This window comes from Micropterus salmoides, unplaced genomic scaffold (assembly GCF_014851395.1).
Source record: "Micropterus salmoides isolate LMB-PRFRI ecotype aquatic unplaced genomic scaffold, ASM1485139v1 Ms_hic_scaffold_9, whole genome shotgun sequence".
In the NCBI taxonomy this organism is placed as follows: Eukaryota; Metazoa; Chordata; class Actinopteri; order Centrarchiformes; family Centrarchidae; genus Micropterus; species Micropterus salmoides.
In genome coordinates this window covers 17,346,399-17,490,577 of record NW_024044681.1, presented here as the reverse complement: position 1 = coordinate 17,490,577, position 144,179 = coordinate 17,346,399, and the positions used below count along the sequence as shown (strand labels likewise).

Here is a 144,179-nt window from a genome sequence, read left to right as displayed (position 1 = left end):
TAAAATTACAATTTTTATCACTGGAGTCTGGTGGCTTTGACGAGAGTGGTATTGTGACTGTTGTGGTTAAACAAAATTAATGTCTATCTCTGTAGGGATCTTTTCCACAATGTTGTCAGACACTTTAGTGGACGTACTTTGAAGGGGGCAAATACCTGCAAGGATTACACTGCAGCCTTCTCTCGCTGCTGCTGACTGCAATGCACACGCTCGTTACTAGACCAATTTAAAAAATGTTCAATTGTCACATAGACACTGTGGTGTCCAAACAATAATGCTGCGATGATGTGTTGAGAAGAAATCCGCTTGACACTGTTCTTGATCATAAAAGTTTATTACATCAAGGAGTTCAGCATCAATTACAAGCTCTGCAGCAGCTTGGAGAGTGACCCAGCCCGATGACCACTCTGTCTCTCTGTACATTAAACAAAGCTTATATAGGATATGTGTAGGTATCTGTTAGGTACCATAGAAGGGTTTGAGTCTGCAAAATAAAGCTCCAACCCATAGAAGGGTGCAGTGCTATTCTGAGGTAACAAAACAAGGGGTCAGAGGTCAAATTCTATAGAAGGGTTCAGTCCCTACATAACCACCAATCACTGCTCTCCCCTTAGGAGGTCACTGAACCTCTGTCCTGCTGCTATAGTGCTAATTTGAGTCAATTTATGAGTCAAATACACATATATTGTACACTACAACACATAAACATGGGACATTAGGTCCAGGTTGAAAACTACTGAAGTTCTTTAAGAGTTTTTTATTGTATTTTAATGGACTGCATTTACAACGCAGACTACATCGAAAGTTTATTGAGTATAATATTCTTTTCCTCGTGCAAACTGAGCTGCAGAGAGATAGCACACAAAAATATTTGAGAAGCAATACTATAACAGGAGACAGTCACACTTTTCACAGTCTTGCTTTGATGTAATTTTTGTCAGGTGTCTGAAGGAGCACCGGAAAATCCCAAAGAAATATGTAAACAATACTTGAACATCAAAATACTTATAAAAAAATAAAACTAACATGGAACTGATAACAAGTGCCTTATTTTCCCAGTAATAATTACCTAGAAAGAAAATATTTACTCTTTCTGTGCAAACTGTGAAAATTGATCTACTAATACATACATAATACATCTACTGGTCACTTTGCACATCATTTAGCCATTTTTATAGACACTGCAATATTTTGTATTGTGTGTCTCACATTTCAGAATGAGAAAGAAATAGAAAAAGCTTTTCTCTAAGTTGTTTTTTTTACTGGCGTCATTACATGGGGTTGAGATAAGAGATTTGGGGAGAAGTATTTAATAGTTACTAAGTTGATAGGTGAGGTTTACCTTTATGATTAATAAAATTTTAACTGTAAATAGGGATCACTAAAGGATCTTGTTTCTTTGTGAAACTAAAATAACAGGTTAAAAATAAAGTAATAATGGTATTAAAAGAATCAACCTATTCCACTGTCCATGCTTTAGGAGCTTCATTGATGATGAGCACTAATCTTCACAACAGGCTTCATTCATTATTCATCCATGCTGCACTCATAACTTGCAGAGGAGATCAGAGGTTTGGAAAAATATGCATAGATAGCATCAAGAGAAGTGCAACAAATGTATTTACTGCTGTTTAATATTAAGGTGAGCTCATGTTTGGCCTCAGATGCTCCAACAGTAATGGTAATTGCCTGTGCACCTCGGGTTAGAGTTAGAGCATTTTGTAAAGATTGACAACAAAACTAAAAACAGCATCCATAACATAAGCATGCGCATTTGATTTCTTTTATACCTACACAAATATATATATATATATATATATATAGGAATCATACACCAGACAATAAATAGATCATCTCATATCATCTCAGATAATCTTATATCTTTATACAGGCGCAAAGCCACATCCTTTAACTTGAGATCTCATAATCCATCCATTTTCTTGCTCATTAAGTGCTTGCATTCTCAGTCACTTCACAACTATAAACAAACGCTTCCCCAGAGCAATTCTTAATGCTCAGAGGGGAAAAAAGAGCTCTTACTTTTTTTTTGCTGACTCTGTTACACTTTATTTTGGAATTAACTTTTGAAACCTACAATGGAACAACAAACATCACTGAATTCAAAAGAAGGGCTCTTGTGCATATTTCAGGTGACAGACATCATCCTGAAGCAAGTTGGTGAAACCATCTGAAGAAATGTGAGGATAATCTCTTTTGACTTTGGCTTGTCAAGAGCTTCCTGTCATGGCCCACATTTCAATGAAAATCTTTTACAAGTATGAAGGATAGATGTGTCAAGAACAGTATTTTGCCATCCATTAAAACTTTGTGGTGACTTGCTGATCTGGAGCTGTTTGAGGATTTAGTGTCTTGCTTTATTAACAGCTGTTGAATTCACGTCCTGTTCATTTGTGCTTCATTTGACTTACCACATTCAGTGGTCAGATAGCACATGTCACAATTCTCTTTGAATAGTTATAGAAATGGGATATTTATGAGGAACTGGGTTATGAGAACTGAGTTATTCAAACATATGGTATACAATTGCAGCGTATACAGAATGTCGCAGCATGCCTCGTTTTCAATCTACCAAAGTTCTCCCATGTTACACCCCCTCCTCCATGACCTCCACTGTCTCCCTGTAGCAGCTTTCATCAGATTTAAGACAGTTGTACTGGCCTACAAGGCTTTCAATGGAAATTCCCCCACCTAACTCCAGGTGTTACTCAGACTTTATGTTCCGGCTCAAGCACTCCATTCAACTACCTCTGCTGGCCGGCTGATACAGCCATGGCTCAGAGCAGGCAAAAGTCGCTCAGTTAACTCACAACTCTTCTCTGTTCTGGCGTTGCAGTGGTTGAAGGAGCTCCCAGCCAATGTCAGGACGGTTCACCCTCATTTTTATTCCTATATCATTTTGCTTGGAGATGCTGATCTTAACACCTTTTTCCTATCAAGATGGCGCTGCAGACGGCAGCCTCTGGATTAAGCTCTGTAGTGCCTTTTGTGTTTTTGTTTATTAACGCTGTTTTCTGCCGTCCCTCTCTGGTAACATTTACCAGAGAAGAGCTCTTAATTATTGGACTTTCAACTGCTCATACTAGGTATTCCACTGCTCCTTAACGAACCCGGAACTTTCCCGGAGTTATTAGTTGGAGGAGCAGCAGCTCTGTATGGGATCCTTCGAAAACAGCGCAGGGGAAAACAAGCTGGTTAAACTGAGACAACAGGGTTTTCACACTACGCTCCCTTCAAATCACCTGGAGAATGTCCGCTCTCTAGCTAACAAAATGGACGAACTGCTTCTCCTCAACACAACTAACTCGGTCTTCTGCAGATCTGCCGCCCTCTGTTTCATCAAATCCTGGCTCTCCGAGCACATCCCGGACAGCGCACTTCACCTACCGGGATTTAATCTCATCCGTGTGGATCGTGAAAGGGAGCTCACGGGAAAAACAAGGGGAGGCGGACTCTGTTTCTATATGCGGCCAGGCCAGGAATGATGAAGCCAACCACGCAATAAATTTTATTCCCCGACTGGACTCAAATGAGAACAGCGTTAATCATGTAAAGTCCCAGCTGGTGGTCATACAAAACACAGGAATAACTTTCTTACTCATCCTTTGCTTATTGCATCTGATCTCAACTATGTGACTTAACAGTACTCTAGTACCCCATTTACTATACCACAATATGTAAACAGCTGCCATGAACTAGTTTAAACTCACTCTGGTAGACTTCAGTTACTTCTAAACTGGAACTCTAGACCTAAATTGTCAACAACCAAAGCTGTAAAACAGCCAAAATCTGGACAACATCAAAACCTAGACGTCTAGATTAGATAACACCACTCTAGACTAGAAAACAGTAGTGGCCTTTCTAAATAGAGAAAAAAAAATAAAAAAAATTTAAATACATACATTCACTTAGCCACATAATGCATTGAGTGCATAAACTAAATATCAAAAAAAACAAACAAACTCAGAATTAAAATTTTACAAATTAAATCAGTAACTCACTGTTCTGTGCAGTGTGCGTCCTCAGGACACGTCCACACGCACACACCAAGAACTCCGCATGTGTATCTCCCCTCTAAGTCAGGGGAAAAATATGAAACAAACATCGTTTACACCTTCAGTATACACTAATATAATGTGATTTTGTTTGTTAATACACTTTATTGTCACTCACACTGTCACCGCTGGTCAGAGTCTCTTCCCCTCGTGGTGAAGATACACACACACACACACGCACACACACACACACTCACTCGGCTTTCAATCATCAGGAATCAGCTGGGACACCCAGGTCTTCATGCATCTACCTTGGTCTGCTAGTTAGTTAACTCTTTCGTCTGCCGATCTAAGGATTATTACTGTACTTTACCATGGGTTATGGAGATATCCTCCGTATTGATAAACCAAAGTACATGCCTTGCAATTTCTCTACATCGCGGGATCCAACACTTCCGTTTTTCCCCCGTGTCCCGTCGGAAACTCTATCCTCTTGCACAAGCCGTCCCATGTAGTACTCTTAAAGTGACAGTGCCATTAAATACAGAGGACAGTTATTGCTGCAGTAATCCCACCAGCAACTACATAACATTATAACCCACATAACACTATTTAACTCTGTATCCCTGGTTTGCCTGGCTAAATATATAAACGAAGGTTGGTGCACAGATGTCATAGTGTTGGAAAAATCATGCAGCCCTCACTTAGAGACATTATTCATAAACTGTAAACCGTTATATTCACCGCGGGACTTTTCCTCGTTTGTCCTGGTCGTTGTTTACATTCCACCTCAGGCCTGTGTTAGTGAAGCGTTACTACACCTGGCTGACCAGATAACTAACGTGGAGAAAAATCATCCAGACTCCCTGCTCATTGTTCTTGGGGACTTGAACAGAGCAAACCTCAGCCACGAACTCCCAAAGTACAGACAGCATATTAAGTGTCCCACCAGGGACACTAACACACTGGACCACTGCTACACTACATTAAAGACCTGGACGAACTAACTGACACTGTGACATATTACATCAGTTTTTGTGAGGACATGTGTGTGCAGACTAAAACCTTCCGCACATACAACAACCAAAAACCCTGGTTCACAGCAAAACTCAGGCAGCTTCGTCAGACCAAGGAGGAGGCCTTCAGAATTGGGAATAGAGTCCTGTACAACCAGGCTCTGACTAAAGAGGTCAACCCTGCGTCAGTCTGGAGAGACCTGTGGACACTCACCAACTACAGGAGACCATCCCCCGACACTGCTGGTACTCAACAACTGGCAGACGAGCTGAAATGGCTTTTATTGTAGCCCACAGTCACACCTCTCCCCCGCTCCAACACCATCTTCAAACAATCACCTTCCCCCTCTGACACACTGCTGCTATGTGAAGTTCCCTTCTGCTTCAAATGCTCCACAATCATCCCGGTCCCCAAAAAACCCTCCATCTCTAGACTAAATGACCACAGGCCTGTCTCGCCGACATCTGTGGTCATGAAGTCCTTTGAAAGAGTGGTGTTGGCCCACCTGAATGACATTACAGACCCCCTTGCTGGACCCCTGAAGTTTGCCCAAAGGGCTAACAGGTCTGTGGATGATGCAGTCAACTTGGGTCTGCATCACATCCTGCAACACCTCGACTCTCCAGGGACATATGCAAGGATCCTGTTCGTGGACTTCAGCTCAGCATTCAACACCATCATTCCGGACATCCTCAGCACCAAAGTCACCCAGCTCACTGTGCCAGCCTCCACCTGTCAGTGGATCTCAAACTTCCCGACTGACATGAGTCAGCAGATCAGACTGGGGAACATCACATCCAGCACCCGGACTACTAGCACCGGCGCCCCGCAGGGGTGTGTTCTCTCCCCCCTGCCTGCTCATCTCCCTCTACACCAATGACTGCACCTCAGGAGACCCATCTGTCAAACTCCTGAAGTTCGCTGATGACACAACGGTCATTGGCCTCATCCGGGACGGTGATGAGTCAGCCTACAGACGGGAGGTTGATCAGTTGGCTCTCTGGTGCGGCCAGAACAACCTGGAGCTTAACACGCTAAAAAAACTGTGGAGATGATCGTGGACTTCAGCCCCCATCACCATACTCAACAGCCCTGTGTCTGCTGTGGAATCCTTCAGGTTTCTGGGATCCACTATTTCCCAGGACCTGAAGTGGGAGCCCAATACGGACACCATCATCAAGAAGGCCCAGCAGAGGATGTACTTCCTGCGCCAGCTCAGGAAGCTCAACCTGCCTAAGGACCACACAGCTATCATCCAGTCTTGCCTCTGCACGTCCATCACTGTACAGACTACAACGGACAGTCAAGACTGCAGAAAAGATCATCGGTGCCAACCTGCCCTCCATTCAGGACTTACTGTATACATTTCCAGAGTCAGGAAGCGGGCAGGAAACATCACTGCAGATCCATCTCACAGCGGACACAATCTGTTCCAGCTTCTCCCCTCTGGTAGGCGGGACAGAGCACTGTACGCAAAAACAAACAGACTTGGGAACAGTTTCTTCCCACAAGCCATCACTCTGATGAACAGCTGATTTGTGACTCACGATGTCAGGAACAATTCCTGTGCAATAACCCAGTAACTCTGCCTCTAATCAGCCACCTGTTTACTGGCTAACACTTATTATTTATTCACCATTCTCTATTTCAGTGCTGTTCATACTGTTATATTGTCATATTGTAGATACTGTATACCAAATCCACCTACCTCAAGTCATTACTCCTGCACAAAATACTTATTTATTCCAGCATCCTTTGCACTCTGCTCACTGCACTATTTGTCAATATGGCTATATTGTTTTTGTTCATAGTGTGTATATGTGTGTTGTCTACACTGAAGTCTGTCTGATTTTATTTTATTTTTATCGTGAGCAATGTATAATCCAGAGTCAGATTCCTTGTATGTGTACACATACCTGGCAATAAAGCTGATTCTGATTCTGATTCATTTTCATATACTGATGTGCTTAAGATGAAGGATTTCACACTTGGTGGTGCCAGAAGAAAAGTTAAGGGACCAGTAGATGTTGAGATATTTTATAACATAGGAGAAAGCACTGACCTGCTGGTTCACTGCAGGAAAAGTTGGGAATCGCCATCCTCAATAAAATTAAATTGCTGGGGACCATGAATGTCTATGCAAAATTGCCACTGAAAACCAGAAATGTTGACCTCATGGTGGCGCGACAGGGACAGTCAGGGAATCAAGATGTCATGGCAGTCCGTTCAGTAGCTGTCAAAATATTTCAGTCTGGACCAAAGTGGTGGACCATCTGGACAGCCAACAGACCTTCATTGCACATACAAGAAAAAAATACACACACTTGAGCTGGTTGACATGATAAAAGATAGACAATAGATAATAGAGCCAGTCGTTGCCTCTAAAGAAAATACTTTCAAATGTAAACGATCTTACTGCTGTTCCTCTTGATTTATTCAATAATGTGCCAAAGCATCATCACACAATTCATCACCATATTTATTTTGCCTTTACCTGACAGATAATCACTTAATAGGCTTATGAGTTTATAATGCAGCTAAAAGTTCAGTGCTGGATTATGCTGAGTTGACTTTGGGAATCCTTGAGAAGATAAGTATCTTTGTATCAAACAACTGACAAATGTTACCTCTCAGCTCTTATCCATACAGCTACTCAGTAGGACAGGCCACTTTCTGACAAAGACAGAAAACACATTGGTGGAAAGGTTAATTGTCTTCTCTTTTTTTAACAACTTTGATGTTTGGCAAAATATCAACAAAAAAAAATTGGCCTGTGTATCTTCACTATTTGTAAAACAGGGAGTAGTTTAATACAAATTCACCATCAAACACATGGTTGAAACCATGTATCGTGCGTAGGTACACACTTTGACTTTGAGGTCTGTTCACTTAATGAGACTTCACACCAGTGGGGGTGCTTGCAAAATGTGAGGTTACCTATGAGATTAGAGAGGAGACGCTTCTTCGTTGTAGTCCCTGCTTTCATGGCCATGCAAAGACAGAAATCCTTTCATAAAGCCTCTACCCTCAAACTGATTCATTTTAGGAACAATACTGGGTGATATGCAGCAGATGCTGTGCAAGCCAAGCCCAAGCACACTTTGGCACTAACAGCCAATACAGCATTTCACTGTGGTCACAAATGAGAAACTGATTTTATATTTCCTGAATTCATTTGTCTGTAATATATATAATTGCTTCTTTAGGGTTCACTTAGAACACATATCCACTGTATACAACATACACAACTGTCAATCAAGTTGTTTACAGGTACCTTGTGATGGTTTTAGACAACTAGTAGCTCTATGGAACAATGTTTCTACAGGTAGGTCCCCATTTTGTTGCAGAAAAAATGGATTGTATTGCAGAATTCGTGTTCATTGTAATTTAGCATTTTAGCACACTGTAACTGTTATGTAAGGAAGATAAATGGCTGACTTTCAAATGTGAATTAGATTACCTTCACAACAAGCCTTTCCAACACATGAAAACACCCATCCATCAGTCCTAACGTCCAGCTCGTCACATATGGATATGGTGTTGCTTACCGCACTGGGTACCCCGTTAGCACCCCATTTTTTGCACGTGTTTGGACTCCACGGTCAATTTATAATATAAAAATAATTAGTTAAATTTCAAAATAAAACACATGGTTAACGTTGTGAAATGGTTGCAGTTTGGTTAGGTTCAGGAAAAGATCATGGCTTGGATTAATAGTTATGTAAGTTACTTTTGGAATGTAGCATAAGTAAAAAAAGAAAAAAAAAAAGTCAGCATTGACTATTTTTTGGCATTCTTGTAGCATTCAACAATGACACTAAAGAGCTACCCAGTTCATTGAACAATGATGCTCAAGGGCGTCCCAGTGAGTTGAAGCCAGGTGAAACCATCAGCAAACAATTTATGTTTTCCATCAGATAACCCATCTAGTCATGTAGTTTCAAATTATAAAAAGTGCTTCCTTGTCCTTCTGTCAAATTCCTGCATGCATACTTTCAAACTTTGAGAACTACTAACAGGAGGAGAACATTATCCCTTCTATATTTATTGTTTAAATAAACACTAATGGAGGTAAGCAGTATAGATCTGGAAAAGAACATTCCTGACAGGAAATCTATTTGTCTACACAGCAAGCACGCCGCTTAAGGCTCTATTTTTGAGACAATTCTCTTCCATGAATCCCCCTGTCATCAGAAATCCCTTATCCTTCCTCTTTCATCTTCATCTTTTCTAATCACCCAATTAGCTAAAACCATATTCTTTATCATTGATATAGAAAATATGTTGTAAGACAGGCAAAAAGAATTACACACCTTACATATTCAAACTGTGTAATGTAACTGTGTAACACACACACACACACACACACACACACACAGCCCAATTCCTCTTCCTCTGACGATTTTCATGAAAATGATTGCCCTAATGAAGATGAGTAGTTGTAATTATTTACAAATCAAATTTTTTTTTTACAAAATTAGATTATATCCTGTGCTCCAGATATGCTTGTTTAAGCGGATGTTTTTAAGCAGATTATCATCTGTAAATGCTTTCTGTCACATACAGATATCAGCATTATTGGGGAAGAGAGTGGGTTTGGGTACAGAGAAATGCCATGACCTAATAAAAACAGAAGCTTTCTGTTAAATTTGGCTCTTCAATGTCTTTAGTGCAGTCTACTCAGTGGGTTGGATTGGGGTTGGTCCTCCCCTATGTAACTAATCCTCAGTAAGCGTTTATTTGAAACACAAAGGATTTAATCTTATCTACAAATCTGTGCACGCCAGCAAAATCCTTTGGCTTTACAACACAGAATTCCTCTTGTATGTCTTTATAAATGTTTATCATTTGGCTTGTAATTATTTGATGTTCACATTGGAGTAACCTTGAACCAACCATCCAACCAACCATCATTCCTTGCTTGCTAGATTATCTTTGCTAGGTTAGGACCTTTATTCGGTTCCCACAATTGTACGCTTTCTTAAGTATTTACTTGTTTAATACATCATCTTTCACCTCACCTTTCTTCTTTTTCTCCCCTTCTCCTCAAATGCAGGCCACCTTGGGCTAATGAAGACAGAATCAGAGGTGAGGAGAGACGGCCATTACTCTTTCTCTCCAGATGACAAATGAAGTTGTCATTCTCCTCAAGTGTGACTGGCCATTTTTGGCTGCACGGCATCCGTATTTCTTTTGCCACCTGTGCTCCAAGCTGTCTCCAACGGACTGTGATGGCTCCCACAACACCTGGCCAGAACAGTCACCAGCAGGGGGTGGTGTTTATCCTCACAATGTCAAATGAAGCAAGCTGGTAGGTCAAGATGGGCAGATGAGGAAAGTGTGGTCCTCATTAATCCAGTCATTCTGTCTGTCTGTTCATCTACAGTACTATCAGTCTGTCTGCCTTACTTCTTCTCTTTGATCTCATCCTTTATCTGATTTATAGGGAGCAAGTCCAAGAATTTAAGTGTGGTTAAGTTAGTTTTACTGACTTACCGTAGTATTGACTGATCTGGTGAAGTCTTTCTTATAATAACATCCATCTGTTGGACCATTGATAAGTCTGCCAGATTTCACAGACTGAGTCTTCCTTCTCGGGTCAGAATTTCATTATAAAGTATGTCTGTCTTAAAGGTTTCGCAAGGCCAGTCTGCTTGTTACCCAAAACTTGTGGATGATGGTTGGCCGTTCTTCTCCTTCACAAAGACTTATTTTCTCTCTCAGTGATGGTGAGAGGAATCAGATGAGGCTTTGAACACAAACACACAACCAAGCTGATAATGAACAGTTTCTGTGAGGAGCACAATGCTTTTGTTCCGTTGGGCGGGTGGGTGGGCGGGCGGGTTGGTGAAGAGTCTGCAGGGGTATGGAAGATGTGAGGGGTTTTGAAGTCGAGTCATTTATTCTAGGCTGTGCTCCCAAGGCACTCGGGCAGCAGCATTTATTTAGCTGTTGTTTAGCTGTTTTTGTTGTGTGGCAATCAGCCCTGTTGTGTGTGGTTTCGTGGCATGTATTGTGTGTGTTCAAGTGTATGCTTTTCCCATATGCAAACGTTTTTAAAGGCAGTTTGTGCGTCTATGTGTGTGTTACTCTACACTTCAACTTCAAAGGCAGGCTTTAAGAAAGCTTCTCTGTGCTGTCTCATGCAACTCTTGTCCTTTTAATGAGGTTTCATCCTCCCCAAGACTTTGTGGATAACAAGACACAGTTTGTGAAGACAGGATATATGAAGGCTATATACTCCTGTTTGTAGTGTTGGTATTACGGATCATACAGTTTCATAGTGTAGTACTGTATACTTACCTCAATCACCTCATATTTTAAATTATTGCAGCTTGGTGCTACAATAATTTCTGGAAATTGAGAGCTCCTTAACTTTATAAGCAGTGTTCTTTTTTCCTTAGTCAGTGGAATATTTTTTTAATACATTTAAAGTGAGAAATGGGCCATGCAGTTACACAGCCATGCTTCATTTAGAGTTCAATGCATCAATCTAAAATGCCTAGATAGAAACTATTTGTTTTGAGAGACGCTGTGTCATGTCATCATGAGACTCCCAGTAATTCACTGATTTGTTGAGTTCCACCTGCCAAGTTAAACTGATTCAGTAGTTGTTTTCCAGACTGAAATCTTGTAGCTTGTTGGTCACTGAAGCAGCCTTATATTGGATGTTGACATGTTTGGAATTTGCATACGATGGTCTAATCAAAGTTGAGTGGGTCACACTTAAAGGAAAACTATAAAATATTTCTTTGTTGTAAACAGCAAACGGTGAATACCTAATACAATTAAACATATTATAGAGGGCAGCAGATTTGATTTGTTTATAAAGGTTGTCCATTTCACCTCTCCTTTGACGGACATAAGGAGAGTTCTGTTGAGCTGTGGGGGGAATAGGTACAGGAATCCATAGTCAGGGATGTCTCCTGGTAAAGTGCCACTTTTACAGGCACAGCTTGTAAAAGCATGTTTAAGTATTAATTGCTTAATTGAGCCTCCATTAGATTCATATCAAGAGCCTATTTCCTTTAGCTATAGGCTGCATTGATCAGATTCTGGCAAGTGTGTCTGATCAGCATTTCCACTGAGTCAGCTAGAATTTTGTGTGTGTGTGTGTGTGTGTGTGTGTGTGTTGCATGCATGTGTGTGTGTGTGTGTCTGGGTCTGGGTCTGTGTGACTTTTGTCAGGTCACTGCAGCTTAGATAAACACTTCTGGTTAATTTATTGCAGTTTATTAATCACATGCTTTTGCTAAACCATAACCTTACTTTAACCACCCACCTCAAAAAATATGGCTTTCACTGATGTCAGTTAGGCCTGAAAACAATGGGAATTTAATTAATATATTCTGAGGAACTTTTGGAGTAATTTACTAATATACTAATTTACTTGTTGTCTTTTAAGCCATTTTCAGTTGAATGTGCAGTTATGTTGCTCTGTGCAAAAATGCATTGTGAAGTTCAGCCACAGTTGTGGCTAATTTGAGGCTTAATCAGAGTTAGACAAACAAAGTGTATATATTCCAAAGTTACAGTCTTTTTAGTACATGATTACCTCTTTGTGTTCTATATATCTCTCTGCCACAGCCTAGCAAGCAAACACAGTCTGTAGAAGCACAGAGAGGGAATTTCACACTTAAAAGACTGTAAGTTTGGAAGATACCAACTTGATTCGTCTTAAATCTGACTGCTCAAGCCACATGATTGCTTCAGCTGGACAACAATGCATTTTTATACAGAATGATGACTGTGGATTTAATTCCCAATCAGTTACATTGGAATTGATGTGCAACCAGGATTGACAGGGGGAACAATTGCAACCAATAATCATTTACATTTACATATGGCCTGTACAATACTCACAGGGTATGGGCATTGTATTAGGATAAACTTGTGTGAACCTGTCATTTCATGGTAGAACTAAAGGATATGTCACAGGGTCATAATAACATTAGGATTTATTGGGATCCTGTGAATATCTACAGCAAATTTCATTAAGCTAAGTTGGTGCTGGAGGAAACTCCTGAAAAATTGAAAGGTAGGGAGGATAAAGGTGTTCAGTACATTTTATGGTAAACTGCCATGTTCAGATAGACATCTTGTTAAGTGTTGTCAAAAGGAAGGAATGTACCTCACAGTGGCACTAGATGATAGCTCAAGTAAAGTAAAAAATAATTTGAAATGCTTCACACATTTCAGAGGAATCTAACCAGTGGCTGGATAAGTGGATAGACATACAGACTGACTGGTTGACCGATGGACTGAACGTCTCGGGTTACGTATGTAACTCTGGTTCCCCGAGAAGGGGACACTGCGTCAGTTACGACACTATGGGAACGCCTCTAGGCGTAGCAGGTCTGAACGTGAATGAAATCACTCCAATCCTATTGGTTTGTTGCTAGAACGGTAAGGTGTGATGGAATAACCGGAGGAGTATAAAGCACACCTGTACACACTCATCATTAGCTTAAACTATGAAGCAGGCGCTTCAGGCGGGGAGAGAGGTGCGGCGGGCCGACGCAGTGTCTCGTTCCCCTTCTCGGGGAACCAGGGTTACACACGTAACCCGAGACGTTCCCCTTCGAGGGAACTCGAACTGCATCGGATACGACACTATGGGAACGAGAAACCCACTAAACCGTGCCGAAAACCCAGCGCACGAGTGCCAGGTGCCGAAGGAAGGTCAAGAGTTTTGCACAGTAATGACTCCTGTGATTTTTGTTTGTTTTTGTTCTAATAATAAAACGCGCAGTCACTTTTTTCATCCGGTGTCTCCCATCCTTACTTTTGACACTTAACATCAAAGGTTACTCCCTTATCCCCTACTGGGACGTAAACCGAATGAATGTGTGCGGAGTGGCCCAGCCTGCCACTACACAAACATCCTGCAAAGAGGCCCCGGAAAGGAGGGCTTGAGAGGCCGCCATGCCTCTGGTAGAATGAGCCCTAACAGCCACAGGTGAAGGCAAACCGCGCACCTGATAGGCCAGGGAAATAGTCTGAACAATCCAGTTGCTAATAGTATGTTTGGGTGCAGGGAGCCCAGCCCTGGGGGACCCAAAATACACTAGCAGCTGGTCAGCCCTCCTCCAACGGGAGGACCTCAGAGTGTAAATACTCAGTGCTCTGACAGGGCAGAGCAGATGAAGTCTCCCGTCCTCCGCCGTCACATGAGGTGGAGGATGAAATGCCTGCAGCACTGAGGACCCTGCCGCACAAGAAGGCACTTTAGGGATGTATCCTGGACAAGGGTGCAGGATGGCCCTAATATTCCCCGGGGCAAACTCCAGGCTTTGCGGGGAAACCGAAAGCGCTTGGAGATCCCCCACCCTCCTCAGAGAGGTGATAGCAAGGAGAAAGGCCATCTTGAGGGTCAAGTGCTTAGCCTCAGCTGACTCCAGGGGTTTGAAGGGGGCCTCAGCCAACGCCCCAAGAACCACCGCCAGATCCCAAGTGGGAACCTTGGACCGAGTCGCAGGTCTCATCCTCCGGGCACCACGTCGGATGCGTGTGGACCGCACCCTGGAGCTGAGGAGGGTCTCGACTGCTCCGGCTGTTAGACCCGCCTCTAGGTACTGTGCCCCCTCAGGGGCCAGACCCACAGTTGCCATACGGCGGGGCAAGGGTGAAGAACCTGGCCCTGCGCCTGGGACAGCAGGTCTCTCCTCAGAGGGACCTGCCACGGCGGGCCGCCCAGGAGCGACATGATGTCCGAGAACCACACCCAGGTTGGCCAGAACGGGACTACGAGCAGTAGGCCGACATTTTCCTGGCGGACCCGCTCCAGAACCCCCGGGAGCAGAGCGACTGGGGGAATAGCGTACAGACATAGCCTCGGCCACGAATGTACCATGGCGTCCAGACCCAACGGGGCTGGAGGAACGAGAGAAAACCATAGCGGGCAGTGCGTAGTCTCTTGAGACGCAAACAGATCCACGTCTATGGGGCCGAACTCTCCGCACAAGAGCTCCACCACTTCGGGGTGAAGTCTCCATTACCCGGGCCTCAGCCCCTGCCTTGACAGCAGGTCTGCTCCCTGATTCTGCATCCCCGGGAGATACATCGCCCTGAGCGATAGTAACCTCTGCTGGGACCACAGGAGGATCTGACGCGCCAGTCTGTACAGAGGAGCGCAGACCGCCCTGGTGATTCAGATAGGCCACCACCGCTGTGTTGTCAGAACGAACCAGGACGTGGTGGCCTTGGAGATCGGGCAGGAAACTCCTTAGAGCCTGGAACACCGCCAACATCTCGAGACAGTTGATATGCCACCCGGACTGATGCACCTGCCAGGATCCCCTTGCAAAGCGGCCGCCCATGAGGGAGGCATCTGTCGAAATGACCAGCCGGCGACAAGACCCTCCCAGCACGGGCCCCTGGGGACAGGGACCAAGTTTCCTTCCAAACTGATAAGGAACGAAGACACTTGTGCGTAACCCAAATCAGACAGAAAGGATTTCCCCTCGGGGAAACACCCTTGGTCCTTAGCCACCACTACAGGGGTCTCATGTGCAGGAGTCCAGATAGTATTACGCTGGACGCAGCCGCCAGGAGACCCAACACTCATATAAGTGTTTTATAGTGATGGCTAGCCCTTTCACAGCAGCCAATATGGTGTCGACACGTGCCGGAGACAATTGTGCCCGCATCGTTGTCGAAATCCCATACTACCCCTAGGAACGTAGTCCGTTGGGTGGGCGCCAGCACACTCTTCTTTGCGTTGAGCCTCAGCCCTAAATGCAGCAGATGAGCCAGAACGACATCTTGATGCCGAACCGCCAACTCTTGAGACTGGGCTAGGATGAGCCAGTCGTCGATGTATTGAAAATTCGGATGCCCTGGAGCCTCAGCGGGGCCAGTGCTGCATCCATACACTTGGTGAATGTGCGAGGGGAAAGTGCCAGGCCGAATGGAAGAACCCGATACTGGTAAGCCACACCCCCGAAGGCGAACCTCAGGAACTTCCTGTGAGAAGGACGGATGGAGACGTGGAAATAGGCGTCCTTTAGATCTATCGTGACGAACCAATCCTCTGATTGGATGTGCGTCACGATGGCGGGGATGGTGAGCATCTTGAACCTGAATCTCCTCAGAGACCGGTTTAGAACCCGCAGATCCAAAATAGGGCGCAGCCCTACGTCCTTCTTGGGGACTATGAAGTACCAGCTGTAGAACCGGCGTCTCTGTCTGGGGAGGAGACACGTTCCACGGCCCCTTTCCTCAGCAGAGTAAGAACTTCCTATCCCAACACCGGGACTGGATGACGGTCCTCAGATCTCGTCTCTCAGAAGGCTGAGGTTGAGAGCGTCGCCTCGCTGCCCCAGCTCCTCGGGGGGCCCCCGAGAAGCGACACTCTGCTTCCTCTCCTATCAGTAGGAGCTCGTAGAGGGAAGGGACCTACGCCTGGCAGCCTCAGCTGCCTTGGGTCCAGACCAGCAAGGGAGGTACTGGCGGAACGCTTCGCCCTGCGTCTTAACGCTCCATGGTTCTGCAAAGCTCCGCCAGATCTTCCTCAGAGGGACCCCCCCTCTGAACCATCTCCTGTAGCAGGTCGGCTTGGTAGGCTTGAAGCACCGCCATGGTGTGCAAGCTCGCACCTGCTTGGCCCGTTGCCATGTACGCCTTCCCCACGAGCGTAGATGTGGTGCGACATGGCTTGGAGGGTAATGCCGGCTTCTCCAGGGAGGACGCAAGTCGAGGGGAGAGATAGCTCGCAAGCGCATCCTCCACCCGAGGCATCCTCCCATAACCACGGTCCCTAACCCCCATCACATTACTGTAGTTCAGTGATCGGGGTGTGGAAAGCCGTGTAGAGAAGGGTCTGCCCCATGATTTACTCAGTTCATCATGTAAATCAGGAAAGAATGGCAGAGACCGGCGTGGAGGTGGCGCGTGGTGCTTAAGAAACCTTTCATCAAGCTTACCACTAGTCTGTGGTGTCTGCTCCTCCTGTGGCCAGTTGATGTTGAGCTTAGCCACACAGCTCTAGCCACCACCTCCAGCAGCTCGTCATAGTCGGGCGCCGCCTGATGACGCCGCCCGACACCCCGGAAGTCATCGTCCACTACGCTGAGCACGTCTGCCTCCTCGGAGTCGGATTGCTGCAGCGTCTCCGGATCCAAACTGCGAGCGGGAGAAGCCGAGAAACGGGCTCCCGAACGAGGAAAGGAAGCGTCGGAGCCAGCGGATGAAGGTCAGGAAAAAGCCTCAGCCGTCCCGAAATCCTCCGACAGATCACGCTGTGAACCCCATGAGTGAAGCCGCCGGGCTGCCTCAGCGGCCGCAGCGCCCGCACCACGGGGAGAACACATCCGGCCATCCTCGGAAAAGAGAGCCATGCAGGACCTCAGTACCCGCATGGAAAGGGCTTCACAACGGGCGCAGGCAGCCGCCTCGAGAGCTGACCGGGCGTGCTCCATCCCCAAACATGAGACACACATCTCATGAGAATCTCCATCCGTGATGTACCGAGGGCAAGGAAAAACACACCTTCTGTACATCTGGTTGCCGGACATGCTGGTAGACTTCTTCTTCAGGTAAGACACACTGCATGTAGGACTAGAGCTTTCTTCAAACAACATACAGAGTGCCTGCTGAATAGAAAAAAGCTAATGATGAGTGTGTACAGGTGCTTTAAACTCCTCCGGTTATTCCATCACACCTTACCGTTCTAACAACAAACCAATAGGATTGGAGTGATTTCATTCACGTTCAGACCTGCTACGCCTAGAGGCGTTCCCATAGTGTTGTAACCGACGCAGTTTGAGTTCCCTCGAAGGGGAACAGCATCGCAAACCACCTGTGCTCACTCAGCTGCAGAATAAAGGAGGCGGTGCCTCCACGGATCGCTCTCTCATTCCTTTGTTGTGCCGGCTCAGAGGCATGCTCAGAGAGGAGCATGTGTACCCATTTGTTTTCTATTAGGTTTTGCCGTTTTGCACAGTAATGACTCCTGTGATTTTTGTTTGTTTTTGTTCTAATAATAAAACGCGCTTTTTTCATCCGGTGTCTCCCATCCTTACTTTTGACACTTAACATCAAAGGTTACTCCCTTATCCCCTACTGGGACGTAGCACACGATATAAGACAACTTCCTCTAGGGTAGGGATATTCGGGTAAATATCTGTTGCACAGGGATGGCAGTTTGTAAAAGAGCCCCTCCAACAGCTGATATTGAAGTTGACATTTGAGGTTAGATTATGCTGGGAAGCACTGTGTGTGTATGCATGTGGCACATGTTCAAATATATGTGTCTGTATTGTGATAGTGGATGTGAGAATATATTATGACAATAAAAAACATTTGTCATTTAAAACAATGTTGTGTGCCATTATTAAAAGACTGAATTATTAATCTTAGTGTTGCCTCTTACATATTTGGAAAAAGCATCTGTGCTTGGGCATAGATCCATGCGTTTGTGTTTCTCTAATCCATCATTCTTTGATGGATTACACACAATTGAGGAGCAGCAGTCAACTAGGCCAGGTCTTAGGAAAGATTCAGATGACACACTGTAGGTAAGGGCTAGGATTCTACTGTCACGCAATACTATTCCCAGCAGAAGAATTCAACCTAAATGATTATATTAAAAACAACGTAACCAGTTTATAATACAGTATAATGGCTGTATATCTGGTTTTGAAATGTTGGAGTGTTTTATTTTCTTGCAGTGACAGACTACAGCATTTCATTTTTACCCATGTGCATGTGTATGTATTTCAAATTTTCCTTGTCCAAGATAAACAGAAGCATTTATTTAGCAGTGACCTGTTTTTAATGTAAATCCTTTCACTCAAGCTACTTCCTTGACTGGCCACAGAGTACATTCACGTGAGCTGTGCATGAGTGCTTGCTCAAGGTCATGTCAACAGAGGGAGAGGACAACATAAAAACAACACAAAAAAAAGAACACAGTTTATTTCTGCAAGCGTTAGGACACCATTACTCTTACAGTGAGCAGTCTGTATACCAGCATTTAACACATCATCCAATATGAAAATAAACAATTTTCCTTACACGAAAAATGCTTTCGTTTTTCATAATGTAGTTGTCACCCCTTTAGACATATTGTTCAAAACATCAAAGTCGTATTTGTTGTTCTGCTTGAGGACAAAACATTCTGATGAGATTTAATGTGAGGGGTGCAAGTCTTTTGTTTTGAGCTGCTCATTTGCTGCCATGACAGTCAGATACCTGAGGAAAAGTTTGTCCTTCCCAACTACCTCTTGCTCCTCTTCAGCCCTGACTCATTCCAGGTGTGCATGTGTTTGTATGTGCACGTGGGAGACAGAGATAGAGGACAGAGAGTGTGTATGTGCATGCAGATGCAGAAGTCGGCAAGTGTTTGTATTGGCATTTGTGCATGGGTCCTTACGCGGCTGCTTACGTGTCAGTAGACAGACACCCTCTGGCCAGAGCCAAATAAAGTCTCCTCACCTGTTTGTGGCCTTTGAGGAAGACTGTGTGTGTCATCTCCCAGGGGCCAATGCCATGCTGACTTAAAGCCACTGGAACAATCAGCAGACTCTACATGGCTGGGTCAGATAGAATAGCCTCAGCCCCTCTGAGTCCAGGATCAGGAGCTGTTTTGTCTCTCTATATATGTCAAATGACTTTAAGAGGATAAGTGTAATGCATGGGCTGAAAATACTTTGCTTATGTAAATAGTCTGAAAGGTGTTCAGTGACAGAATTTAGGAATGGGGCAATGCCCCAGATTGACTGTTTGACTTCTGTTTTTACGTTTACTTGTTCCTATTCAGAACATCTCTGTCCAGAGGTTAGTGGGGTCGCATCCTTGGTGATTTTACAACAACACATAGGCCTTGGACTCCAGTCCAAACCCCATGTTTTTGTCACAGAACCAAATATACTGCATGTGTTTTAGGCAGTTAAGCATTACAATGATGTTTTGAAATGTCTGCTATTTCCTGTGCCGTGCTATCACTTGGATGAATCAACTGAATTTAAAGAATATGTTAATAGATTGGGCTGTGCAACCTCCTTTTGATTCCGCTGCATCTCACTGGAGTCCTCCCTTTGACCACCTGTCAAACACAAGGACAATCTTCATTTCATATTATAATATATCATGTAATTTACATGTTCATGTAACTTTATAATTTTAGTAGTCCATCAAAGCTCTACATAGTGCCAGTGTCCTGGTGACGGGTTCAAACAGCCGATTCTGTAACTTTAGCTTAAAATACATTAGGTAAGATTAGATTTAGAGGATGCAGAATCAACCAAATACTACAAAGTACAGGCAGATTGTTGATCTGACAAATGTTCTGATGGTCTGTTGGGATCTAATGTTTCTCAAGAAGAAAATCCCTTTTCCTTTTGACTTTAAACACTGGTATACTTCATTAATGTAGTAGTTCAGCAAATCACAAGCATACCCGTGTGTGAGCTATCTCACCTTCAGCTCTTACGCACACACAAACAGTATATATGGTAATTCCCATTGGGGTCTTGCTATAGATAGATTACGCCGAAGTCAATATCATTTCTATTCAAGCAGGTGGAAATAGCTTCCATAAATATTCTATTATGGTTTGGAATGCTAAGACTATAAATATTTCCACAACATTCAGCTCAGAGGGAAAGACTGAAAAACAACGGTCTTATGAAAAGCTTTCCTGACCTTCACAGCAACCTTTTAAAAGTGCAGTTTCCACCACAATGAATTTTCCCCCTTGTTTTAAAATCTGCAGTCAGATTTTGAATAAGGGTCAGACCGGGAGATCCGTCAGATGTACAGTATTTTAATGTCCTCTCTGTCTACAGTTGACTTTGCCCACCTCTTCTTAACATCTCCATTCTCTCAGGTATGTTACTGCTACTCCAACACAACACTCAGCAGCTCACACACTCCATCCTCAGTCCGCACGCAGTGTTGAAGCAGATTCTGCTCAGTCCTGCTCTGGAACCCCACAACCGGCATCTCCTCGTCCTCTTTTCTCCCCAACCACACTAATAATTGGTGACTCCATAACCAGAAACCTCTGTTTCTTTAACACTACCACTCACTGCTTCCCCGGTGCCACCACAGCTGACATTTTAAAAAAACTCCAGGACATAATGCCGTCGCTCCCGTCCTTCATCACAAGAGTGATAGTCCATTTCGGAACAAATGACACAACTCTTCAGCAGTCTGAGCTGACAAAATCAGATTTTAACAGTCTTTTTAACTTTTTAAAGCAGTGTGGAAAGTCCGTTTTTATCTCTGGTCCCATTGCCACAGTTGGTCGCGGTGCTGGCCGCTTCAGTAGACTCCTTGGCCTCCACGACTGGCTCCAGTCCACTTGCAGGGCTCACCATGTGTGCTATGTGGATAATTTTAATATTTTCTGGCAAAGAATGTCTCTTTTTAAGACAGACGGACTTCACCCAAACAAATGGGGCTCAGAAATGTTAGCTGCTCACATACAGCATGTGGTGCGGTCCACACATGACTTACGTGAATGACTAATCATTCATGCAGCACACCTGGACACACCACCGGTCACTGAACAGATCTCTGCCTCACTGCCACAAACAACTGTCTCCACCTGCTGGCATGTAAAACTGTCTGCTCCCAGCGCTGTTCCAAAGACTTCTATTCCTGTCATCATCATGCATAGACCAGTAAACCGAAATGTGCACATCCCACACAGAAATATTAGTAATCTCTTAAGGATTAGGACAACTGCACCAACTCCAGCACCTAGAACAAACACATTTAAAATGGCTCTCTTCAATGTGAGATCTCTCTCAAGTAAGACTTTTATCTTAAATGATTTTATCTTGTCTGCATATCTAGATTTTATGTTTTTAACTGAATCCTGGTTGCAAATGAATGACTCTAGCCAGCTAGCTGAACTGTGTTTCGCATCAATATGATTGTTTTAGTCAACCGAGGGTCAGTGGTCGTGGTGGTGGGCTAGTGAGCGTGTATAGGAAATATCTAAAATGTCATCAAGTACGCTGTGATGAATTTAACTCCTTTGAAGTTCCACTCTTAAACTTGGAGGGCTGCAACCTATCATATTTGTTATAATTTATCGCCCCCAAAACTGCCTGGAGGATCTTTATCAGAACTTCCTGAATTTTTATCTACTCTGGTTTTAAATTATGACAGAATTGTTCTTTGTGGCGATTTTAATATTCATGTTGATGACCCCAACAATGTTAATGCAACTGACATTTTAAATATGGCCACTTCTTTTAACTTCAAACAACATGTCAAAGGGCAAACACATAACCGTGGTCATACACTGGACTTGGTTTTTACCCTGGGTGTCAGCATTTCCTCTGTGGAATTAGTGGACATGACCATATCTGACCACAGATGTATTGTTTTTAGCTGCGATTCGCCTGTTACTCATGCCGCCTCACCAAGCTCCGTGTGTTCTCGCATCTTTAATGAACAAAGTGTTTCAAAGTTTTGCGCATTCTTTCAGAGCCAAAGCCAACACCTGTCTGATTCCAACACCAACAATCTGGTCGATCACTTCAATCATATCTGCTTGTCGTCACTAAATATTACTGCTCCTCTAAAGGTTAGGCCTACGTCTAAAGCTAGTAAGCAACCCTGGATAAATTACAGCATTCGCAGCCTCAAAAGAGAATGCAGGAAAGCAGAGTGCAGATGGAAAAAATCCAGTCTCCAAGTCCATTACCTCAGTCTGAAGGATTTATTAATTAACTACAATAACATGGTTAAGGATGCGAGAACACACTATTTTTCTGAACTCATTACTACACATAAACACAATCCCAGGTTTCTGTTTAAGACTGTGGATCAGCTGGTAAACCCAACCCTTCTTGTGCCTCAGCTGGAAGTAATGATGACTGTGAATTGTTTTTATCTTATTTTACCAATAAGGTGGTGTCAATCAGAGCCTCTATTACCCCCGTGGCCTCTTACTCAGAGGTTCCTCACCAGCAACAAGAGAGTTTTAACCTGTTTTATCCCATCGACTTGTGTGAGCTTTTAAAACAGTATCACAAATGAGAGTGTCCTCCAGCCCACTTGATGTAATACCTACAAAATTTTTACTGAAAGTAATAGATTCTGTTGGGCCCCATTTGATCTCTGTTTTCAACAGCTCCCTATCTACTGGTTGTGTCCGTGATTATTTTAAAACGGCTTGCGTGAACCCACTTTTAAAGAAATCTGGTTTAGATCCCTCGCTCCCACATAATTTTAGACCAATTTCAAAACTGCTTTTTTTGCAAAGATTCTAGAAAGAATTACAGCTGCTCACTGTACTGGAAAATAACAAAATATTTGAAAAGTTTCAGTCTGGTTTTAGGAAGTACCACACCACTGAGACTGCCCTGCTTAAAGTCACTAATGACCTTTTAATGTCTGCTGATGAAGGCATGTGCTCAGTCCTGGTACTCCTGGACCTTAGCGCTGCTTTTGACACCATTGATCATAACATCATGTTAGACAGACTGAGGCACTGGGTGGGGATCTCTGGTACTGCCCTAGAATGGTTTTCATCCTACCTGTCAAATAGGAAGTTTTGCGTGTCAGTAAACAACTATGTCTCTTCGTTCTGTCCAGTTAAATATGGTGTGCCTCAGGGGTCGGTCTTAGGACCCATTTTGTTTTCCTTGTATCTGCTTCCCCTTGGACATATTATCCATAAACATGGCATTTCTTTTCATATTTATGCTGATGACACAAATATACTTGCCCGTCAGATCCACAGACCCTGGAATGCTGAGTTCACTTAACAACTGCCTTTGTGAAGTTAAAAAATGGATGTCAAATAATTTCCTCCAACTGAACTCAGACAAAACAGAAATCCTGGTCATTGGGTCCCAGCAGATGCCATCTGCTGGTTCCCTAGTAAATCACATTAAGCCTGTGGCAAAGAACCTTGGTGTTTGGTTTGATAGTAATTTAAATTTCGAGCAGCACAACACAAAGCTTGTTCAGTCATGTTTTTATCAACTTAGAAATATAGCAAAAATTTGATCTATGTTAACCGAGACACCGAGACCATTTTACACGCCTTCATCTCATCACGCCTGGATTATTGGAACAGCCTTTTCACCTGTTTAACCCAAAAATCTATTGATCGACTCCAGACTGTCCAGAACTCAGCTGCCAGGCTTTTAACCAGAACAAAGAAATATGACCACATTACTCCTATTTTAGCTTCATTACACATGCTCCCAGTATGTTTTAGAATTGACTTTAAAATTCTATTGATCACTTTTAAAGCTCTTCATGGCCTCTCACCTTGTTATATTTCTGACCTTTTAGTCCCATACACACCAGCACGTACCTTGAGATCCTCGGGCAGAGGTCTGCTATCTGTTCCAGAGTCTCGACTGAAAACTAAAGGGGACAGAGCGTTTGCTGTCAGGGCCCCGAGGCTCTGGAACAGCCTGCCTGAGGAAATCAGGTCAGCTGAGTCAGTGAACTCTTTTAAGTCCCTTCTTAAAACATACTTTTATAGGAGAGCCTTTCAAGATCTTATTTGACTTTATTTTATCCCTTTTATTTTATTCTATTTTACTAATTTTATATTTATCTTAAACGTGTATTTTAGTCTTTTCAATGTTTTCATGCTTTTATCTTGTATTGTTTTTGTATTATTGTCTCTTGGGTATTATTGTCTTTACACTTTGTAACTTGTTTTTGAAAAGTGCTCTACAAATAAAGATTATTATATGTTGTTAGAGGTAGAGACAGGTATATAAGCATGTTGTAAACCCTCCAAAAATCCTACTTACTATCTGTCAATTTATACAGTCTAGATTGAAAACTATTTCACACATGGTTTCGGAGAAGATTTCTGGGAACCAAGCTTTTAGATCAGTTTGTTTCAGTGAAAAGAGCAGAGCATGTGGAGATTGGTTCTTGTTCTTGCCAGAGAGCTATCATTAGAATTAATCAACCCTTGGGATTACATGAGGCAGAATGGATAAAGCAGCAGTGGTGAAATCACTTAGCTGTAACAAGAAAGTCATTTCTTTAACCCACCTCATGAATTTAAACAGTTTAACCGTAGCAGATTGTGATACACTTGAGTGATGCAACACAGCCAGTTTAAATATTGTGCACACGCACTGTGCTTGCCTTGTTTTGGCCACGCGCTCAGTCATTGTATGACATGATTGTATTTTTGGAGAAAAGGTCAAAACTTGAGGAACACCTTTTTGTCAGACCAAGGCCAGGTCAGCTTGTGACCCCGATGGAGGCCATAAGCCGAAACACACTGGCCTGTGTGTGTACGTAAGGGATGCGCTGAATCCCTTCCAATGAATTGTTGATACTGACCTTATTAAGCTGATTGGATATCAGCCAGTCATGACCAATACACATTTGTTACAGTTTTCTGCTCTGCTTCTTTCATTTGCTGTCAGCTAACATTTCTGCGCAAGCTACTGCTTATACTCATCACTCCCTGCACATGCTTCACAATAAATGCATTTTAATCTGAAGTCAGTAGGCCTTTACTAAGCGTTGACAATAGTTTCCTGGTTAGCTAACGTTACAAAAGATCTACTAAATTACTTTTTCTAAAACTTGATTCAGACATTTTTCTGCACTTTTGTTGGGAGGTCATTTCACTTGGATTAAACTGTTTTTATTCCATGTTTAACAAAGCTTAAATAAGGCCAAGAGCTCAAAATCTATGTCTTTTTATCAATGGCCAACTTTTAGCTAATCGGGTTAAGTTGGAAATAACTGTGGAGTTGGCTTTCCACAGTTAGGTTGAACTGCTTGTATGTCTGACGTACTGTAGCTTCATTGTGTGTGCTTGTGTGTTTGTGAGTGCATGTGCCTGTATGACCATTATGTTGAGACTATTAGTTTCTTTCACATCCATGCTAGTCATGGTCTGTCGATGGAATATGTTGTTGTGTTGCAGCATGTGATAAGAGGATCAGGAAGATACACCACTGCCCTGGATGTGCGCTGGTGTGTTATCTAATTTTTTTGATCTTTTTGAGAGAGCAAGCTTGCGATCTTTTCCTCTAGGGGCCTTCTCAATATTTCATGACTGTGCAATGTATCTTTGACACTGAAATATGCTGTGAATTAAACATGACTGTCTGCATAATAAAAAGCTTTTAATGCAAGAAGAAGGGCAAGCCTCTTTGGGTTCGCCTTTTAATTAAAGAATAAATGGCCCCAGATTTTGATGAATTTAACGAGGCATAGATTTGCTTGACATTGTCCAGGCACAGTCTGTGCACTTATTAGAAAGGAGACATCTTTGCTCTTTGCTGCCCCTCTAACATTTATAGTTTTTCAATCACTTACGAAGCAGGTCCACTACTTCATAGAGGCATAAAGGAGCAATACAAAGTTGTTTGTAGAGTATTAAATGTGGAGGCAGCCTTAAGGCTTTTATTTTCCTCCATAAGCTCCATCAAAGGAGATGGTCAGTACTTTAGAGAAGACATGGGAGTAAACTGCTAAACTTGTAAACTAATGAGCATTAACAAGGGTGTCAAGACTGCATATGATGCTACCTTCTTGGTGAAATATACATATAAAGTTATTGCAAGGAGTGCATCTGCAAAATCCACTTAAAGGATAAAGGTCACTCTTTCTTCCCGACACTGTGTTATGAGCTATTTGATTCTAAAGTTGTGGGTTTTAAAAAAACAAAAACAAACAAAAAATCCTAATTACCTATGCCTGTTTGGTATCTAGTGTTGACTCATATCAAACTAAACTCATCTGTGCCTCCATGCTATGAATTAATGAAGCAGTCACAGATCTATTATGAATGCATTTTATGATCAAACATCCACAACAGAATGACACATCACTCACAAGCCCAGATATCATAATATTATAGATATGCTAAGTCATATGTTCAGTTTAGATTCATCAGTTTAGAAGGTGTCAATATTTGAATGCAAATATGATTGAATAAATACACCCTGATTGATAATATTTACTTCAAAAGTTTATTAAAAAAAAAAAGTCTAGCACTGTGTACTTAACTCTGAAGGCATGGAGTTGTATCTTGGTACATTTCAGTAGAAGTAGCAGTTACATGACAAAAGTGGCTTGAGACATCAAAGTCAGAGGTGACAGCAGTTCAACCAGTTTCATGGCCTTGCTTAAGCTAATTGTTTTATTCATACAAATTATAATGTAATATATTACAGTCAAAGGGCTATTTGTAGCACAATGAAGTAGTGAGTGGCGAACAAAGTTTTAGATTTATCATCTTGTTGAAAGGAACAAGGAGCTGCTCTCAGATCTATATATTCAGAACATTTGTCATAACGCAAAGGTCTGAAAGGACCAGTTGGTCAGGGCTTTTCACATTTAATGACCCTCTCTGGGACTTATTCCTCATTCTCTCTCTCCTGCTGATCTCTGTCTACCACACCCTCTGAGGAAAATCCCAGAAGTAGGGATAAGGATTGCCCCACAGAGAATACATGACCTCATTTCAATGTGTCACACTGATCTAATAGGCTTGGACACTACAAGCTAGGATCTGATGGGTTTAAAAAATTTCTGACTTGACTCTGTCTGTTTGGTTGTTATAGTGGGAATAATGAGGCCCTGGCTGCAGAAAGGGTAGCACTTCAAAGTTAAACCACCTCAACCTCTCCTAGATCTAGAACCAAAGAGGTCATATCAAGTCACAGTTTAGCCAAAAGACCAGGAAAATTGAACATTGCGATGTGCCCTGGTCTTCAGTTGTAGGTTACTTCCACATAGAAAAACTATTATAAACTATTTATTTATTTCCTTAATGTATCTGTGTTAGGGCACGTTATTCTTAAAGAGAAAACTGTAATTTAATTATAGCTTTGAATAATCACACATTTTCCAAAATGCAAAAGAAAAGAAAGCATTTACCTTGGAGAGCTTTGTGCAGTAAGTTGGAGAAAATAAATCCTGACATTGCGCCGCTGGGATTTTGCACAGAACCTGTTCTAACAACCACTGACAGGAACTGTAAGTAACTAGCAACCATCAGCAGTATAAACCAATTAGAAGGTGACAGGAACCAAGCAGACATTAACACAAAGCAATTGAGCAATCTCCGCAGCATTTCACAAGCCCACAAAGGAGATGTCACTTCTATATTATTTGTTTTTTCGGTAATTACTACTCTTTCAATTATCCTTGATAAGTGGACATTATTTTATTTAATAGAGTACTGTAAATGAAGCCATAAATGGATGCAAGCTTGTGAATTTGACATGCCTAAGGCATGGATTTGTTTTACCTGCGGCTAATTTTGTTCAGTACATATATGCTGTCTTTTTATTTACCTTTTGCAGCATTTGAATCCGTGTTATTCTCACCAGTCATGTATGTAAATAAGTGTAAAGGAAAGGCAGCTGAATATTTACTTGAGTTTATATTATTATTTTGTTGTATTACTTTTTTATTAGAAGCTGACATTACTCAGCACATTGTTTTCTTAATCCTGCTCCTGAATTTCCACAGCTGTCTGCCCATCATAGTGTCATTGCCATTTAAGAGTCAACCTACTTTCCTTGAACAAGGCTGACATCTGACAGCAAACCACTTAGATACTTCTACAGCTGTTTATCCTCACTCATCCGTTGAAAGTTTCAGTTCGTACTGGTCCTATGGGTTTTTAAAATAGAAATCTGACAGTGTTACACAATGTAGTCTTCATAAACTTTTCACATCAAGGACCCATAAATAGATCTCTGCCCTTGTCCTTTGATAACATTGTATAGCAGTGACCCCCATCTGAGAAGCTTTTTTAAATGAGAGTTAATATGAAATTTCATGTCTGTCTGGTCCCTAAGAGAGAGGACAGTGAGACAATGGAAAAGCAGAATCTGGTTAGCAATGGCAGTCCAGTCTGCAGTTGTGCTAAACTCTACAGTAAAATGGTCCTACATTAAATGAAACATTAAAATGCAAAATTTGTCATTTTTTTGAAGAAGACCCCATGATGCATAAGCATCTTCAAGAGCCCTGCAAAAACAGTGGCTCTATTGGTCACCAGGTTAGAGACTAATACAATAGTGACAGTACTGTTGGTCCATTCCACTGATTGTAAATTTAGTGTATGTAAATTGACGTAGCATTATGGAAAGAATACTACAACAGCTGTTACTCAAATGGAGAGAGCCAGCATTCAGCAAGACAAGGTGTAATCTCAACAGCTTTTTGCCCATCAAACTTTGAGTACATGGCATTATCACTTAATTTTCATTCAGTCACAGTTGAGGAGGATGAGGATGACTGACTGCCTACCCTAAGCTGAGAAATATAAATGCCTATTCCAACAGTTTTCATATTATGTTCCTCAGTGCCACAGCAAAGTGAATATAGATAGATCATTATACTGTATGTGTTACAGAAGAAAACATGAATAATTTGGATTTGCAATAACCGGCTGCTCCATCGGAACCAGCAGTTTGTTGTAAAACATGAAGCAAATGAAGAGTAACACAAGAAAATGCAGATATGCTAAAACCCCTGAATGTATATATTGTTAGCTGGTTCACATTATTCATATTAACCATTCTCCACATACAGCTGATGAATAACAGTGGAGAGAGAGAAACACAATGACAATGGTGGAAGAGGACACACTGGGCAGATGCTGCATCAGTTATGTACTGAATGACAAGAGGGCGCTGGCTGGAGCGCAATTAGTTATTAATGGTTATGTCAAAAGTTCACAGTCAAACAACAATACATCATGGCTTGCTTTGTGTGGAGAGGCACAAATTCCCTTATCTATTTAATATACTTTGCACTCACATGGAATAGGTTTATCACAGAGTACAATGTACAAGATAGATTTATTTCGTTTTACAACAGGGTTGTATAATAAGATGCAGTTTGTAGTTCCCTTTATGCTACTCACAAAAGCAACATTACATACAAAATTATAAAAGTATGTACAGAAATAAAACTAGTTTGCATGGTGCAATGCTGAGGATGAATTTAGGAGTCTGAAAGTGTGGGAAAAGAAGCTGTCTGTAGTCTGGGCTTGTCAGCAAGGTAAACAGCCTGTGGCTGGTCGGGACTATCCTTTAATATCCTTTGGGCACTGCACAGGCACCTCACCTCACACATATCACTCAGTAGATGGGTACCAACGATCTTCTGAGCAGTTTTAATCACACACTGCAGAGCCCTTCTGTCCTGGGCTGTACATATCCCATGCCAGTTTGTGATGTTTCCAGTCAGGATGCTTTCTATTGCTCTTTAGTAAAAGTTCACAAGAACTTGGCGTTGCCTTCTAAAGTTTCATTTTGAAATACAGCCATATCACATAATATAATATAATAAATAAATAGTAAAGGTGTAAAGTAAAAGATTATCTGAATGGCTGTAAACAAAGTGAAACAACCAGCAAATGAAAGCATGCCTACAATAAGCTTTCATGAAGTTATTTATCCACCAATCTTTAACCCATCATGCTCTGACAGAGATAAACATGTTTTGTTGTAGCAGCCAGTGTGCCGCGTGAGGCCTTCATTAGGCCCTGTGTAGCCGTGTCCATTGAAACACTGGGATCTCTCGAAGATTGATGTGGCAGACCACAGATCAGTTAAGAGACCTCCCCCACTTTCTGCTGCTGGTCTAAACCCAATAGTCTTCGCTAGGGAGGAGCTTAGGGACCCCCACTCTACACAGAGGCAATATCGTCTGATAAATTGCTTTTCCTGGCACGATTATACACCGGGGTGTTCCCCACATTCTTTGAGCAATGTTTTAGAGCTTCAGCATTGTGGAAAGGATGTAAAAGTGGAGCAATTTGTTATAAGAATGGACATGCAATAGGCTAAAAGAGTGGTATTATGCTAATTTCAGGTTCAAAATCCTCTTTAGGGGTTGTACCAGAACAGGTTTACATGGTTAAATTTTTAAAAACACCTTTTTTTTTTTTTTTCATACTACACATTGCTGCAGCTCCTCTTTTCACCCTGTGTTTGAAGGCTTCGTTTTTAGCTATGGAGTGATACATCTTGTCTCTAAAAGATCTTTGTTGCTACTTCACATGCACAGTTCCTAGTTAAGGACTACTAGCCAATCTGAGCTGAGAAGGGCGGGTCAGCGAGAAGCCAGTAAACAGCTTCGGTTTCAGCTGTACATGTTGCCGACCAGCTTGCAACATAGACTGGAGCAAGAGTTTCAGAGTGGTGAGTTATTAATCTGTAACAAAAGTATCCATAAAGTTTTAACTGTGCATCACAATCTCTACATCACAGTAACAACTTTATGTCCATTGACTGCCTGGAAGGGAGAGGAGGTGTCTGCTGCCGCTTAGTATTTTTCCACCGTGTTTTGAGGGCGTGTCGGACTAGCCACTTGGCAAGCGTTAGATTAGGCGCATAACAGTGGGTACGGAAAGTATTCAGACCCCTTTAACATTTTTCACTCTTTGTTTCATTGCAGTCATTTTCCAAAAATCAAAAAGTTCATTTTATTTCTCAGTAATGTACACTCAGCACCCATCTTGACAGAAAAAAACAGAAATGTAGAAATTTTTGCAAATTTATTAAAAAAGAAAAACTGAAATATCACATGGTCATAAGTATTCAGACCCTTTGCCGTGACACTCATATTTACTCAGGTGCTGTCTATTTCTTCTGATCATCCTTGAGATGGTTCTCAACTTCATTTGAGTCCAGCTGTTTGATTATACTGATTGGACTTGATTAGGAAAGCCACACACCTGTCTATATAAGACCTTACAGCTCACAGTGCATGTCAGAGCAAATGAGAATCATGAGGTCAAAGGAACTGCCTGAAGAGCTCAGAGACAGAATTGTGGCAAGGCACAGATCTGGCCAAGGTTACAAAAAGATTTCTGCTGCACTTAAGGTTCCTAAGAGCACAGTGGCCTCCATAATCCTCAAATGGAAGACGTTTGGGACGACCAGAACCCTTCCTAGAGCTGGCCGTCCGGCCAAACTGAGCTATCGGGGGAGAAGAGCCTTGGTGAGAGAGGTAAAGAAGAACCCAAAGGTCACTGTGGCTGAGCTCCAGAGATGCAGTCGGGAGATGGAGAAAGTTGTAGTAAGTCAACCATCACTGCAGCAATCCACCAGTCGGGGCTTATGGCAGAGTGGCCCGACGGAAGCCTCTCCTCAGTGCAAGACACATGAAAGCCCGCATGGAGTTTGCTAAAAAACACCTGAAGGACTCCAAGATGGTGATAAATAAGATCCTCTGGTCTGATGAGACCAAGATAGAACTTTTTGGCCTTAATTCTAAGCGGTATGTGTGGAGAAAACCAGGCACTGCTCATCACCTGTCCAATACAGTCTAACAGTGAAGCATGGTGGTGGCAGCATCATGCTGTGGGGGTGTTTTTCAGCTGCAGGGACAGGACGACTGGTTGCAATTGAGGGAAAGATGAATGCGGCCAAGTACAGGGATATCCTGGACGAAAACCTTTTCCAGAGTGCTCTGGACCTCAGACTGGGCCGAAGGTTTACCTTCCAACAAGACAATGACCCTAAGCACACCGCTAAAATAACGAAGGAGTGGCTTCACAACAACTCCGTGGCTGTTCTTGAATGGCCCAGCCAGAGCCCTGACTTAAACCCAATTGAGCATCTCTGGAGAGACCTGAAAATGGCTGTCCACCAACGTTTACCATCCAACCTGACAGAACTGGAGAGGATCTGCAAGGAGGAATGGCAGAGGATACCCAAATCCAGATGTGAAAAACGTGTTGCATCTTTCCCAAAACGACTCATGGCTGTATTAGATCAAAAGGGTGCTTCTAAATATTGAGCAAAGGGTCTGAATACTTATGACCATGTGATATTTCAGTTTTTTCTTTTTTAATAAATTTGCAAAAATTTCTACATTTCTGTTTTTTTTCTGTCAAGATGGGGTGCTGAGTGTACATTACTGAGAAATAAAATGAACTTTTTTGATTTTTGGAAAATGGCTGCAATGAAACAAAGAGTGAAAAATTTAAAGGGGTCTGAATACTTTCCGTACCCACTGTAGCTTTCATCACTGTGCCGTCACAGGGATGGAAGGGAAGCGGCTGGACTACAAACGAGCTGTTTTCAAGCAGTTCAGAGCAGTGTTTTCTGTGAGAGATGTGAACTCCCTTAGTGCTGGACTTTGGGCTTTTTCTTTTTGCAAACCTATTACATGCACAAAAAAGGTATATAACTCAATAAAGGAGGAGGAAAAAGACAAAACCATAATACCACCTCTTTAAAGATGGGGTATGCATGCTAATCCAATACATGTCTTTTGTCAGATTCAGCGAATGTCCCCTCACGGTCACTAGCTGTTGTTCTGTGTGTACGTTGAAAACAAATCTGGTGTGTCTACCAGCCCTGGTCTGAAATGGGAAACAAACAAAGGGCTAGGACCGAGGACATTCAGCGTTCCTTACATTTTGCCAAAACGTGTTGTTGTGATGTTAGCTATAGTAGCAGTACAGTTGTGAGTATCACTGTCCGGAGCTTGTGTGCTGGCTCTGGGACCGTCTTATCTTCTCTGCATGTTAGCTTTGCAGCAGCAACTGTAGCAACAGTTTGCTAACCCACAAGTTCGCTAACATTCATTACATTCCTTGGTGTCTATGAAGATTCTCAGTCATCCAGGTCATAGTTATCCAACGAAGGTTAAAATGAAGGGCAACTGCATCAGTTGCCCTTCATTTTAACCTTCGTTGGATTACATTCCTTGGTGTGTCATTGTTCATTCTATATCACGATATTTGTCATGGTATTGAATTTGTCCGGAATCGCATACCCCATGTTATACTACTAAATATCACTTAATCTGTAGTTTATTGTGTGAACTTGTATGCCTATTCAATGAGCTGCTAGGTTGTATTCTCTCTTTTTTTGATATGTAATTGAAAATCCATGAGGGTTCTCATTACTTTCTCAGACAGAGTAGAATACCCAGCAAAGTGAGAAGGAGGTAAATTCAGAGTTAGTGGAGGTATTGTTTTTGTGTCACCTATAGTATTTCTTGTAAGATCTCTTGTGGCCACCCGGATGGCATTGCTTCAAAACATTGGACACAGTGTGCAACTATCATTCAGTCTTTCATTACTTCTTCACAGTCACTGTTACACTGATTCTAGGGCTGGCTATACAGTAAATGAATATCCAGATTGTTTATCCCTAACTTCATGTTACAATGTTCTTTGACTCCAGGCCACTTCAGAAGGGGCCGTGTTGTATTTCCAACCTCAAATAACCTAAGCCCAGAATTCAAAAGCTAGATGACATTCAGACACTGGAGTATCTTGAAGGCTTTCCAAGGGGTTGGCCTGTACACTGGTTCATTGAAAACAATGCAAAGTGATGTGGCTATGAGGGGAATGTCTGCCAAAACTGTTGGGTGCACTTTAATTATGCAGAGGGATTGTGCAACCCGCCTGACTGGCTTGACATTATTCAAAGTAATTAGTTGCTTGTTTTTTAATTATGGATGAAGGACACAAGAACAGAATTAACTCTGAAATGGTTATTGATGTATTACCAGAGAGAGAGAGGAGAGAGAGAGAGAGAGAGAGAGAGAGAGAGAGAGAGAGAGGAGAGAGAGAGAGAGAGAGAGAGAAGAGAGAGAGGAGAGAGAGAGGAGAGAGAGAGAGAGAGAGAGAGAGAGAGAATTTTGTACACACTACAGTATTTTCACAATTTGGTCACACCTGCATGGAACATTGCTATGATATGGAAGTCCTCTCCCATGCTATTTTGTTCAAATCTATTATGGATTGACTCAAGTAAGAAATTTCTCAATCACGCCAACTCTGACAGGCGAGGGAACCTAGCAAGCACAGAAAAGGCAAGATAATTAATTACAATTTAGACTACTTTTTATCATACATATACCCTGCAGTTGAAAAGATTACATCTGAGGAATTTCCTTGTTTTGAAGGAATTCATATTTTATTAATGGAAATAATAATAATTGATCAGAAATTTAGTTTTGTTTTGACATTGATAATGTGGAAAATGACTTTGCATTGTATGAAATAGGTTATTTCAGCAGGGATCCCTCCTGTTTCTAATGGTATAGTCTGTTAGCTAATCCTAAGTTATCTCATTAAAATACTAATTGATCATTACAAAACCCTTGCATAAACATGTTAGCACAGCTGAGAATCATTTCTCGTTTAAAGAAACAAAAACTGGTCTTCTTTGGGCTGCTTGATCTGAAGCAACAGAATTTGCGGGTTTGTGTGGTTTTCTTTAGAAACTCGACAATCACTTGTTCTTTTGGTAAAGGAAGGCTATTCCATGAGAGAAACTGGCAAGAAAACTAAAGATATTGTAGAAGGGTGTGCACCACACACGTCATAGAACAGCACACAAACAAGTGGAAGGCCCCAGTGCACAACTGTCCAGGAGGATAAATATGTCAGTCTCTAGTCTGAGAAACAAGCGCCTCACAGCTCCTCAGTTTACAGGTTATTGAACAGAAATGCAAAACACCAGTGTCATTACCTTTAAGAAGTGACTGCGTGATGCTGGCCTTTTAGGCAGTGTTGCAAAATCCATATCTAAGACTAATAAAAGATAAGACTGAAATGGAAAAGAACATAACAACAAATTATGAAGGATTACTGGAGAAAAGTGTTATGGACAGATGAAGCCAAGTTGAGGTGTTTGGCTCGCACTGAAGAACTATTGTGAGGCGCAGAATCCATGAGAAGATGCTGGAGGAGTGCATGAGACCATCTGTCAAGCATGATGGAGGCAAGTTGATGGTCTGAGGGTTCTTTGGTGCTGAAAAAGTGGAGGATTTGCACAAAGTAAAGGGATATTGAACAGAGAAGGATAAACTAATTTGGCAATGCCATGCTATACCATGTGGACAGTTGTATCATACAAAATGACTGTTTCATAAGAATAAAGTGCCCATCAGGCCAATCCAACTCAATGAAGGCACTCCAGGCAGCTTGGGATGACATTTCTGAAGATTACCTCTACAAATTGACAGCTAGATGCCAAAGATCTGTAAGGAAAGTTTAAAGCACAAAATTGTTAATTCAAGCAGAAATTATAATTTCTACATTTCAATGTTATTACTATGTACTATTTTTATTTTACAACTTGTTTGATGAATAAAGTACAAGTTTGCATGGACAATCTGAAATTGTGTAGTGATTCCAAACTTTTTATACAATTAATATAATAAGATAAATATTTGAATAGAAACTCAAGAAAAAGACTGTTAGAGAATTTCATAGCGTATTATAATGTAGTCTCTCCTGGCAGAACAGTATTTACCCTGGGACTGCAGTGCTACAGGCTTCCTACGGCTTCTTCAGCCACTAATCTTTCCAACAGCATCTTGATTCCCCTCTGGAGCACCGGATAGATTGCTTTAATTAATCACCAACATACTCAATGCACACATAACAAGTGCTAAGTACCGGCCAGGTCAACTGTTAAGTGCTCCAGAGGGAAACGTCTGGAGAAATCTGGGAACCACTGAGGTAGACTTTACACGAGGGAAAGTGAGCAATCACTGATAGCTAATGCAGTGAATAAGCTTCGGTGATGTGCGCTATGCTATCATGACACTGAGTGTGTGCATGTGTGTGTATTTTAATAAAGATGCAATTTCACTAGGTGTGCTCTCCGTAACCAACCAATGTGATATGAGAATTTAGTTTATGCCATCATTCTTGAATGAAACACTGCAAGGCCAACAATAAAGTGCCACTGAATCTGGGATTCAGTGTTTAGTCTAGAATTGGTTTGAAGTGGATCTTTTCATTAAAGAGCAGCCTCTCTAACCAACACAGCAGATTTTTAATGTCCTCAGTGTCTGGCATTGATTTCCAGATATTGCTTTTTTTTTTTTTTTTTTTTTTTTTTTTAGGTGTGTAGATGGTGACCCCAGTTGGTTTGTTAATTGTTTAGGCAACCAGCAAGAAAAAGCTGACCGTAGTTAAGCTTTTGATGACAACTGCTGTTGTATCATATAATTCCTATACAGGGTAGGACAAGATCCTACTGAACTTATTTACTTTTGTAAATGTAATAAATTTCAGTTACTCCACAGTAAAAGTCATAATTTACATTTTGCATTGCAATACTTATAATTTCTGAATTCGTGATTTAATGGGAACCCGCTTTTCTGGAGCTAATCACTTACCATTAACAGACAATTTAGCTCCAGTGACCCATGCAGCCCTTCAACCACATGCAGCTCCTTCAACTCCTGTCCTTACAGTGAACCTACAGTGACCCTCTCAATTCGGAACTAGACACAGGTGATTGCTGGGTGAGACAAGCTCACAGCTAAGATGACAACAAGTCTAGATTGTGGGTGGCGATGGCACAATGCATAAGACACATGCCTTTGGTGTGAGAGACCCGGGTTCAATCCCCCACTGTGAGCCATCCACCAATGTGTCCCTGAGCAAAACACTTTACCCCTAGTTGCTCCAGAGGCGTGTGACCTCTGACATGTATAGCAATTGTAAGTTGCTTTGGATAAAAGTGTCAGCTAAATGAATAAATGTAAGTAAATAACGGAGTAAACAGAGATGAAATTGGTGCTGGTCCTCCTACAAATATCATGGCAATACAGTATATTAGCCCACCTTAAAAATGTTGGAATACTGGAGTGTTTTTGGATTAGTAACTTTTAGTGGTTGGATTATTAATTGTAATGTTTGTTGTAGTGGTAGTGTGGTGTCCGAACAATAATGCTGCGATGATGTGTTGAGAAGAAATCCGCTTGACACTGTTCTTGATCATAAAAGTTTATTACATCAAGGAGTTCAGCATCAATTACAAGCTCTGCAGCAGCTTGGAGAGTGACCCAGCTTGATGACCACTCTGTCTCTCTGTACATCAAACACAGCTTATATAGGACATGTTTAGGTATCTGGTACCAGAGAAGGGTTCAGTACTATTCTGAGGTAACATAACACAGGGTCAGAGGTCAAATTCTATAGAAGGGTTCACTCCCTACATAACCATCAATCACTACTCCCCCCTTAAGAGGTCACTGACCCTCTGTCCAGCTGCTAGAGTCAAATGCACATATGTTATACACCACAGTAGTTTCTTGCTCCTCCTGTTCTAAACCTTGAATTGCTCTCAATGTATGCATGTGGGTGAATATCTAAGCTGCTATGGACAAGAGCATCTGTTGAATTAATGTAATGTAATGCAAGTAACTGTAATGCAGATACTAAAATTGAAACCGCTATTGCTTGCACTAGTTGTAATGGCAGCCAGCACCATGTACGTGTCTAAGCCTTTTCAGTGTTTTGGTATGATAAATAGGATGAATGGTCCCCACTATAATATTGGCTCCAGCTGCTGGGCGCTTCCCATCGTACTTACCACTTCCTGCCTGTTCAGTACTTGGCTAGCTTGTCAGAAGAGGAGGATGGGATTTCAAGTGAATAGCTCGCCACTGTGCGTTTTGTTGCTGTGTTAGCTTTTAATTTTGTGCATGCTTTTGTGAATTGGAATCGAGGCACTTGTAACTTCCTGGGGATTGGGCCAGGTATAGTTTAGAACACCGATCGCACACAGAATTTCCTTGTTGTGAATGACTTGAAGCAGGGGTGTTATATTTTTTTTTTGTTTTTTTGCAACAGGTAAGAGCAGGTAGTGAGGTTATTTATTTTTCCTTTAGGTAAAGTTCATTGTAGCTCTTATTTTAAGAGTCATATTTGGTTATATTTGATTTGAACAGCACCAACAGGCCCCTTTTCCTTTGTAGTTTGCCTGTTTTTTGTATATGTAAATTATCCATGTTCCTTGAAAATGATTATTTTACCAAATCCATCTGGTTTTAAATGGCTTCCCCTTCCCCTAGAGATGGGTCGTATAGTAGTAATACTAGTTTTGCTATTGAAGAAAGTGATCACATTACTTTAAAACCTTAGAGAGCAACACTTTATAGCCCATCACTGTTCTTGTCATACCATACAATAGCTTGTACTTAGCTCTTACTAATTAGTAGCTTGATAATGTTACATAGACAGTAGCTTGACATGTGGTAGCTAATGGTCTGAATGCAGTTACTGTTTACTCATTTGTGCAGTATTGGATTTGTGTGTGTGTGTGTGTGTGTGTTTGTGGTTCCTATGAGGCTCATGAAATGATTGTCACATGACCTGCACTCAGTTCTCAGCTACAGAGCCAATAATGGAAGTGATTGTTAATTGGCTTGATTATTTGCTCGGTCTGTTCAAGCGTGTCAAACAGAGAGATCATACACAGACTAACTTACCCACCCAACTCTCTCTCTCTTTGTCTCTCTCTTATATACACACACACACACCACACACCACACACAGCACAGTGGTTTAATTCCACCTCAGCATTAAGCTTTTAGAAGGCAACAGCAGCAGTTAAGGAATGACAGCTCCCTGGGGACCCTCACTGCAACACAGCAGAGAGCTCTTTATGACTACAGATTACCTCCTATTGCATTTCTTTCCGGTGACAGCAGGGCCTTCTTTGCCTTCTTCGATCCCACACCTTGTCTCATTCCCATTTTCCCTCCCTCTTTTTCATTCTCTCTCCATCTATCCATCTGTCCATAACCACCCAATCTTTAGCCACCCTGTAGCAACCTCTCAGCCCAACGATTTCTCCTCAAGCTACTGCCCACGTTTGGCATGAAGGTACTGGGAGTCATCCCCTCAGAAACCTGCGGTGTCAATCCCGGATGCTTTGTCTGAAATAATTAGGGCTTTCATTAGCATTGGGGAGCATGGCTCCCTTCGTTACCTGCTGGGCAAGGGTTCCCATAATTGGCGTCTAGAGCTTGAGAGGCTCACTTCCCCAGACACCAGTCCCTGAAAACTAGATGTCTCAGATGCCATGTTTTCCCAGGCCCTATCAAGCTTACACACGAGCGCTGCTTCCTTTTCTTGTCTCTTTTCCAGCTAGCATTTAAAAGTTTGATACAACCCCCTCCCCTCCCCTCCCACTGCCAATTCCAGCAGGCACTCAAAATGAAGGCCGTCTAATCTGTCTTTCAGTTTTTCATTCTGTCATTCTCCAGACATTGATGTGGAAAAAAAGAAGGTACCAAGTCTTTTTTTGACACACTGCCAGTGAAGAACTTTTGAAAACTTTGTAGGTGTTGAAAATAGCAACTGTGCCTTCCCCACACATCCTGTTCCCGGCATAGTATGGAGCAGTCACTCATATATAACTCACTTATATGTATTTTCGTGTTGGGTTGTTGATAGAGGAAGATGTTGTTACAAATAGTTTTATCACCTGATGATATGAGATGAGATGTTTTGGTGCTGGAAGCATTTTCACATAAACAATGTAAGAGACGAGGTGTTTAGAAATTTCATTGCATTATCTATACTATTGTAAGTGCAACTTAATTTGTTAAATAGTGATATTGGCTGACCACTTGACCTTTGGAGTTGGATGGATATGTGTTTCTCTGCCAGTAAATGCACTCCCACACAGTACAATCTTCAAGTGTTTGTCAAAGGGTGTGAGGCAACAGCAAGAACATGTTCATAGCTCCCAGTTTGAATGCCAGTTCCCAGCAATATAGGAATAACAGATGCAAATTAACTGCTAGCTAACTCTGGTGGAATTATTTAGTTGTGCGCTGTCCCTGTCAAATAATCAGTAAATGAGAATGAAATGAATGTAATGGAAAATGGTGCTTATTGATACCTCAGTAGAATCGACAAATACACATTGCTGAAGGACTTTTTGTATTAAAAAGACTCTCTGGCTGCCCTGCGATGGACTGGCGACCTGTCCAGGGTGTACCCTGCCTTTCACCCGATGTCAGCTGGGATTGGCTCCAATGCCCCGCAACCCTGTACGGAGGATAAGCGGTTGACGATGGATGGATAGTTTTATATGCAGGGTGCCCTAGGAGCCTAATGAGTTATGCACCACATACACTGAGCAAAATTGTAAATGCAACACTTTTGTTTTTGCCATTCATCATGAGCTGAACCCAAAGATCTAAGACTTTCTCTATGTTCACAAAAGGCCTATTTCTCTCAAATATTGTTCAGATGTTTTGAGGGAGTGTGCAATTGGCATGCTGACTGCAGGAATGTCCACCAGAGCTGTTGCCCATGAATTGAATGTTCATTTGTCTACCATAAGCCCCTCCAAAGGCGTTTCAGAGAATTTAGCAGTACATCCAACAGGCCACGCAGACCACGTGTAACCACACCAGCCCAGGACCTCCACATCCAGCATCTTCATGGATGGATTATCTCGGCAAAAGAGAAGTGCTCACTAACACAGATTTTGACAGATTTGTGATCAATATTTGAGAGAAATAGGCGTTTGAGTTCAGCTCATGATGAATGGGGGCAAAAACAAAAGTGTTGCGTATATAATATTGTTCAGTGTTACTAAAAAGTCCACAGTTCAGTTCCTGGCTGGGGGTGCCACTATTATCTTTATATTATCATTCATAAACGTGAAATAATTTCTCCTGGCGATAGTGGAGGCACCCCACTAAAAACTTCATTAAATGTAGCAATTGAAGCAGTGCAGCATATTTGATGAAGTTGATGTACTTGCATGATTCTTGATTCCACATGGTTTAATGCAATTTGTCACTTTGGATAAAAGCATCAGCTAAATAAATGTAATGTAACATAAAGGCTGTGGGAACCGTTAAAACTTGTGTTTCTCACAGTGTTGGTTGGTCTGGAAGTGTATTTTTGTCACTCTGGCTCCTGAACCCAAAATCTGTGTCTGTTGCTCACTGTTTTACTCTTTTCTGCCACCCACCCAACTACTAGTTTAAACCTTTAACTCCTTGTCCATCTAAATCTAGGAGAAGCAAGTAAATTGGGGTAAGGCATGTGTAGTACCAGGAAGAGGGAGCATTAACCGCAGCCGAGTACTGGAAATCAAACTGAAAAAAATAAATGTCATGAAAAATATATATCCATCTGTCATCCATATGTTAATTGAATTCATAGCTACAAAAGGTTGTTGGTCTATTGCTGGCCATCAGTCAACTTCCTCTGGAATAAAAAACTCATTCAGAATCCATGCACACCAAGCCTTTCCTCTTAGTTAGATTTGAATTAAGTACAACAAATTTTACTTGTATTACACAATGTCTAACACATGTTAAACACAAGGTGATTCCACATTAAAAACAAAACTTACTTTATGTTGTAAAACAGTGAGGAGTAGGATAATGTCAAACAAATTACATCACATTAAGCTTTTAAACTTCCACGGTGGGTTCCTAAATGATCAGCCCAGACCACAAGTCAAACGGCTATCATTCAGTGAAAATGAAAAAGTGGATGGTGGAATAACAGAGAAAGACAACAGGCAACGAAAGTGCACCATCATGGAGCCTATGACATAAACCTACAGCCTCTTACAATATTAGATCACATAGGAAATTTTAAACACGGATGTTTCTGCGTTCAGACAGATTAGCTAACATGTTAGCCTCATCAGTTCTCCTTAAATCAGCTACTGTTATCGCAGCTGAGGATCAAGATTAATAGAATCAGACTTCCACTGACTCCCTCTTGAATACCATAATTTGCATCAATGTATGAATTGTTTATGTACCAACTATAATTTAACATTCAGTCAGACTGAGCCTTAACGTGTCGTGGTCGGTAAGTAGTAGTAGTAGTAGTAGTTGATAAGTAAACAGAAATAAAGTACTTGTAAGAGCATAAACCTACATGAAGATATATGCAGAATAGTTCCTGTGCAACACACACAGGCAAAGTAGAACATATGCCCAGATGACAGAATTAATGTGGGATATAATCTCGATATATTGCGTGTTTTAATTTGGATCATGTAACACTTCTTGATTTAGAGCTGAAAACTTGTCAACCTCCCTGGCAAACACTGCCACATGGATCTAAACCATGTGCACTCAATTCTTACCTCAAATAATATTGTCATATTAGCCTCCGTCACTTTAAGAGGGAAACCTTTGAGCCTGAGTTGTGACAGACTATGATGTTTATTTTAAAAGAGGCCTCCGATTCGTCCATGTAGATGCCTATCACATTTCTAAAATTGTGATTGGTTAAGGGGCAGGACTAACAGGCAGAGCAGATCAGAGTTAGGGGTCAGCCTGCTGCTTCCAGTGTGTGTTTTTCTCTGGAGGTAACTTGGCGGCAAGCTGCCGAAGACAGAAAAGTCTAATTTAATTAATATACAGACAGACAGTCAGTAGCCTGGCTAGTTTATAATAAGTTTGTCACACTGCTACACAGTTTTGTGTATCATACTGTGTGTGAGAGCTGTAACAGGTTAGCACCATGGCTAACAGCAAGGTAATGTCAAATGGACACTGTCCCACTGACAGTGCTGGTGCAGGTACCAGATGTGCCTGTTTTCCTCTTCATCTTTCTGAGAGGATTGCAAAACATGACAACAGCGGGAGTCACGTGGACGATGCTATGAAACTGGGCTTAAGGTTACTTGGAAGCTGCTCAACAGGCGCTCCATTGAGCAGCATAACAAACAGCACTCCGTGTAAAATATTAGATAGCACTGCGGGGCCACAACAAGTTGGCAGAAGTTGGCACAGAGGAAAAACTGCCGAGCCGCCTTTCTCCTCAAGTGAGCCTTCCCAGAGGAAAAATCTTTTGCTCAGAATAGTCTTTTCTTTAACTCTTGAGAAAACATTAAGATCTCAATAGTATATCTTTTGAGATCACTCCAGTCTCAATTGTTGCTCCTAAAACCCCTTAGGAGAAAAGGATGAGATGAAGAGAGATTGAGGTTTTGAGACTTGGGTAAGACAAATGGGTACTGAATTGAGATTACAATAGGAGATTGGAAATCACAGATGAGATCTCATCACTGTATCTTTTTGCGATCACTCCAATTTGAATTGTTGCTCCTAAAACCCCTTAGGAAAAAGGGATGAGATGAAGAGAGATTGAGGTTTTGAGACTTGGGTAAGACAAATGGATACTGAATTGAGATTACAATAGGATAAATGAAGTAACAGATGAGATCTCATCATTGTATCTTTTTGAGTTCATTAATGTCTTGCTTATTGCTCCTAAAAAGAAGTTGGGAGCACTGGGGAGATGTTTGTGAGCTTGATTGTATTACATTGCTGTCTTTGCTAGGAGAACCGTGCTGGAGGCTTGCCCTGAGCTGGATTTGAACCCCGCTCCTGCTGTTCAAAGGGCGACAATACTGCCGCTAAAACTAATTAGAGGGACTGTCTTTAAAATAGAGTACAATTTTCCTTTACTTAAAAGAGGAGGAATATCATATCCACAATTAAAGTCCTCAAAATTCTACTCAAGTAAAAGGTAATGTAAGAAGTGAATTAATATTAATGAATTAATCTCTAAACATCATGTTTGTATGTATGAGTGTATTGTGTTTTCCAGTTATGCTGGTTGTGACCTTAACAAATTTGGAAACCTTAACATTTGAATGTCAAAATATATTTTATTTTTCTCAGTAAGTTGTAACAGATAATTAACAATAAATACAATAGGGATTTGAAATTTAGGGGAGTAAAATTACAAACCTGCATAAAAAAGAAGATACTCAACCTCAACATTTGACGCAAGTAAAGTACTTGAGTAAAATAACCCCTAAGACAAAACTGAGAAATATCTTGGAGCTTTTTTTCCCTGATCCAAACTAAAATTACACTTATTTAAGATACTGTAGAGCTCCATCTTTTAATGAGTATAAAACAGATGAGTTATTTGCTCCTGCGGCCAATGAGAAAACTGAGACATATTTGAGAAGAATCATGAGATCCCAGGAGACTCATAGACATGAGTTTCTTTTAGCTCCGTCTCTGATCTCATGGTCCAATGTTCAGGAGACTTAAATTAGACTTATAAGATCAACTGGAGATCTCTTGTTTTGATCAGAGTCAGACATAAATTAGATTTTTACAGGTGAAACTCGAAAAATTAGCATGCCGTGCAAAAGTTTATTTATTTCAGTAATGCAACTGAAAAGGTGAAACTAATATATATATAGACTCATTATATGCAAAGTGAGATATTTCAAGCCTTTATTTGATATAATTTCCATGATTATTGCATACAGATTATGAAAACCCAAAATCTCAGAAAATTAGAATATTACATGAACTCAAAAAAAAAAAAAAAAAAAAAAAAGGATTTTAAATACAGAAATGTGAGCCCTCTGAAAAGTATAATCATGCATATGTACTCAGTACTTGGTTTGGGCCCTTTGCATGAATTACTGCCTCAATGCAGCATGGCATGGATGCCATCATGTCTCTTTCATGTTTCTCTTGGCAATGCCCCATAGATTCTCTAAGGGGGTTCAGGTCAGGCGAGTTTACTGGCCAATCAAGCACAGTAATCCCATGGTTATTGAACCAGGTTTGGTACTTTTGGCAGCGTGGGCAGGTGCCAAGTCCTGCTGGAAAATGAAGTCAGCATCTCCATAAAGCTTGTCTGCTGAAGGAAGCATAAAGTGCTCTAAAATGTCCTGGTAGACGGCTGCGCTGACTCTGGACTTAATAAAGAACAGTGGACCAACACCAGCAGATGACATGGCTCCCCAAACCAATACAGGCTGTGGAAACTTCACACTGGACTTCAAGCATCTTGGATTGTGTGCCTCTCCATTCTTCCTCCAGACTCTGGGACCTTGGTTTCCAAATGAGATGCAAAATTTGCTCTCATCAGAAAAGAGGACTTCGGACCACTGAGAAATAGACCAGTTCTTGTTTTCTTTAGTCCAGGTAAGACGCTTCTGACGTTGTTTGTTGTTCAGGAGCAGCTTGACAAGAGGAATAAGACATTTGAAGCCCATGTCCAGGACCCGTCTGTGTGTGGTGGCTCTTGATGCAGTAACTCCAGCCTCAGTCCACTCCTTGTGAAGCTCCCCCACACATTTGAATGGCCTTTACCTGACAATCCTCTCCAGGCTACGGTCATCCCTGCTGCATGTGCACCTTTTTCTTCCACACTTTTCCCTTCCACTTAACTTTCTATTAATGTGCCTTGATACAGCACTTTGAGAACATCCAACTTCTTTTGCAATTACCTTTTGAGGCTTTCCCTCCTTGTGGAGGGTGTCAATGATGGTTTTCTGCACAACTGTCAGGTCAGCAGTCTTCCCCATGATTGTGAATTCCACTGAACCAGACTGAGAGACCAATTAAAGGCTCAGGAACCCTTTACAGGTGTTTTGGATTAATTAGCTGATTAGAGTGTGACACTTTGAGCCTACAATACTGAACCTTTTCACAATATTCTTATTTTCTGAGATTTTGAATTTGGGGTTTTCATAAGCTGTAAGCCATAATCATAGAAATTATATCAAATAAAGGCTTGAAATATCTCACTTTGCATGTAATGAGTCTATATAATATATTAGTTTCACCTTTTCAGTTGAATTACTGAAAAAAAAAAAATTGAACTTTTGCATGATACGCTAATTTTTCAAGTTTCACCTGTATATGGTTGTTTCTCTTGAGATGAATTTGAGAAGTGGGAGAAAAGGCCTTTGGTCTCACCTTGGTATTGCAAGCAGCTCATTTGTGTCTAGGAGAAAAGAAGGAAACAACTATGAGATCTCATCTTGGATTTTGCTTCTGTGGTAAGTGAAAACATCTTTTATCATCTTGACTCTGCTGCTGCTCGGTGCCAAGTTGTTGTGGATCGATTGATACTAGGCTATGGATTATGTTTGTTGTCATGTTGTATAGACGCTTTAATATCTGGTATTATTACTTAATACGCCGCCCCCCCACGGTGTCCTCGCAGTTCCCCCCTGCATCCTCCCTTCCTCGGCCCCAGTGTTCCCCGGCTCCCTGGTCCCAGTCCCGTCGGTTTCCCTGTGCCAGTGTTTCCCCGGCATCCACCTCTCCCTCCACTTCAGTCCCTTAACCCCCTTTTTCCCTAAATAAACCTCCTTTGCTCAGAGCGTTGCGTTTGGGTCCTCTGTCCCCACACCACACCACCCACGTAACAATCTCTGTGGAAAGCAGTTATAGAAAGGGTCTGGATCCCTAAAACAACAACTGTGCGTATTTTTGATTTCAGTTGAGCTTCAGTGGTTGAGCTCACTGCTGTTTGCCCCTGTAGGCTCATTTTTCTGAGCTTGGTTGTGTCGGCCTACATAGTGCATTCTTAATTTAGGTTTGACAGTGGTAGTGTAACTTTCGCTCTTAAGTATTTTGTGGAGCCATGCTGTTTGACATGTTAAAAACACAGTAGCATGAGAGAGTATTGTAGTTTTACTGGGATCTATGTTTGAAATAGTATATGGTTAATAATTTATTACACATCTCTAAACAGACACATTGTATATTTCAATTAAATTGTTATAGTCTGATATTAAAGAAATATTTATGCTCCATGATGTCTGTAATCTTGAGTAGGCTTGTTCCCAGTAAATGTTTTGTTCTTTGCAGTCAGTGCACTCCTTCAAATACAAGCTGTATTAGTCTTTTTAAGGAAAAGGTCAACTAGTGTATTTGAAGAACAATTAATTGTCTAACACATACAGATACACATTAAACAGGATTTATATGGAACTCAAATGTTAACTGAACTGTTTTTAGACTATGGACATTAGACAGTAACATTAACTGTCAAATAAGAAACCAAAGTACATCATTCTGTGATTCCATAACTCATATTTTAATGTAGTTTTCAACTACTATATACTGCATAATAGAATTCCTGGAAGGGTGGGCGCTGAGCTGCTTTTGGGGGGCGTTTGTTGGTTGGAAATTCTAAGGTGAGTTTACACTTAAGATTCACAACAATGAGACTTAAACTAAACTTTAGACAAACTTTAAACTACTTACAAAAACTGTGGCCTGCCACATTAAAACCTGCTAGTTTAGTCCAGTGTGACTGGATGAGACTGTACTTGTGGTGCAGCTTCGTGCTGCCTTCACGGGAACGGGAAGTCAGAGTATCATCTGTAAAATTTTACCCACAATTTTACTGTGTAAACTCTGTGTACTGTGTAAAAATTGACACTCTGTTTCTTTGTGGAAAAGTGTTTAGGAATAAACCGTGAACATCTTGTTGTCGGCGTGGTTACACATTTACAAGAGGAATATTCTGCTGTCGGACTCCCTCTGAAAGCAACTTCACTGTGACACCAGCGAGTGACAAGGACCCACCTTGCGCTGTGAGTCGCAGACAATTTGTGCTAAAGCGGACATATACTGTAGTTTCAGTAGGCTATAAAAATGTAACGTTAAAAATTGAAGTCCTGACTTGCTCTGTTGGGGATTGTAAGCGGCACTTTATCAGGAGGTGCTGAAGTTAACGTGTGTGTCGTTTTCCCCCGGCATGAGCACCTCCTCGTCTCATTGAGTTTTGTCTGTTGGACGACGAGGGGATACTTCCAGCGAATCAGTAACATAATGGCGTATAGGGTGTGTAGTAAAATATTATGAATTCTCCTTAAATAGACTAATGACGTTAGTTTTCCATTACGACTTTTTTTTATTTACATGTCAGAGAACTCAGATATGTGGGAGAGGTTCTGAATGTGCAGAACGTTTTGAACATGAGCACATAAGTTAGTGTTTCCCATACGTTCATTTATTTGTGGCGGCCTGCCACAATATCAGTGCTGACCGCCACATATTGATTTTCGATTTTGTTTTACTAGGCCTATTTAAAATCGTATTTGAGCTGCAGGCAGCGCGTATTTGTGTAGCACATCCTCTCGCTCGTCTCTCTCATCTGTCCCTCGATCACAGCTGCACAAATCTGTCCAACACAACGCTGTCAGTGTTGGAGATCCAGCTATTAAAAGTTATTAGCAAGCATGTAAGGAAAGCTAAGTTAATGTTTAGAAAACAGCTGGGTTTTTGAGGCTAGCACGTTGTATCTGCGCCACAGTTACAATGTCATTCTGTAGGAGTCAATAACTGAATTAAAACGGATTCATTTATTACTGAGATGAAAAGGGGCCACAAACACATTTAAATAGGTTACTTCCCCACAAAAGAGGAGGTAAGACTTAATCATGTGTCTTGACTAAGCAGGGATGATATTAAATAAGTTGATCTACAGGAGAAAAATATTTAAAAGCAATAAGAATGTCCGAGAACCTCACTAGATTATATTCTATTATAATAATATATTTGAATTGTCACCTGCCACCTGAAGTTTTAGACATTGCCACCATAAATTAGTGCAGAAAAGGCAGAAATTGCAGGAGAAATTTTCACCAGAATGCTATTAAATGCCCCATCCCAGAATCAGTATCTGGCTTCACACAGTTTCTGGGAGGAAAATCCACTTATTAGTTAAATATAATTACTTTTCACATGGCTTTTTTGTTACATTTTCCATGTTTTTACTAACAATAGTAACAAAAAAAAAAACAAAAAAACCCAACAATATTCAGGGCAAATAGCAAACATCTTTTTTGATGGGGGGCAGTATGGATAATGGATGGGGGATGGGGGAGGGGGGGGCGCGCTGGTCCAAAAAAGGTTGAGAACCACTGATCTAAAGTGTTATGAACACTAATTCAGACTACTGCTGCTCTCACGTTTCTCACAGGCCCAGTGTACAGTGCAAACATGTAGGAAGACAAACTGGTGCAGAATGCTAGATGCCTTGTTAGTTAAGCTGCAAAGACTGACAGCAACTCAGTTAGAAATTCTATTTCACTTTGATTGATTGTGTATATACATGACAGTCTACATTTGTCTGATCTACTTAATGCCACTCAACCAACTCTCCATTTAATTAATGCCACTTAAATAACTCTTCATTTATTTATAATCAAGGACAAATATTAATTGTTAACCTCTATTTGACCCATGTCTTCATGTTACTCTCTGTGGAAGTGGCAGTCCCTCTGCAAGGCCAGCTGATATGTCTGTGAAATTGACTAGTGTATTCACAGAAATCGAAAACCTCTGTAAAGCCAGACAAACCCCATTAGGACAGATCAGGGCCTCTGGTAGGCACAGGTCTCTTTGTCATACTCACAAAAGCTTGTCTCACAATAAGAGAGCGGATATCCAGCACATATCCCACTGCCTGAAAATACGAAATTGGGTGAAATCAAGCACTTCTCTTATGATAGCTCTCTGTGTTTGTGTGTCAGGACAAAGGAAGGTGTGGGGGGACTGGTCTGGCAGCAATAGTGAGTATAGAGTTACTGGGGAAAAGAAATCCATTTATCTTGCTGGTAGTTGCAAGTGTTACTTCCTACTTATACAGTGGTTATCTCTGGAAGAAAACCTGGTGTAAACAATCAAAAAATTATTTTGTATGCACAAAATGAAACTGATATAGATTATGTTCTTCTCTTGTGTGCTTAGCTTGAAAAAGGACATAGAAATAGAAATAAAGCCCCTACACTGAAATGCCTCAGCACAATGTGACAAGCCTTTTTCTCCCCATTCTGAATGAAATCATACTGAAAGTATCCACAGAAGGAGTTATATTTAGGTCTGAGGCATTACGTGGACTTGGATAGCCAAGTCCACGTAATGACCGTAATGACCAACTTTGACCATCTAAAGTTTGGGAGTAATTTAGACAGACAATCAACAACGTGCTGCTCTGTGAATTGGAAATAGCTTCACGGCAGCCCAACTGCTGTCCACGAATATGTGAAGCAGCATGACCATGTGAAGCGAAAGTATCCCGGAGGACTGAGGGCAGCACCGCGAATCCTGTTTACTTTCTGTCTGCACAGTCTGAATCGTTTCAGTTGTTTTCTTTGCCCCACACTGATGCAGAAATACATTTTATTATCATACTGCATTACTCAACATTGAAATAAATCCATGTCAGAAACATTTAAAGTTTGAAGTAAAGTAGCCTAATTGACCCTTTCCTAAGCCATGCCCTGAATACACAGCTGGCCATTCACAGCGCAGTATAGGACTCGCTGTAACTGAGGTCCGACACTTTCATGGCTGCGCTCCGTTCACTCTAATGCAAAAGGAGTCATTTTCTAGCTTTCTTCTGCCGTATCTTTCCAGGATATGGTCAAACGCTGGTCCTGGGGTACTTGTAACAGTTACAGATGCTACCCAGAGAGGTTGAAAGGAGAATTATGATTTATTCTTTCCTAAACCTAAAATAAATCCAGAAAAATGTAGGCTGTGGGTTGTTCCTAATGTCCTAACTCTAGCTAACTTCCTACTGAATGTAATGATATAAATCCCTACTGTTCTGCTTTTTAACGATTGTAATAATGAATAGAGGCCTACCCAGCTTTACAGGAACAGTGCTGATGCTTACTATCGTTGTCTTTTGTCTCAATTGTAGTAGGTCTAAAGCTATGTATAATTTTAATAGTTATGGAAATTAATATTTTTTCGGGAATATTAATTCATACCTCGAAACCAGGGGGCACCACCTAAAGATTTGCTTGTCCGCCCAAGGCTATAGGTTCTTGAGTATAGCTTGATGATTACACGAATTCCTGGTAATTCATTAGTTATTAATGGTTTAGTTATTCTGAAATCGTAAACTCAACCAGTCAATCTCAAATCTGAGGGTAAGCCCTCTGTACAGGGACCAAAATGGCAGCAAAGAATTCGTTTATACCATTACATGGTAGATATTTGATTATTGATGATTATTCTCATCGGTGTAAGCAGAGTTTTAAACACTTGTGTGTTATACCTTTTCTGTCCCCTTGGCAGAGCTCGGGTCTTATGAGAAAACAGTAGACATTCAACTTTGAGATTTACCACTTTGCTAGGAACTGGGAAGCTGGTTATACACACAAGCGTGTGTATGAATGTTTTAGTAGGAAATTGTATATGAAACGTTTAACTAAAGCATTAATTAATACTACACAGACAGTGACGGGTGGTACTTTTGATGTCTGGAGGTGATCTGTGGAGAGAGAGGGGTCGGACAGGCCCTTTGCTGTCCTGCTAAGGGTCTCCAGTGACACCTTTATGGTGAGAGAGGTTACTAAGACTCTTTGAATACACAATCCTTAAGTGATGCATGTCTGAGTCTCTGCAGATCCTTACCAAACATCAGGCGATGTCTCTGGTTTTTGCATGTAAAAAGGCCAACTCCATGGGAGGAAAACTCACCCCTTTTTGCCACTATCTGACCTCCCCTCCCTTTTTGAGCGAGGCTGGTTGATTCCACAACACAGCGTCTGTTTGAATCAGTTCTACAGCCTGAATACAACCTTCAAATGTATAATGCATCTGCAAAACTGCCTACTTCTTTCTGAGATCCCCTAATGTCTGTAATGTCTGTTATTAGGGTTGCAGCAATTACCGGATTTCACTATTAACCGCGATTTAAAACGTCATGGTTAATTAATCGTTAAGGCTCCGCTACACCGAGTGTTTCTGTTGCACGGAACGAAACTGTGGCAATAAATAAAGTTACAGGAGCGGTGCACCAGCTTAAGTGTCAGAGGGACAAAACTGTGAAGCTTTAGTTCCAAAGAAACAGCTGAAGTCGGCCGTGTGGGAGCAATTCGGATACACCACGTCTGACCAGGGCGTTACTGAAGATGACGGATCACCTGTTCAAAAACTTGCCATTTAAAGGTTCCTGCTTAAGGAGCGAATAACTACATTAAACTTGATGCAACACCTGTGGGATCACCACCCAGCTTTGCACGCCCAAGTAAAGGTATACCTAATACATTATATTAAATAATCTAGCAAGTTGGTAGGGAATTAAATATAAATGTGTCACTTACAATCAATGCCATAGCAGTGAGAGTCGAGCTTTCAGTGCAACGTAAACAAACAAAGCAGGTGTAACCTTTCAGACCCACCGCAACGACAGCCCCGCTGCGCTATGAGGCCCATTATTTTCAATGGCTTGCGCCACGCCAGGGTGGTTTGTTGCTGCGTTGAGCCACTATTCAGGACTATAGGCTACTAATTAACTGCATTTCAGTTAACAATGAACTCAATTTCTATCATTTTCACTAAAACATATGTATAGATGAGAGCTGATGACAGTTTATACAGGTTTATTCCCCTCCTTTATAACAATTTCCCCTGGGGGGTAAGTTAATATTCCTCTTATATTTCTATAATACATAAGTATTATTAATATAATTGTTAATGTAATTAAATGTTAAAAATCAACTTAAATCATTACTAGTGTTGTGAAACTAATTAATGCATAATAATCGTGAAACCGTGATTATTTCTCTGACAATAATCGTAACAATAAACAAAATCTGTAATCATTGCATCCCTGTCTGTTAAACGATCCTTACACTGGCAGCGACATTAAGTTCCTTGTGGTACTGAGAGTCCGCAGCTTACTGCACTGTTAGCCACTCCACTGATGTCCTGTTTGCTAACATGCTTGCCTCCCTAACAGAGAACGGCCAAATAAGGCCATCTATCTTAGTCCAAATGAAAACTTTTAGCCAGGTCAGTGGCAACCAGCCAGCTGCTCACATCAGATCATTAATGCCAGGAGCTCGACTTTGATCTCCGTGAAAGGACTGAACTTACAGCACCCCTGTTTCTGCACAGCGGCCCCCTGGAGCTCCCTCACCCAAACACACTCACACATATTTGTGTGCACATCTGTAGGGCGGAGCAAAGCTTCTGACAGCTTCACTGAACAAACAGCATCCCTGTGCTAGCTTGCTCTAGCTTTAGGCCTAGACAGGTGGTGTTTGAATGGGTGTGTGTGTCTGTATGTTAACAAGGTTCAGTGACTCTCTCTTCTCTGATGTCTGCTCTTTCCACTTTATCTCTTATTCGGTATAACTTAAGATCCAATGGCATAACACTCAAAATTCCCGTCAAAATTTGGCACGCTAAATAAAGCCAGACCACTGACAAGAAGAGGTCATTTTTAGATAAAATTTTCTATGAAGCAAAATTGGTTTATTGCAGTCATTCTTAAGTGCCTTTAATTCCATCTGTACTGTTTGTCCACTATAGTTTGCAATATTACGAAACACATCATGAACAAAATGACAAAGAAGCATTCTTTCATTGTGCTTGAAATAAAAAAAAGTTTCAGAGTGTGTGACGTGTTTTAGTGAAAACAAAACAGGTACTAAAGAGATCAGAAGAGCAGTACTTCTAGCTTCTCTTATCTTTGCCTTATGTCTACTCAGTAATGTGTTTTATCATGGATTTTCTCTTTTTGCTTCAAAACCTAATACAGCTATTATTGATTAGCAATCAACAACTACAGTTTCCGAGAGTCTTAGATACAGTACACCAATTTATCTGCTGGCTCCTTCTCTGAAGCAGTAAAATATCCAAACATACATACATGTTTACAAAAACGAAGGTTATAATAAGGTAACCCTAGTTCTATAAGCACAGGCTCCACCCACTCCACTCCACTGGACTCTATGGGTACTACCTCCTCCAATCACATGTACGCACTTGCCCACTGAAATTTTTCAGGGAGTCTCATACAGACCAAAAGCTAGCTATGTTCATGTTAAAAGCACTGACAACCCCCCGAAGCGCCCTACACTTACCATAACCATCAGAAATGTTAGCGCCTAAGTCAGGGATTTTATGCATGTCGACTGGCTAACCCTACAGGTTCTTTGTGTTTCTGTGACGTAGTAAACTGCGGTGTTTCATATGGACGCTGAAGGGTACCTTTAGCGTCAAATAATTACACTTTGTCATGCTGTCTGAAAGCGTCTGTAGCAACACTGAGATGAGAATAAGTTGTTGAGATAGAACATAAAAAAAGTTTGTGTCAGTCTGAACAATGCTTGGCTTTTTAATGACCCATGCAGGTTAACGGTGAGGTTAACAAGGTTTATTTTTTGCCATGGGAACAAGACAAGGGGAGGACAACTTCAAGATAGCTGTTGACTTTGGCTAATTATCATGTCTCTTCCAAATGCCTTTGCCTCCAGCAATAACACAGGCCGTGATATGATTCACTCAGCTTGCTACCAGCAGCTGTAGAAAGGTGGCTTAAGTGCCAGGATAGCAAAAGGGATCAAAGAGGTGTATTGGTATTCTGATATGAGCCATTGCATGCCCTCTGCACCATCAGTAATTATCATTTTCTCCCCGCAGAGGAACTTTTTTAAAGCTCTCTTTTCATTAGTGTTACTAAATGTGTGGAAAGTGTTTGTAGAGAAAGAGGTAAAGAAAGAAAAACACAAAGAGAGGGGGGGGGGGGGTGCTGTGAGGATAAATGGATGCAATAGTGTAATCTATGGCTGACTCTGAATAGTCAAGATTCAATGCTTCGGTGGTCGGAGCCTGATTCGACTGTCAATCTCACATTGGAAGCTTCGCAGTTGCATTTTGAAATAAGGATCATACCATTTTAGCGATATGGGGGTGCTCAATGTCCAATTTTAAATACCAGTTTTCTCCCACTAAGTTAATATATAGCCTATTACAATATAAATCAACATATAATGCTGTAAATAAAAATGTGAAAATAAAGAAGCTTTTAATAAATGTTTTTAAAGTGCGTGAATAAATCCAAAATTGTAACCGTAACCCTTAAGGAAGGTGGGTTAGGGCGCATGTGTGGGGCTTTATGTGTGTGTATAGTGGCAGAAGAACATTTGCTGAAGAGACGGAGCTCCAGCTTCGCAGGTGTTGTACAGAGTTGTCCACCTCATGGGACATTCTGATCATTTATCACCATTGATAAACTACACAAAGAATATTATATTGTTTTTAAATAGTACTTGAAATAGACCCGCGAGGAAGTGCAACGCACATGTAGGCACGCACGAATGCAAAACTCAAAGATTCGATGCTTCGATGGGCAGAGCCTGATTCAACTGTCAAACTCACAGTCGATGCTTCGCAGCAAAACGAGGATCATGCCATTTTGGTGCTCAACAGCTGATTTTACATAGAAGTACCTGTTTTCTCCAATAAGTTAAAGTACAGCATATTACAATATAAATTTCAACATTTAATGCTGTATATAAATATGTAAAAAGGAAAAAAAAATTTTTAATAAATATTATTATTATTATTATTATATAGTTTTTAAATAGTAAGCTACTTGAAATAGACCCACGAGGAACCGTGACTTGCCGCACGGCATGCAGGCAAAACTCAACGCACAAGACCGGTGAATGGCAGGCAATCAGTGTGATAATGGTCTACGATAAGCCTCAGTTGAGCTAGAAATATAACGGTATAAGTTACACTGACTAATGGAAAAAGACTGCAGCTCTGGAATTTCTCAAGATTGAAGCAGAGCTACTGTGTATAAGTCCCCCCATCCCCCGCAATCACCGCCACACAAACACATACAATTCGACTATCAGTCGACTATAGGCAAGACTTGACAATTCTGATTCGACTATGTAAATCCTTAGTCAGGGACAGTCCTAGTGTAATCACTGGCTTTTTTAAAAGCATCAATCACACTCGGGAGAGTCAGCAGAATGTTTGTGTGAGAAATAAAAGCGCACTGCCTTCATGTCCCCACTTCACTGTCCTCCTCCTCAGCATCAGAGATAAATCAGGCAAATAGAGAGGAGTAAAGTGTAGCTTGACAGCCACCTGGTGCACAAATGGCAATGTCATAAACACAAGGATGAAAAGGCGTTTAAGCAAATTAAATGGCAGCATCTCTAACCCAAATGGTCTTCTTTGCAGCTGACAAGCATGGTACTGCTTTTGTGCAACATGTCAGCTGCAGTGTTGCTTCTTATGCGGTAGTCACGCTGGTGATTACTTAAGTATACAGTATCACATTTTTCTCATTTTCAGTCCTTCAAAGTGTTAGTTTAATTACTGGATAAGCTATCAAAATCAATAGTGCTTGTACATGGAATGATGACACCACCCTGACTAACAATTTATCTTGTGACACAGAACCAGTGAAGTGGCTTTGCTTCATTTCATGTGACTAAAACATTTTCCTAAGATAAATTCATGATTTTTTTTTTATAACCAGAACATTTACCAGCATTAACTGCACCTTTGAAAGAGCCATTTAGAAGGTGGTAAATGTCTGTAAGCAGGAGCTCACGACAGTTACTCTTTAATGCTGATGTATTCCACATTTAATATTTTGGTAGATCTTACTAAGATGGAGGTTTTTTTCTCAGGAATAGGTTACTGTTTGATGACCCAGTTTTATTTACCATGTGCATAAAAGCTATTAAGCAGGAAATGGTTTAAATTGTATCAAATGTCCCAAACGTCACTGGTAAAACAGAGGCAGTTTGCAGACATGTTTTGTTAGTAAGCCAAAGGGTCGCTTTGCAAAGTGGATCTGGCCAACTTCTGAAACTAGAACTGGTTAAAAAAAATCAAAAGGAAAATCTATCTATCTTAAGACTCCCCTAGAGAGGCTAAGTAGATGTGACAAAAGAAGAATACAATGCAGGAAAGATTAAAATGCAGTGTCTGTCAGCCTGCACCTTAGGGACCACCATTACCATGTCTCATGGGGGAAACGGGAAGGCGAAGATATAAAAGGGAGAGCGATGTAACATTTCAATGAGTTTTGCATCATTTCCCTTGCTCTGTGGAAGGCAGGAAGCTTAAGAACGAACAACAAGTTCTTGATTCCGCAGTTGTGCCTAACTGAAGTCTGAAATGATGCTGTTTGACATCACATCAATCGACATACTGTACAATGTAACTAACTGTTCAATTGCCTACAGTCAAATGATCAAGTCATTACTCAATGTAGTGGGGTGTATGACATGGTGAACAGAAGATAATCGTCACATACACTAGATAGAAGAATAGGTCATTGTTAAAACAGAGACTGTTTGCAGTATTTACAGGATATAAGCTGATGGTTTGCAAAGAGGAGCAGGCCTTTGTTGAGTATTGAGAAAATAGAATTGCATAGAATAATACAGGTGGCATCAAGTGCAGCAGTTAAATAAGGCTGAAATGTGTGGCGGTTGGACTACTAGCGTTACACTGATGACATCTCACCACTGTGTTGTTTATGTTTAGTCATGGAATGTTATATGTGTGTTTATTTTAAATGATTTAACCTGACAGCCCGATTAACTTCTCTGAATGTGTGTAGATAGGCCAAACATGTAAATGTGTCACCGTTTGTGTTTAACCATATTCCAATACAAATAAGATATATGAACATGGAGTACTATATATTTAAACAAGACTGTAAGCAGCCATTGTACGATATACTGACTGGCCACAACAATTAAAACAACATATTGTAAGATTAGCTTTTTTGTGAGATTTTGCATCTCTACCTAACAATGTTACATAATGTTGTTTGGTTACTTGCCACTAGCTATAAATCTCAAACTTACTTAATAACACACACATACACACAGACATTAGTAAAGTTACTGTAAGTGCTGTTGCGTTAGTTGCTGGCTAGCTTGCCACAGAATATTTACTCTTGTCTGTTCTTTTTCTCTTCCCCGCTTCCTCCGACAAAGTCTTCTTCAGTCTCTTTGCAGCATCTGCCATGATATCCATACTGAGAATACCAAGTGAGCTTCTTCTGCAGAACTTGTACATTATATAGTTTTTGAATTTCTTATGGCTTACTTGCTGAAGAGTTGTGTTGGCCCTGTAAAGCATCACGCCGTTGTCTTGATAAATGTCCTGCCAGGGATTCCGCAGTACCTGGTGCAGTGAGCCTGGAGTGGTAATGACAGAGATGACACCCAGCTATTGGAAAGATTAAATTACAACATAGTGTTTGTTTAAATAATGTTGTTTTCACATACAATGAAGTTACCTGTTTCAGTCCAGCTGATGTGTAGTCATTTTAATGTGTTGACTCTCTTCCACTCACTAAACACAGCTGAACCCCAGCCACAGCAAGAAGGTGGACTGCTGAATTCACTGAGTTTTTCAGAGACATTTATTTTAAGGCTGCATCCATCCATCCATCCATCCATCCATCCATCCATCCATCCATCTTAGCTTTAAATGACTGTGCCTTTTATCTAGAAAGTTACAAGTTGTTTTGTTAATTCAGTGTTTTGGATGAAGTTAGAGAATTGAGTTTATGAATGTTAAATTTGCCATTGCAAAATTATGGATTGGCTGTAAAAACAAATTTGGGTTGCTAAAATGAGACACCATCACCTCTACTGTTTCTCCTTAAGTGAGGCACAAATCCCTAACTACTCACTTCACATCAACAGTAGAAAGCTATGGCTGTACTGGTAGCAGGTGTGAATGTGAATTTAGATGAATGTAAAGTTGGTAGAAGAGCAAGCACGCTCAATCAACTTTCTATGACTTTCAGCAGAAATGTGTTATCCTATGTTATATAATCTTGGCTGTCAATCAGGCACTCTACAGACTTGTTTTAAAAAGGTTCATCAGGTACAAATCAGCTCCTACCTATTAATCAGTGCTCACTGTTTATGTCTTTATTTTTTTTCCCCCACTGATAAATATTCATGGTCATAGGTCATGCTTTATGACACTGAGTACCAAGCATACAGTATAGAGAGAGAAAAAAACAAACAAAAAAAAACAACCACGAAACAAATCAAAGCAAATGTGATTAAACTCACATTTGCATCTAGAGGAATCTCATCAATCACTGCCGCCTTACTGAGCATACCCCTAAAGGACATCCAATGCCCAAGGATTTTGTGGATTTATTTCTAGGTTGAAAGTAAATAATTAAATAAAAATCTCCTGAAACCCCTGACCTTTTGTCAGTGCATGTGATTTATTCTATGACTTGACAGCCATTTGAATTCAATGACTGCTCATCCCAACCTCCGCTGTGACATTTATATTATAAATGATTATGTCAGACAGCTGACAACATTTTTCACTCATGACTGTGACAGGGCTTCAAGATAATACTATTGGAATGTGGGGGAAATTGAAAGTGGCTTCGACCTTGGTGTTGTCTCATCATTCAGAGTTACCTTTTGCCAAATTTGTAACTAAGTTCAGACGGACACAAAAGTCATATGGATGTGGCAGACTGAAAGAAGCACATGCAATGCATGCAGTGTTAGGTCACTTAAGAGGATATTGCTTTGAATTATATGCATTTCCTTGAGGCTTGTGCTTTATCTTAACTTATAGCTGAAACATACTTTAACTTAATGTCAATGAAAACATTGATCTATTCATCCAATTTCCAAACTGCATATCCCGTTCAGGGTTTTGAGGTTGCTTAAGCCTATTCCAGCATGCATTGGGTTGGACACCTTAGAGAGTATGCCAGTCTATCACATGACTAACAGATATAGATAAACCCATTAAAACTCATAGTCACACCTACAATCAATTTAGAATCTCCAGTTCACCTAACCTGCATGTCTTACAACTGGGGTAAGAAACCAGAGCACCTGGAGAAAACCAATTCATACAGTGGGATAACAGCAAAAGCAGAAACAACTTTAGTGCCAAATAGTTTTTACACATACAAGGCATTTGCTTTGGTGAACAGTTGCGTTACCAATAAACATGCAAGTCTTCTTGGTGTTAGGTCACAACACCGCTTCCACTGAGCCACTGTTCCATCCCCAAAGAAGACAAAACATTTCATTTGTGCTGAATGTAATGAAACCAAAAATGGGGACATAACATTTTTGAATAACTGGGTTAGGCAAGTTATAATAATCTGCCTTTACATAGCAAACATTGTCCCCACATGTGGCATAGTTAGAATAAAAGAGATCCACATGCAAATAAACACATAACAAATAATTGCACAAAAAAAAAAAAGAAGCAGGCTGGGTAGGGAATAGACTACTCCGCTATTATATAAGCAGCTTGTTCCAGATGCCTCCCCCATCATCTCTCTCCCTGTCAGGCCAAATCGCAGGACAGGAAATTCCTGGAAGATGTCAGTCTACATTGAAACATTACATCGATGATACTTTTAGGCATGCATCAGTGCTTTGTCTACAATTTTTGTATGTGTGTGCAAAAGGATGTTTGTGTACATACTGTATGTGAGTTTCATCCATAGTGTGTGCAGCCATGCATGTCGGATTTATATTATAACTGTGGGATGTAGATGTCCCTTAGAAAACAGAAAAGATGGAAAGATTCATAAGCCCTTGTAAAGGGGGCAACACCTGAATCTTTAGCTGTCGCCCAAGGCTGTCAGGACTCCTTCGGTATAGCTAATAATTACACAATTATTGTAAGTGATCAGTAAGTTTGTAATTGTTCAATTATTTTAAATAAGTTAGTTTAAACAGTCAGTCTCAGATCTAAGGGTGAATTCTCTGTACAGTGACCTGGACGCTGGAAATTTATTAGCCAACTATAGTGAATACAAAGTGAGAGTAAATAATAATCACGAAATAAACAACAAAAACAGAAAACAACCAGAATGCAATCAACATGATATAGAGCAGAAGTAACATTAGGCCTAGGCTAATAGGATCAATGTGTATTCAGTTTGCCATTGTGGAAAAATATGATTCTAAAGGGATGAGGGAACAAATGGACCCAAGTGATCTGATAAGTGATGGGGATCAAGACATGGTTCTGATAGGTCCCGGTTCCAAAATTTCTCAAAAAACAAAAAATAAGGTCCGAGCTTATTGATACTGCTGTCGAGACTAGCGGGTCCTATAATGTAACGTTATGTCTCGAGGGTCAAATCGAATTTGAAACGTGAATGATAAGAAAACTAATGTTTCTAACGATGGCACCGAAACGCGGTATTAAACGGGCCCGGGACTGTTCATAATCAGGCTGCAGCCTTTGCTGCTCCGTCCTCACACACACACACACACACACACACACACACACACACACACACACAGCGGCCAGCAGAGAGAGACGCTGCGCGGTCGTGGTGGAGATGGTGAAGTTAAGTTAGCTTCAAACTACTGAGTTGACAGCTATGCTTGTTACTGCAAGTATGTGCAAGAAAACCTTCGCGAGTTAAAAAGACAATACTTCAATCAATACACCTGTCTGTAAGGTAAACATGTAGTAAGGGTTAATTCAATCATCTTAGTCTGTCATCCTGTGTGTTTTATACAGGCACAGCTAACGTTAGCTTAGCAATTATCCAAATATTACAAACAAACAGAAAGCGTTCTGTCTGTAGCATAGACTGGTCTGTATTTGGCACATTGTTAAAAACTCAGCTGCTGGCTGAGACAAACCAGTTGCTCCTTCTACCAGGTAAGGCAGTGAATAACGGCAGAGAGGAGGAGGAAGGTCTGATATTCCTTCTAAACGTCACTCAGTATTGTGATGTCAGATATTGAGTTTATATAGTGACTTTGCTGTTGTAAACATTAATGTTGCTGCTCTAGAAACATTTAGCTGCATTTAAAATATCAAATTCTAATCCTATAATTAATTTAAAAACAACCAGGCAGCTAATATGCACACTTCAATATATGTTTATTTATTGCAAGCCATATGTCATCTCAATATATAACAATGTTATCGCACTTTGAATATTTTCTTCATACTGTACAAGCCTACCTCATGCCCGTTTTGTATCGATAGTAGCAGTCCCAATAAGTATATCATTATCAATAAAAATGAACAATCTCCATCCATAGTGATAACTGAGTTAAATTGAGTTAGTGTTTCAGGACTAAAGGACAAAGCGGACATCAACCTGGCCAGAGTTTGTTTTGCCCTACTGCTTTGTTGGTTTGCTCGGTTCTTGGTGTTCACGGCCCCTCGGCGGCTTGCTTGGTACGCTGTATGGCCGGTCGCTAGGAACGGGTCTTTTGCTAGCGGGTTTGTCCCAGGGGTCTGTCCTCCTCGGCTGGTAGCTGGAACTCTGCAGTGGCTTGCTGGGGTGGTGTTTATCCTTTCTCGGTTAAGCTACTGTGGCGTAACCTACTCACTTGGTTGACCTCCAAACTTTTTTTGTCATTGGGAGTAGTGAAAATTAATACAAACCGAACTCAAAGCTTTTAAAAGACACATGCTTGCTTTCTGAATTAAAAGTTGCGTAAATTAAAAGCCTGATAACTTTAAACAAAAAGGTAAATTCACCGAAAGTTTGCTGGACCTTGTGAATATGGCTAATTAAGTTGCTATAAGCCAAAGGAAAACATAGAAGTCGCGGATATTCTCCGGGCTAGACTTCTTGAAAGGCCGAAGAGCAAGAGAGAAGACAGAGCTCACGGCACGGCTCTTTAATAGTGTCTTAAAGTCTATTTGCGCGCATTTTAATCACCTATCTTTCCACAATATCAACCTTTTGATTCTTTTAGCTTTTCAACATAGTTCCTAAACAATGACATGGTAATAAACTACTCAAAATTGAAGAGGAGAGGCCACTACCTAAAGTAAAAAAGATTATTCATCTGAACAGAGTAACAAGTTTATAAGGCAAAGCCATTAGAACATTCTTTATTCACATGGTTTGAATTGGGTTAGTGTCCCCTTTTCTGAGCCAGTCAATTTACACACCTGTTGATCTTATCTGTTAGCACATCAGTTCGAAAAGGGGAGTGGATGGCCTTGGGGGGTGTGTGTGGCCTCTGTCCATTTTAGAGGTCCTGACAGCCTGGTTCAGGGTGAAGTTACGTCTCTGGACAAGGTTAAATTGTCATTTTAACAGTCACGAGTAGAGTCAGTCATCTTAAATTCACTGGAGATGGTGGTTGTGGGTGAAATTTCCCAACCAGTGGAAACAAGTGTTTCATGTAGCAGACCTTTCACCCCTCTCCTCTTTTGGGTTTTGGGGGGGCCTGGAGTCAGGCTGTCTGCTTGACAGGTGATAATTCAACCCCCAGTTCTCTTATGTGGAGACCTTTCTGCATAAAATAATTAGTGTCCACTGGTTGGTTCACTACACTTGTGTGGCCCAGGGTGAGAAGTGCTGGGCAAGTTTGTGTATGGTAACGCCCCTGGCAGGAGAACCCCCCACCCCCCCCGAGAACGAGAGAGCTGCATCTTTGTGCCTAGATTTTAAGCCTGATAATATAGACTTTGTAGTTGTATTATATCATCTGCAATTGATGTCTGGAAGGTGCTTGAAGTTGTGGCCAGAAGGCCATTGGTGCCAAGAACCCGCTGGTGGACATGTTTAGCCTCAGAGATATTCTTGCATATCGTCAAATGAAGAGGATCTCAATGCGGGACATTGTTGGGCAATGAAAGAAACACTTGAGGATTTCCTGAAACCTACTGATAAGCCGCTTTTCCACCACTGGTACCAGCTCAACTTGCCTTGACTCAACTCTATTTGACTCAGTTTTGGTTTGCTGTCGTTCGTCTTCCATTGCAGATAGTACCCAGAGATAGTCAGAGATGGACAGTAACGCGTTACTCAGCAATGCATTACTGTAATATTATTACTTTTCCCAGTAACTAGTAGTGTAACTAATTACTTTTCTAAAACAGTAAAATTATTACAGTTACTAATCGAAGTAATACTGCGTTACTGCATTACTGAACACACCATCCTTGACGTGAATCCACGACTGTACGGCAGCACAGTGGCACCGAACCTTATGTTGTTCATGTCCGCTGTTAGCCAAAAACTAAAGGAAGAAAGGAGAACGAGGGAGAGAGTTCTTTCCCTAGCTGTAAGTAGCTACTGCCATTATTGTGTCAAGGTCTAAGATGCAAAGAACATTGTCGTCTATTGTAAACTGTGCGACAAGCAAGAAGCTTTCGACTGCAAACAATTCTACATCTAATTTATTGAAGCATTTGCGGTAGCAGCACAGCAACATGAAAATTATAGAAAGAAACTCTGGCCGCTACTGTCACTGATTCTTGGACTTGTCGGGAGAGAGTGGCATTAACTTAACGATTTGTAAAAATACTGAATACTGCTCTTATAAATAGGCTACATGTGCAGAAAAACAGCTGTTCAAAAGTTGGGATTTACTTGCTTTATTTTTTATTTCAGCCGGTAGCGCAAAGAAACGTTAGGCCTATATGTTAGGCCTAAGTGTAAAAAAAAATAAACACACTGCTTGCAGCTGTTATGAAAATGATTAGTTAAAAAGTCAGGAGAGCGCGCTGTATTTGGGGGTGAAGGAGGTGGTACTGGAAGCAGCGTTTCCCATAATTACAAGTTGGATAATTATCATCGCTGACCGCCACATATTGATTTTCTATTATTTTTTCTAGGCTTATTTAAAATCATATTTGAAGAGCATACATTCGTATACTGCCATCTGAAATATACTCAGTTGCATTCTCCCCTCAAAACTTCTCAGAAGTGGATTTAGTGATGAATGAACGAAAATTGTAAAATATAAAACTTTGTTGCCGGCCCCCGTCTAGCGCACACAATGATGATGTAGTAATAAGTGACGATTCTCTCTGACCAGTCAGTACTCTAAAGTGTTTTCACATCACATTTTAGTATTGCCTCAGCTCGATTGGAACCTCAACGGAAACAAGTACCAGGTACAACTCCCCCCCAACAGAAAACCAAAAAAGTCAAGGTGAATCGAGCTGGTACCATGCTGTGGAAAAGGGGCATTAGTGGAAAACTCCCACACTGATGTGCTAAAAGGTTTTGAATATTGTTGGAGATTCTTGTTGGGGGCTGTGTTAGACTGGCAGCCTAGGGTGATTCATTTGTATTTGTTAATAAAAGGGGATAAAATCTGTCCCTCTTTTTTGGGGATATGGCACTGCTCAGCCTCCTTGGGAAAGCTATACCAAGGTGCTGAAAAGGAGGCTTGACCAAATTACAAACCTTTGCGTCAGGAGGAGCACTGCAATTCCATGTTATTTATGGACTTCCTTCAAGGAGTTAGAAGCTTGGACATCTGTAAGGAGCTTGGAGTAGAACTACTGCTCCCCTGAATTGGCATGTCTCCTGTAGCGGTAGTTTGGGAATGCCTTCGGAACTTCCAGGAGGCCCTAGAGGAAGTGTCTGGGGAGGGCATCTTAGTTCACCCTGTTGCCACAGTGGCCCATACCCAGACCAAAAACGGTCCGATAAAACAAAGTTTTTGTCACTGGTGATATGCTCAAATATATTTCACCCTCACAAAACAATAAGTGAATGGCATCTTTATGTACAAATTTCTTTCCAAACCCTAGAATATATTCAAAACAGATTTCAAAATATAGGCAACATGTATGTTTGTGTCTTTGTCTTGTATGTGTTCCCCCTATGGGAGTGACTCAGCTGTGTGCTTGGGTAAGTCACAGGGACCAGGGGGGAGTGGACATCCAGTGAAGGAGATATCTAAGGCATGCAACCATGGGCCTTCAGCCCTGTGGGGAGAGATATATCCAGTTTCTCGACTAGACAGGCCTAATGCTGGCGCGACATCGCCTCAGGAAGCCCAGGCAGGGGCAGTCACATGGAGCGAGGTAGTGTCAAGGGCAGTGTGGTCAAGAAGTGCACACACACAGGATTATCTATATCTATCCATCTCTTAATCCCCCCTGCTCTGGAGCAGGTGTGAATAAGCACAACACTATTCAGGTAGAAATATGCAGATACATATACTGCACATCAATAAACTTTGTCTCAAAAGAATTAGTTTAGATTTTTAGCCACTTGAATGGGTCATGACATAATCCATAGTAAGCTTTGACATGTAACTGATTTATCTGCCTTAGCCTCTGCTTTATGATAAGACTATGCCTGGTCTCTGATTGCCTCTTAGTTATAACCAAGACTAGCCTACAGCTAAGAGTGCTCTCCGGTTCATATCTGGGGGTAAACAATGTTAACAAGCTGTTTCTCAAAACATTTTCCCCACAATTTGACAAATGCATGATAAAGTGAATCTGTAAACACACCAAAACTTAAAACATTGGGGCAGAGGTTTCTGACATCCCTCTGTGTGACCATCCCCTGAACCAAGGCAAGACCTGACAGATCGACTCATCTACTCAGTTGATAGATTAGAAAAGGCAGCTGCCGAAGGTACTATAAGACAAGCAGTTGACTGTGTGTCATGTTTATGTGGTAGGGTATAAACATTTCTTTCATGCCCCTCCTGTCACAGAATGTTTCATCCTCACAAAATGCCAGTGTTTATATTCACATACACTCAAAAGCTTATTTAGCATTTTTGTGTAATTGAAGGTCTCCATATGATTTTGTCGCTGAATTTGCAGTTGGTATGAGTGTGCGCATATTAATCTGACTCAGCCTAAATTAGGCCCCATACATTAGCCACTTAATTGCAGCGGATGTCTTAGGATGGCAGCCACTAAAAAGAAAAAAATAGTAATGAACTAATGAACCTTAAGTATTGTATTCCCTGTTATAGCACTCCACTGCTTCTGAAAAGCTTTGGATGAGTTATCAGTTCTTTAGTAGAACTTAGAATAAGAGCAGAATATATGATACCTGAATCTCTTTTAGAGCAACATTGTGTAAGGTTTTTTTGTGCGGCCCTACCGTTCACCACTGTCGTAAATAATGTGATGTCCGTGTTATCTAGTAAGTTTGCTAACATCAACTTAATATAGGTAGCTGCTAAACCGCTGTCCGTGAAACCTCTGATTTTGCAGAGTCGACAACTTTGTTAACACAGGCAAACATCAAGCAAGCGCACATGACAAGCCATCTAATAAGTTATTACTTACTAGTCCAACAGCAAGAAGGCCAGTTCAGCATATGTCCTCAGCTCTTTTAGCTCACACCAAACAGTAAAAGCCAGTCCGATATTTACTCTTGTCCGGTCTCTTGCTCGTCACTCTTTTTTTCCCCCCCCCTTCCTCACACATCTTTGCTCTCTCCTCAGCCTCTGCCATAAAGAATTTTTTTTGCTCAGTAGTTGCTTTTCTAGAGCTCAGGAGACAAAATTGTGATTCTCATTTTAATTTCAATGTTGTTCGATATCTTTCTCATATGTTGCTCCTAAAATTCAAATAGGTGAGAGCGCATTTAGCAGCAGGAGTCATAATTGAGACTTGCTCAGTCTCATTAATGGCTCGTTTTTTGAAAAAGAGTTGCCATGAGCAGGATTTAACCCAGGACATGCTGTTGTAAGAGCAACAACTTTGCCACTGTACCATACAGCCACATGTGAATATAATATGTTTTTATACATACGCCTTTTTCGGTACGACAGTTTGTCTGTTCTTGTGTGTGTTCAGTCCTTAATGAAATAATCTGTAAATACGCATTATTTTCAGTGGCAAAATATTTTTTTGTTCTTCTCAGTAACTTAACTACAGGGATCAGATAGCAATCAGCACAATACATGATTTAAAATGTAGGGGAGTAAAAGTATAAATCCCCCTAAAATGAATGAATGGCTTCGGCTCTCCTACAATGTCAAATGGTTCGTTGATCTGATTGGCTGGAGTTAGCCCGTGACAGATGGAGAACTGGTTCATCCAATCACCTGTCAAGTATTTTTTGAAAATGCAAACATCTGACGAGTCAGGTTAGTAATCACTTGACACAAAAGGAAAAAGGAATAACTCCATCACCAGAAAAGAATATCAATATTGGATGATTCTGTGGAAGCTTTTTGTTTACACCCAACTGCAGTATTTCTCAATTATTGCTAAGACCGTATTTGTGCAAGGAAATAAATTTGGTTATAGAATAATCAGAGTAAGGCATTTCATTAAGGTTAGGTCAATATAGAGTTTTTCAGCATGCATTATCTGCAAATTGTAAGGTACAGAATTATCCAATATGGATATAATATCTAGGGATAGTGGGCCTAAAAGGAAAGCATGAGAAAAGTGTTGCATTGGCCAGTCCTACTCCCTGTACAAAGTAGTTTACAGTTATCTGTATTGTAACTATTTGGGGATTTAGATTATTAAAATGGGTTTAAATGTAGATTTTAAGAATTTGCAACATTAATAGAAAAACAATCCCAGCAACACACTGTCTATAAACCTACTGTAATCCTAGAGGATGAAAATTGATAGGGTCACCACACCATATTCCTAATTGTATCTGTGAACAACACTCTGAGAGAGAAACAGCTTTCAAATGTCTCACTGTCACAGCACATTTGACTAACAATTTTATCCCAGTACAAGGTGATGCATTTCTATTGCAGAGGGGAAATGTGTATAACATTGTGTCACTCCTGTCTGCACGCTCCATCAGTCCTGTCAAAGCTCATTGCCGCAGTTCATCTCGAAACCAAACTGTGAAACAGGCCTGGTAATGGTATTGGCTTGACTTATCAGGCTTTGATTATGTCTGATAGTCACTCGATGCTGAGCAAACAATGATGTGAAGGGCCTGAGCCTTGTGTTTCACTCTCATTTCATTACACATAAATATCAATGAGACAAAAATAGTAAGGACAACATGGATCTGCGGCACAGGAAAATGAAATATGAGTATACCTGCAAGACCGGGGAGTCTAGATTAAATCAAATACCAGAACAGGTGGCTGCCCCATAGGGATAATGAAAGCGAATGTGTCTGCGCTGCATGTAAAGTGTAGATCATTTGAAATCACACGGAAAAATGTTATAGCTATAAGATACATTTTATAGTGAATGCAAAGTAGTTTCTAAATACGGAATGTCTCTTTTCTAGGCTGTTTTAATCAACATCAGCCAGATTGTACTCTTATCTGCAAGTAACCCACAGCAACAGAGTATTCTAATTTCACAGATTTAGTCACAGTGAAGAAGTCAGTCACTGTGAGAGATTAGAGATTTAAACATCTCTACACCTGCAGCTTTCTCTCCCTGCAGAGCCAGCAGGCCAAAATGAAACAGTAAATACACAGGGGCCATGAGGCTCTAAGCAGTAGTAGGAAAGCGGGATTATTCACTTCAAAATAAGTAGAATAACTTATTTTCTCAGTACGTGGCTACTAATCTTTGAACGTGATGGCAGAGCAGAGGCATACATTAAATTACTTCTGACACTGTTGTAGGTCATAAAGCCATTTAACTACTTTAATGTCCAATATATATATTTTATTTATCTTTTCTAATGACTCTCCCATTACCAGTTATTCTGAATAGCTCTGATGTGTCTATTTTAACGAAAAGCTACAAGTCAACTTGCTGATATCATATCTTAATGTAATTTTACAATGCTAGCTCAATTACTAACTAATACTGACTAAACTAACACTTTCAACATGGAAATGGCAACAAGAAAGAGTGCAATTTTCAAACAACAAGGGCCACAATTTTACTTGGGCAATTAACAGTATTTTAACCAGCTGCAAAAAAAAAGTCTGCAAATTGTCAATTCTGCTGGCTATGCTGACTGTCGCGTATGTCCCTACATAAACCATTACATATAAGAATTAGATTGTGGCTATACAATTTTTAAAGAAGGGAGTAACAAGGCATATATTTTGAATTATAGTAAGAAGGTATAATCATAGTATACTCCTCATAATAAAGAGTACTAGGCACTGGACTAGAACATAAACAAAAGCACAGTCATCTACAGTGACCTTGAACATACATACACTGTAACTGAAGTTACAAATGGAACAGTATCAGCTGATGGTGCCATAAATAATTCTTTAAAGTATAACTTATGTTCCTAATTGAATACCACGGTGTAGTTTCTGGGTTAAACATGTAGAAAACATGTTTAACCCAGAAACTGAAGACAGCTTTCTCTGATGTATACTTTTTGCCACTTTTCTGGCAAAATGATTAAACTAAACATGATAGCAATCTTAGTCGTGTTACTTTTTTTAGTAGCTGAGAATATGCTAAAAGCATTTAGAAATACAGAAAGTTGTATTCATATGCTTTTTTCTTTTTCCTAAAAGGAAAGACCCCCAGACTCCCTGCTCTTTAAATCAATGTTACACCCCTGGGATGAGTACTACAAATTTGAAAATCAAATCACCAATATCATCCATTAACAATATATCTGAACAAGATTCAATCACATCTGCATATATATTTAACCCTCCAGATTCTCCTAAGTCTCCTGCCCCCCTGTCCTCGCAACACCACATGTTGGCCACAAAAAAAATCCACTAGAATGCAGGAAAACTCTGAAATTAACAATTTTCTGGGGAAGATCACCAGATACCCTGGTTGGATCTGGTCTCCTGATTTACGCTATGATGTCCCGAGGTTGGCAAGTATGCAAATAAACTATACTTCCATGGACCATGATTATTGACTTGGCTTTTCATCTACATCTGCTTTAAAAGTGTGAATTTGGCTGCTGAACTTTAAACAAAATTCCTGGGGGTTGAGGAGTGATGACCCCAACCCCTGCGGTGGGTAATGTCATGTAAGGCCTACTCTACTAAAATGCATCGACTTCACTGATACCAAATCTCACTCCAAACTAAATTAAGTGAAGAGTCCCTAGCAACAGTGTTGGGTCTTCCTATAAAATATGATCTTGCTGATCACATTAGGTCAGTTTTAGCAATTAGCGTGGTAGTTTGTGAATGTAACAAATTACTGACAGCTGGCGGATATTGAATAGGAGTCTGAATCTTCGAATATTAAACTTTGAAACACATATTGTTTTAAGCCCAACATCTTAAATGCTCTGAACATCACCCACAGTATGTACAGTAGCTGCTATCAATAAATACAACACCGCTTTTTAATACCATGATTATATGCCTACCTGCACCTGCCACTTAGTTGCGGCAATCGCTGTGATCTATATAAACATGTATTAATACCATGAAATCCCATGTTTCCCAAGTTAGTTAAACTCAGCCAACCATTCTTCTATGTTCCATTCTAAAATAAAATGTGCATGTTTCCCTGCCTCCTGCTCCCCAGTGTTTTCCTCTGTCGAGAGAAACACCTTGACAGATCTGAGACCTTAAACGATCTTATTTTATATGGTATGTGAAATACTCAGCCCAAGAAACAACTTAACAACTTCACCTCCACCTCATATTTCAGATGTGATGAATCTTTAATGATCCCAGAGGGAAAACTAGCTCAACTGCATCAGCAAATACTAACAGGATACTGCAAGGAAAAGTAGAACACAATATAGAGTGCATAGAGAGATTATACAGAGAGATGGATGCTGCAGGGAAGGCTTTTTGATTTCACTTCCTAAAAAGTTTACATTTTGGAGAACAGCACTAGTCTTGTGTATCCTATACAAAACTATGCCATGTGTGCTAAAGAAAAGATGCAATGCAAAGTAGTTTGTGTATTGTATATTGCTTGCATTCCAGATTGGATAAAACTGTTCGTGAAGATGTGTAATGTGACAAGTTAAAATAGAATATTAATAATCTGAACATACGATAACTAAATATAGTAAATTCATGGTCTGGGGATGTAGTGGTATTTTCCTCATTAGAGTAAAAGTTCTTGCTGAGGAAACATCTTTTCACTCTTGTGATTATTCCTCCCCATTTTCAGGGGCGTAACATGTACAGTCCTGGCCTGACTGCTGGTAAAAGTGTAATTCTGAAAGTTGCACCTTTGATGAGAAAACTGGTGAAGGTGATAACTTTTGAAGATGTGAGAGTTTGGTAGATTTCTGCTCAGGATGCAGTACAGTCTTACCTTTCATGCTGCCGGTAGGGTGCCAAGCTCAGCCCAGACAACAGATCTAGAGTTTTCCACTACTTCCAGACTCCTCCTGCCTGTTGGTGGTAGGGATATACTTCGAATTCCCCATGACCTGATAAAAATATTATAACTAAAACAAATATAAATAAAATGGTAAGGTATTCAGAATCTGGCAGTACAGTAGAAATGGTTCACGTTATGGACTTGAAAGATTTTGCACAACAACATTGATGCTGTATCATCAAATTTTCCTGTTTGTCCTTTTGTGTTTATCCCAGACTCTCTGTGCATCTATTTAAGAAGCCTAAAAATGCTTGGTGTAAGCAGACGTATATTCTGCTGAATTTGCTAAGAGAGAACTGGTTCCAGTTGGCTAACTGCTAGTGGTGTATCGACCAAGATTTTTGGTCTTTGTTATGGTCGACCAGCTGTACATGACCTTGCTTTTCAGGTATTGGGGTATTTTTCAGTGTAAAGGTTATGCTTCAAAATCAAACACTTGCTTATGCCTTTTCTGGACCTGAGAAACATGTCTTTCTACAGACTTTATTTTATTTATTGGGAAGGATTTGTAATAATTGTAGAAATACACACACCTGTAGTGTTTAATGTTCTCACAGGAAATCCACAGCAACAAGTTCAATCTATGATTTAATGTCTCATCAGCTATAGTACAAGTAAACATTTAACATTAATCTGTAACCCAAAATTCCAAAACATCTTTCAAATCAAAGGTCAGTATAAAAGCAAGTAACTTTACTGGATGAGTATGGGAAGCCCAGAGTGTACAGCTCCAATGGTCAAGGGTCATTGAACTTAAGTTGCCCATAAAGCCTGTGCTTACATACAATTCAGATAGAAATATATATAGGCGCTGCAAAAAAGGAAAAAGCATGATGTCTCTGGAACTGCTTTCACCGTGTCCACAATCACCAAATAAAGGAAATTTGCATTGCAGTGCACATAAAAAGCATGCTTAGCCAGCGACTGTATCCTTGCAGAATTGAATCCGCTGCTCATCACTGAGGCTCTGTCGCGCCCAACCAGCTGTTCTCTGAATTTCAATCCATAGTTTGAGGCCATTCACAATTTTCTGTTATCCCAGCAGCATCAAGCTTATCGGCATGTTCAAAATGCATGAAGCCTTCATGTACCGTTCCCTTGTAGTACCTGAGCACTAATGAAATTTGTTCTTGTAAGTCTTGTCTCATCAGCTTGGACAGTAAATGCCCGCTTTGCTTTACCTCTTCAACAGTGTCCTTCCTAACCATCTCAGCTAGAACCTCAAATCTCATTTTGAGTTATGTGACGTGTATTTGGCATTTCTACGCTCCATTTTCTGTTTTACTAAAGGGCCTTGCAATCTCTGCCATAATGGCCAAAAAGTTTCAATGCTGTGTCAGTTTTAATACTACTAATAACTTCATTTGTATCCCTCTTACAGGTAACAATGCTTTAAAGCAATCAATACAAATTTTGAAACATACTGGAGGCGTTAACCGTGTTTAACCAAAATGTAAAAAAGATGTTTTTTCCGCTGCCCGCCAACCAGGAAACAAGTGATACTTTGAGTTTGTTACTTTTGCATTGCCAAAATGCTGGATGGTTGTTGTGCTTTCAGATGCACTAAACAAGGAGGAGACAAGCCTGGGCTGTGTTAGGTGAGGGATTCCCCACAAGGTAAATGCAAGTACATTACTGCAGTTGAGCAGCTGCAGGGACCTGGTGTTTGTTTTTTTAACGGTAGAAATGCAGAAGCGGATGCTGTAACATGGATCGGAAGTGCCCAACACTTGCAGTTTGTGTTCATCTTTCATTTTCTTTAGTTTAGAGGGGATCCATAAATTGAACTGCTTTTGCGGCATCTCTACTGGGGGAGTTGCGATGTGAGCTGCTATGTTGGTCTGTTTTGCCCTCCAGGTCACCGCGCATGTCACATGACTGAAAACTATGAAATCACATTGCTACATGGTGGGTTAACATTTTGGGTTTCTTAATTATCCACCTTGGGGACCTTTAGGTGCAGCAAATGTAGGCAATGGTTGAACAGGGAGGCTCCAGCTGTCAGCCGATTCTACATAACTAAAAATACTGGTTGACATAAATAAGTTTTATTTATATTAAAATTATACTTTTTACAATACATCATAAAGTGCAGATGTTTAAGAAAGGCAAACAATTAAAACTGCACAGTACACAACGCCATCAGTTTAATTTAGTTAATAAAAGTAGTCAAATCAAGTAAATTTTATTTACACAGCCCAATATCATAAATCACAATTTGCCTCAGGGCGCTTGACAATCTGTACTGCATACATCAGCCTCGATCCTTAGACCCTTGATTTGAATGATGTCTGTTTTCACCTGGTCTATGGGTGCTGGTCTGCCTCTGGAAGTTTTGTTCAACATGGGATGGTCCCTGGCTTCATTCAGGCTGACCTTCAGGGCCCTCAGCCTGACCTGCACTGTCCCTGTTCTAAGCCCAATGTTTCTTCTTAATGAAGTTGTCTTGCTTTTCTCCATTTCATTGTTAGTTAACTCTACCTTGAAAACATGCATATTACAACACACTTTTGTTCTCGATTACTCATCTACAGTGTTGTTTTCCCGTTTTCAGTGTGGATGTGTGTTGATGTTTCAACTAGACTATATATTTTCAAGTAACATACAAGTGGCACGACAAAGCAGTAGCTACATTTCAAGTGCCATATGGGGGATCTTGCAAGTCAATGAGTTTCCCCAACACGTTCCTGCAAATGTTTCACAACAAAAGCCTTGTTCAGAAATTACAGGTTTCTTACCACTGAAATGCTAGAGAGGGCTTTTAATTTGTAATCATACAGGAAGTGTTTGTGCAGCATAATGCGGCAACTATAACATGGCAAAGTATACTGAATTATGACAAATTATTCTAACAAACTGAGGGATTTTGAAGGAGAGCATCTCTTATACGAGTTCAAATAAAGTCCCGTTAACTTCTGCAGTTGAGGTCAATATGAGAAAGTACGGTAAAGAGCCAGCATTAGCTAGCTAAAGAGCCAGCATTAGCTAGCTAAAGAGCCAGCATTAGCTAGCTAAAGAGCCAGCATTAGCTAGCTAAAGAGCCAGCATTAGCTAGCTAAAGAGCCAGCATTAGCTAGCTAAAGAGCCAGCATTAGCTAGCTAAAGAGCCAGCATTAGCTAGCTAAAGAGCCAGCATTAGCTAGCTAAAGAGCCAGCATTAACGTTAGCTCTGCCACATACAGTGAAAAGCAGACTACTTGCAGCTACCATTAATTCGGTCCACACAAACTAAGCCCTTAAACAAAAGGACAAAGTAAAGAACCTTCATTTGTAACACCACAATGATTGTCAACATTAGTCAAGTTAGAAGGAGCTTCTGCTAGGCTAACTTAGCCAATGTTTGTTAATGCATATGAAACAGGCTAAGCACAACAACAACACTTTCCAATGCGAACTTAACCAAATTCATTTTAACAGTAATTTGCAAAACCTTATGATACATAGTACATTCAAGAAATAGAGTTCTGACTTCTCTTGCATCTCTTTGCTTTCCTGCAGAACTGTCTTTTTTTAACAGCACTTTTCAAAATTTGTGTTCTATCGGAAATTGAAAGGCACAATAATTGATCAATAAGAGCCAATGAAAATTGGGGTGGACAATCTGATCACAAGGGGGGCGGGTGCCCCCTGTGCAACCACAGAAGATCCGTGTCTGGTAACTAGTAAGATCACTGCAAGCAAAAAGACTCAAATCAAAGCTTCAACATGTCTCTTCAGAAACCTATGGTTTTTATGCAATGTTTTTCCTCTATGATCAGCTAACCTTGTGCCCAATCATGTACTAAATGCACATATGTAACTGTTCTACATTAGGGATTTGTTCATTGCATGTGGTTTAGCTAAAACTGGGGTTGTTTAGAGTGTTAGGATAGGCTGTCTTCAGCCTGAAGAAAAAAAAAAAAAAAAAAGCTGAAAAAAGTGTTTGTAGAATATTTTTCCACATATTTTGGTGTTGAAATGATAAAAAGTTTTGGAATCCGTGCAGTAGATAGCTTCAGCCGGCAGCTGCAAACAGGCTGTATTGCTTTGGGATACTTGTGCCCATCAAATGTGCTTTATTTTGCCCCCAACAGGCTCAGACTGTTATACATATTGGCTACAACATCATGGAGAGGATCCCCACGAGCGAGTCTGGGTGAAAATCTCGTGAAAGGCGAGTTGTTGCAGGAAACACTGGTGGATAAGAGCGAGGGGAGTTTGTTGTGAACGCAGGAACTGCTAGCAAGATTTTATTTCTTAACATTACTCCAACACAAACACTCTCCAACTCGCTAATTGCGTTTCCAGTCATGAAGCAATCTACTGCACGGATTCCAAGACTTTATACCTATTGCCATTTCGACACCAGAATGTGAAAATCGCACCCAGGTTAGCCCCTACCTCAAGTAATCCTTTAACCAAATGGTTTTGTAACTGTAGAAGCTGAAATGTGTAATAATGTCTGGTTGACAGTTCCAATGCTGCTTAATTTCAGCAATTAGCACTGTCACCTGCTGAGTTAATTACATCTTCACCACATATTACCAGCAATGAGGAGAAATAACTCTTTACAGATACAAAACAATCTTTATCTTGTTTGAATGGGTATAATGTTATGATTGAGGCTTTAACTGAACCATTGTTTGATTATTTCTTACGGTTTATGATTTTTATCTTTATTTCTTTAATTTTTGATAGTCTTATTTCTAATATTTTACTCTTGGAAAGCACTTTGTGACCTTGAGCTTTGAAAGGTGCTATATTAAATAAGCCAAACTAATTGCACATATATTAACATAATCTACATTGTACATCTATGGTTTGGGTTTTGACTTTGCCAAAAATAGAAAAATAACTACCTGTCAAGAATATAAAAAACAAAACAAAAAAAAAGCTGATACTCTCAGCTAAATAAGTGCTGTTATGGAGGAGACTGCAGGCAGTTGCAGCTGTAAGGATTAAAGCTGGTTGGAATTTAAAAGGCATGAATGTCAGAGGTCGCTATATACACACACGCACTGAAATCTCTGCTAATCACTGAAGTAAAAAAAAAAAATAAATAAAACACCCTCAAGCCTCTTATTTGTCTTACTTACCCTCGATCTCGGTTTGTCCTCTTTGGCCTTTTGAAGTTGGAATTATTAAACACCATCATGAGATGTGGGACTTTACAGTGGGACAGTGATTTTAAAGTGGTTGGCTAAGTTCCATTCATTTAATGAGAAACCTTTACATGTGAGGCTTCAGCAATAAACAAATAAAATTAACATTTTATTTATTTCATTAGTGTGAGAAATGACAACACATTATGCATGTGCATACTCAGTCCTCGTGCATATGCCATCCTATTTATCATCTGCCTGTGCGGATCGTGGATTGGAGTATCTTGACAGTAAGCCCTGGTAATTAATCCCCGTTTATTCAGTGTCTTGGCTAAAGGAAGAAGTTATGCAACCATGCCTGTTACCCTGTTCACTCTGTTACTGAGCCCAAGCAGATTACATTTGAGCTGTTAATGAGGGGTGCAGAGAACTATGCAGAAACATGCATGCACAGTTGAATACATGTCACAAACAAGCGGCAACATCAAGAAATTACACATGCAGCTGTAAAAATAACTGGAATCACTTACATGAACGTTGGTGGTCACTCCCACCAGCCCTCTGTACTAACACGGGTCATAGTCTAAATTAGTGTGAAAGGTCAAATTATTTTATGGCTGACATTTCACAATGATCATCATTGATTGAACAGTCATTAAATGTCATCTGTAATGAAATCTGGTTTGTTGATGTAACAGGATGGCATCTTCAGTATCATGACTGTCAAGTGTCTTTTCTAACTGAAGTGTCCACACTTGAAAAGGACCAGACTTCAGATTCCACTCAGAAAAGACTTATTTTGACCAGGTGAACAGGTACCAGTGACAGAATCAGCATCATGCCCCCCCCAACACAGGTAAGGTTAAGTATTTCAACAAAGTAGAAAGTATGTATATTTAGATTAGGTAAAAGTATTTAACAAGTGTTCAAACATTTTAATAAAAGGTTAACGAAAGAATATTCTTTACATTTTATCAATTTTAATTAAGCTTTAACAAAGGATTTTGGGTTACCATTTTAAATATTAATCTACACAAATTAGATAGGAAACCCATACTTTTTACCCATATAAATTTAAGCATTTGGGTCTTATCAGTTTACTATCACTTTAAGCCACGCAGTGACATTTTTAAGCTTTCCCCACAACATTAACACATTTAGCCCATTAAATACATTTCTACACCCAAACAGACAAAGATCCAAACGAGAGCTTACCGATAGCCCGTCACAATCAAAAAGTCCCAGTCCCTCACAGTGGATGCGTTTGTACTTCAGCCGTCCTCTCAGTCCGTCGCACCCTAGTGAAATGACTGATGTGGGTGTTTGTACTACGCTGATTGAACTGGGCACGAGCTTCTGATTGCCCCAATTCAATTCACCTGGTCGAGCGTGCGCCAGGGCGCGCACAGTCACGTGTGTATGGAAAGCCGTTTGAGCATTTATTCTAAATCCTGGATATCAAACTTTATTTGCATCTACTAGTTCGGTCTTTGCCAGAACTAGTTCGCCATTTTGTCAAACTAGTACACCAAAAGTCTCAACTAGTTGGCTTTTTGACGAACTAGTGGCCATCTGGACCGAACTAGTAAAGCACAAAGACGTACTAGTTAACTAGTGACCAGCAAAAGCTTTAACATGTTTACTAGTGGAACATAAATTCGGCTTACTAGTTAACTAGTGGGTGACAAATTTATGCACTAGTTAACTAGTGGGAGCTAAAATGCTTACTAGTAAACTAGTAAAGGCCAAAAAGTCCACTAGTAACACTAGTTGAGGCATTTTAGCTCATACTAGTTAACTAGTGAGGCGAAAATTGTTGTGCTAGTTAACTAGTACGAGCTAAAATGTCCACTAGTTAACTAGTTGACGCACTTTTGTTCTTACTAGTTAACTAGTTAACATTTAACATTTAACATTTAACATTTTTTACCTTACTAGTTAACTAGTAAGGTAAAAAATGTTAACTAGTAGAACATTTTTTGCCTTATTAGTTAACAAGTAAGAGCTAAAATACCCACTAGTTAACTAGCTAAAGTCTTTTGGACCTTACTAGTTAACTAGTAAGGCGAAAAATGTTTTACTAGTTAACTAGTAAGAGCCAAAATGCCCACTAGTTAACTAGTAAAAGCCTATTTTGATCGGACTAGTTAACTAGTGGGTGTAAAATTGTTTACTAGTAGAACTAGTGGATGCCAAAATGCCCACTAGTTAACCAGTGGAGCAAAATGCTAATAAGGGGGAGGGGAAAAGTGGACTTTGAGTCTTCCTATTGGATCTCCAGTTCAAAATTATAAATTTCAACCAAGCAGGACTCAGGATTTTGTGATAATCCTGCCCAATTCATTTGCATGTTGTGCACTAGTTAACATGTTGACCTGAGGAACTGCAACTAGTACTACTAGTGGCTTCTCTTTGCCGCCTACATGTTAACTAGTCAATGCAAAAATGTCTACTAGTTAACTACTTTTGTTCGATTTAGACCGTACTAGTTAACTAGTCAGACTTAAAATGTTTTACTAGTTAACTAGTGAAGGCCAAAATCACTACTAGTGCATAAAGAAATAATCAAACAATGGTTCAGCTATTTAAGCTGATGCATCTTAGACCTTACAAGTTAACTAGTAAGGTGAAAAATATTGCACTAGTTAACTAGTAAAGGCCAAAATGTCCACTAGTAGTACTAGTTGACGCATTTTTTTACCTTACTAGTTGACTAGTGAGGCTTAAAATGTTTTACTAGTTAACTAGTAAGAGCTAAAATGTTTACTAGTTAACTGGTTGATGCATTTATGACCTTAGTAGTTAACTAGTAAAGCCAAAAATGTTTTACTAGTTAACTAGTAAGAGCTAAAATGTCCACTAGTTAACTAGTGGAGGCTCTTTTGACCTTACTAGTTAAATAGTTCAACACAAATAATCGTACTAGTTCTTAAGACTTTAGCTAGTTAACTAGTGGGTATTTTAGCTCTTACTAGTTAACTAGTGGGCATTCTGGCTTTCACTAGTTAACTAGTACAACTATTTTTGCCTCACTAGTTAACTACTAAGAGCTAAAATGCCTCAACTAGTGTTACTAGTGGACTTTTTGGCCTTTACTAGTTTACTAGTAAGCATTTTAGCTCCCACTAGCTAACTAGTGCATAAATTTGTCAGCCACTAGTTAATTAGTAAGCCGAATTTATGTTCAACTAGTTAACACGTTAAAGCTTTTGCTGGTCACTAGTTAACATGTGCTTTACTAGTTCGGTCCAGATGACCACTAGTTGAGGCTTTTGGTCTACTAGTTTGACAAAATGGCGAACTAGTTCTGGCAAAGACTAGTACTAGTAACTAGTAGATGCAAATAAAGTTTGATAGCCAGGATACGGAATAAATGCTCAAAGGGCTTTCCATACATGCGGGCTGCTGTGCAGAGCGGCGCGCAGGTGAGACGGCATGCAGGAGGAGGAAATGAGACGGGCACACTGAAGACAGCCACACCTCCACCGGGTCAACGCGACAATGACTTTTTAAATACTGTTGAAAGAGGTCAGGACCATGGGCATTACAGAAATCTAATGTCTTAGAGTCTGGTGTTTAATTGATGTGTGTAAAGATGTGAAATAACCAATGGCTTCAACTAATTTGAGAGAGTTCACTTTAAAGTAGGATTATTAAAAGGGCTCTACATTTTTTTATGTTATGTACTAGACCAATCATAAACTGTCAATTAATATAAGTGATCTAGTGCAGGGGTATTCAATTAGAATTCAGAAGAGGTCCAGTTAGAGAAAATAGAGAACATCAAAACGACTAAGTTGCGTTATCATTTAGTACCATAATGTATAGTTGTATCAACTACCGATACTACCATCAACGTTTTTAGTCAACAACGGACCGTCAAATCAACCGTCAGTTTTCACATCAAACTGGAGGGATAATAAATAATAACTACTCTAATAAATTCTAAATTTCAGTAAATTAAAATAAAGTGTTTAATTTTTAGAAAAGATTTAATAAAAAGTGTAGCTTGAAGTGATGAAGTGTAGTCTTAACCAATTTTATAATAAACACTCAACACATCCTAACAAATGAACAGCTGTAGTGTCTCCTCTTCTCTTTCATTCCCTCTTACAGAACTACCACTTTCCTACTTTCTTTTGTTCAGTGAGAAATGTGAGCTCTAGTTTGTCCTGCCAGCTAGCATTGGAGATCTTTGAGATATTCTGGTTTTGAACTGCCCGTGGGAGGAACGTACATGTAAAAATCTGTACATCCTTGATTTAAAGCCATGTGAAATCTCTTTTGTGTGTTTCCAATCGTCTGGTGAATCTCGCAGACTCGACTTGCAAGCATTGGAATGCACAGATTTCATTGGCTGACAGTCACATGAGACGATTGGAGCATATGCAATTGGTCTGTAAGTTTCCTGGGCCGCTAAACCAGTACAGTAAATGCTAGAAAAGCTGCGTGGTTAAAATAGAAACGTTCCGTCACGATATAGTAAGTCTCAATAATAAAGTGGCTGTAGATTGGCGATCAAGAAGACAGCGGCTGGGTCCGGATCCGGACCGCGGTCCGCCTATTAGTGACCTCTAGTCTATTGCACAGCACCTGACCTATATTAGTCCCTTTACTTGAAATCCCCTTTTAATTCTCTCAAGTCATTGTTCCATTTATCCATGTTTTGTCACATGACTAAAATGCATCTAAGATCTCCTTACAGAGCCTACTGTATATCCACTGTGTGTTAATAACAGGTGACCCTTAGGCAACATCCAAACTAATATGTTATCATTTTAAAACGCATAACTTTTGCTAGATTTATGCCTAGCTTCCAGACTACTCCGCTGTTTTCGAACCCCTAAATGGAGACTTCTGAAAATGCTGCTGACCCCATTATTGTTTTAAAACCCTGGGATTGCATTTTATTCTGGACGGGAAGAGACTTTTGAAAACAATGAAGCAGACCATAGACTTGCCCCTGCTCTGCCTCTGATTGGCTATACTATTCCAGGCATCTGCTAAATGCTAACGCTTGCCTGGCTATGATGCTCACTATCCATACTATTCATACAAAGCTTCTGAACATCACTGGATGGTGACACACGCTGTGAGTACACTGCCTCACTGAACTTACTGATTTTTTATCACATAAGCGGCCATCTCAAATCCCATTCGCTATTGAACTTGCTACTTCAGGATATTGATTTGGGGACAATGACGTGGCTGGTAAACAGTAACTGTCAAATTTACTGTTTGTCAACTGTTGAAATCCTGCTAGCATAACGTTAGCTTTCTGGGCCAAAGCTGGTACAAACGGTCCTGTGAGCTGAGCGGACAAGAAATATCTTGTGTTGCCAACAAGTGTCCAAAGTTTGTTCTATTTACTGGAGTAATAAACAGTGTTTCCATTGCATAAGCTTATGGTATAGAAATAAGTGTTTCAGGTATCAGTTAAACCCTCAGGTGTTACCAGGGATACAGATTTATGGTCTTAATTTTTTTTCTTTGGCAAGTGACCATGGTATAAGGCGGACAATGCCCTTCCAAGTGTCCCTAATCTGGAATTAATCAACAAAGGGAAGGCCAGAACAGGCCTTTGCTGTGGACAATTTGTAAGGCATTATCCTGTAGCTACATAAACAGTTTTCATTCATCGGTAGCTGGGAACAGTAATGTGGCTGATACAGTCTTGTAATGCAGAGATGTATTGCTTGAATTGTTCAGTGTGAACAGACAGCTGGTAATGGCAAACTTAACCTTTAATTTATTATGCAGTATGATGTACATACTGATTCAGTACATACTGATATGGCCTAAATGTATGTATGAAAACAAAAGCAACATCTGCAGTATGAAAAAAACACTGTGATGTCCATAAGAAAAAAAAACGCTCCACTAATAAATCTCCAGTATGCATCATACTAATGTAAAAGCACTGCTTTCATTACTGATGTTGCAGACCTACACTCTGTTGTTAGTTTGAATAATTCTATTTGTGAGCTAGTGAGGATTTATGGCAGCAAGACATTATGTAGGATTGACTGCAGTGGTTTATTGTTTCTTGGTCAACAATGGAGATCTATGTCACAGACGAATAAGCTATTTTAGGCTTTGGATACACAATACTTGTTAGAAGGATGTTTATTATATATACTAAAAATATCGACTATTGCCAGACTATGTACTGAATTTGTATTAGATAAAACAACAGGTGAAAAAGGAGTCAGTATATTCATATTCTGGATATCTCATTCTGTATAGTGATAAAGGCATGAGGGTGAAGTCCTAAAAAGTGAGCCATGTGCAGACTGCATTATTCATGCAGGACTCCCTGCACTCCCAGCTCTGCAATCGCTGAAGAGCTTGTACCTCAGCTGATGAAAGATCTAGCTATGATGACACATGGTGGTACATTGCAGGCGGTTGTGTAATAATCAGAGGGATTCACTGGCTGTCCTTTGCAGCTGCCACCCTGCCCAGTGGAGGGAAAGGTGCCAGCACAGGGGTCCATCAGCCAACTGCTGCTCTGTTTCAAGTGCACTTTCCTGGAAGGAAGGGAGTCACTGAACAAGAGCAGAACAGGCTGTGCTATTCCTATATAAAAACTGGCCTATTAAATTAAAATATGCTTCTGGTAGAATTATGTCATGCCTAATTCAATGTCCTTAAGAGAGGTTAGTACTAACATGACCTTTGTTATATATATATATATATATATATATATATAGTAGTGTTGAAAAGTGTTTGCCCCCTCAGAAATTTAACTCGGCTTTCCAAAGCTTCTTATTCGTTTTTGCATGTTTGTCACACTGACATGTTTCAGATCATCAAACAAATTCAAATATTAGAAAAGGGTAGGACAAATAAACACAAAGTGCAGTTTTTAAATGAAGGTTTATTATTATTAAATACAAACCTACATGGCCCTGTGTGAAAAAGTGATTAACCCCCCTGTTAAAACATAAATAAACTGAGGTTTATCACATCTTTGGAAAGCTGAGTTAAATTTCTGAGGGGGCAAACACTTTTTCACAACACTGTATATAGGCAGTTAAAATTTTGACAGCTCTTCGAGATGAGTAACAAGTGCTGAAGTATAAATTTGACTGACGCAGAGGAGGGCGGTAGTATTAAATATGTTTTGCTTCCACAAGGGGGAAATAACTGATTTCCATCAATCCTTTCTGCACAATTTGCAGACGTCACTGTTCAAATGTCTCAACATGCCCGTTGTCAATTGTAACATGTAATTAAAGTGACACCTTGACGATTGATCAAATGACGATAAAATTGGATAATTATGTTCATCGTAGTCTACTTTAATTACAGCATGTTCAACCACTCTTTGCTTGAGATTAAGGTCAAATAGAAAGTTTGAAAGTGGCCATCTAGTTGGTGTGGTTGTGAACTCCATTCAATCATTATTGCAAATCTAAGTATCCATGCGAGGACTTCTGCTTGTGTGCATATCTTGTGTTTTACCTGACCGGATCAAACTAAATGAACTAAATTATTATTATTAAAACAGTGTGCACTGTTTTGGCTGTAGAGGAGGGTAAACCTAGATATCGGTTACTACTTGTTTATTCACAGCATAATTAATAACATAAATCTGCCTGACGTGAATTCATAGTAATGTCAAGTAATATTGATTGATTAAAAGCAGTTGTTGCCTTTAGGAAGTCAGCAGTTACTTTACATTACCATTTATTATTACATTGTAGTGCTTATATAATGATGTAGCACTAAAATTATAGCTTTTATACTCAGTATATGGATTTCTACATGAGTGACATCTTTAATCAGCATCAATCTCTCCTTTTCATCATACCCAAACACTGCAGTGCTAGCCTCAACCTCAGTCTATGGCTTGGACTCCAGAATTGCAGTGGTGTAAATGTTCCTTTGCACCACTTTCTGACAAGTTGTGGAAAGGAACTTTACTCAAGCACTGTACGTAAATGCTGATAAAGAATAAACTATTGGTTTGGAGCATTTATGGCAAAAAAGTAGTATCTTGGGGCTTCTTGTCTATACATAACTATACATAACAATAGAAAATATCTACATGTGCTTTTCACATGTCTCGTTTGTGGGTCCTAAAATAAATAAAATCACATGTCACATTTCAAATGTATAAAAATTATTAACAGTATCACCAAAGAGACATTTCCCCTCAAAGGTTCTCAGCGTTTTCATGTAAATAACTGTTAAGTCCTAATAGGTACATTTTTTAAATATTTCAAACACAAAAAAAGAAAAACAAACAAAAGAAAACCAAAGATTGGAGAAAATGTCCCCCCCCCCCCCCCTTCTTTCCTACCCCATTAATCATCTCACGACCCCTTAATGACCATTTGGTAGAGGCCCAACTGTATCTAAAATAGTTAAAACTAGCTTCACCTTGTCTGTGCATAATCACACCAATCTGTAACAATATAGAATGCCACCCAAATATTATATAAATAATACATAATAATGATGAACCTATGCACACTGATAAATGCAACCATTTTATTGTAAAATTCCACAGCTATGTGCAATTCCCTTATGAAAAGGATTTTTTCCAGTACATATATAGTATGTTATGCAGACCCTAATAGAAGTGATCAGCCCCCCCCCCCCCCCCCCCCCCTTTTTTTGACAATACTGAAAGATACATAGATGGCAAACGACTAACATATTATATGTATGGGGATAATATGAAATGTATTTTGTTCCTTGATACCTTTTACTGAGCTCTCCAATTCCAGTGCACATTATTTTGTTTTCTGCAGTTTTACAACATACATGACAATAGAAAATATCTACATGTGCTGTTGACATATATGTAGGTCCCAAAATAAATAAAATCACTTTGTCAAATATAAGTACAGTGTAATAAAAGTCCATGTCAATGCTGGCAAAGGACTGAGACCAGATGAAGCAATCCTTGAATTTTTCCAAATTCTTCAAAACATCTGTTTGTCTGAAAACATATTCAACATGCACATTACTGAATATAAAACACACTTCAGTATCTCCCATTCACCTTTGTATCTCTCCATTTACAGTAGAGTGCACAAAAATATAATTAATAAATAATTAAACAAGCTTTTACTATTATGGAAAAAAATACCATGAAGTGTGTTTGTTTTCTGCACCACTGTTCAAACACAAGACATGCTTGGTTATCAGTACGATGGGTTTGTAAATAAATTCATATACAAGCTAAATCAGAAATTTCTTCCAGTTCACCCTGATACAATAATTATTTTTTATTGTTCTGTTCTACATTTTAACATTTGTTCTCATGCTTTTGGTTCTGTACCATATCAAAAAACAAACAAACAAAAACACCAAATATGTCTGAGGGGTCATCACTGTGGCCAACATTCGTTATAAAGCATTTCCTTCCAAGAAAACATTCACTTTTAGCATATGTTTTGTCTTCCACAATGTAGTAGTGGGTACATAAATGATATTATAGTTTGATATTCTCTATTGCATGTGTGTCTGTTTGGCACTTTATAAGATGTGATCATTCTTTCACACTTTTTTAAACTACTGAACACTGATGATGACCAGTCTACATTGCTATTGTTCACACGTACGTCCCTAAAGATGTGAGAGATGTGAGTATGTGCACACTGAAGACAGGTTTAGACTACTAAGTGGCAGCTTCTGATCACAAAAGAACCACCATTAAATACAAAAGGGAAAGAACTTCAGGAAATATGAGATAATCTGGTAAATGCATATGTTAGTATCATCACTTATGCTTTATTAATGATGGCAAATATCAAGACCAATGAAAACTTGTGGCGGTGGAAAAAGTGTAAATAATTAATAGTCACTTAGACAAGCAAATATTCTTCTTCTGGTGGCTTGGGAACAGTTATTTTTTTTGTTTTTTTTCCCCTAAGAAAAGTTTACTACTCAGAAGCTGCACAACAGGTAATGTTGCAACTTACTAATTCAACAGATATAACAAGTTTGACAGGCCTTTGTGAGAGTAGTGTACATCAATCACAACATAGAAAACACAAGATAAATAAGCTCAAGCTCCATTGACACATCAAACAAAAATGTCTCTTTGTTATAAATGACAGCATTCTGTGTTTCTTTTCAGGGGCTATATGAACATAAAATACATTTTCTTTCAATAAAATAAATAAATAAATACCATCAATGAATAAATAAATAAATACCCCATTACCCCCAAGTATTCTACACGGTTCAGTCCAGCATAATACAATAAGTCTAGTATACTGTATGATGATATACTGTAACTATGCTGAAATTACAAAATATATACCCTTTTACAAAATCCCAAGGGCTTGACAAGTGTTTTCTTCCGTTTATAATTTATGTACATAAACAATGTGATTTACACCTATTCCTTGTGAGTTTACACTTCATACTGAAGCACTGTCTCCATTTGTTGCATACTGGTGTCTATCAAAATTGATCTGTTAGGGGCTGTAATTCAAGACTGTTATACGTTATCTTACACAACATTTACAGTTCAGATATTTTCGCTGTGTTCTCTGCTCTCCTCACGCAATACTGCATTCAAAGGAAATTTGAATGGGAAAAAAGTAAAAAAAAAAAAAAAAAAAAAAAAAAGGAATATTCTGCCCAATATGTGATCATTTACATTCCCAATGTGGTTCTTTTCAAAGAGACAAGAATTGAGCTGCTTGATTATAGGCTTCCACATCTGTTCTTGACACAAGCTGATCATTTTTTTACTAAAATGAAGGTCTTAATTTATTATCAATTCATATTTTTGTTTGTTTTGTTGCTCATTTTAGAAAGATGACATAATGAACCCTATTTAACTGCAGGGATTTCAAAATACCCTGCAGCTGTCTCAATAGACATTTGCATTAAAGTGTAGATTAGTCTGAATTCCTCTATTTGAAGGCAACACTCAGCCTGGTTATGCAGTTGCAGTTATCACTCTGCTAATGTAAAGAGCAAAAAAATATTTGTTTTTATAAGAAAACCTTTTTTTTAGCCCAGTTTGTCTCGTAAAAGCTTGCATAACCAAAATACAACAGCAGTGTGTCATTATGGAAATGCTCGCTTTTAACAGCAAATGGAGAAGAGGATGAGAGGTCAGTGTTGTCTATACTGTAAGCTAATGGCTGCGAGGAAAATGATTAAACCAGTCGCTTTGCCTGAAACTCTGGGCTGATCGTCCCACCTGTATGCAAAGACGATTCCTCAACTTAAAAACATAAACTGGGCGCATTTTTATCATTAAAATTTCAGTTTTCCTAGAAAAAAGTATAATTAAGTCCTGAATGATAATCAACAATGCTCATTTTTTGTTTCCATAGCCAACAATAGAAGACCATAAAACCTGTGGATTTCTGGCCTGAAAGGTGCATGCAATAAATGTAAACCACTATGTAATAGTAAAATATATACAGTTTCTGTACAGTTGAGCATTGTCCATAAACAGCATCTTCTCTTTCTGACCACACATGAAAAATACAATGTCTAATTGTACCAACATTTAAGCTAAATCAATTGAAAATAAATTAGCATCGTCAAAATGAATTGTAATGTCACTGTCTAATACAGCTCTATTAAAGTGCATCAGATTTTGTGTTTTAGCATGTTGAAAAAAAGTGAAAAAAAAACCCAAGTGAAAATAAGTGATAAAACACAGTTAATGTCTTTTAGAGTTTTCTGATAGGCATTTGCTGTGATCTGAATTGCTATTTATTTAAGCTGTTTACTATGCAAGGAACACATTTGTCTAAAAATAAACAATGGGTAAAAATCCCATTGAGAAGAAATTAACAGGAAATTCCAGATAAAAGGTCTAAAATAAAATCATGAACACAAAAACTAAACTAAGATTCTTGTTAATTGCTCACACAATCGATGCTTTCACAACACATCTACAAACCTCTTCATACCAGTTAAATGTAATGCTACAACATTTGCAATGTCTGTAAAAGTTATCAAATGAGAGATTAAAACCAAGGAATTAGAGGAAATGCTTTGAATCATATCGTTGGGTGTTTCAGTGGGTCCCCTCCTTCAAAATGTCCCTTGCTGCCGCAGAGCATATGTAGAATGTAATGAACTGTATGATTAGGCTGGCTCCACACCCCGGCCTAGAGATATAGATAGGAAACCCAGTAGACCAGGTTGAAAAGACCAAAAGCAGTGGGGAAGAAGATGCGTGCATACGAGTCTATCTTGGCGATGCGGATGTGCAACCTGCCGTGCCGCCAGGCTCCGGAGCGGCAGTCTTCGAAACAGCAGAAGAAACTGGTGCAGTCCTTCCCGTCCAGACACTCATAACCGTACTCCTCGTCTCGCTCCTGCATATGCGTAGCGTTGTTCATCTGAATGGCTGTGGCAGAGCGTGGACGGATGTCTACCGTGGGTGTCTGCTTTTAACAGGAGAAAATGAGACAATTAGCCATCAGAGCGCCAAATTGTAATTTGCACCTTCAACTTGCAAATGGACCCTTTTTTAAAGTCATAAAAATACATATAGACCTATAATTACCACCTGTGGTTGTAATTAGAGAGGCGCATATTGACAAAGGGTAAGTCCCCATGGAACCCATGATGCAAATTACGCCTTTGGGCTGGGGTATAGCTGGCGGCTAAAGGCAATCATAACATTTTTAGTACAACAGTCCATATTGCTTTATTTAACAGCAATATTAAGCTAGTGCTGGGCAATGTGATTATGCTATTGCTGCTGCACAACATTCAAAAACACTGTAGTAAACAGATGACTGTGCGTCATTTGTACAAAAATTACAGTTTTTTAAAATGTTTTAATGCCCAGTGACTCAACAAATGTCATAATTTGGACTTATATGGATGTTGTAAGCAATTTTTCTGAAATACATTTATAGGATATGTTGTAACTGGCTTATAATGCATCATAAAGACAAGCTTAGGGAGGAGCATGTGTTGGCAGATGTGCAGCACCCAGCTCAAATTTCCTCCAGCCCACTCTTTCTGTCACTAAATGGGTTAAAATAAACCTTCTTTTCAAACTGTGCTCACCACTGGAGGGCACATGCCTTTCATTTGTGAAGTTTCCTAAAATAGGACAGTGACATCAATGAGTCTGTGGCCCTGTCATTCTAAAGGCAGACAGTTAGTATTCAAACAGACCATTTTCATCAGCTTTTATCTTGAAATACCATGCCACCTTTGCACAAATTGGAATTCTGGCTGTTTGGCAGATTAAATGCTCACCCTCCCCCCATTGGCAGAAATGGAATGCTCCTTGACCTTGCTGATAAACTAGGGTGTCAAGCTCATTATTTAAAAAATACGCAGCAAGCCGAGCATACTCCAAAGTTCAACTTCTAAGAATTTCACATCACCACTTTCCCTCAAAAAAGTGCCAGTAGCTGTCATTTAAGTTGTTCTTTATGTTTTGTATTTATAACAAAGGAACAATAATCTATAAATGGCTGCATAAACACTCTTAAAATGTTTTTCAGCATATATTTATGCTCTGTGTTGTGAGAATATGAAATACTTGTTAATATTAATCAGTTCTCTTTTAATTGCAACAATCTCAAAACACTAAATACTTATTTTTTCTTTTGCCACATTCATATTTTTTGCCCCCAATTTTATGTATCTACACTAGACATGCTTTTTGCAAATAAAATTAGGTCACTGCAGTTTTAGTTTGAACATATCATTATCTGCTGTAAGCATGCATCCTCAAACAAGCTTAAAATTCTTAAACTTGATTGAACTGTTCATTCCCCAGAACTTCTCATCTTGCCCAGCACTAGTGCACAAACCTGTTATCCCTTTGAAAACCATACATAACCCCACACAAAACAACATACGGGTTAGTTTCAGCATTTTTGTCCTTATTAACGGACAGTATGTTGCATTAATGAGGGGATTAGCAGAACAGGTTATGACTCAGTTCTCAAAGGGGATTGGTTGCACTGGAGGAAGCGTAGTGAAAGCTCAGGCAGAAGGAGCATTAAAAGCATCCTGCCGCGTGGCCTGGTCAAGCTAGGCTGTGCTGAGTCGGTGTTAGCAAAAAAATAACATAAAACAACAAAGAAACAACACAGTGGCATTGGCAACTTTAACTGGCTGAAGGTAGACAACCTCTCAGAGAAGACAAAAGGCGGAAACATTCAGGATCATTACTGGAGGATCCCTTGGGTATCTGCCTGAAGTTGAATATGTGGTGGTAGTGTTTAAATACTGCAGGTGGATTTTTCAGCAGTACATTTAGACTCATGTCTAGGCTAAATCTAACTTATCAGACCTTAAAAATATTTCTCCTAGTAATATATTGATGTGGACCTCTATGTGGAAAAGCAGATTATCTTGTTAGGTTAAATTTAGATCTTTGCTAGCGCCCACCCACCCTGGATGCTTTTTGGGTGTTTGAGGATTAGCATATGTTAATCTTCTGAATGGACCTCCAACTCTAATTAGACTTAACACAGTGCAGGGATTGTCTGTTTCAGTCTGTTAAGGCTCTGCTGACTCTGTAGGAAGCGTCAGGTTGAGAAGCCCAACAAACACATAGGTATATATTTACTGGCAGGAGAAAGGAAAGACGAGGAAGCTATTGCAGCGGCTGCTAGTTCACTGTGGTTACAACAACAACAAAGAGTGAAACAGGACAGAGGGAGCCAGAATGAGTCCACAGTGGGCCTGGACTATTATATTCCTCTGGACACGGGATGTGTGGGATGCTTATTTGAATTTTAAAAACTGCATAAGTATGTCTGGCTGGCTGCCTCCGCACTGTGCACTGCAGAGCGCCCCCTTTTAATGTTATATCTGAAACCTATATAGTAACTGATGAGGAGTACAGTAAGAATGCAGGTAAAGAGGGGACAGAGAGAAGCCTATCTGTTGTAAAACAGAAAAAGCAGTGAGTTGCTGGGGGCTCAAAGAGCCAAAATGCAGCAGACACATGCAGTCAGACACAGGCAATATACCTTTGAGGAAAAGAGCCGGAGGAGCTTTTGTCCAGACAGGAAACAAAGAATATGTGGAATTGAAAGAGAGTAACAAAAAACAAAGAATACATGTAAACAGAGAATGAAAAAAAAAAACGTAAATAAAAAGATAAATAAAGAGAAACACAAGATAATGTGTGAAATTCAGAAGCACTGTACTGTCTAACACAAAATGGAAAGAGAAGAAATATACTGTAGAGAGACATACATGTTACAAACAGACACAGGGGGAGATGCATGGTGGGATATATGTATCTCACATGCTTCTTACGTCAGGATTACCTTAGGAAAAATGTTACAGATGCAAAACTAGAGAGATTAAACACTATCCATAAGGCAGAGGTAAAAATCTCCCTGCGAGTGCGACATAATTGCATTTTCACATGGAAACATTGTTCTTACACAGCACTTCATCAAGTATCTTCACTTCTAGCACATGCAATTTAAGAAATGCTGTGGTAATGTACAGTATTCTGACATACACAATCTGATACGGAATTGTCCCTCTGTATTTTAAGACTTAGATTGCGTGGAACCAAAACAGCTTATAAGTAGTAACAGAAACTCTTGAAGTTCCATATTTATATTTCCCCTCGATTTCCTTCTCCACATTTTTAACAATTCAAAAACATCAAAAGAATTTCAATCAAAAGCCTCCTTTTCTTGCATACTTCCTTCCCACAGAGAATCTAAAAAAGTCTCTCTGACATGGCACACTGGCATCACACCTTCCACATCATTAGTCATTCATTTTTCCATGAGACAGTTAGACCATGTGAAAAACCTTAGTTACAGTGGCTGAAACTAGAACGGCCCACTTTCCTCCGAGCTCCAGTTCAATACTCCTGTTCATCCAGGCACAGTATACTTGGAGGTTTGAGATTTAATATCTTTCAAGTCCAATTCCCAAAAAATACCATGCCTGCAAAGATGGATTTCAATTCACCTATAACCCTTTAAAAAAGCATGGCAACTTTAGTTATCCAAAAAAACTAAAAGCATAAAAACGTAGACTTTTTCCACTAAGTAGACTTCAAGTGGTAGATTTAATCTAATCTTCATTCAAAATCTTAATTTCTAGAACCATAATCCAACACTATCTGATAAGGGAGAAATGCTAGTCTTGCTGTCGAGGGGAAATGTACTCAGCTACGAGAGATCATGGCCCTTCAACCGAGCTGCCCTGACCTCTTGAGGGATTTAAAGCTCACGAGGGCAACTCTCCTGTCACGTGACATGGGTCCAAATTACAACTGTAACAGATGTGTGGCAGATTAGGAAAAGGTTCGAGCTGCATGCCTCGCTCATTGAGTCATTTGACTTGGAGAACTGGGAGATGCTCCCTTACGGATGTTAAGCAGTGTATAGATTTTCTCTAAGGCTTAGTATTGTAATACAGTGGAGGAGGGACAGAGAGTTTTCAGGGAGTTCTTGACCTTTCACCTAAATAAAGGATACTATAAACACTGTAAAGATATTACACAAAGAGTACATAAATCAAAATAATGTTTGTAGCTACCTCGTTAAATTGAGCAACTTTTCTGTCAAAAGCATAAACTTCAAGAAATATATATTAAAAAAAAGTTAATTTCAGTTAGTTTTAGAAAGACGCTCACCGGGTTTTTCTTCTTCTTGTCCTTTTTGGCACTCGGCTTCCTGTTGCTGACAAAGTAGTGCAGCGTGCCATACTCTATAAGCGCTGCAAAGACGAAGATGAAGCAGACAGACACAAAGAGGTCCATGGCAGTCACATAGGAAACTTTTGGAAGGGATTTCCTGGCAATTGTACTCAGCGTGGTCATGGTCAGCACAGTGGTGATACCTGGTAGTGACGTCGGAGAGAGCAGAGAAAATTAGATCTGGTTCAATGAAATCAAACAAGAAAGTTCAGTTATACTGTACTCTTTTGCACTGCTGGATAGATCTCAATGGTGTCATTTCACATTCTGCATTACTATTTCAACTAAAACAATTCCCTAGAATTTGCATTATGTATTGTAACAGTAATTTCCCTACATCAAAATGTTACGCTGCCTGTCTTAAATTGTGTCTTGTCTGTTGTTAATATTAGTGTGCCATACTGTTCATTATAATATCAACAAAAGACAACACAAAGCTGAACAAGAGTTTGCTGCTCACAGCTTTGAACAAGAATAAATTAATATATTAATAGACATGAAATCATGTCACATAAGTCCATATATATATATATATATATATATATATATATATATATATATATATATATATATATATATATATATATATATATACACACATATACATATATGCACATATACATATATAGCCCTTGTCAGTTACACACCCATGAGGAAGGAGTGAGCAGCTGTTTTCTGTTTTACTGTCCCCTTGCTCCACATACTTTACGGTTTAGCTGCCACTGACCACCACACTGACACACTGAATTTCTTTATCCACCATCTGGTAACCCTCTCCCCTTTTACTCATGGAGGCGGGGTGACGGGCATATGACGAGAAAATGCGTTTGTAAGTACACCGAGCAGATTAGCAACAGCAGGGTCACAACTCCTAAACACCAACAAACAAGCAGCTAACAAGACCACTTCGTCCTTTAAATAGACCATACATGTAAAGAGACGTGCCTTGTGAAGAGGAGATGATTAATGTCTAAATTTAATGTGGACTGAAAGACATCAGTCTGCGTCAAGATTACCATTGCAGCATTGTGAGTGAATTGATATATTTCTGGATGGCATTGAAGGATTAAGAATTATGTCATCTGTGCTAATCCGCTTCCTAACCACCTGGCTTCCTGTACCTCCCGCGTCATCTTTCAAAGGAAATTAAGACATTTGACTCTTGGTACAATTTTAGCAGGGAATTAATAGTGTTATTATTTCGACTGCAAATCATGTCTGGGGCTGCAGAAGCAGGAGAAAACAAACACAACCTATTTTTAGAGAGATTAATGATGGACAAAGTAATGATGATAGTGAGGTAGAATGAGGGTTTCTGCCCACAGGATTGTTTTACGTTCAGATGTGCTCACTAATGATCACATCACATGGACTTGAGGTCAGGATTTAGAGCCTTAAGGGGCCAAAACTAAAGCTGACTAAGGTATATGTACATAACTGCATCACAAGTGAACTTTTGAGTTTGTCCACTGGACGCCAAGGGCAAGTTCAAAAAAGTGAGGATTTCCTTGAAATCCTCACTTTTTGCCCTCTTTTTTTCATTCCTTGCCCCTTTATTGCATGCATTCAAGAGGCCACCTCCATTATTATTGTGCTGAGGCTGCATCTCTACATCTCCCCTGCTGTACTGCATAATTAATGTCTCATTATGGCATGCATGAAAACATATGTGCCAGGATAGGCTCTTCTAATCAAGATGGACTAGATTCCTAAGCAGCTGCCCTGTCTCAGAGGGGGAAAAGTGGAGGAGGAAGGATGGTGAAGGATTAGACAAAAAGAAAGGAGAGAACCGCAGTAAAGAGGAGGCTTAAGTGGGCTGGTGGTGTGTGACCACCACAGGGTTTTTGATGTGTTTCATTGCAGGGAGTAATTAAGGCCAGGAATGCTAATGAACCTCAATAGTATAACTGCAGCATTTGCATGTTTGGGCTAGGTGGACAGGTTATAAAAATGAACTAAAGCAAAGGCTTGATGAGCAGTTACAGATAAGCGGGTTATGGAGAATTGTATAAAAAGTAATTGGTTCTGCTACCTGACATTTTCCTTTATTCATTTAAAACAAATAATCATAATCTTGTGGCAAAAATAACTTTTCTTTTTACCTAATGATGTCCTGGCAGGTACTGCATCCTTGTTGATCCAGAACGATACCCAGGAGAGGACAACAATCAGGGTGCATGGGATGTAGGTCTGAATGGTGAAGTAGCCCATTCTCCTGCTCAGGTCAAAGAAGACGGTCAGCACCACGTAGTCTCCTGGAGAGGGTTAAATAACAAGAGAAAAGAAAGGGAGTGAGGGCATTGTGGAATGTATGATAAAACATAAGTTATATCGTGTTTATATGCAGGATATAATTCACTTTATTACATAAGTGTAAATAAAGTTATTTGTCTTGAGTATTGATGTTCACAGTCTCTACTAGAAAACAAGGTCAACATGACATGTAGTTCACTAAGAAAGTTAAACATGTACTATAGGAGGTAGCCAGTATACCCAGATGACTAAATCATTTCACATTATCTCACTCCGATCCAAAAAGGTTGTCAACACACCAAACATAGATTAAACTAACTGTTAAGTCATGGACAGATCAGTACATAATGTAGTGTAACCAAAATCTTCACTGTATGTTTGCCCAAGGCAACGCAAGATCTAAAATGAAACGGAGCGATTCAGAGAGCTGGAGCCAGACTTGCTCGGATACACACAAACCCTGGTCTCCTGCCAGTCGTTAGCTGGAACATGAACACTTCCAGCTGATGATGAGCCGTCCCTGTGCTGGCTGTCTGTCTGACCCCAGCAGATGTTAAGAGGTTGAGGTTAGCTGAGCCCAGATCGACCTGACCCCGGCAAAATGGATCATCTGGCCTGTCTGTTTAAATATGTGAGATGGCATGCATGCACACGGATGCACAAACGTGTGCACGTACCCTTGCAAGGAGGGTGAACTGAACCAGGACCAAACAGAGAGACAGGTGTGCAAAAAAGCACAAACTCATCAAACACACACACACACACACGTTCCAGTAGCATCCCCTGCCAGCTTGACAATTCAGCAATGCTTGCCAATAGTTACTGTCCTCTTTCCTATGTACCTGTCTGTCTGTATCTCCGGGTTTAATGGCAGTTCACTGCTGGCCTCCAGCTCAGTCACTGTCTGCTAATTGATTAACATCAGACTGTTAACAGTGTCGGAAACCTCCCCTGGCCTCTCGCTGTAACTTGTAACCTGTAGGGCACAAACCTATCCTCTCTCAGCCATGTATCTACAGCATGTGTATGTGTGTGTGTGTGTGTGTGTGTGTGTGTGTGTGTGTGTGTTTAAGCACCCACAACACATGGAATACGCTCTGCAGCTGGGGACTGAACAGCTGGCTAATAATTTTCCTCACGAGAAAGGGCGCACAACACATACTGCAGTTTATTGAAAAACAGCCAACATCTGTGTATTTGTGTGTTAATGAGCGACAGGGAGAGGAAGAGATGAGGCTGTCATTGTTTATTATGTCTGTGAACGTGTGCGCTCTGTTTGACTGAGCCCTCGTAGTGTCTGGAAGCAGACCAAGTCTTTGTGATTTATCCCAGCATGCACCTATGTTCACCCAGCCATTGATAGCATCATTAAATAAACCAAGTGCAATAACCCCAGTAGCACAACCATAACTGTTCATATCGCCATGTGTTTTCTGCTGATGCAGGCAAGCGCACGGTATATTACAGTGCTCTGCCTCGGTTTGTACGAGTACAGGAAACACAGGAAGACTGATCTCAGGGGCCCCACAGCCTGTTATTTTGTATTTATTAACATTCCATTAGCAGGGGCCCAAAATCGAGACCCCTGACAGCTGAGAAACTGCCGGTTAATACACTTACTACAGCCTGGTCAGCAGCACAAAGCCTCCTTCACATTACCTCAGACTCTTAATGATAATGGGATTCCCACCACAGGGGTGAGGTCGGCTGGTGCAAGAACCTAACGCCACACGCCTCTCTTCGTGTGTTCGCCAGTTTCATTAAGGGCTACAGTGCCTGCCAGGAAGCCCCTTTGAGGAAGTGTTATCGACCGATGCCCTCCATTCTGGCAGTCTGATGTATCTGTATCAACCCGCCTGCTATTATGACTCTGTAGTAATGCATCAGCTTGATAATGACTTCCTGATTCCACTCAAAACAAAATGGTTTCCAGTTCACTCGCTGGTTTAAGTGTTTGGCCGGGATTTTACAACATTACCGTATGGGGAGCAAATCGTTTAGTGCTCCAGATAAACAGCCCAACACAATTAGTGGACTGTGCGAACACTTTACATTTCACAGTTGTGTTTTACATATTGATACTTGAATCCCTGCTTGACTTTTAAAGTGTTTTTATTTTTCTCTGTCATCTTTTAAATGAATATGTTTTTGTATGTAAGAAAAGTATACAATCCTGGTGAAAACTTGTGCAGTCCATCTGTGGGGGTGGATCGGAGGGTAGCGGCGTGTGCAAATCTGTATTGCTACCACAAGGTGTTGCCAATGTCAGACACTTGGGAATCCTATGCATAGGGACTTTATATATTAATAGAACCCCAATTGTAAAAAGCAGTTTATCGAGCTGTCCCTCTGCGTCTTCACTTCAGATCACGTAGCTTACATCTGTACAACTGTATCCATACTGTATCCATTACTGTGTGCGTCACCTCAGCGAGCCTAAAACCTCCAAACATACAACTAATTGTTGTTTTGTCTTGTTTTTGTTGTGAGTTTAATTAGAATAAGTTCACATGTGTACGCCTGTGTGTGGAATTAAAGGTCCCTTTCTGCCCTGTCTCAAGGACCAATTCATAAAAGATATTGCGCTAATGATATTAGAGCGCAAACACGCCCATAAATTATTATTATTATTATTATAAAGTTTTGCAGCTAAGTGCAATTTGCCATAGTTTTGCGTCTGTTATTCATCTGCAATTTTCTGTCTGAGAGTAGACATTTGAGTCAGAAATTGTTATAAATGGAGCTGCGAGAACAAAACTTTCAACTCATATGAAACTGCTAGATTTAAAAGAGAATGTCTAATTATCTATTAACTCCCCCCTCTTCTTACATTCATTTCTATCTGCAGGATGTCTCTCGTTTTTCTATGACTCACTCCGTATTGGCTGTTTCATCAGAGTGATTGTTTTTTGAGGTGCTCTAATTGTGCGCTCCCCCTTACGTGTCTGGGCTCACTGAGAGCTGTTTTCTCTATTCTGCACTGGACTGTTCCAGTGTGTAACCATCGTCTCCACTTCTCACAGGAGTAGGTTTTATGTTAGTTTCCAGTTTAATTCCCTTGTGGTGAATATCAGGTATTGTTCTGTCTGTGCCATTTGTGTGCATGATGGACTATGATGCGCTAGTGCTTTGCCTGGCTACAATTACCACTGCCACGATCACTGGAAAGTCTGGGTGTGACACCCCTTATAAATGCCCTTCAGTTATCACCAACTCTCCGAAGACACTCTTAACTGCATGTGGCTATTAGCGCTGGTGCTTGTGAATTGGACTTCTTTCGCAATGAGGCTCATTTCATAGAAAGGGTGCATATTACCACGTTTAAATATGTGCAAATAGCACTGGGCCGCTATTTGCTCGGCAGTGCAGATAGGGGTGCATTTCACCCTTTGAGAATTACATGGTTTATTTTTGTCATATTTGTGCAGGTTTAGACGCCACAAAAGGTGAGCAATACTTTTGTGAATTCACCCCTCAGAGTTCAGATGTCTTTCGAGGCCTCCCATTTGGCCGCTGCTGTTTTCTTTGCTTCTTTGTTATCAAAATTCCTCAAAGTTGAGATTTGTCCAATCCCATCATCTTATTATCAATTCAATCCCTTCCTTTCTGTTCATAATTCATTAGGGAAAAATGCTGATGACAGCTGTATGAAAAATCAACCATGCAGACAACAGCTCCAAACTATTGTTCGTATTAAGATATGGTTTAAGTATTTTTATTAGGATCACACATTTCTCTGGCAAAAGCAAATTACTACAAGCTGATGTAATCTACGGAAAGCAATAAAAACTTGGCGGGGATGATCATTCACAAAACAAAACAGTGTTGCTTTGTTGTTAAAAGCCGCAGAGACAGACACTCACACAGTGGTGGTGGTGGGGGCCTTCTACTGTTGTGGAAATACAGATAAAGATGGATGTTTCATTATTATTAGAATACAGAAATTGTTATAATAATCTGTATTTGCTGGGAGAGTATTGAATATGCGAGAAGAAATGTCGATCCCAATGTGGCTGTACATTATTGCAGAATAGCCACAGCGGAGTTCATAGGAATGAAAAATGGTAATTCAGGATTGCTGACCAGAAGTTTAAAAAACAAAAAAAACTGTCAAATGAGAATATCGTTCTGCTGGCAGCTAGGCTGTAAATTGGTGTGGATATGGAAGGGCAGGAGAGACCTGAGGCACATGCTGGCTATCCAATGAAGGGAGACGAGCCAGACACACTGTAGAGCTGCTGACATGCTGTCATATTGAGCTCCTCTCCTGTCAAGGGTCATCTATATCAGAGGTGACAGTGGATACTATTGTGCATGTGTGTATAGACAGGAGTTTTGCTAATGACCAGGGTTATGCTATGTCTGTTTGGCAGGGTCAACAATACTTACAGAGAATGTTAACTCACCACTTTCTGTGGCATTACTTGGGGCTATATGCAAGTGATTAACTAGCTACAATGGCTTATCATTTTGCCTCCACAGGCTACTGCAGCTATTCCTACCCGTCAGTGGGTGGGATGATGATGTCATGGCAAAAAAGGCACAGCATTGTCATGGCTAGTAACTGCGGCAGTATGATTAAACACCAGACATGTCTGCAGTTTGATTTCCTTGTTGTTAACATTGTGTTACAGAGACAGATGATTGTCCCTCTCTCAGACACACTAATGGTTCTCAAATTATTGAGAGCAAGGCTATTTATGGGATTCACAGCATGTAGTGAGTAGCTGCCAAAACTGTTTTCCTTACCATTATTGGGAGAGTTTAAGAGAAAGTGGAAAAATTAGAAAGTTAAGTTTTAAAGTATCCTTTTAGCAGATGATATCACATACTGTAATTTGGGTCCGATTAACCCAGTTAGGGGCCCGGGCCCCTTTTGAGCCCCCCCACCAAAGCCCTTTTGAGCTCAAGTTGGGTGCAAAATGCAATTACCACACAGACCATGAGACAGTTGCCCTCCTCAGCCCAGTTGGTAACCCTGTCTCTGCTGCCTAACTAAACAATACCACACTTTCTGGTATTTTCTATATAAAAAGGTTCTATTTTATTTCAGGCCACAAACAAACATGTTGTTTACTTCTTGTCTTCACCTAAATTGTTTTATTTCTCGACAGAAACACAAACTCCATCAGGGAGTTCATTTCCATCACGTCATATAATTAAAAACAACACATTCATAAGCTACTTCTCTCTCACTTCTCTCTCACTTCTCTCTCACTTCTCTCTCAGTCTCTCTCCGTTTTATCTGCGTTCCAGCTTACATTGTCTAAAAATGGCTTCATTATTTCTTATTCACACACTGAGGAAAGATGCGATTCACACTCATTACATAAGCTCCCAAGTTCTAAAATTTAACTCAAACTCTCCTTCCTCCCCGTGTTTAATATTTTACCTGGCCAACTATTTTGGCCAGGTGACATAACACTTGATGGCTGGACTTATTTGTCACATTTAGTGCTTCTTTAAAAAAGATAGCTGCAATCCAAAATAAATACAGCTAATTTGGGAAGTAGAGGAGAGGAGAGAATGTGACAGTGTGCCAGGGATGGAAAGCTACAGATAAGCATACACAGCAAAAAAGCTTTCCAGGGGCCACTTGGTAGTGGATCTGTTCAGCTTAGAAAAACCAAATATCACAGATGGCTTGACGGGTGACAAGCAGTCCGGAGGAGATAGACGGACAATATTTGCAATTGTCAGTAAAATCTTGCACCATATGAATATATATTTCAGTGATATAATACGTGTGATTTAAGCCATTTTACATTTTATCTTTTACCTTCATTGTTCTGTTCTACTCATCTGGTGCAGAATACTGTCTCAAGAAAAAAAAGCAAAAGCAGCACAAACAGCCGTTTCTTTGCAATAAATATAAGAAGCACTCAGTAGTTAGCTGCAGTAATAATAACAAAATCAAGGATTGTCATGGATGTAACAGAGCTGGCTAAATGATCTAGTGCAAATACACCACAGTTTATCATCAAATAATGCTTTTAAAAAATCTATAAGTACCTCCCACATGCCCCCTTTAGGAGTCACAACAACAACATATAAACTGTAATTTTCCGATGTGATATTTCAGAACATTTAAACTGTTAAACGATATGGTCTTATGCAGCTGTGCATGACAATCTAAACGGAGACATTTGACGTTGCTATTTAAGGCTGATTAAGTCAAAGAGTCAAATAAATGCAAGTTTTGCACTACATATTCCAAGAGGTATCAGTTAACATTTCCTAAATCTCATATTATAATATTAATGTAATGTCTAAAAGTGCTAAGTGTACATAAGAACATGTTCAGGGTGATTTTCCAGTCATAATGGCACAATGTACTGGTCTTTACAATAGCAACAATGTAATTTGAATTTAAATCTAAATTTGTTGGATAAGCTTAGACAAATACTGCATAAGCCAAGACAATGAGTCCCTACTTCAATGCCAATGGTTTTGTGCTATTACAGATTAGAGTTTTGGATCCCTGGGTTTCAAGCTTTGAAATCTAATTAATCATATTCAAAATACTGACTGAGCTGCCCAAAACCACAGCACTGATTTATGCCTGTGCATACTCAGACTAAGTAGCAAGTAACTTAATAATCACAGCTTTGCCAAAACAGCACTCCCACAAACACAGAACACGTACACTTAAAGAAAGTGATATTTTCAATGTGGTGCTGGTAATAAGCTAACATGCTTGTTGTGCTTGAATTCATACATGATCCCAAGAGCATGATATAAACAATGGATCCCCTCATACAGATTCATCGACAGGGAACACATTTCAAGTCTAAGCTTAGATGACTTGAAATATAATTTCAATAATAGCCTTTGCTAGACTTACTGTTAATATGTCTCTGAGATATTATAGTTTCTGACATGTATTAGCATAATATACAGAGATTAGACATACTGTGCTCTTTTCAAGTCTTGGTTTGGTAACAGCACATGCCACATATGACATACATATTGGATGTGCAGAGTTCTAATACCACAATAACAGAAAAAAAGCATTTAACTGTCATAGTCAAGTGCTTCCTAGCATTTTAAGAATGTGCCATTGTGTCTACAGTGTAATTTTGATTCCTGGCAAAACTGCTCATTCTGTTTCCATTTCATTCAAGATTTATCCTTTTATGCCATGCTGTTCAACAACTACTCTCTTCATATTTATTATGGCTAATTACTTTGAAACCCTCAGTTGCAGAACATTACACAAAGGCCAATAAGCTAAGTGAGAAGAGTATTTAGGACCCTAGCACAGAACTTTACACTGTAACAGTTTATTGAGGTGGTGAGGGCTTGGCTTAGGAACAATAGCTCCACAGAGTGGGATCAACTTTGAATTACTTTTAGCCTCTAAACCAGCTCTGTCCACCCCAACAGGGTAGCAAAAAGAGGCTGTACATTTACTGTTTTGTGTGTGTGCATGCATATGCGGGCATGTACAATGCATGTACCGACTCCATTTAGGCTATGGCTGCTCCAATGTAAGATTTCTAAAATCACTGCACATCTCTAAAAAAAAAGGAGCCCTCTTGTTCCACTCCAATAGTGTTTCAAAATGACGGCTGCAACAGCAAAAGTCAAGAAGAACACAAACCTCCAAAAACGGCATCTCTGACAGCTTTAACCTGTTTTGGTACTTATTGTTTTTCTCATCTTTTTTTTTTTCCTTGCATCTCCCCGCCCTGTGACCTTCATCTTCATCTACTGCATCTCAACTGAAAAACAGGAACCAACAATAACCTCACTTATTTACGACCACTCGCTTTCCCCATCTTTCTCGCTCTTGCAAATTAGATGACTTTAATTTTGTAGTCAATGTATTCCAGTGTCCTAGTTTAGGGTCCTGAAACTCATGTTGCAGCTACAGTTTTTGCCATTCTATTGAAGTAGATGGAAAAAATATACTTTGTAAGGACATTTATATTAAAGTTAGAAGACGTTACAACTTTAGTAGGTTGCAGGGATGGAGCAAGGTGCTACCTTTGACACTGATTTTTATTTTCTCAACCTGCCTATAATCCATATTCCTGTGCTTCATGGTGTGTCCTCCAAAAATGAACAAAACATCTATACAGATCACTGAGAGGGCTGACAATCTAACATACCACAAAGACAAAAAAGAAAATATTTCTCTAAATCTGTGCTCCTCTGCTGTGCACCACAGGTGCTCGTTTATATGCAGGTGGTGGTCGACAGGGAGGAAAACAAGAGCTTTATTTTCCCAAAGCAATCTCTTCTCCTATGGCCTATCACCATTCCCTGTTTTCAGGTTTTAATTACTGGCTTATTAGACTGTCAACTGAGAAAGGCAGAGAGAAAGAGCGGGAGGGAGAGAGAGAGAGCAAGGAGGGGGAGGGGAGTGTAAAAAGTAGGACACAGGAATACACCGGGTGAAAAATAAAAATGGTCTCTTTCACAAGAGGGAGCAGGGAAGAAGAGGAAGAAGGGGTGAGTTGGTTGCTAGGCTGTATAGAAAACTCAAAAATGTGTAAATGTACATACTGTTAGTGTATACGGTGGGTTAGGATGTGTGTTTGGAAGATGGGAGAGAGGACGGGGAGGAGTGTAAATTGGTATTTAACTTCACAAAAGGAGGATTCTGGCTGAGTCAGAGCATTTTTCCTCCCACTCCTGCCCATCACGACTATCACCCAGAAGCAAGAGGGAGAACGCACAGAGAGAAAAGGGGAATGAAGGGAGGGAGAGATTAGAGAGAGCAGCTATTACAGTGACAGAGTCACACCACAGCAAGGCATTGTTTCAGCGCTTCTTAACCTTTTTCCTTCAGCAAAGACAGAGTGATTGTCATCTGATAAAAAGCTGCAAGGCATTATTACCCTGATTAAATCACTGTTTTCATATCCAGCATAAAGTCATGGATAGCCTATTGTGCACCTGTCGTCTATTTTTATTTGTCTACTCATGTCTGATTTAATACTTTACTAAAATGTAACTACTTTTAACAACCATATGAAGACTGGCAGTGGTACCTCTATTCTCGGAAACCTATGATACAAAGTAATATTGAAACATTTTCCTATATTTCCAATCCTATTTCCTTTCCTATATTCCACAATCTCATATTGTATCTTTTGTTTATTTTTTTATTTATATTTTTATATTTTTGTGAATTATTCTGACGTGTTACTCATCAAGACAATTCATGCATTGGGAACTGAAATAATTTCAGACAATATTGAGCTCTCACAGGTGCTTTATTTGATCAGGGATGCAATGTCTCAGTAACAATAAAAAAAACTATTGGCATTTTGGTGTTATTGCTTTCTGTCTCCCTCCATCTTTTCTTGATTAAACCATGCAGGTGGTGACAAGCATCCTAGTCTCGGTGGCATCATTTTTTTGAAAGAATTTGATAACATTTTTCCTTTAATTTGCTTTGGATTTCACAATTGAACCTAGTATGTAATGTGCCAGTTACCACACCACCGCTGGGGGATTTCACAAACTCAAATGTTATCTAAGGACCCAATGACAATGATTTTCTTATACAAAGACCCCTCTTTCAGATATACAGACCCAAAGGTGATATCAGAAAGAAGACTGGAGATAAGAATGACCCACTCTTGGCAACTGAATGACCAAGACATAAAGTAATTATGACTCCATCTTCCGGGCTCTTTCTAATTTGATTCTTCACCTTCCATTATTTTGTTGCAACAGAACTGTATCTATTCTAGTTGTGTGTAAAAGTGTGTTTGTGTAGTCGTCGATTAAATCATGGTCTAGGTCTAAATACAGAACAACGTTGCACTCTGCCATGCTATAAGGAGAATCCTTTGACATGTCAGAGAGTGACTGTGCTTACATGATTGTGTTTATATACACATTCACGCACGCACACAGCGCACAACGGTGTTCATGTGTTTGTTCCGCTAACGTTTTCCTCTTGCTGGGCCAAAATGCCTCCACATTTGCCCCATCAACGAATCATCTGTAAACTGTGGAGCTCCATAATCGGAAGAGGGCCACTGATGTGTCCCTGGGCTTTCTCCACTCAAACTGAATCACACAGGCGGGCACACACAGACAACAGGGCTGCATGCCATGGCTTTTGGAAGGTCACTCTAAGAATAGCTTTCAATATATATATAAAAAAAGACTTGTATCCAGTGGAGAGCACATGCTGAAATGTGCATGCAAGCAAACAGACACATGCATTCATTAATGGACACAGGCGCAAACCAAAGCACTCGGGATGCTGCCAAACACACAACACATATATGTACCACTAGCTGACGCACAGAGCATACGTTTGTGCTCGGCTAAAAGGACAGCAAATTAACCACCTCATGTCCTGCTTAAACCGTCCCATGATTCACTGCTGAGAAAAGTGAGACTCGCTGCAAAACAAGAAAGAAAGACAGCAAATGGCATCGATTCCCTTTAAGCTCCACAGGAAAAGCTTCTGGCCCATCTAAGTGTTGGGATTTTTTGGGCTAATTTATTCCATGTGCTGGAAAGATGGTTAACGTGGATGCACCACACTGGCTACATTATTCTCCCCTCACAAGACATCCAGATCTTCTTTAACCTCCTCTCTATCTATCAAACACTTGCATCTATAATGCATTAACCACACCACTGTTGTTGGATGCAAACTGACCATTTGTTTTAGGTACTGTAAAAATAACAGATATATTTTTGTCAAGCTCTGACAGTTTACTAAAATTCAGTTTCACCAATAAAATGCCCCGACTACCATGTCTTTCCATTTGATTCCCTTCACCTTTCTCTATCATTTGTCCATTTTCTATTTTCTCTTTGTCCTTGTCTGCACAATGTAGTTCAACCCTGAACTTCAGCCTAGCAGAAGGGTGAGAACACACTCCCAGCATCAAGCTTAACCTGGTGAACAAGGGGTTAACAGCAATGTTAGCTGTGTACCTAGTGCCTTGGCTACATTAAAACCTCTTTATCTCTTTTAGCTTCTCTCTATTCTGTCCACCGGTGTCCTTTCAAGGGTCCTTGCTTGTCATTATTTATTCTGGGCCTGGAATTGTGTGCATGCATGCAAGTGTGCGTGTGTGTGGTTTGTGTGTCTGTGTTTGTGAATGCAGGTATAGGCTTCCAGGCAGTACAAGCGGCCCTGATGTGAAGTGACATGTTGAGAGACCAAGCCTTTGGACACTGGCTGAGGGAGGGAAGAGAAACCAAATAGAAACAGACATAGCCTTTATAAAAAGCTACAACGCAACTGCATCAGAGCAGCAGATGGCACGTCACCGTCCCAGCCACCTTTACTTACAATATCACTCAATCGTTCTTTAATCATGTATCTCTTTTTATCATCCTTTCTTTTATTTAAAAAAAAAACTTGAACAAAAAAAAAAAGAAGACGAGCACAGATACATAAATGCAGGAGAGTAGTTCTGTGACAAGTAGAGCCTGGGAGAGACTGGCTTGTCTCATATAATGAAGGGGAATCTCTTCCTCTTAATATTTGCTACAGTCATTGTCTGGATCAGGCCAATTCACCTGCCTGCCTGTCTGCTTAGCTTACCATTATACATCCCTCTGTTGCCTCACCTGACCCATTTCAGCCCAGTTTAATTGATGGTGATCCAGCATAAAGTGCTTGAACTGAAATGTGTTGTAAAAAGGCTTGCTTTTTAAGAATAACTGTAACTAATTTTAACCTTTTGAGGTAGGACAAAGACACACAACCCTTTAGCTGGCAGGGATTCAGCATCTTGCCGATGGACAACGCAGTATGGTATGCACCAGACGGTGCTGAAATGAGAGCTTGAGCCCAGGGTCGTCTGGCTGAAGGACAGTCCCACACACTCACTGGTCTATAGTCTACAGACACTCCTTCAGTCAAGATTAGAAAATGCAGCAGCTGTGTGAAGGCTTCACTCTAGGTCAATGAACAAAACAACAGCAACAACAACAAAAATATTATATAATGTTTATGCTTCTTATTAAAAGAAATAATATCTGTACTAGTTGTATGGAGCTTATCACAAAACATGATTAAAATGAGGAAACAAAACTATATAATACCAGATATCAATCATAACAATTAATGGTAACATTTGTATACATTTGAATGAAACCATGAATTAAATTTAAAAGGCAAAAATAAAAACAAGATCTTTAGTGAATTTACAGCAGAAAAAGTAAATGCAATAGTGTCAATAAGCATTTAGTTTGAAAGCAACCTTAGCTGAATTCAAAGGAGTGGATTTATCATCCAAATGATCGAAAACGTCAAAACATTTAAATAACTTGTACAACTGTTTATTATTATAATGTTTGTCTACACTTAAAATGCACAACAGTAGCTGGTAATGATACAGCATACTAAGGAATGTGTTTACATTTCCAGCACACCTTTCATGAGCACCACCTACCGCAAGGCAAGTGCTCGAAATTACTGGGTAATTATAAGGCCCTAACTGTCTGCTTTTTGAGACAGATGTTGTGTTCGTGAATCTTGAAGCAGGTCAGATACCCAAACTGACTGCAAAATGAGACAAGAGGTCTCTCAGCCACAGTCAAGGTTCTCTGCTCTGACAAGAGAGCAGATGGCTGTTTGTGGAAATAACAAACCAGATCAGAGAGAGAGAGGGAGTCAGAGGACGCTGCAAATTCTCCACTACAGCTCATCCTCCTACACAGATTGCCTTTTCATGTTGTCACTTGAAAAATGTTTTGATTAAAACAGAAATAAAATTTACAAGCAATGCACATGTGCTGTACACACGAAAACACTCTCTCTGCCTCCCTCTGTGTGCGCCTATGGGTGCGTGTTAGCATCATGCTGCAGTGACACTCTGTTGAACTGTGGTGAATTACAGAACGACTGGGGGAACTCAGTTACTTCCATGGCTACTTTGTGTACGAGTGCTGTTCCTTTGGATTTCTGATAGAGCTTGGTTTTGTAGGCCATCACTGTAAAGTGAGCATTTACAAGATTCTCTGTTTCTGATATGATTATGTGAAACATTTTGAAATAATCAGCTACATTGCAGAGGCCAATACATTATTTTTATTGTATGTAACTAGATCATCAAATTCTACCGTGATCAAACATTTTTCAAATGTGTTTTCTGTAAAAGTTGTTCTTTAAAAGTTCATGGTGTTTTGTTAACAGTTGTGTTTGTCGTCATTATAGAGCACTGAGATTACCTAACAGGGATAGCAGCTATTACACCCTCAGCAAACACTCTAAACACAATATTACCTCTAACTTAATTGTTCATCATAAAAGAGTATTGTTCATTAGTTCCACCACTGCCAACTGGCAGTATGTCTGCATTTAAAGAAAGCGTTAAACATTCATGTGCAGTAAAGCTACACCTGTGTCACCAAAAAAAAAACATACAAATCTTTCAAACATTAAAAACTGTACATATTATATATTTTACTTTACCGCTTGCCTGTTTAACTAGCTACAGTATGTGCTTCTCACAAGGCAGCCTTTATTGCCAAACGGAAGCAGTTTACTAAAGGACTAGACATACTAAACTGCAAATGATAGCAAGAATAATGACCCTATGTCACACGTCTGATACAGTGACTTTACTCTCTGTAGCTCTCCAGCTGACAGTTTATTCTAAACAGATGGAGTACAGCCAAAAAACATCCATTCCCCTGATCAATACTCACATAACAGATAGAATAGGATAAATTGAATAGCTCATAAAGAGAAGATTGAGTTGAAGCTAAAAAAGGCCACCTTTATATTGGTGTAGTTAGAGAAACCCATAACAGCTTTTCTTTTTTTAGGCAAATTCATTTTTAAATGGCTGTTTCATTCTAATTGATTGAACAGTAGGATTTATGAGTCGGTCTTTTACTTTTACATATATAATACACTCTTATTTTAAAACTTTAGCCAGTTCCCCTGATGAGAATGAACTCTAAATTTTCTTGCAGAGCATTACATCCCTTACTTACCGACATCTCATGAATATAAACATAAATAAACATAAGCATATGCATGCAAACACAGTTTGTTTCTCTAAAACGTCCACAACACTGTCCAGGGAAAGCAGCTGTTTTTTTATCAAGCAAACATTCACATTCCTGCACCATTCTGAATGGAACCCAGCCAGCGCACCATACTGCAGGACTGATGCACATTTCTCGTCTCTGTTATGTAATAGGCACCACATTCTTTAAATTTATCCACCCTTGTTAGAGAATGCCACAGAGGACAGATGAAGTATAATAGTTTTTAGTATAATTCATTTTCAGTTAATTGAATTTCAGTTAATTGCATTTGTTCAAATATATATATTTTTAAATCACTCTGCTGGGATTTTGGATCATTGCTTTCTAAAGGATCACAATTTGAACCATAAGGCCCAATACATAATAAAAAGCCACCAAGAGTCTTATAAAAAAATTGTGTTCATTCGTGTGTGGTGAGATTGTAAGGACAAGCCATAGAAAAACTATTATATGTCTGATGGCCTAAAAATGCTGATGAATGAAAAAGTTAAAGCGCATGCACTAAGTGAATGAATGGGACACCATCTTGGAACATAGTTATCCGATTTGTACAATACATCCATTGCTCCTTAAAATGTGCCATCCCATTCTGCCAGAAAATGGTTTTCTATTGAAAATCTGTCTGTCCAACCCACAGGGGAAGTGATATATACAGTAGGTAGCCCTTATGGATTTTCCTTGAGGAAGCAGAAACTCAAAGTGGATAAAAACATTACAGGCCATGTCCCTGTTTTTCTAAAAGTTCATGTTGTAACCCCTAGCAAAACATACACACCAGATCAGTCTACAGATCAGACTTGGAGGAGGAATGGCAATTTTGAGAGATTCAGAGAGAGAAATTGACTTTATCTTATAAAGTGCCAACCGTCTAGTTTTAAAGAGGTGGTATTATGCTTTTTGCCTTTTTCCCTCTCCTTTATTGAGTTATATATCTTCTTTGTGCATGTAATAGGTTTGAAAAGTGAAAAAGCGAAAAAGTGAAAAGTCCACCCCAAAGGGAGTACCCATCTCCCACAGAAAACACTGCTCTGAACTGCCTGAAAACAGCTCGTTTGTAGTCGAGCTGTTTCCCTTCCATCCCTGTGACATCACAGGGATGAAAGAAAAATTTGCGTCATATAACTCTCGCCAAGCGGCTAGTCTGACATACCCTCAAAAACACCGGTGGAAAAATACTGAGCTGCAGCACACACCTCTCCTCTCCCTTCCAAACACTAGCTAGCCTCCAAGCAGTCAATGGACATAACGTTGTTACTGTAATGTAAGACAGAGCTCAGTTAAAACTTTATGGATGAAAGATACTTTTGTTACAGATTAATAACTCACCACTCTAAAACTCTTGCTCCAGTCCATGTTGCTAAGCTGGTAAGAGGATATACTGCTGAACCGAAGCTGTGTTTGCCCTTCTCTGCTTCTGATTGGCTAGTAGTCCTTAACTAGGAACTGTGCATGTGCAACTCCAACAAAGATCATGTATGTATATATGAGGCAAGATGTATCACTCCATAGCTAATGTGCAGTATGACATAAATATGGTGTTTATTAAACCATGTAAACCTGTTCTGGTACAACCCCTAAATAAGATTTTGAACCTGAAAATGAGCATAACTCCACCTCTTTAATAATATTGCCTCTCAAATTTTCATAAATGAAATTCCATAATATTCCACACATTAGGGTGATGCTGCCTGCACACACCCTCCTCCATCAGATTAAATATATCATGCCCAACATGGGTGTTGTGTTGTGCAGCTCTCATGGAATCCCATTCTGTTGTTGTCCTCACATGTTCAGGAATTCACTTCTGACACACACACACACACACACGACTGTCCAATGACACAAGCCGGGTGTCACTGGCAAAGAACATGTGTTTTCAGTCAGACTTTTAAAGAAGAGGGCTTGTTGGGAAAAAGAATGTATTGTTTTCTTACCTGAGACAGTCCTGACAACCTCAGAGGTGTTCCTCAGGCCCACAAAGGAGAACTGGTAGAGCCTCCAGGAGCGAATGTCACCAACCTCCACTGAGCTTCTTTTCCACTTGTACACAATCTCCTCTCTGGGGTAGCCATCTGAACAGGAAAGAACATAGTTACATTGGACTAAGTTAAAACAAGGAAAGCAGAGGAGAGGAGAGAAGCTTTGTTCAAAAAATGTTTTCTAAGTCTACCATTCATCCATTTTAGGAAATATCTTCAGATTTGACTCCTCAGATAAGCTCTCTGCTATATAAAACAACGTGCTGGAACACTTTAAATTTAAAATACAACCACAGAGCACAGTTTGTTTTATTTCAAAGTAATCCATACCCACTAAGTCAGCTAGTTTGCAAATAAACTGTTTCATGAAAGAACAATTATATAACACACTCCTGCACAACATGTTGACAATATATGCAGTCCATCTGTGGGGAGAAAACATCCTTTCAGAAACACTGAGCTGATTTGAAAGTCCAAATTATAGAACTGATCAATGGCTGGCTGGGAGTTGGATTTCAGTACTTTCAATTACCTTAAGCAATGCTCTCTGGTTGTGAAAATCACAATAACAATTTTACTAGTCTGGTGCTGATTCACTAAGATGAGCAGATGCATTATCCTAATCAAATCATATTTGTTAGTGTTGAATTTATGTCTGGTATCCAAATTTGGGAATCAAAAGGAAGGAAGAGTCTTTTAAACTAATAGAAAGTTGAATTAGGAGTTAGGCTCCTTATGCTGTGATGGGATGAGACTTAATGTTTCCGAGTACAGGGCTGAATGTGATGATCTTTAGCCAGTTCTCTTTCCATTTCAGTGCTGTCTTCAGTCTAGCGATGAGCTGTGTGCAGCTGATGAGGGAGTGGCTTGAATAATGCACATAAAACTTCCTTAGTGCAAACTTTAAATGGCCTTATGACTAAAGTGCTCTCAGACATCCAGTAATGCTGGACCTCAGAGGAGTAGGAGATGGAAGGATCTGCCCATTTGCCTCATTACAGCCAACCAAGCAGGCAGTCTGCTCCTTCACTGGCAATGCATCCAGGACAAATTATTGATTCAGTGTCCTTTTGGGAAGCCAGAACAACAATGCTCCCGCAGCTCAATGCCACGAATTCACTTTGGAGCCATTTTTGTGTTGTTGTCGAAACTGTTGCTGTAATTAAAATATTAAAAATGAATATGCAATTTTGAGCTAGCTGAGATAATGTACTTCATCTGGAAATCGTTCTTCAACTGAATACAGCGTGATCGGCTGCTGTCTGCAAAAGAGGTTGCACTGGAAAATCTACAATGATGTGTTGCTTTGTGGCACGTGTTGAGGATTATGCCGCGTGATATATTGCTGCTCCGCCTGCTGCATCTGAGATTGAGCTCATGTACTGTACATCAAGTGATTTTCAAAGTTCTAAAAAACATCCATGGCTTTCATCAAATTTAAATGAATGCTTCTGTTCTATTTTTAGGCCTGCTACCCCACTGGTTTCTCTTTCTTGTTGCTCTAGAGCTATTTAGGAAGTATTCTCTCTGGAGACCATCCCACGGTGCATCTCTCTGTAGATTCATAACAGCCTCATTAGCATAACTTACCCCTCATCCGCTCCTCACACGGAGGCGCTGACTCATTTGGACTTGTGTCACTTTCTGAAATGTCCTTTAGAACAGTATTGACAGTGTGCAGGGAAATCAATCAGTACTTTGCTTCTGGTCGAGCTGGCAACGAGACATCTATTGTTAAAACCCTTTACTGAATGCCAGTGCATACTGTGAATGAATGAATGGTTTAACAAATGTTTTTGTTCCCATCTCTCATATTGGAACACATAAACACATATTGTTTTGTTTTTCTAATCTCTTTAAATGCTAAGATAACATTTTAGCTAGTCAAGATAGCAGGAGATTTCAGGAGATTGGAGTTTTCTTAAAGAAAACCCTGCAGCTTGAATTCTTCGATTTGGCCTGTTGCATAATTATTATCTAAATTATGTCTTTGTTAACTAATATGCCACTTGTTCATGGCCACAGCGTGTGTGTGTGTGTGTGTGTGTGTGTGTGTGTGTGTGTGTGTGTGAAATGAAGGGCGGGGTAAGACAGTAGGGTATCAGCATATGGCCAAACTTACAGCTTGAAAACTCCAGGGGACATGAGTGCTCATCCATTGGGAAGTTGTTCAGTTTAAGCTGGCACTCTGCATCGATGGTCAACCTGCAGAGACACAATATTTGGATCCACTGACTCAGTTACTATAGTAAAAAAACAATACGTATGTATATAGTAAAACATATATGTGTAAATAATGATTTTAAATTACATAACCGTCTATCGAAAACAATAGTATGCATGTATGTGTTGGAAAAGTCAGAATTAAACCTGCAACCTTATCGGTAATAACACAAGAAATTATTAATTAATATTTCACTAAAGCAAATTGATGTTTTTGTCACAGCAACACATCCATCCCTTCTTTTCACACTTCAGGGAGTTTGAAGGCAAAGTCATTAAACTTCCCCTTAATGAGAGAATGACCTTAAATGACTTTACCCATCCATGCACTCGGTATTGTCATGTATCATTGTCCTCCCAATCACAGCGGTCATCCTAATTAACCAGTGGTTAAATTCTGAGTTCCTTAACAAATTAATAAGTGCAGATGTAGTGTTCTGCATAGCAGAACATCCATCACAGCTTGATTGAGTCCAGAAGAGTTCACTTTTTGTCTTATTATCACTAATGATATATTGTTGTGTCAGTGTAAACGCCTGCTGTATTTATGATGGCATGCAAAACATAATAATAAAGCACAACTATTATTTACCTTTAACATATATCTTGTTAGTTCTGTGGGCTTTACGCCCATAAACTATATGCAGTCATGTTATTATTGAGCAACCAACAATTTTACAATTAGGGTGCCACTGTCCTGTTTCAAGCTCTTTAGACAATAATGGGCCTTCAGACAATTTAGCAATATTTACAATTAGTAAGATATTTGTGTTATTTAAAAATAACCCTACCTCTAAAGACATATACTCCCAGCAAGAGTGCCAAAAAACATCAGTTTAGGGCAATGTAGTTCCAGTGTTCCCTTTTCACCAACAACTTCCAGCCTCATTCAGTAAGACAGAGTTCCTACACGCTAATTAAAGTCAAATTTAAAATGCTGAAATCTCAAATTGCCCAGGGCCTGTTCAGGATAATCAGTACCATGAATCATTTATGTAGAGCGGCCGTAAATTGTTGGGTATTTCACAATACTTTCAAAGGACATGCATTGCTTGCTGCTAGTGATGGATTCCAAGCACCTTTAGTGGCAATACATTTATAATACAAATATAAAATAAAATGCTATACAGTTGTCATAGGTTCTTAGTCCAATTTTAATGCTAAAGTTGTAGAGAGGAGACTAGTAGCCATGTATTTTCACTGCTATCTATTGTTTTCTGCTTTATTCAGTGGAGAGTAATATAATTTATTGTTTATCTAAATCTATCTGATCTCGGGCATCGCTGATGTTACCTGAGGGTATAGAGTATTCGACCATCATTCCAGATTCGAAGCATGCGATTGGGTGTGGTGATCCAGTGAGCATCGGCCTTCTTTGAGTTGCGGAAAAAAGTGTCTGGGATCCAGATCTTCCCCACCATGTTGCTGTTGAGACGCAGAACCTTCATCGTGCTGTTGAATTTTAACCTTCTGTCGTACCAGGTCTGAGCAAAAAAGATGTCGATGGTGTATTCCTGAGGACAGATAAAACACAGTTTTACCGAAATTGTGTTTTGTTTAACTTCAGTTTAAAAGCTGAACATGTAACCCGCTAGATACAAGTCTCTGTTTGTCAGGAAAAGCTTGCAAACAGTATTGTTTGCCACCAGGGCTGTCACCAATGTGTAGCTTTTAACTGTGAGATGCAATGAGATCAAATCGAAATGTGGGCTGCAAAAGCACTCCTCTGTTTGTTCTGTCTGAAGGGAACTTTTCTATGCTGGGGGAAACATAAGGCTGCAACACATTTGCAGGCACATTTTCCTCAGACGATACAGTGTGTATTCAGGCCAAGAAGTCCTTTTGTCCACACTAAAGAATTCTGTTGAAAAAGACCATGTTGACGCCCTCAACCTGAAAATTAAATGTTCAACGGGGCAATTAATAATTTCCCTTGTTTGGCTCAAGTATTATCTAACCTCTTAACCTGCTGCTTTGGCAGCACTTTGTCCTGAGCCTGACAAAACACTCTGTCTACTATTCAGTAAGAGACTGTCTGTTCGAACATACATATGAGAGGTGAAAACATAGGCGATAGAGGCACGTGCAGAGTTGAAGTGAGATGCGGTCTAATGTGAGAGGGGAAAGTGAGTGAGAGGGAGCTATCAGTCTTTCTTATTTATTTTGTTATTTGGAATGGTTGAGCCCAGAGGTTCAAAGTGAAGTACAGCAGGAGAGAAAAAAAAAATCAGGGGATTTGTGTGCAAGAGGTATTAACTTCCTGACAAAGCTTAGCCCAACAATAAAGCCTAAATCCATGCCAAAGAGTCCTAAATGAGATTTAAAAAACAACATTTTCACCAGGCAGCGTTCCCATCCTTTCAGCATCCTTTTTCCCCCCCACAAAGGACAGACAGACAGTTGAAATCCAATGATGAGAGCAAGATTGAATGCCTTAGGATCTTCATCTGGGCCCTGCTGAGTGGGATAAACTTCATTTTTTTTCTACCTTTAACCTATATATAGTCTGGAATCTTTCACAGAATCGCACTTCTTTCAATTCAAACTGCTGCACACCTCTAAGAACAGCTATGAACCGCTCAGCTCTAGTGGCTCCAAAACATCAATTTATAATTCTTTTTCTTTTTCACACCTTGATCTCTCCCTCTTCTTCTCTCTGTTAGTCTGCCCCATCCCTTCCTCCTCTCTCACATGAGTTGTAACTTTGCCATTTCACAGGAATTCCTAACGCATAATTCAGAATTATGTTCATGCTTAGATTCTCTTTAGAGAATCTACCAACCTCACCGCATTTGTCATGTCATAGTCTTAAAGCACTGGCCCAGCCACGCTGATTACATATGAATATGAAGTAATCCGTCAACACTTCAGCGGAATGCCCCCATTACACACACGCATGCATGCAGACTCCCTAATGTGAGCTCAAACACACATTTTCTAACTGATCCTATCAATGATTCTCTTCCAGCTTCACTGTGACTGCGGTTATTGAGAGTGGGTGTTTTAGCTAAGACTAAGTGAAATGGAACGCCACCACCATGTAGAGCAGACTGTTCTGCAGAATTACAAAAGAAGTGGGTTCTCAGCGGGAGCATGCAACAGAAAACATTGACACATAAAACATCGCTGATGTCAGGTTTTTCTAATGCTTCTTTCTCTCCTACAAACATTTTCCCTCTCCACTATCCGATGACCTGTTCTGCCCTATTTTGGTCATCACTGCAGCACGACAGCTATGCATTGTATTACTATTCCTCAGTTTTAATAACATCAAATTGATGTGTTATGTAGGGTCTCCATGGGGTAGGGTCTTGCTGGCTTAATTTGACAGTTGATACATTTAGCATTTCCAACATTTTCAACTTTAAAATTTTCCAAATTTTAATAAATAGGCATAGACAGATATGATTTTTGGACACTGTACAAATAAACAGTTCTCCCACTCATATTGGCTGAAACTGATGTGCATTCTTGTAAGAGAAATATAACAAATGCTACACAAAGTTATCTTTGCAGACATAACACGCTTTTAATAAAATTGCAATAAAATTGGTCAAAGGTGTAATATTTACAAAGTACAAGCCTGCAACTTGCACTAACTTTAAATACTGTGATTTCGACTTTACTTGGTATAATGAAAAAGACCAAATCAACAATCATCCAGACACAGATAGAAACTATTATTGGACCAAGACTGATATTTCCAACAAGGACAGTCATTCTTGCTCTTATATTGATTATTAGAATGGTATTCAAAGAAAATAAAGCTTTTATTTTTTTAAAGAAATGTTTAATGAAAATAAAGCACTGCAGTTGCAACACAACTAAATGTAGTACAACCACTACATAATTTGAATGCGGCACTTTCTCTCTCTGTCACAACAACAGACAGAAATGATCAAAGGCCTTGTCTTCAAGCCATATCCAAGGAAAATCACACATTGGTATATTTATTAGAACAACCCACAAAGAGACTGAACAGGTGACACCTCAGATTGTTGCTGATGCAATTCTTTGCAATTACAATGGAAAAACATCTAAGGTCAGCTCATGCAGCTATTTGCAAATACGCGACTGTGTGTAGCAACACAAGTGGTTAACTGTTAATCAGTATTTCTAATTCTAATTAAGAGCTGTTTAATGCAAACATATGCATTACATGGACTGCATATATCCACTGTGGTGCAAAGGCCAGTGCAGTGGTTAAGTAGCTGATTGACACCTGTATTGTGTTGCTACACTATAAGGGCAGTGGGGCAGCATAGAGATTAGGTGGACCAACCAATCCTCCATGACAGTAAGCATCTGCCCTGCTGAAGTGTGCTTGACTAAGACACTGAATCCAGCTCAAGAGAGAGAGCTACTCTCAGGATCATTATACTCTCACCTGCCTAAGGATGGAGAGAGGGTGAACACAAATTTGGGAATAAATAATCTCACATAGGTATACAGTGCAGTTTCAGGCTATATTATTAATAACAGCAATGACACATTAACATCATATTCCGGTATTTCTCACCATATTGATGGCATTTACTGGACCAATGCTGTTGACAAACATGTCTGTGTGGATCACTGTTGGCTTGACTGCAAAGAAGCACAGGAAGAAAAAAACATTTAAAGGAAAATTTATCATATCATGCACAACAAATTTCAGGAAGTTGTTTGTCAGTTTTGTCTATAACACCATCATCAATGAAGGAAAAGAGGTAAATAATCTCGTTGTTGTGAATAGCTTTCAGTGGTAAATCATGTTTTGTATAATACACAGCAGACAGGCAGGTGAGTAGGATGTGCAAAGGAAAGTTTTCAATTCTTGCACACTGTCTGCATTAAGTTTAGTGGAAGTCCAATCATGGAGCTTTATCAGGCATCACATTTACAATATGAAACAACATCTTTATACATCTTTATACTCACGCCACAGGCTGAAACAACCAATCGAAAAAAGCAACCAAACACCATCAATAATTGATCAAAATTACATCCCTAAAATAAGAAACAATATCGCTTAAGATCCATTTAATACAATAGAAAAATGCAAATGCAAAACAAGATGGGCAAAGCAAAATAACAGATCAAATGAGGGAGAAGGGGAATAATATAGTACTATACAAAATATCAAGCAAGTATCTCAAGTAAAACATTGTTTCATAACATATCTTGCCGATATTCCAATGCACTCCTAATAAAGGCAAATGTAAACAAAACAAACTTGAGATTTTGATCTTCAGAAATATAGTGATTGTCTCATGCCAGGGATCTTTTTACAATGAATTACTTATGTTGTTATTGAGTCAGACGTTTGCAATTTGCTGTTTGATGTTGCATTGGTTGTTGCAGCCTGTGGCTATAAAGATGTTGGAGATTTTATATTAGAATCAGAAATCAGAATCCAAATCAGAAATACTTTATTGATCCCCGAGGGGAAATTCACACATTGCACAAAAGGTAAAAGAAATATAAATAAAGATAGTGGTATATAAAGAAATATAAATATCAGAGTAAAAATATAAAATGAAAGAAAATTTTAAAAAAGAGAAATATTGTGAACTTCTGGCCCGATGAAGGTCCATGACTGATAGATTGCATTTCCAATACATTTAACATGTAATGTATATGTTAAAATGCTTAAAAATGAATATTTAAGTTAATACCCAACATGTCTTTACAAATCTACAGTGAATAATTGCAGTGATAACTGCTCATGATTCCTCGCTATTATTCTTATTGCTGTATTTAGTTTTACTAACACATTACTGCTACTTCTAATGAGATTCAGTTCAACTTTTACGACACTGTATTACATTATCAGTATTTCACCAGGTCTATGATACATCAGATAGTGCTGATGAAATAGAAACCCTGGCTCAGATTTTTCCTTTGTCTGTGAGGAGACTACACCAGAGCCTACAGGGCCAACTTCATCTTCAAACAGGCTTCCTGCCAATGTCAGAGAACCACACTTTGTCTGTATTTACGGCCAACTCCTGACCCATTTACTCGAATACCTTGGTGCCCTCTGCAACATCCCAGCCATCCCTTTTTCTGTCCTTCCATGCTTTAGGCCTGTGAGGTCCTCTTGATAGCTAATCAGTTACTCTCTTTTCTCACAGACCTGCTGGGGCCCGGCACTCCCACAGAGACAGACTTTTAGGTTAAACATGCCTCATTAATGTTTTGACTTGACCAGATTTACAATTTGTGGCCCATAAGAGACCAAAAAAATTGAATATGATACATAACAATCCCACAGCAGTTACATTAGAAACTATTAAACATTTGTTTTTTAAGTAAGGATAATTTCTTGTAAGAAAACTAGTGCACACGCAATTTGCTGCATGTGCACCTTCACGTGTGGAAATGGATTTTCTCTGCTTGTGCACCTATATGTTCACACATCTACTGCCTAAACGGGTTTACTGAGATGGACAGACAGACATCAGACACATTATGGGTCAGGAAACTGAACAGCTTGGTGTCAAATGGACACCCATGCTCTGTCAGATCCTCTAAGTCAGCCTGAATCAGCATCTACACTCTAATGTGTATGTTTATGGATGACTGGATGTTACGTCGGAGAGGAGAGTCAGGTTAAGACTCAGGGCTTGATGTGGGAGCTGTAGTGAGTGTGAAAAATGAGGGAGGGAATGAGTGCAAGTTGCTTCCATTTTTCATGTCACTTATAGGCATACGTGAGTGTGCATTGCACCCCTACCACTCCACACACACTTTACCATTCATGAACACACACACACACACACACACACACACACACACACACAATGCTCTTACTTGTTTACACTTGATCTCCCATAATGTTCTCAATTATTAAATGTTGCTTTTGGTCCAGATATATCATTGAGTGGCTATGAATAGTAGTGCACATTATTGCATTGCGATGTATGAAATATGTAACACTGGACTGGATTATTAGTAACATCACAAGTAAAGTTACAGGCATGGCATAAATAGAATTTTAATAAATAACAACTAATTTGTCTTATTTTATACAGCCAACTGGATTTCATAAATGCACCAACAGATGCCAAGAAGACATTATTCCGGGATGCCAATGAACATAAAGTGGCTGTGCTAAAATTTCTAACTTGCTGTCTCATACAATATAATACATGCCAATACACCCACCACAGGCATCCTGGTAAAAGGCTGATCAAATTAGCTCACAGACCCGCTCTTAAACTCACTGCGCAATCACTATTTGTCCTTGCCGTTGCTCTCCATATTTGTAAATACTATGAAAAAATGACCTTGATCAATCCCATGAATGTATTATGAATTAAGAATTAAGGATTTAAAAATTTTTTGTCTCTCTTAATGTCTCGATCCCATTTGCTTCAGCTTTCATACGTACAGTAGACACCAGGGGCATTAAAATTAAATGAGCACCACAATGGACTTCAAAGGGAAGCTGTGGCACAATCAGCGATGAATCTAAATCCACAGCATTTCAGCGCTCTGAGGAGTGAAACTTCGCTATGCCCTGGTATGGTTGGTTGGTTGGTTGGTGGATCAGATGACAGTATAGCCAGCTAATTATAACCCCTCTGTAGCTGTGTAGCTTGGCAGCTGAAAGACCAACGCTGAGAGAGCGAGATCATAGTGTGTTTGAAGATGATGGTTAAGACGGTGGCAGTCAGCCGCCCAGATACGCAGCGGCTCTCTGGGCTGAAGCTGCACCTCAAAGCAGATCTGAGCTGCTCTTCAATTTACTGCACAGGCCCACTTCTAAAGTCTTAAGAATAATGATGATGCCCTTCATGAAATGTGCCGCATTATATGCAACATTGTTCAGCATATGGAGAAACCACAAATGTAGCTGAGTGTAATGGATTTACAATATACTGTATATCATGTTACTCAGCTGCTTTCATCTTGTGGCATAACTTTTGTCAGTCCATTAGTAAGGCTTTAAAGCTGTCAGTTGCCAGCAGTGGTACCGCCATCTTGATCATTTATTGTCACCTCAAACAAATGGCCTACTCTACTACAATTGTTAAGTGAAGAGTGGAGTGAGCAGTGGCCAAAACTGCAGCGCATTCCAATTCGGACAAAAACACACACTAAAAAAACAACAACCCAAAAATGGATGATTTAAACAACTTTAAATGTTGGTGGCTTTGAATGCATGAACACCTAATTGAAAACTTGTAATTTATCCCCAGAAATCATGCAATACTGCAAACGTTAACTGGTTAACTGCACAAGATATGATCAATTAAAGCTGTCTCATCAGTTGGTGATCACTTGTTTAGGCAGAGATAAAAAAAAAGCGTTCAATATTTTCTTCTTTGGAAGGAGCACCTTGTTGCTGCTGTTTAGGGTGCAGGATGCAGTTTTGCTTCTTTCTGTGGGTCTACCCTACTACAAGACACAAAACCTAATTTAGGCAAACAAGCCAAATACAAAGTGTCTCAACTCTAACTTTGTAACATAGACTGATTAGACTGGGGATTTCTTTCAAACTATTCTTGTCGTTTGCAGCTTTAATACAACACTACCCAGTGTCCCTGGGAAGCAATTGACTGCTAGCATACAGCGAGAGTGGTAGATCTTTATTATTCGACAAGTGTAAGTGACACATAGTGACTTTAACCAGTTTTCCCTGCAATACTGACCTATGAATCAAGTATTCCAGGGCACTGAATATCTCCCTATTCTGCTCTTGCAGATGGACGTGACAGACTTTAGGATGTATGTGCACTTGTGTAGACAATGGAGCCCTGCCCAGCTGTCAAAATGAAGGGATTAAGTTACTTATCTCCTTCTCAGATGGACAAGACAAGGCATACAGGACCATTATGGAGTGCCATCCCCGACCATGACACATGTATGTGTATAAACCCAGGTCCAGATACTTTATAGTAGGCTGGCTGCCTGTCAAATCACACTGCAAAACACACAGATAGTATGGGTACAGCCTGTTCATAGAATGTACGTGTATATAGCCTGGATGTAGGGGATATGCACAGGCCATCCAGCTGGCCTACCATTTTCATTTCATTCCCCTAAAAAGCTATTAGTTCTTATCATTTTACAATTTGCAGCAGATATATTGAACATATATCAAGTGGCATGACTAACATTATTACTAGCTGCAAGTCACAAGTAGCAAGTCTTAGCCATGAAGTCTCAAGTTGATATATATATTTCAAAACAGCCACGTTTTACTTTGGCCTTTTGACAAGTAACTAACACCATTATTGTTAACTAGCTGCGGGGAATGTGTCATTCAAACCAGCAAAAGTGATGCCTGGGGCCGGCTGAAAATGAGAAGCCTGCCAAACACACCTTTCCCTTGTGTTTGTGACTGGTTGCTGCTGGATTACTGCAAAATATATCTGTCTTCAGGAAGAAGGGTACTTTTTATAACATCGCTTTTAATCTTTACACTTTGGAAGGATATCAAGTGATTCCAAGGCATCAGGCTAGAGTCTAAATGAAGTCACGAGTCACTGGTGTTAATGTCAAATTGCAAGTCTTTTTTAAGTAAAGTCAATAGATTCATTACCCATATGCTGTTGTTGTGTGAGAAACAAATTATTCCAGTAATGATGATCTTCACTGAGGGAAATGTCTGACCTCTTGGGCATATAAAATCCTTTAAGAACCGCCCTAATAATGACGATGGAGCGTTGTCATCATTCTAAACAAGGCTGTTTTTGTAGCTCCTTGAAAACTTGATCTTAGTAGTACTAAGTGTCACTAGATGTGTTCTTTATAGTATGCAAGTATGCCCTTCAGTTTGCACCAGCAACTTAAGTTCCAATTCCTCTAATTTCAGCTTGACTCTGGCTCCAAAAAGGAGAAAAAAAGTCTTAGAGAGGGATTTTGAGAATGATTTTTAAAGATTAAATAGGGGTCTACTTTGGGGATAGTTGGTTCATTGATGAGCATTTCAGGCTTCTCGTACCGTTGCACAACCATGGATTATCTGTCTTTAAAAAGTGAGAAGATGGCAGGCCTCAGGCTTTAAAGAATAGACATGACATCACATCACAGACACTATGTCCCTATTTTTCTACAGTTAATGGGTAAAGTGTGTGGATTTCAGCATCTATATCAGTTAATGAGTGCACATATGTGTATGATTGCACAAAACTGGCCATAAACGTGGGTGTATTTCTTTGTGATTCTGTAACTAAATGGATCATCTGTGAAAAATCGGCACCCACCTCCAATATCAGGTCTGAGTTTGTTGTCATATCCATCTAGTAGGCTGTTTAGGATGTGTGTGACGTCACTCTCATACACTTTGGGAGTCAGCACCCACGTCTTGTTAGACACTTCATCATCGTCATCAGTCTGGAAGGAGCTGCAGGGAGGAGAGAGAGAGAAAAATACCATGCAATCAATAAGTTATTTTAAAAAGAGAGAAAGCAGTATCTTTCTTTGTGTGCTCTGCTTTCTTTATAGAGGAATATTAGGAGATGCGAGATACAGCGAGAGAAAGTGGTTCAAAGGTCTTAATCCACATTATGTACCAGTCTATAATATACGGTTTTCTTTCACAGTGAAATTCTGGCAGCAATGTCATCTTGTGCATATATTATAATTCAAATTTAAAAAAGTGTCTCCTCAAACATGCCTCTTTGATTTTTATTCACATTGATACTTCTGTCAATTATTTTAAACTTAATCCGCATCTGGGACCAATTAGGGTAGTGTTTTGGTGAAGAACCGACAAGTATTTCAAGACCAATCCCATCATATATTCAGATCACATAAAACTTTGTGCTATCTGATGGCTGATGTGAAAATGAGATTAAAGGGCTGAACTTATTTGCTTCAGATCTTGGCATTTCCTGCATGGAGATGGCATCTTGATTTCCCCCCCGCTTAATCCCGTGGTTCTCAGTCTTGTGCCATAGAGCACTTGCACGAGATTCAAAAATTACAAAAGCAAAAAACAATCATAGCCTGGAAATGACACACGGCTCATACATATATGCTAATTTAAGAGGATATAAAATAGATTTATAGAGAGATCTTGGCCGAGGCGAAATCTCTGAGGGGATATGCCATTAGATGATTTAAATGAGGCAATTCAAAATCTGAGTTTCACACTATTTTGTTTATTTTCATTGGAACCTAAATCAGTGCATATTAGTCTGCACCACCACCACCACTGTAATCTATGCAACACATCGCTTTCATCATTTATTTTGTCTTCCTGGCAGCCTTGTACACACTTTTCTCTCATCAAGAGGTGTTGCTAATGTTTAAAGGAATGTGGTAAGTTTAATCAGCAAGTAAAGTGGACGTTGAACATTAATTTCCTACCTGCACAGATTCATCATAAGGACTCATGAATTCCTTCTTGTCTTAAGAATCACTCCTTCAAAGTGAGATGTTTTGTCTTTAGATAGTTTTCACTCAATAGGAGTTGGAATTTGACAAAATGGACAGGTCAGCAAGTGAGTCAAAGTAACTTCTTTTAAACCTCTTATATTTGACAGTGTCTTTCATATCTTAAGAATATGCACAGCAATACAAGGCTATAGAAATTGAATGCCAAGATCAGACCTCACATTCCTTGTGGTGTTTCATCACAAAAGTGCAAAAGTGTCAAACCTCTTGAAGTAGGTTGCTGTGGTCTTAATCAAAATCCAGATTTCTGTTCATTTCATAGCTTCGTCCCAGTACCTACTACAGTTGCATGTGTTCTTAGTGACTAAGGGCCCGATTTACTAACATCCCGAGTACTACATTGCTGGTGCATTCTAAAATATTGCATGTGCAATTTTAGTACCTGTTATGGGTGATTTACTAAGAATTATTGCGTAGATGACAACAGGAGCAAACACAATGGAGATGGCTGTATTTAAAAGAGGGTTTGCGTGTTTTAACGGTTTCCGCCATGAAAAGTGGAAATGTGTGTGTGTGTGTGTGTGTGTGTGTGTGAGTGGGGGGAGGTGCAGCCACTGCGTAAAAACCTTTTGTTTGTTTCGTTCAGTGCTACCCGAGTATGTGTAAATCGTATGTATCATATGTGCTTCATCCAGCCAGAGGGAACAATCCCATCCGCAACGTGCCCGGTCGCGCCGCAATCTCCTGTCCCTGGCCCTGTACGCCCCAACGCCCCATTCCCTCTCTGATATCTACAATGGGTTGTGTCGCTATTACGACCGACACGCTGTGAACAGGCTGGATGAATTTTACACGTGATCCATACGCCACTCGCTCTCCGCAGCGCCACACCACTTTGTAAATTCTTCCATCTCCCAGAGAAAAGAAGTCAGGTCAAAACGAAATTTGCTTTATTGGCATGAATGTTGATTCAATTCAATTCACATAGTCCGTGACTAAATAAAATAAAATAATTGTATTTCTATATAGTGGACATGGAATAATATTATCTAATATTGTTAATTTCGCTACATCTTCCTTGATTACGGCTGTGTTTCCAACAATAACAGCAGCCATCTCTGCGCAGCACTCGGCGGTTTGCACCTTCCTTTTAAACGTATTAAATACAGATGCTGTTGCACTCACATAAAATTACGTTTAGGCTTGTTAGATCACATTGCGTGTAGTAAATAAAGGTATTTGCATGTTACCCTCCCACAATAAAACTGAAATGCCCCAAATTGTATATTCATTAAGGCAAAAGTACTAAATGAACAACAAGTGCTATTTTGCACTTTAGAAATGCGTCATTCTCTGTGCATACCGTTAGTAGATCAGCTTGCGGGTTAATTTGCTGGTAATAGCAAGTTTGCACACGTTTTTACTCATGCAAACCTTTGGTAAATCAGGCCCTAAGTGTTGATTGACCAATGAGACTGGAGACTGAGACATGGACTCAAGGAAATGGGTTTTATTGTAGCAAAAAGTTACATTTAGGTGATCTACTTTACTTTGCCTTATTTTCTGTTATATACAGTATATCAATTTTACAGTGTGGGATGTTCATATTAAACTTTGCCAAATTTGTAAATAATGAAGTAAACGTATGTAAAAGTAATACTTAAACCCTCAGGCTTTAGACTACTAATACTAGGTTTCCAATGTTTTTGTTTACTTTCGTCCCAAGCTACTCGGCTAGTTAGTTTCTTGATGGCCAGATGGCTTTACTTGTTGTTAAAGTAACTGCTAACAACTGCAAACTATAGCTGCTGTTGGCTGGTTAAGAGTCAGAGCCTGAAAACCTCCTTGCTAGTGGTGTAAACACGAACACTCTCCTGGTGCTTAGAGCTCCCAGTGCAGGCCTTGTCACCTAAGCTAATAGGACCACTAGCTGCACAGCTAACTGCCAAACTAAATAATAGCAGCTATAGTTTGCAGCAGTTAGTGTTTATTGTCCATCAGGAAATTTAGAAATCAGAAAATGCAAAACCTCCACTGCTATGCCATTGAGCACGTCTGCAGGCCACAAGTACTAGGTGCAGCCCCTCGGCAGGCTTTCAGAAGTTAGCCAATCAGAAGAAAGTGGGCTTTTTGGGATGTGGGCCTCAAAGAGACAGGAGCTAAAACAGTTTGTTTCAGACAGGGACACTATAAGATATACAAGGATGTTTTGGAACTGTGACAAACAAACCAAATTGAGTTTCAAAGTCTTCCCACTGCTTCCAACAGTATGGGGTACAGTATGGGGATAACAACATCCAACCATCGTCAACTGCTTATCCCGTGTACAGGGTCGTTTGGGGGCTGGAGCCAATCCCAGCTGGCATCAGACAAGAGGTGGGGTACACCCTGGACAGGTCGCCAGTCCATCGCAGGGCAGGAACAGCCACTTACACTCACATTTACACCCATAGACTGTGTATAAGAAGTGGATGTAGTCATCGTGACGTCACCTGTTGGTTTATGGACTGCCATTTGAAGCCTTGAGTTTGGCCGATAGGGAGCCGCCATGTTTTTGCAACCAACAGCACTGGACATGATCATATTTGGAAGAGACTGTAGAGCTAAGAGCCGTGTGTGGAGCTAGCTGGCAGTTCGATAGAATTCAGGTTTAAGGGACTTCTGTGTTCACATCAGTTCGCTGACCGGAAGCTTCCCACTTGTTTACAACTAAGGGCAATTTAGAGTCGCCCAATTGACCTAGCCTGCATGTGTTTGGACGGAGAAAGGAAGCAGGATCATCTGGAGAGAACCCACACAGACACGGCAAGAACATGCAAACTCCACACAGAAAGGCCTGGGATGACCAAAGTTCGAACCCCAGATCTTTTTGCTGTGAGGCGACAGTGCTAACCACAGGACCACCGTATAAACGTGACAAAAGAAAAAAATCTCATGTACTGTTAATGTCAAGCCCAGAGTTTGAATAAATCATTTCCACAATGACTTTAAATAAAAGCTAAGTTAAAATTGTTTGTCAAATGGTAAAGTGGGTTTTTAGGACCCCCAAGCTTCTGACAGAGCTGGAGAAGACCAGCCAATTTTCCCGAGTTTACTTCTTCACCTTAGATGTCTCAAACTGAAAGGATAATGATGTCTGAAGCGCCCCTGACCACAAAGACAAACACAGTATAGCTGTAAATGTTTTTCCTACTCTACCACAGACAAGTATGATCTTAGTAAATTATAGGTCTGGAATGAAGGTTTATTCTTTGTTGCAACAGATCTTGACAGAAGATGGAGGTACGTGATCTTCACGTAATTTTCACACATTTTGGGGTCGAAATGACTAGTAAGTACAAAAATTTTGGAATCCGTGCAGTAAATAGCTTCAGCTGGCAGCCATGAACTGGTCGAGTGGCTGCTGCATATTCCTTTGGGGCAATTGCGCCCATCCAAATTATGTCCACAAAAAGACTTTCTTTTTGCTACAGACAGGCTCAGACTGGTGTAACACCCGGTAACACCCCTTATTTTTAACCAGAAAGAAAAGTCTTCCTTAAGGACAATTCTCCCTCTGAAATGAGAGGAAAGTTCTTCTTGACTCTCAAAAGATTTCAGGGTAAGAATTGTCCTTGAACTAGACTTCTCTTTCTGGTTAAAAACAAGGGGTGTTATTTGTATTGATCCTTTCCATGCTGTTGTCAGACACCTGGTATGACACTCTCGGTAGCAAAACGGTCAAAAAACGTCATTTTGATGGATGCAATTTCCCCAAAGGAATACGTTGCAGCCACTGCAGCCAGTTCACAGCTGCCAGTTGAAGCCATCTACTGCATGAATTCCAAATTTTTTTGTACCTTCTAGTCAAAGCACTTTCTTTTTTTATTTCTTGTCTTAATACTGTTTTATATCTTCTGTAACTTAACTTTGATGTATAGAGCACTATTCAACAAGGCAATTCAATTTGCTGGTATCTGTATGGTATGGTATCTTAGTACTGCAGCAGCTCAGTAAATGTCAAGCTCAACTTTTTGCTGATATCAAAGCCACAACTCCCACTCCCCCTCTGTTTAGTGTTAGAAACAGGACAGTTTGTCATTTATTGCTCTTAATTTGAAGTTTTTTTCTTGTCTTTAAGCTGTTCAGACTTCTATAGAATACAGGAAATTTAAATGTCTTTCTCCCACTACGCACACTCTTGAAACTAATTTACAAGAAAGACCAAGTTCAAGAAATTGGGTAATAGCCAATGGAATGTACAATCAACCACATGTTTCATATCTTCTGCTATTCGTGCAATAACCAATGTGTGTACATGCATTAAAGAAAAGCCTACTTCAGTAATTACATGTAAGTTGTGCCTGAGATGACAGAAAACTTGCATTTGCGGCTCTTTGTTAAATAGCAGATTTGTTTGGGTGCAAACTGCATCAGAAGCAAGGCTGTGTCCAAAGGGGAAAAGTGATACATGAATGGATAGATACAAATAGAGATGGATTCCAAGGAAGAAATGTTAGGAAAATGTTTACGTGAGAGCTCTGGATAACTTGTGCACCTCCAGCATGAGCGCTCTGGATAACTTCCTCCAACAGCCACTGAATCAGATCAGGGGGGTGGCCAACAGCATAAAAGAGCAACCTTGAAAACAGCTGTGAGGTTACAGCAAGGCTTTAGAGAAATGAGAGGAAAACAGACTTCTGAATGAAATAATAAAGAAGTAGATGGTGAGGAAAAAAGGACACTGTTTCCATGGTAAAGCACGATGATAGAAGCACTGATAGCTTTCTCGTGTTCTTTGGCTAGGTGCAAAGAATAATGTTTTGACCAGTACTCCTTAGACTGCATTAAGTGCCATCCATATCCACCATAACACAAGTGCCTAAAACATTAAATTTTAATTATTTTACTCAGGTGGATACTTATAGATATGCCTTAATGGATGTTGTAAAAAATATATCCAGGGAGTTCTGTGTCTGGCACGGACGGAAAATGGACAGACAAACAGATAGATCAACAGACTACAGAAGGGTGTGAGAACTTCAAAATAGCTTTTTTTCAGGTTGCTGCAATTTTATCATCTGTATTCATCTCACAGAGTATCTCTGTGTATATGGAAATGTTCCAAAGAAGAGCACATCAAAGGCAGAGCCATGTGTTCTCCACTGCAGGCAGATCTGAGATTTTGCCTACTAATTCGGTACCTGAAGATCCACAGAGAGTTCTGCGCCTGTGTGTGTGTGCGCGCGTCCGCGCTAGTATGTGTGTTTGTGTTTGTATTTCATGCATATGTATGTCCGTGGCTGTGGATGCAATAATGGAGAGTACTGGAGTTAAGTGTTGTGTTCACAGCTACCCTCATCGAGGACAATCTGTTTCATGCATTCTACCCCTTCACATTTAGCGCCATCATCAAGAAGCACCCTCATCTTCTCTATATGCACCAGTCAAAATCTGTCTCTGCTATTGGACAGGTCTCAAGTCAAATCTCCTCTCAGGTTTCATGCAAAGCAGCAGAGAACCATCCCATCCCCTGCAGAGTTTTACATGTTCAAAGGAAAGTCTAAGGAGGGTAAAGATAGCAGGATCACCTATGGAAATGGCTGTGCCTACCATTAGTATCACAGCAAGTTTCCTTAAGCTACCATATTTGCATGTTTAAATTGCAGCTAATAAAGAACCAAATGGAATGTTTATTATTAACTGACATGAAACTGGTCCTTCCCCAATAGCAACAGCACAACAAACCACTCTTGCTCATCAGGTTGTTGCTAAAACCTTCCTTTCACAAGCTCTACTATGAGTACAATGGCGACTTTTTACTAATTAAAAAACTGAGCATTTAAATATGTAAATTGTGTTTAATCAGTCAGGCTGTCAATTTGCAAAAAACAGCATCAGCAGTTATGGTTCTCAAATACAGGTCCGTATGCAATAAACTATCACACAAAAGCAGATCATATGTATTACCACAGAACGAAACAAAACATTGGTGGACTAGTCTTAGGATCCTAAATGCACCTGCTGTGTACTTGTGTCCTTTAAATAGGAATGCACAAACCTTTTTGGATTAAGGGTAGCCAATTAGGTCTCTCTTTAGAGAATCTCTCTGGATAAAGATAGAACTGGGGCTGAGACAGCAGGGATGGCCACAGTGAAAAAACTTTAGATAGGACACTGTCTTAGGCATTTTATGTGCCAATAGCCATGAACCTACTTCAGTTTGATTGCGATTCTTACTGGGCTGAGTAAATGGGAGTACTAACCACTGTTATTGCTGCCCCCCACACTATTTTCCATCTGAAAATGCAGGAGGCAGCTACAAGCATTGACTGTCATCTTCTACTGTCCTGTCAAACTGTCTTAAATCAACATAGGAAAAAGAAGACTGAGATTTGTGTGCTATCAACTACATTTCACAATTCCTGAGAAATAAATACATATGGTAGTTATTATGGGATACATGACAGATTGACAGTTTGTCATAATTATATTGCATCCCAACCCTTTCCAAATGATGACGAGACACAGATAGTGTATGATAGCTTGATTGAGTCCAATGCACTGTAGTTTCCTGTTTAAAGTGATGGAACAGCACTTACAATAAACACTGCCCATTTGATAAGACTTAATGCAGTATATGGATAACTGGAATGCAACAAGTGGTAGGATGGACAGGATTGAATTCATAAAATTGGCATAACATTTATCTTGTGTAATTTGTCCCACATCATCCTCAGTTATGGCAGCTCAAAAGAATACGTCTATAAAAGTCTATTTTCATTTTTATCAGCTGTGATAACTGTTATGTACCATCCTCATTTAATGTACTATGCCCATACCATATTCTTGCTAGTGAGCTAACTTTAGCCTGAAAATTACATCTGCAGAATGAGTAGTCTCATGTTTAAGCAACTGATGACAGATTTAATTTATATACTACAATTATGCCAACTGCAGATGACTGTTTGGGTGTATATGTTGTTGGCAAGGTATCTGTTACTTGTTATGGGATATTTCTCTTAAGCCACAGCTAAATGTAGCACTCTATTGCTTGTGTTATCCTATAGAAGTCCTGCATCACTGACTTTGACACACTGAATCAACTACAGATGTTTAACATTGAAATTTTTGGTGATGAGGGATATAGTTCAAATAAAAACAATAACATCAGAGAATTATTAAAGCTGTGTTGTTTCAAAACCCTGAAAGATTTAGAGAAAATGTGCCGTACTGAGAATTTTTCATTACTTTCTATGGAGAAAATACATTGTTAATGGCCAGATAACCTAAGAGTTACATAACAAATGCATAATTATACATTTGAGGAAAATATATTTCTTATTCAATATAACCAAATGTTAAAAATGTCACTAAAAACTACTATGGGTTAATGGAAGCTTAATGACAATCCTGAAATATAATTTACTGTAGCTAATGCCCCGTGTACATATATCCAGTGTCCTCGTTCATAAAACCAATATAGTCTCTCGTGGATCAATGGGGATTTTAAAATAATATCAAAATATGTTCTAGGTAAGTTTTAAAAATTATATTATTATATATAATTATATCATTATAATGTGTCCCAAATTGTTATGCAATAAATTTCATCTGCAACCCAATTGCCCTAGGTGAGTTTGCAGAACAGCAAACAATAACCCTATTAGATGACCTGAGGAGAGCTTCCTTACTCTGACATCACTTCCTTCTGTCATGCCTATGATCTCATGGTTTACAACCTCTCCCAGTGTATCCTGGGCCTACATCTGAAGCCTACTTACTGACTACTGATGGAATAATAGGCCTATGCCAAAACAACATGATTTACGTCTACTTACAGGTTGTGGCGCCAAACCTCAATACTGTGATACCTTTGGTGTAAAACAGTGACTTTACGTCGGGGTTAATGTCTGACATCACTACACACAGTAACTGTCAATGAGTCACAAAGTAGCAGAGATTACTGAAAGCATGTCCAAGGCCTTGAGAGATGTCTTATGTAAGTCTGAATCACAAATTACTTTCAATGCAACTTACAGAGCAATACCTGTCTTTTAACCATTATGCAGTACACAGGTTTGAGTCACACATATTATTACCTCTACACGTGTTTACATAAAGAGCTCACACTCAAGAAGTATCCATAACCTGCTCATATCTCTCAATCCTGGCTGCAGTTCAATGGGACATGGTGCTGTGTCTACTCAAGCATATTGTGAACACTACTAGTGCACACAATTAGAAACACACAGGCCTGACAATGTAAGCTGGGCAGGGAGCCCTGAGGTTGCCATAAGCATGACAGTGATTGTATGTCGGCTGATTTATCTTCCTCCATTTTTCACCCTCCAGCAGCACAAGACGAAAGCCATGCGAGGAGCCTAGCCATCCTTCCTCTTGACTATTCTTATCTTAGTACTCGAGAATAATGTCTTGACAGGGACAACCAAACAGCTTCTCTCAAATCTGCACCTCAGTTCAAGCTGAATGCCTGCGTGCGTGCGTGTGTTTGCGCAAGACAAAGATTAGTTCATATGTTATCCTTGTCCTTATTGTGCCTTTACACTTGTATTCCCTTTGTGATTGTCTGCCATTTTGAATTGCTTCTTTTTTTATTTCAAATACGTGGGATGAAACGTAGCCGATTCATATTCAAGTAGCCTTTATTTCAAAATACTGTTTGCATATGGCTATTCTAGTTCGGCCACATCTGACACACGCGTTCCATAATGAGGCTTTGGCTCTTGGAATTGACTTGATCCTTAAAGACAGCTTAGCAAAGACTATATGCAGCCTTAGCTGCAAGCAAATTAGCCTGCCACTATGCTATTCCTAACGCCGGACAGATTGTGAGGGATCCTGGACAAATGGTGATCTGCAAAAATAACCGGTGTTAAATCATCTGATGTCCATAGCAACAAATATTTAAGGCAGTCTGTAGCAGTTCTTTTGTTTTCTATAAAAAACAAAATAAAAATGGACACAAAATCTCCCAGTAATGCGATGCATGTGTCGCTGTGTCTCACAAAAAAAACATGAATGTCACACTTCCATGTCAAACCACAGTTATACTCGTGATATATACACTACATGCCAAGGCTTTTTACTAAAACTAGATTCCACTCAGCGACCTAATCGTCCAGGATTCCCATTAACAGCAGGTTTATGTTGGCTTTAGGTTTAGCAAGAGGATACGTTGTTAAAATAAGGAACACGCTACCCAACAGAGCCGACACAGAATCATGTTTTTTTAGAGGAAATATCCCACAACGATGTCTTACCTTGTAGGGAGATTAACGACAATAAACACCCAGAGAAACAGCTTCAAGGGGAGGGAAGGCTTCGCCATTGCTGTCGAGCATTTGGAGGCTACATTTGGTGAAGCCATCATCACCATCTTCGTTTCCTCTTTATTGCAGATGGACGTGTCCGTCTATTTACTGTGTTTCCTCTCTACATACATTACGCACGTTAGTAGGAGCGGGTCTGCAAATCTAGACCCGAGGCGGACGTGCGGTGGAGTGAAAGCAGCCAAAACAAAATCGATGCGAGCCGAATGCTTGGATTTCGTATCGCTTGTTTTTTTGTGTGTGTGTTTGTTTTGTTTTTTTGCTGTTGCCGAATCGACTGCCTAGCAGGGCCTTAAAACTGCCTCAGACGGCGAAGCCCCCCCTCTAAGCTACAGTAATATCGAGCAGCTGAGAAAAGCAGCGGAGCCTCAGTTTGAATGCAGATCAACGCTGGGGTCAGAGAGGAACTGATGCACGTTGCTGCAGTAGGGAGCAACACATGCGTGGTTTCACCAAGCGGAAGCAGAGCTGCATAGACTGTGTGTGTGTGTGTGAGGGGGGGGGGGGGGGGGGGGGGCTGCTTAGCCTGGTGCTACAGTGAAAAATGGTGGTTTTATTTTTTACTGCTAGCACACTATTGCTTTATATCACGTGATTATTGTTAATAAAAAAATTGTTTTAATATTGTAAAATTATTCTATGTTAAGATGGTGATGGTCTAAGTACTGGGTGCTGGTGTAAGCCCTTTGTCAATTACTGCGAAATTATGTGATGCAGCAGTTAACACAATGCAATGCAGGGAATCACAAAATTAGACCTAAGGTGACATCCCGAGGTCCCAAACCGGCCAGCGAGGAGCAAATACACTATTCATACAGTATCAGTGACCACACTGAGGGTCTATAGAAGAAAGTTGTAATCATGGATGGCACTTTTCCTACAGTGCATTCAAGGCAACTCTTGTATAAATAATTTCAGGTGGTGTGTGTGTGTGTGTGTGTGTGTGTGTGTGTGTGTGTGTGTTCCTTGATACCACACAGATCTATTTGGAATTCTAAATGAGCCGCAGGCATGAGCCTAGTCCAGTCAGGCTTTCAGAACCTTGGAGAGCTCTTTTATTTTCATCTGCATTACAAACCACCAATCAGCACCAAGGACAGCTTCCGTCAGTGTCTTCTTAAATGAGAGGGATACTGGCTCTTACAGCCCAGTCAATTTAACACTAAATATCCTCATCCCCCAAAATGGAGCCTAGAAATCTGATATGTTTATTTTATACATTTATTGAGTGTTTTACTGAAGGAGATTAAGTAGGAATGCAACCTGTACCAGTTATTTTATGATATATGTGGGTTTCCAAGTCTTTCACCATATTTTGAAACCAATCCAGGGAGAGTAATCTGTTGTCTGAATTGTCCTTTCTAAGGTGCTCTAGTACCCATTTCAATACCCTTAGATAAGTATGCTAATGCTCCTGCTTTGGTTCTTTCAAATGACTCCTTGAGGGGATATTTCAGAAAAAATATATCTTAAATGTAAAGGGGTTAGCCTGTCCCAAACTGTCTCATAAATTACTGTGATACTGCTGTTACATCTCTCCAACACTTTATGCTGTTACACTTCCCTAATACACTTATATACATTATTCCTCCGCACACACACACATACACACACACACATTGCTTGGATGGCAAGTTTCCAATCTCTTTTAATGCTACTCCAGGAGAGAGCAGGAAAATAAACATAAACAAATAAATAATACGCACAAAAAACAAAGTGATTAGAATTGGTGCTTGTTAGAGCTGCGTCCTCAGTAGCATTGTTCTGCCTTCTGTTTTGACTGACCTTAGGACACTTTTACATCTGCCAATTTTTTATATGCTAAATATATCTTTCATCCAAGTTGCATGTCTCATGTGTTGTTATATTCATTGAAAGATGGGAAGAGCTTTTTGCTGATACAGTGGGTAGTTCAAATTTTGTCCCTGTCCAGAAAAATGTTGCGGTCCAGTAACACAAAAAAACTAATGTAGAAACAAAAATACATCTAATTGATCCAATTTAAAATGACATGAAGCTGAAGGGGGCAAAGAAGTGAGTACCGAGGAGAGTGGCAGGTGCAGTGGAAACAAGCAGGTGCTTGCATAATTGTCGTCTTGTCATGGTGCATTAGCCCAAATTCCCCTCCGAACATTTATTCCACAGGCATACAGAAAGTGAACATGCTGCACTATCACTTTTAAAGTCCCATGAGGCTACAGCCGTGGTAAGCGTTGCATTGTTGTTGTTTTTTTATGTTTGCGGCCTCATGAACTCATTCACTCAGAATGATAACCAGCCACTGTCTGGTATCTGTTTTTAAACATTAGTTATTAAAATTTGACTGTGGCAATCAAAGTAGATTAGATGTTGCTACCTAAGTGTGACATGAATGGAAGATGAGGTGTGTCTGATTTGAAAATACCATCATGTGTTTATTTGTGGCAAGTGAGGCTCAGCATAAATTGACAGATGCTTCATCAACCATGCAGCACTCCTCAAAGTAGAGTAAGCCAGCAACCACTCCTGACTAAAGTATAGATAAAGAGAGGAAGAGTAGACTGTATATAAAAAAGTCACTTGTAATATTTAATATATACATCTATATCCAATTTGCAAAGCACTTTCGTTGGCCATACTGTACCTCAATCTTATTTCATTGACCTCCAGTCTACATGTCGAAGTGTACTTCGGCAAGATACTGCACACCAAATTGCTCCTGAAGGCTGTGTGAATGTGTGTGAATGATTAGTTCCGCAGATGAGCAGTTGGCACCTCACATGGCAGCCACTGCCATCATTGTATGAATGTGGGTGTATGTGACATGTATTATAAAGTGCTTTGAGTGGTTGAGTGTATGTGTACAGCCCATTTACTGTTGTCCTCACATTCTATTTTTCAATTGTATATCACTGTATACATAGTCTACATACCAACAGCTTTGAAAATGAATGAATATTTTGGCCTTACTCATCATATACTGTAAATTACACCGGTCTAAACAGAGGCAAACACACACACACACACATACACTGTCCATATCATTCTGTCCCCAGGGCCAGATATCTCTCTCTGCCCTGCAGCCATGTCACAGCAGCTGTCACAGACTCTGACCATCCAGAGATACTAGTCAGGAGTTGGAGGTACTGATGTAGTTGAAATGGAAGAGGTAATTTAGATAAATGTGAAAATACTAAATGGCTACTATACTGTAACCGTTGTTGTGTAATTAACCCATGTGGACGCATTTTGTCAGTGGGAGACATTCACGGTTGGTTGATAATTAGATACATGAAGGATGGGAATAGAGGGACAAGCCTCTACTTATTTGCTATTTGAGATGTTTACTTTTAATCTATATGGCTTATACTGAACATTTATTCTGATTATACATATTTGTCTCTGTTTATCTTTTTCATACTCTCTTTCTCTCTATCTCACACACACACACACACACACACACACACACACACACACACACACACACACAGAGCAAGCTAGAGAGAGATATGTCAGGTTAGATCCACTTGGTTCGATAGTCACAGCACAAATTTGAGCCAAATTGGCGCATTCCCATATCACGGATGCACCTGAGCTCTCATGCACTGACCTACCTCCAGAAACCTATTCATCTGTGTGTGTTTATAACATTGAGAAAGTACATGCAGGTTGTTACCTTTATTGACATCAATTTAGAATTCTTATAGGGTCCTTGACGTTCATGTGAAATTAGTGTTACACAGCTATATTATACAAACCTGATCCAGATATCTGTAGTAAGCAAAACAGAGCATCCGCCTGTAGTGTCATGTTGAAGTGCGTGAAATATATTGAGTATATTACAATACAGCACAACATAAATAACAGCAGTCTGTTACAAAGCACCCAGGGTTTTCATTTTTGTAATCAAAAAGATTGGGCACATAGTGGGCAGTGACAGTACTGGCATGTGAAGGCTTAGATTAGTGACATTTGTGCTTTAAAAAAATTCAATAATGATTTCGTCTTTCATGGCACCCATTCTCTCTACAGACAGAGTGACATGTGTGAGTCTGGCTGTGATGATGTGTTGTGTCATCTTTAGATAAGAGCTGGGGGAGGTATAGTCTTCTGTAATGGCATCATTGAACACACAGATGCCCAGTTCCACTAGCATTCCAGTTTTACAACCCACACATATGCTGTCACAGCCCCACTCGGTTAGCATCAAGCTGTGGGAGCAGAATGATCTACTGTAAGCACTATTGGATACAAGAAGCAGTCTGGCATTCAGACCAAAGTGAAGCAACATCAGAAGCAAAAATCCAAAAAGCAGTAGAACAACACAACTTGTTCCTGAGATTTCACAATGCTGCTGCTGCAGCGATGAGTAAAACTAAATAATCAAGATAACTGAAACTAGAAAAGACACGTTCAGTATAAGGCCAGGTGGTCTCTTTATTAAACTTTCGTACATGAAAAATGAGGAAGCACTCTTTGTGGTCTGACATTACTAAAAGTTTTAAAAGTCACCATAGAGGACAGTACCACTAGAATGGGCTTGATATGAGATGCCAGAAACCTTCTCTCTGTGGACAGGCAGCTGCAGAGGTATGTGAACTGTTTCAACTTTGTGGGCATTCAGATCCGTCAACCTCAAGGGGGCACAAACCACCAAATCAATCACCTCTTATACACCTAAACAGGCTTTTACCCTCACACTGTTAGCATTTAACCTACCAAACTATGTGGATTGTGTTTGCATCGTGGGTGGATCTCACTTTAAATACTGGCCTTAGAGGAAAATGACTCTGTGAGTAAGCTGATGTGATAAATGATTGACATTTTAGTCCAAGGGTAATGTGCAGTTAGGCAACATGCTGCACTTAATATGTCTTGTTCATATATACAGTGGGTACGGAAAGTATTCAGACCCCTTTAAATTTTTCACTCTTTGTTTCATTGCAGCCATTTTCACACTCAGCACCCCATCTTGACAGAAAAAAACAGAAATGTAGAAATTTTTGCGAATTTATTAAAAAAGAAAAACTGAAATATCACATGGTCATAAGTATTCAGACCCTTTGCTCAGTATTTAGTAGAAGCACCCTTTTGATCTATACAGCCATGAGTCGTTTTGGGAAAGATGCAACAAGTTTTTCACATCTGGATTTGGGTATCCTCTGCCATTCCTCCTTGCAGATCCTCTCCAGTTCTGTCAGGTTGGATGGTAACATTGGTGGACAGCCATTTTCAGGTCTCTCCAGAGATGCTCAATTGGGTTTAAGCCAGGGCTCTGGCTGGGCCATTCAAGAACAGCCACGGAGTTGTTGTGAAGCCACTCCTTCGTTATTTTAGCGGTGTGCTTAGGGTCATTGTCTTGTTGGAAGGTAAACCTTCGGCCCAGTCTGAGGTCCAGAGCACTCTGGAAAAGGTTTTCGTCCAGGATATCCCTGTACTTGGCCGCATTCATCTTTCCCTCGATTGCAACCAGTCGTCCTGTCCCTGCAGCTGAAAAACACCCCCACAGCATGATGCTGCCACCACCATGCCTCACTGTTGAGACTGTATTGGACAGGTGATGAGCAGTGCCTGGTTTTCTCCACACATACCGCTTAGAATTAAGGCCAAAAAGTTCTATCTTGGTCTCATCAGTCTCATCAGGTGTTTTTTAGCAAACTCCATGTGGGCTTTCATGTGTCTTGCACTGAGGAGAGGCTTCCGTCGGGCCACTCTGCCATAAAGCCCCGACTGGTGGATTGCTGCAGTGATGGTTGACTTACTACAACTTTCTCCCATCTCCCGACTGCATCTCTGGAGCTCAGCCACAGTGGCCTTTGGGTTCTTCTTTACCTCTCTCACCAAGGCTCTTCTCCCCCGATAGCTCAGTTTGGCCGGACGGCCAGCTCTAGGAAGGGTTCTGGTCGTCCCAAACGTCTTCCATTTGAGGATTATGGAGGCCGCTGTGCTCTTAGGAACCTTAAGTGCAGCAGAAATTTTTTTGTAACCTTGGCCAGATCTGTGCCTTGCCACAATTCTGTCTCTGAGCTCTTCAGGCAGTTCCTTTGACCTCATGATTCTCATTTGCTCTGACATGCACTGTGAGCTGTAAGGTCTTATATAGACAGGTGTGTGGCTTTCCTAATCAAGTCCAATCAGTATAATCAAACACAGCTGGACTCAAATGAAGGTGTAGAACCATCTCAAGGATGATCAGAAGAAATAGACAGCACCTGAGTTAAATATGAGTGTCACGGCAAAGGGTCTGAATACTTATGACCATGTGATATTTCAGTTTTTCTTTTTTAATAAATTTGCAACAATTTCTACATTTCTGTTTTTTTCTGTCAAGATGGGGTGCTGAGTGTACATTACTGAGAAATAAAATGAACTTTTTTGATTTTTGGAAAATGGCTGCAATGAAACAAAGAGTGAAAAATTTAAAGGGGTCTGAAAACTTTCCGTACCCACTGTATATGTAATAATATATGAAATAATAAAATGCCAAATTCTTGAAGATCAAAGGACCAGACATACATCTTTGTTTGGAACATGTTTGGAATGGTCTTACATCATGGCTTTTTAATTTAATTTAATCTTATCTAATTTAAATTAGTCCAGTAATTGAAGATATTTACAGCTAAACAATGCCTTCAACGTTTTCAAACTTGTTTTACTGAGTTGAAAGAAAGTTCAAAAAGACAACTTATCTGGCTCTGTCTAAACTGTTCTGGTCCAGTAAATCATCCATTGTATATGGACTGAATAAACCATAAGGATTATTTAGAAATTCAGTTTGCTCTAAGCCTTTAACAGTCAAGCTCAGTCAACTTCTTTCCATGAGGCTCTCACATGCTCCTGAACTGTGGCTATGATTCGACTGCCAGCATCTAACCTCACCACTGTGATTAGGGGGAAATATAGCTGACTGATTTCATAGCCTCTTTATATGGTATTTGGTCTGCTTGATGTTAAGCAGGTATAATCTCCACTCCCAAAGGTAGATCACAGGGAGTTTCTGCTTTCAGCTCTGGTATTATTTCTGAGGCTTTTATGTTTTCTTTAGGGTCACGGCTTTGTCAAACACAAAACACAATTGAGCCCAAAGTCACTGATGCAGATACTACAGATTACATATGAGGGAAACAAATGCCAAAATGGAAGAGTGGGGCAAGTTGCAGGCCAAATAAGTTAAACTAAAGGGATAGTGGAATATGTGTCTACTTTTTTGTGAGGAAAACAACTGAACTGCGAGAAAGCTACAACACAAATGCTTCCATGCAAATACACACACACACACTGGATGCAGATGCCAAAATATTTATCTGCTTTGGGATGTACTTACAGGATGATGCATTTTTCTATCAAAAGTAAATCTCCCTATCATTACACAGTTGCCATCAATATTAGCTGTTCCCCTGGCAGAATTCCAAATGCCCTAAAAATTCCAGTAATACTTTTAGAGCTGTAGAGATTAACTTTGTAGTACAAAGCATATGCATTTCTGCATGTGGCCTTCATTGCATCCTGATGTTGCACTGCAAGTGTTGTTGGTATTTTCACCTTCAAGGTGGCCTCTCTGTTTCCATTCACCTTTCTTGTAGTTCAATTTGTGTCAGAGCCCCAACTGTCATCTGAAAAACACTGCCAATGCTCTGCCATCCCCCATTCATCACAGACTCGAGTTTCCAAAATATCTTAGTTTGAGAAACCATATTATCTTGTCGGTCCATTTTTTTGTCAGGAGATGTAAAATGGACGCTTTACTGCACAGAGATCACAGATAATACAAAAAGCTCTAATATAGCCCGATGCGTGAGTGAGAAAGAGGATAGGGTGCTAGGCCCCGTTGTCACTAAATGGACTGTCCCGAGGGAACACTTCACCATCACAACAACCATCAGCTATGGAATCTTGTCTCTGTGTTTTAATGGCATCCAAAGCACCACAGCAGAGGAGGAGCCATTTAGTCCATTTACTGCACCCGTATACATTTAACACCCCTGCAGATGGAGAGCATGTCTTAATGATTTAGGTGTATCATTTGTCTCATTTTGATAATATTAAAACAGGATTATATGATGGCCAAAGGTACAGCCTTTGGCCATCATTATTTTTTTAATATTATCAAAATGATCACATCTCAACACTTGGTTTTTCTATAGCAGCATGGTAATGTCATGGAATATGACAACTTGATTGGGCTAAACTGTGGGAAAAATGTGAACAGATGATATGGATGATATGATGACTTTAAGATTTCAACCACCAGAAATTGAATCTTTGAAACTACAAAATGACTGTCTAACATTCACTATGAAAAACTGCTCATCATACAGTATAACCTGTAAATAAAGATGAAAGTGCAACTGTTGCTTTCCCTGGAAACATTATTTTCATGGGTTAGAGCACCACATCACGTTCACTTTACGCTGACATTCAGAAGGGCTAAAGAAAAAAAATACTCATACTCAGCACAACAGTTTTATTTTCATGAATAAGGGGCCTACCTGTACTGCACTTATCACTTACAGTAATAAGTGCAGTACATCTTCACACAACCCAGTGGTTTTTAATGCTTTTGATTTAAATTAATTTCGAAGGAGAAGGCTGTATCCAAAGCTCATCACTCTTTTCTGTGTTTCTATCAGGATGCTTACATAACATCTTGTTCAACCCAAGGCCATAGCACTCCATCCCATTGTGTGCATGCCTATTGGTTAGTCACAATAACAGATGATAATTTACTCAGCCTTGTTGTGCTCATGATGGAGAGGGTCTCCCATTTTGTCTCTGACTAAGAGGATACAAACAACCAGGGTTAAAATATCGATAGAATTCAGGGCCTTCAACTCCCTGGAAACACCTCAACAGTGTTGAAAACGTAATTCTTAAGTTTTCATGAAAAATTACAAAAGATGGTAAAAAAAATATTATGAAAGATTACACACCAAAACCATACGCAACTGTTTGGACTCTATGATCAGACCTACAAAATAAGAAAAAAAGAAAAATCTCCATCAAAACATGAAGCAATGTCTTCGGAGATAAGACACATTTTGGATAAATATTCAGATAATAAAGTGAAATTAAATCAAATTAAATTAAAAAATGGAAAAAATCCAAACAAA

At 40.0% G+C, this 144,179-nt stretch overlaps 1 protein-coding gene and 2 long non-coding RNA genes across 6 annotated transcripts; all 3 read right to left on the bottom strand.

Moving 5' to 3' along the window:
* Positions 1-57,578: 57,578 nt before the first annotated feature.
* Positions 57,579-58,954, bottom strand: LOC119896123. The gene is made up of 2 exons (XR_005443176.1): positions 58,576-58,954; positions 57,579-58,474 (listed from the first exon to the last, which is right to left on the bottom strand). It is a non-coding gene; the product is annotated as an uncharacterized LOC119896123 (long non-coding RNA).
* A 13,239-nt stretch (positions 58,955-72,193) lies between these two features.
* Positions 72,194-78,661, bottom strand: LOC119896122. The gene is made up of 3 exons (XR_005443175.1): positions 78,557-78,661; positions 77,872-77,924; positions 72,194-72,327 (listed from the first exon to the last, which is right to left on the bottom strand). It is a non-coding gene; the product is annotated as an uncharacterized LOC119896122 (long non-coding RNA).
* An 8,407-nt stretch (positions 78,662-87,068) lies between these two features.
* Positions 87,069-135,536, bottom strand: gabrg2 (gamma-aminobutyric acid type A receptor subunit gamma2). 4 transcript variants are annotated; one of them, XM_038709473.1, is made up of 10 exons: positions 135,022-135,536; positions 124,624-124,763; positions 118,947-119,014; positions 115,721-115,941; positions 114,327-114,409; positions 112,160-112,297; positions 96,086-96,238; positions 93,921-94,126; positions 92,284-92,307; positions 87,069-89,724 (listed from the first exon to the last, which is right to left on the bottom strand). In XM_038709473.1, exons 1-10 carry the CDS (start codon positions 135,135-135,137, stop codon positions 89,443-89,445), a joined length of 1,431 nt encoding a protein of 476 aa, XP_038565401.1. In that variant the 5' UTR covers positions 135,138-135,536; the 3' UTR covers positions 87,069-89,442. The 4 variants fall into 4 exon arrangements, with proteins under 4 accessions (XP_038565401.1, XP_038565403.1, XP_038565404.1 ...); XM_038709475.1 differs by having other exon boundaries at positions 87,069-89,721; XM_038709476.1 differs by lacking the exon at positions 92,284-92,307.
* Positions 135,537-144,179: the final 8,643 nt, after the last annotated feature.

Coding starts and splice junctions, on each gene's coding strand:
- gabrg2 (XM_038709473.1), bottom strand. CDS start 135,137: ATGGTGATGATGGCTTCACCAAATGTAGCCTCCAAATGCTCGACAGCA. Junction 94,127..96,085: donor ACCTGCCAGGACATCATTAG/GTAAAAAGAAAA, acceptor CGTCACTACCAG/GTATCACCACTGTGCTGACC. Junction 92,308..93,920: donor ACAAGAAGAAGAAAAACCCG/GTGAGCGTCTTT, acceptor TCTGGACAAAAG/CTCCTCCGGCTCTTTTCCTC.